The 144,179-nt window shown below is 37.7% G+C and overlaps 3 protein-coding genes, 1 long non-coding RNA gene and 2 pseudogenes across 5 annotated transcripts in view; 3 read left to right on the forward strand and 3 right to left on the reverse strand.

Moving 5' to 3' along the window:
* Positions 1 to 4,337: 4,337 nt before the first annotated feature.
* On the reverse strand, positions 4,338 to 5,178 carry LOC100061231 (small COPII coat GTPase SAR1B pseudogene; annotated as a pseudogene).
* Positions 5,179 to 17,011: 11,833 nt separating this feature from the next.
* BIRC3 (baculoviral IAP repeat containing 3) lies at positions 17,012 to 33,207 on the forward strand. Of its 2 annotated transcripts, none has more exons than XM_001499875.6 (9): positions 17,012 to 17,246; positions 20,590 to 23,758; positions 23,865 to 23,964; positions 25,636 to 25,714; positions 26,526 to 26,574; positions 28,172 to 28,414; positions 31,821 to 32,075; positions 32,347 to 32,388; positions 32,503 to 33,207. In XM_001499875.6, the coding sequence occupies exons 2-9, from the start codon at positions 22,906 to 22,908 to the stop codon at positions 32,694 to 32,696; spliced, it is 1,815 nt and encodes a 604-aa protein (XP_001499925.1). In that variant the 5' UTR covers positions 17,012 to 17,246; positions 20,590 to 22,905; the 3' UTR covers positions 32,697 to 33,207. The 2 variants fall into 2 exon arrangements, with proteins under 2 accessions (XP_001499925.1, XP_023500478.1); XM_023644710.2 differs by having other exon boundaries at positions 17,033 to 17,281.
* A 15,425-nt stretch (positions 33,208 to 48,632) lies between these two features.
* BIRC2 (baculoviral IAP repeat containing 2) lies at positions 48,633 to 71,425 on the forward strand. The gene is made up of 9 exons (XM_023644711.2): positions 48,633 to 49,015; positions 50,220 to 52,398; positions 52,497 to 52,596; positions 56,397 to 56,475; positions 57,088 to 57,136; positions 67,701 to 67,943; positions 70,023 to 70,277; positions 70,549 to 70,590; positions 70,699 to 71,425. Exons 2-9 carry the CDS (start codon positions 51,561 to 51,563, stop codon positions 70,890 to 70,892), a joined length of 1,800 nt encoding a protein of 599 aa, XP_023500479.1. The 5' UTR covers positions 48,633 to 49,015; positions 50,220 to 51,560; the 3' UTR covers positions 70,893 to 71,425.
* Positions 71,426 to 91,702: 20,277 nt separating this feature from the next.
* On the forward strand, positions 91,703 to 99,416 carry LOC138924962 (uncharacterized). The gene is made up of 3 exons (XR_011440430.1): positions 91,703 to 92,040; positions 96,174 to 96,254; positions 98,783 to 99,416. It is a non-coding gene; the product is annotated as an uncharacterized lncRNA (long non-coding RNA).
* The window catches only part of TMEM123 (transmembrane protein 123), a 53,639-nt gene continuing 1,603 nt past the window's right edge, over positions 92,144 to 144,179 (reverse strand). The window contains exons 2-5 of the mRNA XM_005611537.4: positions 140,967 to 141,026; positions 98,859 to 99,170; positions 97,535 to 97,688; positions 92,144 to 94,728 (exon numbers count right to left, since the gene is read on the reverse strand). Of these exons, the coding sequence (XP_005611594.1) occupies positions 94,704 to 94,728; positions 97,535 to 97,688; positions 98,859 to 99,170; positions 140,967 to 141,026 (551 nt within the window). The 3' untranslated portion in view covers positions 92,144 to 94,703. The remainder of the gene's footprint in view (positions 94,729 to 97,534; positions 97,689 to 98,858; positions 99,171 to 140,966; positions 141,027 to 144,179) is intronic.
* Positions 125,612 to 126,168, reverse strand: LOC138924961 (large ribosomal subunit protein eL36-like; annotated as a pseudogene).

Consider the following 144,179-nt stretch of genomic DNA (forward strand, 5'->3'; position numbering starts at 1 on the left):
TGAGAAAGATTGGCCCTGAGCTAACGTCTGTGCCAATCTTCCTCTATTTTGTATGTGGAGTGCCGCCACAGAATGGCTTGATGAGTGGTGTGTGGGTCTGTGCCTGAAATCTGAACCCATGAAACCTGGGCAGCCAAAGCAGAGTGTGTGAACTTAACCATTAACCGTCGGGCCGGCTCCAAGTCCTTTTTGAAAGTCATTTGTCCAAGACAAGAAACAAGAATTATTTAGAGTTGCTACTTGCTTTTTACAGCCTCCTCAGTTATCTTGACCTCTGTTTCCTTCTTACTAATGTTTGGCCCATTGTACTCCCACCCCCTTGCACCCAACCTATTCTTAATTATATTCACTAAAATACTGCAAAGGACAAACTTGAGATCAGACCCTGAGGCATCGTCTCTTTAGAGACATCATTAAAATCTGCAGGGAGAAAGAATCTGTTTGACAAACGTCAAGTTGGATTGAACATCAGAGTCAAATCAATGCCACTCATGCACCATCCAGCCAGTTTCTGTCCATTTTGCTGAAAGATGTCATGAGAGGCGTTGCCAAGTGCTGTACAGAATTGCAGACACCTGCAGCATTACCACCAGTCTCAGCTTATCAAAACAGGAAGTGGGTGTGTTGGGCTCAGATTGTTCCCTATGATTGTGAGCTATCTCCTGGTGATCACTTCATTTTCTGAAAGCTTACATGCTTCCCTTTGACTAATGCATAATAGAATCTTGCTTCAGATGGTTATTAAATTTATTTACTCTGAATTGTCTGCAGAATTTCCTTCCTTCCCTGTTGCGTAAATTAGAATATTGACTCATTTCCAGTTCTTCCACTATTTTGTGTGACTTTCAAAAGGGATTATGTCAATGATTAAGTAATATCTTCTCCTAGCTTTTGTTTTTGAAAGTCATTTGTTCCAGACAAGAAACGAAAATGATTTATAGTTGCTACTTGCTTTTTACAGGCTCCTCATTGATCGTTACCTCTGTTTTCTTCTTACTAAAGTTTGCCCCATCAGTTCCCACCCCCTTGCAGGGGAGTCAGGCTGGACCAGGAGAAGCAATAACCAAGTAACTCCTTCCAGAGGATGGGACCGAAAAACTGAGGCGAAAGCATGATAGTCTGGCTTAGTTGAGAGCAAGGAGGGACGAGATGAGTCCAAGTTAACGTCCATCAGGAAGGATAAAGAATCGAATGTGTAGCAAACAAAAGGTCAAAACTGGGGTGCAAAAGCAAGCCAGGACCAAGCAAACATGGTATAAGACTGTTGTGTCAAGGGGTGGGCCCCATGGCCCAGTGGTTAAAGCTCGGTGGGCTCCACTCTGACGGCCCTGGGTTTGTGCACCCCGATCCCAGGTGCCACTCATCAGCTGTGCTTCGAGGCATGCCACGTGCAAAGTAGGGGAAGGCTGGCACAGATGTTAGCTCAGGGCTAATCTTCCTCAAGCAGAAAAAAAAAAAAAGAGGAGGTTTGGTAACGGATGTTAGCTCAGGTGGAAACTTCCTCACACACACACAAAAAGACTATTGTGTCAAATTTGGTGACCACTAGCCACATGGGCTCCTGAGCACTTGAAATGTGGCTAGCATGGCTGAGGACCTGAATTTCTAATTTCAGTTTAATTGTAATGTATGTTGGAATTTAAAAATTGAAACAATGTAAAATATTTTTGTATTAAATACAACCCTAGTGTTTTGATAGGACTACATTTCACTTTAACTGTTGAATCATGTTTGAACATGATTTTGAACAGATTGAAAAAGACGTTATTGTGATGGTGTAGTGTGCCCTTTGGGCTTATTTTTCTAGTATGTCACATAAACACATCACCCATCTACTTGATGTCAACAAAATTATTTAGATGATTTTTGCTGTGCTCTGATGTAACATTGTAATGAAATTATTTCCATGTTTATGCAGATAGCACAAGTTACAGCGATACCTATGCAAATTGTAATTGGTAATTAAATGGAAATACTTATTATTTTAATTATAACAATTATATTATTGTTCTAATTTTAAAATTAAGTATGGCAAAAATTTTAAGTTTAAAACTAGGGCATGCTAGTGATGTAGAATCAGATGGAGTTGCAGAAGCCGGTCCTACAACCACAGCAGTGAAGAGAAAAGAGACTGGAAGAGGATACGCAGCAAATTTCACAATGAGTGACAACTGCAGTTTTCGTGGCAGAACAAAACCCAAAAGCTGCTTGCTTGATGTATGTATTTTCTTTAAGATAATGAAGTAGATAATATTAGAGACATTTTCTGCAAATACATAGTGAATTTGATGTTTCCTCTCAACAGTCAAAAAAGACTTGACAAGAATAGACTAAATTAGTTGCCTGAAATCAGAAATAAATATCCAACAAAAGTTTAAAAAATTGTGTGTAATAGGCTCTGAGCTTGTAACTTTAGCTAGCTATTAAATGGCTTAGATTCCTGCATATGCAAAAAAAATCATTATTAGATGGCGACGTGATAAAAGAAATTATTATTTCAGTTATGGAAAGGTTGTTATAAAATTATTAGGAAAAAAGGAAAATCATACTTTACAAAAAGTAAAATAGCTTCAGTGACGTCACCATGCAATTGCCTACAGAATACAAGCCCTTTTTAAGAATCTCAAAGATCAGTTGATTCAGAATTTGAAAGATTGCAAGTACTTTTCTTCAGCTTTAGATGAGTCATGCCCAATTAATACTTTGGGTATGTTTTGTCTCAAAGGGCTTCCAAATTTACGAAAAATTGTTAACTCATAGACTGAAAAGTCAAACTCTAGCATAGATATATTTGAATCTTTTATGACTGTCAAAGAATTTCAGCTAAATATGAAAAAAAAGTTTCTACCATGATGGAGGTGCTTCAGCTATTAGGTCAAAAATCTGTATTTATAGGAATTTTAAAACAAGAGCCTTTATGCTTTGTTTCACCATATGATACATATTGAAAATATCTTTGCTCAGTTTTCTGAGTCAGACTCATGGAAAGTGTCATGAATACAGTTATTAAAATTGTTCGATATATACACACAAGTGCTACGAATCAGCACCAGTTGATGGTACTGTTGAAAGAAGTAGAAACACTGAATTTAACAATCTCGTGCTGTTTACCAATGCTCACTGGTTGAATTATAAAAGAGTTTATGAAGATTTATTTTATTCTTAACTCCAAGATTTTCTTGAAACAAAAGAATGTTTGCTGAGTTTTCAGTAATCAAAGACAAAACCTGGCAGTATGATTTACGTTTTCTCACACATAATCATACTGCATATGAACAAACAAAACTTGAAGCTGCAAGGAACCGAAAAGCTTATTTGTAATCTAGCTCTATAGGTATGAGAATCGATGTTGATGTTGAAATTGTTCATAATATGTCAATCATGATTTACGCATTTTTCTAACATGAATTAATATGCCGAATATTTTAATTGTAGTCAACAGTGTTAGGTAAATTGGCTGAAAAAATAGAAGAACACTTTGTTGCTAATAGCAAGTTGAGAGTCGCTTTTCTTTTCCCCCCCAGCTTTATTGAGATATAATTGACATATGACACTGTATAAGTTTAAAGTGTGCAATGTGATGACTGGGCAATGATTACCACAATAAGGTTGGTTAACACATCCATCACTTTACTTCATTACCTTTTTTTGTGGGCGATGTGTTTTGAACATGTAAGATCTACTCTCTTAGCAACTTTGAAATACACAATACAGTATGGTTAACTATAGTCCCACGCTGTACGTTACATCCTCAGAATTTATTCATCTTGTAACTGAAAGTTTGTACCCTTTGACCAACATAGAGTTGCTTTCAACTTATGCAATACCACTTTGAATTTGAAGTTAACAGTGAGTTATCATAAGTTAGTGGATTTACTAAACTTTGACAGACGTAGTTTTGAAATTGATATGCTTTTTTTTTTACAATGCCAAACATTAGAGTTTGTTTAATTGCATGACATTTGCATAAGAAAAAATATTACTGAGAACTGTAAGGCATCATGCAACCACCAATAAGCTAATTATTAACTATACACTTAAGATAGGTGGACATACAATCTAAAGCTTACAGACTAGTTCCAAAAAGTACTGAAAAAATTTAACAGGATGAGCTTTTAAGTATGATTTATATTTGTAGTTTCGTGTTGTTGAAAAGTGCTTTAAATGTACTCCTGGAAAGTTGCTCTTTATATATGGCACTGAGGGGAATGTTAGATTACAAACTGCAAAAACGAATTATTTTTATGGAATTAGAAAGCTAACATTGTGATATTCAAACTTACTTGAATCAGTTTTCAATTTTCACTCAAATTAAGTTGATACAATATTAGTAATCTAAGAAACATTTGTTTTATAACTAGCAAAAGTCTGTTGAATTCAAGTTACACATGTTGAATGACCCAGTCTCTGAGTAGGCCTGAATGGTGAGGCTGGAACCAAGGCAGGTTGGTGTTAATCAATGTACTGTGCCATCCGGCAGATGTCTTCTCTGTAACCTTGTCTTTTGAGCACACTGTACATGAAAACATCCAAGGGTCAGGCATTCAGTTCTTTCAGAGATACACTGCTCTTTCCTGTTGTCTGACCATATAAACCAAACATCTCTTGTAACCTCTCTTCACTGATGGCTTCAGTTCTGTTGATCTTATTCCTAAGAATCAGTAGGCATGTTAGCAATGGTATCACTTATCAACTAGTGAATCAACTTCTTGTTTTGATTCTAACAGCCTTTCACGGTTTGCACAATCCACGAGAAATACGATGCCATTGATAGCAGAAAGGTAGTTTTTCCATACTCTTTGAGCTTGAACATGTGCACCCAAATCAAAAATTGTAAAGGTCATGCCAGAAATGGTTAGTTCTTGTGAAGTGGGATGTGTGACGTTGGGACATGTTGTCCAAGTCTGTCATCTTTTAGCATGTGTGGCAATGTTGTTTTCCCCACATTATTCAATCCACGAAATACCAATTTACCAATCTTGTTATGTAATCCTAAAAACTGTTGCAAACTGCTGAAACCACTGTAAATCCAACGTTACATGAAGGACATATCTAAATTTTGTAGGATCTATGATGAGAGAGAATGCAATTCCTTGTTTGGTATCAGCCCCGTATCCTTTGAGACTGAACTGCAAAGCATGATGGCAGCTTGACATGCTTTTCCTTCAAAGTCAAACCAACTCTTCTCAGAAAAGATGAACAAGTTTTGTCAAGGCAAAAGCAAATATTAAAAGAAAATAATTTTCATATTTGATTTTAGTTATTTGAAAAATTTTAAGTATGTTTGGAACAACTTGGCTGTGTAAATCTACTTTTTCAACTATGAATTTTTTGAAATCCAATACAGTTCAAGTATTTCGATGTAAATTTATCATCTGAACTGAGATATGCCATAAGCAAAAAATACACATGGATTTTGAAGAAGTAGTACAAAAAAAGTAAAATATTTTTATATTGATTACATGTTGAAATGATAATAATCTGGATATACTGAATTAAATAAAATATATGACAATTTCCCCCTTTTTGCTTTTTAAAAAATGTGGCTCCTAGAAAACTTTAAGTTACAAATATGGCTCATATTATATTTCCATTGGACAGCATGAGTCTAAGTTTCCTATTATGAACAGTCTAGGAATGTCTAGAACTCACCTTCATACATACACGGGTATGTGCAGCTACTTCAAAGGACCAGAGGCAGAGTGGACAATTTTAGACTTTTCCAGCTCTACTGGATTGTCAGCTCAAAAGTGGGGTACAGTATTGTGTTGGTACAAGTTTAACAGAATTGATTCTTTGGGGTTAAAACTCTGTTCTGTAGCATTATCCAGTTTCCATGGTGTAAACACTCCCACCACAGCCCATTTCAAGTTACCATCAGAACATCACTGGGAGTTGGGAAGAAATACTGATAACCGGCTCTCAACAGCAGGCAGCAGCTGGCCTCAGTAAACCAGTAGTTGTGACTAATTATTATTCTTCATTGTTTCTGCAGTATCGTGCACAAAGTTCAACAAAGAGTAAGTCCATTTCAAGTATTTATTAATTGAATGAATGCTTCTGCGAGCTACAAATCTCCTGCTGTTTCAATTTTTTCCTGATCCTTTAACCTTTCTGAAATGTACATACCTAAAGTTGGGGGTAGATGTATGACTATAGCAAGCGTTCTCTTCCTTGGCCATTGCAATGAATGTGTTGTGCCGTCCAGATCCCCCTTAAGCTTTGAGTAACTCATGACCCAAGCTGTTGGGAGTGTTAGCTACTGATGGCACTCAGCTGAGACTCTCCAAAGACATTGTAATGGGCCGAAAGGAACTACCTCTCCCATGCTTTCCCAGGCAGCATCCTGTATCTAATGACTGGTTGATGTGGGAGTACAAGGTCTGGCTCCTTCAATTACAGACATTTTTGAAGTGCCATCCCAGTTTTAGAGTTTCCTGTGAGAACTGCCACGACCTCTGTTGCAACTGCATTGTGATTCAGTTTATCCCCCTGTTCAATCTTGCTGCTTTCACTCCTTTGCAGGTGTTGCCTCGGAAAGCATTACCCAGTAACCCACCTGCACACAATCTCCATCTCAGGATCTGTTTGCCCTAGAATGCAATTTACTATAGTTATGAAAAGGATCAAAGACAACATTGCCCCTTTCTCTTAAGGTCTTTGATACTTTTACTTCATCAACTAGTTCTTTCATGTTGATTACAGTAAAGGCCAGATCTTACCACTTCCTCTGTCTTATAAGAGAGAAAATTTATCAGCGAGGTAAGTCAAGAAGTTATCTTTAAGAATATTCCTAAGAATTTTCATTGTGGATGCATTGAATAGCATGAGTTTACTCTCTGAATAGTTGGAACTCTCTTAATTAATCTGTCTTACTATTTTTGGTTTACTGCTTGAAGTGGTGTGATTTTTACTATGTCATTGTAGTAAATACCTACTTATTGGGATGATTGACCTCAGCCACTCTCAGAATTTTTTCACACATCAGAAAAACAGGAATAATTGCCCAAAGTTGAAGCACTGCTAACCGTATCAGATGAGGACTATTTTCAAAACTCCCTTACTGACAAAACCTGATACCTCAAGTATTCTCAGTTTCTGAGTCAATATACTGTATTTGTAATTTGTAGAAAGCAATGCTTTCCGTTTTAAGAGAAAATGTTTGTGAATCTATCCAAAAAACAAATTTATTGACTTTTCCCTTTCCAGATTCCTGTTCCTTTATACTTGCATTGTCAGGTATAAAAATAGGATAACATAAAATCAGGTAGTTCTCTTCAATTATTGCATATAATTCTATAGACCACTTTGAACAAGTTCCGTGCATGTCAGAATTTTTTTTTCTTTAACTATGCCTTTTGCCACACATTAGGTTAAATTGTACTTTCCTAATCTTATCTGAAGACTAAAATGAAAAGAAATTATATAGAATGAAATAACAAGAATTTGCTTTATTTTCTATTTTCTGATCTTTATTAACGGAAAATGAATATTAGCTCCCACACACTTAAAAATCATTTTTTCAACATATTCATCAAACATTCAGAGGAATAGTCTCATTTATTAAAAGGTTTGTTCCTAGGGGCTGGCCTGGTGGTGTAGTGGGTAAGTTCGTGTGCTCAACTTTGGCAGCTTGGGGTTTGCAGGTTCAGATCCCGGGCTCGGACCTATACACTGCTCATCAAGCTATGCTGTGGCAGCATCCCATATACAAAATAAAAGAGGATTGGCAACAGATGTTAGCTCAGGGCCAATCTTCCTCACCAAAAAAAAAAAAATTTTTTTTTCCATAGCACCTGATGTGAGAAAACAATATAGTAAAATGTGTCAAAATGTTCTCCATAAACTCATTTCGTTAGCAGAAGAGCTCCAAATCTGGCATTCACTCTCATTTTCATAATATACTTCCAGAAAAATTAAAGTTCTTATTGGTAGTTGTAAATGACTTTTCAAATATGTGTTCAAGATAATCTGTTCTTGAATATTCATTGGTGATTCCTGTTTGGTTGTGGCTTAATGAAGCAATTGCCACCTTAAATTACTGACTCTGGGCTTGGTGTCTTTCAACATTTCTGGGAAAGTCTCAGCCACCACCACTTTATATTGGATTTTTCTCTGTCTGTTTATTATCTCTTTCTGGATCTTGAATTAGACAAATATAGGACCCATCTTCCATGTCTAACAACATTTTCATTTTTCCATTTCTTCATCTAGTAGTTTCTACAAGTTGTTTATCAAGTTCATTAATTATCTCTTCATTAGTGGTGTAAGTATTTCCTTAAGGTTTTAATTTCAATGATTATTTTTCAGTTTCTAGAAGTTCTATTTTGTTCTTTTACAAATTTTCCTGTTCATTTTTTATAACCTCTTGCTTCTTACCCATGTTTTCTATTCCTTCTTTTATTTCCTTAAACATATATTTATGTACTTCTTTTTATTTGGTGATTCTAATATGTCTTGTGGCCTTTACGTGTAAGCTCATATTCATTGGGGCTCTATCAGTGGGATTTTGTGACCCAGTTTGAGGATGCGTTCCTCCAGAGAGAATTTGAATTAGCTTCTCTTAGGCAAGTATTATTACTATTTTTTTATAACTGTATAATGTTTCATGGTTTAAACATATAATTTATTCAATAACTACTCTACTGACAGAGATACTGGAGGGCCTTAAAAATATTGTGTGTTTCCTCGTCTTAGTAGGGATTACACTTTGAGTTTGTTTTTCTCAGTTGTAGTGATGGGCTGCTGTGAAACGTTGACCCAACTTAACACATTCCTTGTGACTAATGGTAAAAGTAAGACATTGACTTGGCCCGAGAAGCATCATTTCCAAAACAACTGTACTCATTAGCCACTCAGAAAATTATTATAAAGAACTGCCATATTTTATTATCAGATGGCACCAACCTCTCATAATAAGAGCTAAACTTATTGAGCTCTTTCTGTGTGTCAGACACTTTTCTAAGTACCTCACAAGTATCAACTCATTTAATCCTTACAACACTTACGAAGTGTGTACTATTGTTCCCGCTTTACAGCTGAGGTACAGCGGGGTGAATAATGGGTAACTTGCTCTAGGCACCATTGTGTTAGGCTTTCTAGAAGCAGAAGCTGGCACAGAGATTCAAGAACACATGATCTATGGAGAGTGTACTAATGTTCAGGAAAGTCTCTAGCAAATGAGAGCAGCAGGATCCAGCAGGGGAATGAGCTGAGCAAGGGCTCTAGCCTCGGCCCGATCCACAAGGAGAAGGGCAGGGGCGGCAATGGTAGCAGCTGTGGTAGTGGTCTCAGACTCACATCAACCGAGGGTAAGTCTCTAGAGTAGGTCACAGGTGTCGGCTGTTAGCAGCTCGGAAGCATCTGGGATTTGGGTGCACAGGGAGGTAAAGAGGATCTGGCCTGAGCACCAACAGTGTCTGCTGCGGTCATCCAGCCAGGAGGCAGAAAGTGCGGTTCAAAGCCAGATCTTCTGGCTCCAGAGCTGCTCTGCTGCCACTACAGGGCTGCAAACTCGGCTATTGCTGCTGTCAAGCACTGTCCACCAGGAAGCCCCTGAGCTGCCAAGCCTCTGCTTTTCTAGAGAGATTAGAGATTTTGTTGGAGAACATTTTATGGCCATTTAATTCAGAGGTTGTAAGACCAATTCAACAAGAACTCTCTTGTTTCTATCACTCCCGATTCAGAAAGGCCCATCTAATGCACATTTTGCACTTGCCCAGGGCCGGGACTAGGATCACAACCCTAAGAGTGAGTGCCTTCTTAAATTTTGCGCCCCAGTGCCATTGAGAGAGGGGCTATGATCCTACCCTTCCTTCAGATGACAGAGAGTCTGCTTGGCCCTAAGTATCCTGGTATTTCCCTACATAGGCACGGAGTCAGCAGTGGAAGGCTGGAGAGCTTGAAGAAGGGGAAAACAAGTCAGTGCTAGAGTCCTCCTATATACGACAGCTAGCTTGATATTCTCTCTCTCCTGCAACCTCTTCCAGTCTTCTTAGCTCACTTCTTTTGCTTGAAACAAGCCTCCTTAGGTCTGAGAGTGCTGTTTCCTAGCCAGCAAAGGGACCTGTCAGTTCCAATATTTTCACCCTCAAAGAAATCATGCAGTTTGGCTCCTATAAGAATTGGTCAGGTCCTAGGGCGGACACCTAGTATTCTTTAGCCTTCAGTCGTGCGTTGGCCTACTTTATCTCCCCATGCACCAAACCCCAAATGCTGTGAGAGCTGCTAACTGCTTACACTTGTGACCTACTCCAGAGTGTTACCTTTGACTGATGTGACTATGGGGCCACTACCACAGCTGCCGTGGCTCTAAAATTTTGCTAGTAATACTTACTTCAGCCAGCCCTGGCGGTCTAGTGTTAAGATTCGACGCTCTCATTGCTGTGGTCCGGGTTCACTTCCCCGTCAGAGGACCACAGCACCATCTGTCAGTTGTCATACTGTGGCAGCTGTGTGGTACTGTGATGCTGAAAGCTATGCCACTGGTATTCAAATACCAGCAGAGGCACCCATGGTGGACAGGTTACAGCGGAGTCTTCCAGACCGAGACAGACTAGGAAGAAGGACCTGGCCACCCATTTCCAAAAAAACTGGCTGTGAAAACCCTATGAACAGCACTGGCAACAGAGCATTGGCTGATATAGCATGGGGGGATGAGAGAGGACGGCGCAAAAAGACTGGGCAGGGTTCTGCTCTGCTGTACACAGGGTCCCTAGCAGCTGGAATTGACTAGACAGCACTAACAATAACCACAAAAATACTTGTCATGGGATCAAATGTAATAAGTATATTTTTATCATGTTTTTCTCTTCATTAAACAGTAGCAGTGTTTATTATAAATTGTTGATGTTTAATTAGTTCTCATCTTCTCTACCAAATTTAAATATTTTGTTCTAGCGATGTTCTGTTCTCTTTGTATCTCAATGATCCTATTTCCATTTTTTCCCCTTATTCCTTTTTCCACCCTTAACTCAAAAGTCTTAAACAAAATACTAGAAAATTAAGTCTAGCAATATATAATAAGGATATTACATCAGGAACAAGTGGAGTTTATCTTAGAAATACAAGGTTGGTTTAATACTCATAAATTAATCAAGGTAATCTTCCATATTAGCAGAATAAAGGAGAAAAACTATATGATCAACTCTACAGATACAGCTCTCATTTATGATTTTAAAAAACTCTTAGTATACTAAGAATAGAAAGAAACGTTCTCAATTTGATAAAGAACATCTATGAGAAATCTATAGCTAACATCACTTTTTCCCTAAAGTCAGGAATAAAGCAAGGATGTTGACTCTAATCAAGTCTATTCACCGCTGTACTAGAGGTCCTGAGTTGTACAATAAAGCAAGGGAAAAAAAGGAATAAAAATAGGAAAGGAGGAAATATAATGGTTTTTATCTATACATGACATGACATGATTGCTAAAGAAAATCCAGAAGAATCTAAGAAATGACTACAACAAGTGAATTTAGCAAGGTAGCAGGACAAAACATCCTTATTCTAAAATAAATTTTATTTCTCCCTACTAACAGCAAATAACTAAACATGCAATTTAAAAAATACTATTAACAATTGAAAATCTAAATTAAAAAACAGAGGCTGGCCCTAACCAAGTGGTTAAGTTCATGTGCTCTGCTTGGGTGGCCCAGGATTTCACCGTTCAGATCCTGGGTGCAGACATGGCACCACTCATCAGGCCATGTTGAGGTGGCATCCCACATGCCACAACTAGAAGGACCCACAGCTAAAATATACAACTCTGTACTGGGGGGATTTGGGGAGAAAAACAAAAATAAATAAATAAATAAGGTTGGCAACAGTTGTTCGTTCAGGTGCCAATCTTCAAAAAAAAAAGACCTAGAGAAATATACAAATAGCCATCTAATTCTAAAAAACAAAAATAGTATTTACAATAGCATCAAAAATATGAAATACTTAGGAATAAACCTAACAAAAGGTGAGAAAGATCTTTGTACCGAAAACAAAGAAAATAAAGAAGACAAATAAATGGAGGAATATACCATGCTTGTGGACCAGAAGACTCAATAACATTAAAATGTCAATACTTTTCACATTTATTTATAGACTAAACATAATGCTAATCAAATCCCCGGCACTTTAAAAAAGATATTCACAAGACAATTCTAAAAGTTATACGAAAATTTTAAAAACTTAGGATAGCCAAGAAAATTTTGAAGACCAAAGTTAGAGGACTGAGCTATTTAATATCAATGCTTCCTGTAAAGATACAACGATAAATACAGTATGGTATTGGCAATAGCATTGGAACAATATTTAGAGGAAAAAAATGAACCTTGCCTCTCAACTCACACCACATGCAAAAGTTAATTTGAGATGAATCATACTCCTAAGTGTAAAAGCTAATATCACAAAGCTTCTAAAAGAAAACAAAGAAGAAAATCTTTGTGATCTTGGGGTAGGTAAAGATTTCTTAAGTGGGATATAAAATGCACTACAGGTAAAAGAAAAAAATTGTTAAATTAGATGTCAGTAGAATTAAAATATTCTATTCATTAAAAGAAACTGTTAATAAAGGCAAAAGGCAAGCCATCAGCTTGGAGAAAGTATCACAATGCACATATCAAAGGACTCATATCCAGAATATATAAATAACTCCCTTAAATCAATAATAAAAAGTCAATAGATTATCAATTTAAAAATGGACAGAAGATTTGAAGATGCCCTTCACAAAAGATGATATCTAAGTAATTAAAAAGCATATGAAAATATATTCAATATCATTAATCACCAGGGAAATAAAAATTAAAAGCATCATGAGCTACCACCACACATTCAAAAGAAGAGGTCAAATTTTAAAAGTTGACAATACTAAGTCATAGGAAGGATGTTCAGCAACTGGAATTCTTATATATTGATGGTGGGAGTGTAACATGGTGCAAACACTTTGTAAAAGTTTTTGGCAGTTTCTAATAAAAATAAGTATAAACCTACCCAGTGGCAATTCCATGTCCAGGCATTTATGCAACAGAAATGAATCCATAGATTCACGAAAAGCTTGAACTGGAATATTAGTGGCTTCACTTTTCATGAGGGGTCAAACCAGGAAATAACCCAAATGTCCATCAGCAGGAGAACAGATAAAGAAACTGTGGTATATTCATCCAGTGGAATACCACTTGGCAATAAAAAAACAAACTACTGATACATACTACAATGTGGATAAAACTAAAACTATACTGAGTGAAAGAAGACTTTATGAGTACACATCATATGATTCCATTTACATGAAGTTTAAGAATAGACAAACCAAATCTATGGTGATAGAAATCAGAATCGTGGTTGAGGCAGGGGGATGGAGTATGTAGGTAGGTATTGACTGGAGAAAGGCATGAAGGAATTTTCCACTGTGATGGAAAATGTTCTTGATCTTGCTCTGGTTGATGATCACCCAAGTATATACATTTGTTAAAATTCATTAGCTGTACACTTAAGATGTGTGCACTTTAGACCACGTAAATTATATGTCATTAGAGTATGTCAGGATAAAGAGATCAAAAGTAAGCAACCATTTATAAGGGCAAATTTCATCACATTGAGAACAGGTCTGTCTGTACTAAAAGATAATTTTGTAAACTTTTCATCAGTACTAGTTGATCTAATCATATTTTATTTGCAAGATATGAAGTTGTCAACAGACTAGGAATTTCTGAGCATTTACAGTGACTCTTCTATTTATTTTGGGATCAGAACAGCGTGTTTCTTTTGTTAGATTTCACTTTTACTTTCAGTCCTTGATTCCTAGATAGACTCTTTATGTATTTCCTTAATTAAAAATGTAAAAACTTACAGTGAAATAGCATTAGGTTGGAACTGAAGTTGTTACAGTATTATTATTGTGTGAAATACCTTCCAGAGAAAGAATATTTTTTATCATGATTACCTTCAAGGGAAAAAATACTTTAAAGATGATTATTTAAGAATAGGATATTGAGAACACACCACTGTTAAGAGTTCTCAAAGTTCCAAACCAGGAATGGGGTGAAAAACCCTCTCACACACTTCTCACGCCTTGCTTACACGTTGACAGAGAGAAAAACTGGCAAACTAAAGATAGCAATGGCCATGTGTGTCCACCTTGTCACTTTCCTCAAACATTTCCTTGCTTATTTCTGTCTCTAAAAGAGTATTTGGAGAGAAAATGTATTTAGGTAAGCTGGATGCTGGAAGGGAAAAGGTGAGTTTTTATATAAACTATTTGGGATATTCAAAGGGTTGGAGGGAAAATGTGAGGTATGCTACACTACCAAAAATTTGGGTGCAGGTTTAGAACAGAGAAGGCCCAAGTGGATAGATTGACTCCATTTTTGTCAGTCAACAATGATTTTTTAAGCACCTACTATTTGCAGGTACCGGGCTAGTACAGAATAAAGCAGTGAACAAATATATACATTTCTTGCTCATGTGCAACAGAATTGTTACAGGAAAACAATTCCCCCCCAAAACATCAATAGCTAAAGTTGTGCAAAATGTTGCAAAGGAGACCTATTGATCCACTCCAGGCCCTGACACTTTGATCCCTGCTCTGATTTCTAGTTTGAAGAGCTTGGGAGTCCTGGTCAGTTCAGGATTTCTTAGGCCATGGTCTTTAAATCGGGATAAGTATTCCCTTGGGTGAACTTACTGAGTCTTTACAAAGATTTAGCAATGGGCAAGTGGGAACACAAATAGTTTGAAGGGAATTAACCACCTGATCCTCAGTTTCCACATGTGGTTGTTCCTAAAACCGATTTACTTGAAAACAAGAGCTGTTTCGGTTGCCAGGCCTATTCTGTCTTCTCACCAATCTTTTCACAGTGGTTCTCTCTTCTTAAAAAAGACAGGCTCACCTCTCACCCATCTCGTACTTTAAAATGGTCTATTGCCCCTGCGTGTAAAATCTTTCTGGACAATTAGAAATAATTGGGGTTGCTGTTGAGAAAATGAATGACTCTAATATCTGGATATAGTGTTGCCATATAAAATATAGGACATCCGGTTAAATTTGAAATGCAGATAGTCAATGAATAGTGTATTCAATGAACAATGTATTGCAGGGGAACATACTTATATTAAAAAATTCCTTGTTGTTTATCTTAAATTTAAATTTAACTAGGTGTCCTGTATTTTAATTTGCTACTTCTGGCAACCTTATCTGGGTAACAAAAGTCCTGTGGTTTCCAAGTCACTGATTTAAAAAAAATAGAGCTGTCTACTGATAACTAATTAAATTTTTGGATTAAAGATCACTAAATGAGTTTTTGGGCTATAAAACAGAAGTTCAAAAGATTTTGGAAAAATCGATATAATAACATTTCTCCTGGGCCTATCTACTTACCTATGTGAAAAAAGTTTTTCAATGGTTATAATCTTAAGAAATGAAAAAAAAGAACAGAATCTATGCTGAACCCGACCATATTCTAGTAATAGTTAATACTCTTGAACACATACTTGAACAAACTCTGCAAACATAAGCTGCAACCCCTATTAAGATTGCATTTGTAATTGAATTTTACTTTTTATCTTTAGTAATTATCAACATTTATATTGTTTTGGCCAATTGTGTAATAAGGACTGAAAGTAATATCAGTGATTACGCAATCAAAGAGAAATTTTTCTTTAGCCCTTAGAGCCTTATCACAGGCAAAAAAAATAAAATTCAACTTATACACATATTTGTTTCAGAAATATGTGCCAGAGTGATCATAAAGATGTCCATTTTAAACATATATAAAAATTCTGTGTGGGAAGTAGAATGTTCAAGGACAAAAGGCAACGATATAATATTTCCAGTGATTAATGGTGAACTGATGTATGAATGATTCAATGGATGACCATGGGTATCAAATGGCTATGGTATTTGTAGTCCACTGAATTGATTTAAAAGATTGCAGCATCTATTTTATTGTAAAATATCTACGTCTATATTTTGTAATTCCTTTGCAAGTACAATGTTACGTTTTAGTGTTAAGTTAAAAATGTGCAGAGAAATATAGTTTTTCAAAATTCCTTTGGTGGGTGCATGATCAAAAGTGTATAAGGACCACAAAGTAGTTTCAATCGTCTCAAAGATGAGTGGAAAATGGTTTACAAAGTTTTGAACTCAGCAAGTTTAAAAGTGGATTAAAATCTCCATATGATAGATAAACAATCTTTCTGATATGATTCCAGCTGGAACGCTCACCTGCCACGGGCAGCCAAGTCTACCTGGAAGATACGTTAGCTCAGCCTGGCTCTCCTGAATGGAAAGGGCATTGTTGTTTCTAGAGGATGATGAATTCCTGAATAATATTATGGGTTCTGCCTCTGGTTCCCGATTATCTTTGATCTACGGAAGACAGGAGAATCACGGGAGCTCTCCCACCCTGGCTTGCACTGTCCTTAAAGTTGCTCAAATTCATTGCTTAGACAGGGAGTGCTGAGGAAAATATGGCAGTGCTGAAGACTCAGACTTCAGGTTTCCATGAGATTATCATCGTAACTTAGAGATCCCTCCTGTGAGATAAAAGGCTAAAAGGGGGAATTTTTTAATAGCCAACTCTACCCTAGTTATAAAAACAACCTCCCCCCCCCCCCACCGAAGTTTCAACATAGGAAACAAATAAGGTAGTCTCAATCTTTAAAACAGTAAAAATAAACTGAAAAAGAAAATCATGTGATTTTTTACATACCCCTACATTACCATTCCTGCCTTCCTTTCTCGATTAGAACAAAAAGTAGAAATTATCAGAGATTTCACAGTTTCGGTATTCTCTTTTTCAATCACGTAGAAGATGGAACTTTTCCAGTCAGGCTGACCAGTGATCATCTTCTCTACACGGGTTATCAAGATTTCCTCTGACCCACCAACAATGAAGCAAAGGTCTTTCAGTAAATGCCACGCGGATACGCCTCGGTTAAGAAATAGTCAAGCTTTTAGGGCCATGGAAATCCCCGAGTGGGTTGCCAGGCCATTGATTAAGGGGAAGTGCATGTGGTTATTACCGCTGGAGTTCCCCTAAGTCCTAAGAGGAAAGCACCAGCGCACATGCAAACCACTGGGGGGAGTGCAGGACTCCGGGTGTGTGGAGGTGGGGGTGGCGAGTGGGTGGGTCGAGGTGAGACATTCAAAAGGCAGCGTGACACTCTAGCCCGCACCCAACAGCCGGGACGACCGGTGTCACCCGAGAAGACTCCGCCAGCACGTCCTTGCTGGCGCGCATGGGCCAGGGGGCCAGCAGGTTGGTGAAGAGGGCTGCTATGAGGCTGTGAGCCAGTGAGTGTGCTATGCGTCTTGTGTGTCTGTGCGCGTGAACCGCCCCCCGCCTCGCGCGCGGGTAGGGGACGCGTCTGCTGCTGCTCGTGGAGGGGCGGGCGGGGCCGGCAGCGGAGGACGAGGGTCAGCCGGGTGGCACCGTAAACAAACGCTGCTCCGGGGACCAGAGGTCGACCCCAGATTGGCTCTCAAGCCGATCAGAGACAGATAAAAGAGCGGGTCCACTGCGAGCCCGGGCGCGGGGCGCTCTTCCAGCCAGTACCCTCCGCCGCGACTTTGCTGTGCCGCCTGCCCGCCGGGAGGCGCTGGGCGCCGGCTGCAATGTCCCCGAGAGAGGGAGGGTGGCCGCCGCCCTGTGCTGCCCTCACCGACACTCTCTTTCGGTTCACCTTCCTGCCTGGTGTTCAGTTTCTATTTTACTTTTAAAAGAAACTGCAGTGGGACTGAGAATGGGAAAGTGGCATGGGAAAGCTTGGACACTTGGTTTAATTCAACCAAGTGTCAAGAAGTATCAAGGGGCCTTTGAGGGCGCCAGAGAAGCTTGAGGACAGAGCCTGAAGCAGAGCTGTGGCAGGGTAGAGACCCAGTCAAATCTTTATTTAGTGAACAAATGGAGGAATGTTTCCAAGTGGTGGCAGAGAGCAGAGTTTTGTTTGTTTTCCTGATGATCAGCATGGAAACCATGTAGTGCTCTTAATCTTAATCTAGGAAAGTGCTAGAGGCATTTACCTGATGCTGGAGTAACAAACAATAGTATTAACGTTGTGTGCTATTATTTATTGTTAACATTAGGTGTTGCTAGTACCTACTGTATCCTAGGACTCCTGCAAAGACTTTACATGTGTTTTTCAGATTTAATTCTCACCGTCTTAAGAAGCAGTTACCATAATTATCTCCAATGAGAATGAGGAAACTCAGGCTCAGGGAAATTTACTTGCCCAAGGCCACACCCCTGTTATGGGGAGACTGAATGGTATTGGAAACCCAAGATATCTGACTCCAAAGCCTGGTGTTAAGCCATCAGTGAGCAGACTTGGTAGTCATAAACATAAAATTGATATCCTTAATACCATGCATGTGAGGGTGTTGTGGTCTTGGAGGGGCTCAGTCAAGGGTGCCAACATTCACTTCTTCAACAAAGAGTCTTAGTGTCTGCATTTTATGTCAGGCTGGATGGATGTTGGGGGTGGGGAGGCTGGTAGAGAGCTGAAACATAGTTCTGCTCTGAAGGAGCTCACAGTCCAGGGAGAGGCAGAAAGAAAAGGCACACTTACCCCCCAGTGTCAGAGACATGGATATGCTAAGTGCCCAAGAGGGTGGAGACAGCCAGCATCCCTGGGATCAGGGAGGTTGCCCACTGGAAATGAAAGAGTAAGGAGAGAAGAGATTGGGGATTTGAACCAATCTGAGAAGGAACCACTAGAAAGGGAAGAGGAATTTGGAAAGGGTGGTATCCTAGAAGCTGGGGTGGTAGAACATTTCTAAGAGGAAGTGGGCCCCAGCGTCAGATGCAAAAATTTCCATTGGTTTGGGAGAGAAGACTTTGGTGTTGTTAATATTGAGAGTAGTTTTAAGTGGTGCTGGCTACAGCCCATTGCAGTGGGAAACCTTAACCATAGACACTTGTTCAGTTCACTTGGCTGTGAAGAGAAGGTGAGATACAGGGTAGTTGCTGGAGTGGAAAGTGAGGTCAAAGAGGATTTTTTAATTTGTTTTCATTTGAAAGCTGAGACAGACTTAAGCACGCTTGTTATGTTGAAGGAAAAGAGCCAGTTGAGTGTAAGAGTTGAAGAAATGAAGGGGATGAGGTTAAAAACAAGATTTCAGAGGCAGTGGGAGAGGATGGGAACCCACAAAGGGGCAGGCATCTTTAACTGAGGCAGCAAGCAGGTTGTGAGCGAAACAGGCGTGGATTTGAGAAAGGGAAAGGATTACTGCTCAATGATGTCTCTTGTCTTTGAGAAATAGAAGGCAAGCAATCTACTGAAAGTGAGATGGAGAGCACTGGAGGGGCAGCTTGAGGAAGGTATTGAAGGTTTAGAAGAGTTGCATAGGGCAGTGGGCTAGGGCTAAGGAGAATTGCTAAGGGATGGCCAAGGGCCAGCCAAGGTAGAGTCTGAAATTGTGCTGGTCCCAGTCTGCAAAGTGGCAAATCTTCCCCAGCAGCATTTAGAAGTCTAGGTGTTGGAAATGGTTAAGGTAGAGTTTGAATTGCTCCAGGGTTTGCATCTTGGCATATTTTTGTATAGTTTTTGTATAACTGTAGCCTAAATTTCCACAGATATGCCTGTTTCCACACCAGAGCTTCTTCAGGGTAAGGTCTGTGTAAGGGGTTTGCAATCTCAAATGCGTACAGGACAGGCAGATGATATAAATGAACAGAACTGTGGGTGTCTTTTAAACAAAAACACACTGTGTTTACATATTTAACATGTAGGAATATTCTTCCTTCCATAAAGAAATATAGTGCTCTCATATTTCTTAAAATGTGTGTTGCTCTTTATCTACCTTTCATTTTTGTTACTTTCGATAGACACAGGTATTAGAACAATTTCACTCTCTTCATAATTCTACTGTAAGAAAAACAATAGTGCCAGCTCAGTGATAAATAGCAACTGACAGTCAGTCTCCGTATCAGGGTGTCAGACTGGAGACATGTGGCCTTTCTAAAGGGTACAGCCAGCCATTCCTCTGCGCTAGTTGGTTATTGCCTTGCAGGAATATAAGCCCAGTGTTGCCAGATCTTCTGATTTTACAAGAGAAGCTTGGAATCTAGAATGTTATGGGAAATCTCTTATTTTTAAAAAATGTTGGTAGTCCATTAAAACTTTAAAAATATTGTGGTCCAAGACAAAATTTACTTGGAAAACTGGTGAAATTCAAATAAGACATGTAGATTAATTCACAGCCATGTATCAATGTTAATTTTCTGGTTTCTGTAATTGTACTCTGTTTATGTAAGATGTTAACTTTGGGGAAGTTGAGTACAGGGTATTTGGGAACTGTTATTTTTGTAAGTTTTCTCTATGTATAAATTATTTTCAAAATAAAAAGTTAAAAAAATAGTAAAATGTTAGAGTCCAATTCTGTGCAAGCTAAAGGGAATTCCTCTGCTGGCCGCAGTTGGAGCCCTCTGGCTTTTATCTGGGATTTCTTGGCCTCCATGGTGCCTAGTACAGCACCTTGTACATGGTAGACAATCAATAAATACTAGTTTTTGGAGAAAATGTTTAAAAATAAATCATTGTGTTACATCTATGAATGATTCGACTTTTAAAACTGTCTTTTCTTTTTTTTTTTTTAAACAGGTTTTACAAAAGAAGTGAGCTGTTCTACTTCAAGTTTTTTCCAGTTTTTTTTCTATAAATCAAAACATCTCAAAATGGAGGCCTAAAACTCTTAAAAGGGACTTAGTCTAATCTCCGGGAGGTAGTTTTGTGCATGAATAAACAAATAAAGTAGTTAACTGGAGTTTTTGGTATCCAAAGAATGTTAATGTTGAAAATATGATCTAATTACATGATGTGTAACTATAAAGTAATAATGAGTTTGATTTTGAATTTGACCTTCAATGTAAAAGAGAAGTGATTATAGCTGGGACATATTGTCGAACCACTCTTCAAGTTGGCCAGGTGCTCTCTCATTGGCTGCTGTGTAGAATAAAAAAAGCACCTGTGTTTGGTAAAGATTTAAAAATGAGTGATAGTTATCTAGAACAAAAAGTTAATATTCAACCTTCTGCTAAATTAGAAAAATATGCAAATAAAACTTTTGACATCTTTAAAGACTTCTACAATGATAATGAAATGTCAAGAACAAAACTTTTTGATAGGTATAACAAATTTAGAGAAAGTATGAAAGATAAACATGATGAATGGTAAAGAAATTAACCATTTATAAGAGTTGATATTTTAAAAAGTCTAAAATTTAGTTTGTTCAAATGAGTTATTATCTCTGAGGATAATAAGAATGAGAATGATGGTTGGGTGGTTATATTTTGGTAAGTGAACAAACTTATTCGGAAAGAAAATTTGCAGAAGGAGTAATGAACACCAAGAAGGTTTTTATAACAATATGTAAAGTTTTTGACCAATGAAAATCGTACTGAAGTTAGACACAATAACTCACCTTTGAGGGAAATTATCACAGGTATTAAAATATGTTTCTCCTGCCACCTGGAAATAAATTAAAGTCTGCTGTGGAAAGTGCCAACCTCTGTGGGACCCAGGAAACCATGCTTGCAAATCACTGCTTGGAAAACCAGGATGACTTGCTTATTGGTCATTGCTGATATCATTGATGCAGAACCTATTTACTAATAGCTAGTCATAATTGAGAAATTCTGAATTTTTAGAAAGTCTCTGCTCTTCAAGAGAAGTAGATTATGACAAAATAAATTTGTTGTTATTTTTTGCCATGATAAATTATGATTCAAGGTATGCTATCTGTGAAATAATTTATGACCAAAACCAAATTTGTACAATTTGATTATGCGTCTTTGCCTACAGACTCAGCACTCTGACTTTTGACTGTTTTTAAAAGTAAATCCACTGTCGGAATAGAAAATTTAGTGTTGGCTCCTCAGCAGCATGAAGTTGAGCCTAAATGACCAATTGAGCAAATACATTCTTCTCTGATAATTCATTTGAAATGGAACATTTAATTTGCTAAGATCCAATGGTATCACTATGACTAAGCAACCAGGTTCCTGACTATCTATGGGAAGTAATTATTATTTAATTAATCTTGAAACCAAGCCTTAAAATGTATCAGACAATTCTTTTACTACTTGAGCACTTTATTTGGAGGAAAATTTTAGATTGTGTTGTTCTGCCTATTAAAATGATTGTAGGAAGAAAAATTACTTAATTTGAGCAAGATTTGGGATATACTATATTTCGTTGAATCTAAGATGTCATCAATTATAAGACACCATTATTTTATGTACCTCTAAGAAAAATGCTGCTAATTATTATGACATGCCATTAATTGTAAGATACCTCTTGATAACAGAGATATTAAAACATGCATCTTAGAATCAGTGAAATATGGTAATGCATTCTTTTCCTCTTTTGAGGTAGATCTTACTTTTTATTTTTCTTTCTTGCTACCAAATTTCACAATTAAAAAAAAGCAAAATAAACATAGTTTGAATATTTTTTTGTGAAGAGCTCTTACAGGGCGTAACTTTCCACCCTGAAAGCATGCTAGCTGCGTGAGTCAGACAATTTATCTTCAGGCTGGCTGAGCATTGCTGAAGCATTCTAGTGGAGAGGTTGACCTACCTGTGGAGATGCCTGACCCTCTGGCATCTTGATGACTAAAGCACTGTACACTTTCACGAAGGGTTTTAATTTTCATCACAAGGTACTGTATAGCTTCATGTTTACATTGTATGTATAACTATACAAAGTTGTGGTTGTGCAAATTGTCCCTTAAAACATATCAGCATAGGATTTAGAATCTTGCTTGATGAAACTCTAAATTCATAGAAGAGAAAAGAATGAAAAATTTGCCATTCTAGATGTTCAACCTCATACTAAAACTAATAAAAATCAAAAGCCATGCACAAAACTACCTCCCCAGAGAAAGGCTAGTCCCTTTTGCTCCCCAGCCATTTTATTATGAACATAGTAGAAAACAGCGTATTCTTATCAAATTTGATGAAAAGCGCCAATATGTTTGAATTGAAGTATGACTTTTCTTGTGAACTGTACCGAATATCTACGTATTCGACTTTCCCTCCTGGTGTCCCTGTCTCAGAAAGGAGCCTTGCCCGCGCTGGTTTTTATTACACCGGTATAAATGACAGAGTCAAATGCTTCTGTTGTGGCCTGATGCTGGATAACTGGAAACAAGGAGACAATCCTACTGAAAAGCATAAAAAGTTGTATCCTAGCTGTAGCTTTGTTCAAAATCTAAATTCAGTTAACATTTCGGGAGCCACCTCTCAACTTGCTTTTTCTTCTTCAGTAACAAATTCCACACATTCATTACTTCCAAGTTTGGAAAACAGTGGCTACTTCAGTGGCTCCTATTCAAGCTTTCCATCAAACCCTGTAAACTCTGGACCAAATCACGATTTTTCTGCCTTGAGGACAAGTCCCTACCATTGTGCAATGAATACCGAAAAAGCCAGATTACTCACTTTCCAGATGTGGCCGCTGACCTTTCTGTCGCCAACAGATCTGGCAAAAGCTGGCTTTTACTACATAGGACCCGGGGACAGAGTGGCCTGCTTTGCCTGTGGTGGAAAATTGAGCAATTGGGAACCGAAGGATGATGCTATGTCCGAACACCTGAGACATTTCCCCAACTGCCCGTTTGTAGAAAACCAGTTTGAAGACACTTCAAGATACACCGTTTCTAACCTGAGCATGCAGACACATGCAGCCCGCTTTAGAACATTCTGTAACTGGCCCTCTAGTGTTCAGGTTCCTCCTGAGCAGCTGGCAAGTGCGGGTTTTTATTATATGGGTAAGAAACTTAATCTGATAATAATAATTTTAAAAATTCAACGTTTTATACATTTTCGTGGGCAAATTATATGTATTCATGAGTTTTGGTCCAAAATTAATTTTAGGTCACAGTGATGATGTCAAATGCTTTTGCTGTGATGGTGGATTGAGGTGTTGGGAATCTGGAGATGACCCATGGGTGGAACATGCCAAGTGGTTTCCAAGGTAATTGTTTTGAAACTCTCTTTGCAAATGTGTGTGATTATCATGAGATGGGTTATATGTGTTTATCTTAGAGACAGTCTTTACTTTATTCTGTCTGTTTAAAAAATACATTTGTGAATACATTTAGGGTGGATTACTTAGGAAAATAATTACTTAAAATGTTTTGATGGAAGTTCAAGACAAACAAGAAATAGGTTTGAGATTTTTTTGTGTATAATTAAAAAATAGAGATATATTTAAAATAATATATGCTCATTATAAAATCAAAATCACACATTGTAGAAAAGTAGACAAAAAATTAAACTGTCCAGAAATCTTACCCCCTAAAGATGACCACAGTTGCTATTTTAGTGAACATCCCTCCAGACATCCCTTTATGCATATGTACGTATATAGACAAGTGTATACAATTTTATGTGAATGAGATATTATATATAGTTTTTTTTCAGTAAATATTATGACTTGGACATATCTCCATTCATTCAACATTCAGTAATATTAGTTGATCACCTTTTGCCAGACGTCATTCTAGGTGCTTAAAATACTCCACTGAACAAAACCAAGACTCCTGGTCTTATATGCTAAGTTTATAGCAGGAGAGGACAGACATTTAATAAAAATTTAATAAATAAGTTATGTAGCATGTTAGAAGACAGTTAAGTGCTATGGATAAAAATGAATAAGAGAGCAGGATAAGGAGATTAGAGGCACCAGGCAGGTTGTGATATTAAATAGGAGATAGGATAAATAGAGACCCATCTCATCTGTTTTGATCACTACATAGCATTTCTTGTCATTGCTTACACTTTTGTTTATCCCATACCTGTTTACACTCTCCTTTTATTGAAATCAAGTGGGCTTTACTTATATTTTTTATGGTTAAAACTTTTAGTATTTTTAATGTTGATTACTAAACTTGGTATCTGAACTTACTTTAATTATATAGGTTTTTAAATAATAGTACTATATCCTCATTTATAGCAACTTCGTGCTCCCCAAATATTTCAGATGTCAAAAATTATGGCGATTATAAAGAACACCTTACACAGGCATTTTAAAAAAGTGTTGCTAGCTTTCCATTGTGGTAATTTTGGGGATATATGAAAAGAATGGTGAATTTGCTTTGGTAGTGCTGTGAATTCATTTTGTACTTAAATTTGACAATGGATGCATGTTATCTAGGAATTTCCAAACTTGTGAGTATACGAAAATGTATTAGAAAACATGTTCAGCTTCCTCATTCTTTCTCTCATGTCCCTCTTGGTGTACTTTCAGCTTTTAAACATGCAAAGCTTATGTATGAACAGTATCATTTATTAGAGGACTTTCTACCTGTCTCCTTGGCTCTGTTCTTAGTGTTCAGAGTGTTTTTAGGGATCTTAGAGTAGTTGAAGAGCAGCAGGAACTCTTGAGTGGAGACAGCCTTACTTATCTCCAGGGGACTGAGAGCCTGGGGACCCTCACGCACTTCAGCCTTGACAGATGACCCGCTAGAGCCCTCCTCTTGTTCACATCGTCTTGCCTTTGACTGCAGTGTCTCTCACCACTTCCCGTGTGCTAAGTGAATAGTCAAGTGGTTATATGTATGTTTATGTTCGTTTGAAACATTTAGCAGTCTACAAATGGCCGGATTAAAATAACCCCCCAAACTTAATTTTGTTTACATTGTAGGTGTGAATACTTGATACGAATTAAGGGACAAGAGTTCATCAGTCGAGTTCAAGCCAATTACCCTCATCTACTTGAACAGGTAGGGACTTTTTTTTTAAATCATTAGTTAACAACAGATAAATTGGTTTCTGATAATTACAGAAAGTAGCGAAAAGACAAGAATTGCTTTAAAAATACATTTGCTTTTTTACAACATCCAACATGATCTTAGAGATTACAATTCTACAGGTAAAAACAGATCTACAATTAGAAACCTCCTGAAAAATAGCATTTAAATTAAGTTTCTCTCTAAGTATTTCTCCAATAAAGTTGCAAATAAATTAAATTATTTGAGGAAAAAAATTGGCTGGATAGTAGCATTTAATAGTTTTACTATATAAATTTTTCTTAGGAAAGATTTGAGAAAGAGAATTGTATTACTCTTTCTAAACTTCCTTGAAAAGCAAGTAGAACTTATATAATAGTTTGAGGGTCAAACATATCCTAGCCATAGTCACCGAAACTGATATAGGGTCCAACTTATTCCAAAGGATGACCCAGGAAACACACAATCTTTGGGATGAAAGGCAGACAACAATTGTCTCACGGATCACTGAAAAGATGTAGCCCTATTCCTGCCTTAATGAAAAGAGATTTAATTTGTTAATGCATGCACATGCGCACACACACACACACACACACACACACACAAAGCAATTCTATTAGTTTATGGCCTAGACAATTACTGTTGGATGTAAATGAAATATTGCTTTCGATGTAAAAATTTATTTTGCCAGTAGGCAAATCAGTTTACAATAAATTGAATGAAATAGGTCTTCTGCTTCATTTTTATTTCAATGGGCAGGATAAGATTTATATTTTAATTTACATATATATATTTTTTTCTGTAGCTCTTGTCTACTTCAGACAATCCAGAAGATGAAAACGCAGAGTCACCAAGTATGTATAATGATAATAATTACTGAATTTAAATAGAACCATTTGGTACTGTGCATACTGAAAGTTGGTAATAATAGTAATGTATATTTGTATCATGATTTATAATTTATAATGCATTTTCAAATAAGTTGGTATTTCTCAAACTTCAGTGCATATCATAATTGCCTGAGGAACTTTAAAAAATATTATAGATTTCTAGTCTCCACTTTAAACCTACTGAATTGAATCATAGTATCTAAGGGTGAGGCTTGAGCATCTATAGTTTTAGCAAACTACATACATCCAGCCTTACCCTTGTTCTCAGACCAGTGTGGGAACAGATGCACTACAACATCAGAATGCTCATGTCTTCTTTCTATGAAACGGAGAGGATAGACAATATTGTTCCCATTCTTCAGTAGGGACCGTGAGGCTCAGAGAGGTTAAGTGACCTGTCCATCATCTTAAACCTAAAAGGTGGTAGAGCCAGTATTTGAACAAACTCTTCTACTCCATTATCTATCTTTATTCAATTCAATTCAATAAATATTTATTGTGCATCTGCTGTTCTGAGGAAAGAATAGAAAATAGGATAAACATGATGCCTGCTCTGATGAGCTAGTAGTCTAAGGGATACAGACAAATACACAGAGAGGAGAAAGAGATATGGTAGGGAAAGTAAAGTGTGCTGTGAGAGTGCATGAGGGACAATTAACCCAGACTTGGAAGATCAGAAAAGGCTTTCCAGAGGAACTATTTATCTTAGCACAGAATCGAAGGGAAGAGCAGTAGTTAACCAAATGACAGAGGGAAGAAAAGGATATTCCAGGCAGAGAGAGCAGCACATGAAAGGCTTAAGCGACAAAAGAGAAGAGGCGCATTTGAAGAAGTGAAGAAAATTCTTTATGGCCAGAAGTAGGATTTGCAAAGAGGTAAATGAATGAAGCAGGACAGCTGTGAGAGTGGTCCGCACTGCAGGCAGAATTTGACCCAGAGCCATTAGTTTGTGACTTCTGGACTAGAGTATGGAATGGGAGTGAGAAACTGGCAAGAGATAAGGCTGAAGAGGTAAACAGGGTCCAATTTGTGTGAGATCTTGTAAGCCACAATTGAATGTTATCCCAAGAGCAATGGAATTGTTGATGGAATTTAAGAAGGAGTGTGACACAATGAGATTTGTGTTTTTAAAAAGTCACTCTGATTGCAATGTTGAGAATGAACTAGACAGGGGCAATATTGTAGGAGCCCATTGTGGTAATAGGAGTGATGACAATGGCCTCTTTCAAAAATATGTGAAACATATCTGATTTAGAAAGCTCATTTGTTCATTCAACATGGGGAAAAAAATCTCAGTGCTGGTGGGGGTGATCCCCAGCATTCTATTTCTTTCTCTCACTCATAGTTATGCCAGACAATACATATTTTGTACCTGAATGCAATATTCCATATTCTTATTTTAGTGACTGAACATGTATATCATTATTTTAAATTTAACAAAGTTAATTCAAAATAGTGCCTATACATTTTCTAGGCTTTATGTTTTTGATATTATAATAACTTTCAATTTAAAAAATATACAGACTATCCCAATATGTGCTAAATTCTTTATTCCATATAGTTATTCATTTTGGACCTGGAGAAAACCATTCAGAAGACGCAGTCATGATGAATACACCTGTGGTTAAAGCTGCTTTGGAAATGGGCTTCAGTAGAAGGCTGATAAAACAGACAGTTCAGAGTAAAATCCTAACCACTGGAGAGAATTACAAAACCATCAGTGATCTTGTGTTAGAGTTACTTAATGCAGAAGATGAGATGAGGGAAGAGGAGAAAGAAAGAGCAACTGAAGAAAAAGAATCAGGTACACACCTTTATTAATATAGCTCTATTGCCATAAGGATTTGATGTCACTGTATATAAGTTACTGAAAATATACTCATAGTCAATGCAATCAGACTTTTATGTTCAGTATTCTAAATTTGAATTCTGAAGAATTTATTCACATTAAAATATATTTGAATTGCTTATTAGTAAATTGAAAATGTTTATATTGAGTGAAAGCATTTTTTCCTGCTTTTTCTTAATTTATGTTTTTACTTTCGGTAGTTGACTGTGTATGTAATTATTCATGGCACATTTTTGATTCCAGGCTAGTTGCTCATTCCCCTTTTCTGCAAATTGGGGTGGGATCAGGGACAATGATTAATTTCAATATTAGTGTAACCATGTGTCTTAGCCTGTGACTCTAAATTAACGTACAAATATGGTTAAGTTCCCTACCTGCCCACACAAGAACTGAGTTCTCTCTGGAGTGTCCCTCTGTTACTTAGGGGAGTCCTGGGATACTGTTTCACATTCTCTCACGACGAGTTGCCCGTGTCCTTCTGTGCTAGCCTTGTCTGCTCCTCTATTGCCCTTCACAAAACTCTCGTGCTCTGATCATGTCCTTTCTCATCTGGTGGCTCTGACTCCTGTCACCACTCTGCCTAGACAAAGAGAAATGTTGATCTCTCCTTTCCACTCTTTCCCAAGCATGGACCAGATCCGAGAGACCTTTCAACACAGCTGAAAACAGACTGCGACTTTTAACAAGCTCTTACTGGAGATTTAGGCACAGAAGGGCATTCTATCACAGATGGCAATTGACAACTATAACTACATGTGGCCTCTCTTGGTGCCCCTAAGCCCATCCTCATGAGTCTCTCTGCCTAACTTCTGGTCCGTCTCTGTATAGCTCTGGCCACTTTACACAATGACTAGGAAAGCCCCAAACACATTTTCCTTAGGCCCTTAAATATCCACAAAGCCCAGAAAGAGAAAAGAGTTTGCCTCTTATTCTTGTCCAAGGCCATATGGGATGTATTTCTTCCAGGATGATTGACAGCAAGACTGTTCATTCCATTTCTGGATAAACCTACTCCTGCCCACAAAGGTGGATTTGTCTTCTGGTCAACCAAGACAGACGTATCAGACCATAGTAATATAGTATCCTATATTTACCAAAGTGGGAATTATTTAGTCCTACACATCACCAATATGGCAGCAACATAGTCCAAGTTCATCTTTGCCCAGCCTAGTCAAGTTCTCTCACTGTGAAGATCAGGCTGCATGTTCTTCCTGTGGTCTTCACAGCCTTAGCCATTGGTCATCAGTGAAAAGTTACTCAAAGAAGAGAACACCCATCTTCACAATTGTTTATAGACCCCATGAAGCATAAAGCCATCCAGCTATAAAATATTTTTATTTCTTCCAAAGAAAATCAACAGTCTCAAGAGATGACTCCAGGTCAACAATATACAATAATTTGCATTGTCGAAAAGATCCCTTAGCTTCTCAGCTCACTGTTGTAGCCACACTACCCAGCACAGAGTCTCCACATAGTCTGTGCTCAAGAAATACTTTTTGAATGAGTGAATGAAAATACTTATATTTGGGGGCCGGCCGCGTGGCCGAGTGGTTAAGTTCACACGCTCTACTGCGGCAGCCCAGGGTTTTACCAGTTTGGATCCTGGGTGCGGACATGGCACTACTCATCAGGTCACATTGAGGTGGTGTCCCACATACTACAACTAGGAGAACCCACAACTAAAATATATACAACTATATACTGGGGGGATTTGAGGAGAAAAAGCAGAAAGAAAAAAAAGAAAAAGATTGGCAACAGTTGTTAGCTCAGGTGCCAATCTTTAAAAAAAGAAGAAAATACTTACATTTAGGTTACTGATTACTTTATAGTTTCCCAAGAACAGTAGGTGAGTAATTTCTCGACAGGTGTGTAAATAAAGAGGCAATTTAGGTTATTTTTTTTCAGAGATAAAGGATAATATACTTCAAAGGTGTATTCAAGTCTTCACCTCTTATAAGCAAGACTACAGTCTATGACTTCGAAATGAGACTTTTTCCCTCAGCTAGTAGCAATCCAATTTTAGAAATCTTAAGAATTTCAGAGAACTTATTGCCTTAGGTTAAGTAAAATGTAACTAGAAGAATAAATCTTAGATTGAAAAACTAATATACTTTAATATCAAGTATGTTATATTTTAATTTTCTAATATATCACTGCTTCTCTGACATAGATTATTTAACAGAATATAAGTTCTAATTCTTCTACCCCCCTGGCTATTACTTCTTTGTTCCTAGTGCTCTTTGAATTACTAAGGCTTGGTTGTTCATTTGCTCAACAGATGTTTATGGAGCATTGACTTTGTGCCAGACATTGTTCTAGGTCCTGGCCCTTTTCTCATTTATTCTCAGAGCTTCAATTTTCTTCAAATTATATAACTCTATCCTTGACTTTTTGACTAAACACTATTTTTTATTCCTTACTAAGTGATTCTATTTATGTGTCCTATTATTTGACAAAGTCAGTGTTTCTAAAATCCAACAATCACCTCCTCCCAAATAATTCTTCTTTAGACAGCCCAAACTCTGTCTTTAGTTATTTTATAGATATAGCTTTATGGATCATGGTAAAACTATATGATAATTAATTAATAAACTTAGATTCATAAGTCATAGTCCAAAGGGATGATAAAGTTTCAGAGTTTCCAAATATAAAATATTTTACCAATATATACACAATCCAAATCTTGAAGGACAATACAATGATCCCATAGGACAGGAAGGTGCCATTGACAAGTAGGATTTATTTTTCCAAATGCTGATAGTACCTTTCCCCCCTTACTATAAAATATTTAGGTAATGGCAATATCATGTCTAATTTGGAGAAGTGATTAAAACTTCATCTTAAAACAGAATTTTAAAGAAATTTTATGGATAAATGATAATTTGAGAAAAAAATGTTCTATCATTTTAATTCTTCCCCAATTTGACTAGATTGAACGGAAATTTCATTTTTTATCAGGTTCTAAAGTTTATTTGGTTAAAGGTTTGGCAGTGTTATAGAATGGTTGAGAGCACAGATTATGACACCAAACTACCTAGGTTTGACTTTTCTTAGCTTTGTGTCCTTTAGCAATTTACTTGCCAGATGGTGCCCATTATCTTATCTGTTAAATCAGGTAGTACCCACTCCAACGAGCTATTGTGAAGATGAAATAAGTTAATGCACAGTGTTCAGTAAATGTTAGTCCTTACTATAAGCAGCGTTATTTTAGGCACAGGGGATCAGTTACGCTAGCAATCACCTTCAGTGCCTAACTGATGATGAATAATGGTTGTTTTTCATTCAGTTATATGTGTAGGTGTGGAAGGAAGTTTGTGAGCGGAGTTTGATCATGTTTGTGTTTGTTTGCTTTTCTATAAAGGCGATCTCTCATTAATCCGGAAGAATAGAATGGCACTTTTTCGACATTTGACGTGTGTGCTTCCAATCCTGGATAGTCTACTAACTGCCAGAGTGATTAATGAACAGGAATATGATGTTATTAAACAGAAGACACAAACATCTTTACAATCAAGAGAACTGATTGATACTATTTTAGTAAAAGGAAATTTTGCTGCCACCATATTCAAAAACTCTCTACAAGAAATTGAGCCAACGTTATACAAGCATTTATTTGGTGAGTGCTGGAAAATTACTTTGGGGAACTTTTTAGGTTAATTGAAAATATGCTCTTATTAATAATGTGATTATTGAAAATTATAAATTATCAATCTAATTTATAAACCATTAATTTCACCAAAAAAGTTAAAGATTTTTGTTGCCTTGATATTATGACAATTATTTGTAGTATTTGGCCAGAGTCTAAACTGTTAGTTAAAAAATATATATTCTGTGACTAAGTATTAACCTTGCATGTCATAATAATGCTTTTTCTTTTTCTCCCTTAGTGCAACAGGACATAAAGTATATTCCCACAGAAGATGTTTCAGGTAAAATAGTATTAATAATTTAAACCAGTAGAAAACATGGTTTTATTTCCTTAACGTTTCATTGGAGGAGAAGCAGCGAATTACCTTTTATTAAAAATTCTTTTCTCTTCTTAGATTTACCAATGGAAGAACAACTGAGGAGACTACAAGAAGAAAGGACATGTAAAGTGTGTATGGACAAAGAGGTGTCCATAGTGTTTATTCCTTGTGGTCATCTAGTAGTATGCAAAGATTGTGCCCCTTCTCTAAGAAAATGTCCTATTTGTAGAGGGACAATCAAGGGTACTGTTCGTACATTTCTTTCATGAAGAAGACCCAGAACTTTGTCTAAACTTTAGAATTAATGGATTAAATGTATTATAACTTTAACTTTTATACTGACTTGGTTTCCTTAAGATTTTTTATTTATTTACAACTCAGAAAATTTTGTTTTGTATAAATATAAATATATACATATACATATATTTATATAAATGTATATTGAAAACATGTGAACATATATATTTTAGATAGCAACAGAGTGACAGGCTATTGTTCTTGTGAACAAAAAATAGGGACAGCACTACAAGCACAATACTAAATCAGAATTTCAGCACTATTGAAATTTTAAGTGAAGTAAGATTTGAGATTTTTGAATTAACCTTTCAGAATTTTAAGTATTTCAGAGTCATATTTAGAACTGGGAACATGGATTTTCTGCCTTTTTCCATTGGTGTCCTATATGTAGAAGGTCTTGATGTTTGTTGAATGACTTTTTAGGAACGTGTTTTTTTTGTAAAGAATTCTGTGAGGAATATTTTAATAAAGCAATCAAAATTACCCTTGCTCTTAATATCTTTATTTCTTTGATCTCGGATAGTTTAGCCACTCCTGGGCTCCTTCCATACCTCCTTAAGACCTCTTGAACTAGCATTTAGATCCCTTTCTATAAGTCACTTCTTCATTTACACTTGTAGAGCATGGGGTCAACCACACCTGGCTTTAATCTATAGGATTTTATGGGATGTCTGAGATGAAATCAAACAATCCCCTCAGTAAGTTTGTTTATTCATTTGTCTATTGATTCATTCAGGAAGTCTCACGCCAGCCCTACCCATTGGGAAAAGCCCCTAGGTTTATTGGCACCACTTTGGTATTAATTCTGGGACTTAGAAAGTATACTGGTTAGCAGCTTTTGGAACCGACAGCTTGTCCTGGTAAATAAATTTGTTCTGTACTGTCTGTGCAGCAAAATTTCCCCCTTTGCATTAGTTTTTGGTACTCAACACGTCCAATTCATAATTCTCTATCCTTTGTTTCCTATGGAGTTATTAGGGCTTTAAAACTAGAAGTAACACTAAGAGGGGGAATATTTTGGGGAGACAAACAAAGGCCAACCATCTAAACCAGTTCTAGATATCTGTTAGGGTTCTACAGAGAACGATTAGAAATCAAACAAGGAGGGAGAGAATCCATCTCTTCATTCTGATGCTGGGAGACTATTTCTTTGGGATGCAACTGATTTTGCCACTCTGTTAAAAGGTTCAGTTGGCTAGCCACATGCTAACCACAACGTCGTCCTGGGCAGCTAGGCTGAATTAATAGCAGTACTGCTTAGGCGATTTGTAACTCAGCATGCGTAAATGTTTAGACAGTATATACCCTTTTTGCAACATCTATTTTTTATCTGGTTCTTATTGCATGCTACACTCCATCTTTACTGTGAAACTCTTGTTCATTTCTCATTTTGGTAATACATAGCTAACATAACCAACTTATTTATTCAAATATTTTGTTATTTCCCTGTTAGTTAAATTGAAATTTTCTTTTAGAAAAAATAAATCACTGTAGATAATAATGGTAGCTCCACTTGTTGATTATATGTCAGGTATCGTTTTTGGGTTGATTTGATTCTCTCCAACCTCACCCTACATCCAACCCGACCTTTAGTTCCCAGAATTGGGTAGATAATTTAAACCTCAATATACAATATATAATAAGTGTTATAATTCAGAACTTTGTAGTGGGCTTAATTTCATACTTAGGTCATACTCATAACTTTCATCAACTCTTTTTACTCATTTCCTTATATTCTTGGTACTATTAGCCATTAAGTTCCTTTGTGGTCACAGGCAATGTCATTCAACTATCTTTATCTCCTTTTGATGTCTTCCACATCATAGTAGATAGCGTAGATGTTTACTAAGTAAATTCCAGGCAAAACTATCAGATATGATGTTTAAAGGATTCACTATTTTAGAAGCAACATTAATACCCTTGAAACAGAGAGTATCAGTGGGTCAGTATTACTCGTTCTTTTTAAAACTGTGCCTACCTTCACCCTTCTAGTCAAGAAGAATTAGACAAGATCTAATTTCCAGAGTTCTTACTGTGCAAATAATAGGTATCTTTTTCAAATTGCACAGTGTTTCTTCTCATTAGATTCTGACATGGCCCTGCATAGTTTTCAACCCCGTTTTCTGCCACTTCCCTCTTGCTCACTATATTCCAGCTACCTTGGCACTCTTCACTTTCTAAACATGACACGCTCTTTCGCTTCAGGGTCTTTGACTGGAATGTTCTTTCATTCAGTCTCTCAATGGCAAATCCCTATTCATTCTTCAGGTTTTACTTAGCCTACATGTTACTTCCTCAGAGAGACTTTCCCTAACTTCCCCATCTAAATTATATTCCTTAGACTGTCTTTCTAATGGCCTCTTCATAACATTTATCACAATTTGTATTTATATATTTATTTGTTTAATGTCATATTCTGTCATTAAAATTTCCATGAAAACAAGAACCATGTATTTTATTCACCAACATACGTCTAGCACCTAGCACAGCCATAAACCAGAAGACCCCTTACAAATTCTTTAGCAATCTTCCTGCCACCAGGATATTTGAATCACCTCTATAAGGAACCTCTCAAAAAGGCCTCATCTGTCAGCTTTATTGGTCTTACTGCAATGGGGGTGGATACAACACAACAATTAAAAGTTTCCTTCAGGCTCCTTTATTGTCCCTGTGCTTGACTGTATGATAGCACTTATCAGTTTGTATAGGGCTTATTTATTGGTCTCCTCTGCTAGTTTGTGAGCTTCTGGGCGGGGACTGGTTTTTATTCTCCCTGTCTTTAGGATTTATGCACATGGTATGAATTCCACTTTTCTTAATTTGTTCAAGGCCATGTAACTCAAGGAGAAGCAGCAGAGATTAAAGGAAAACCTATTGTACTTTAACACACAAGTTTTCTGCATTGTGACGTATTGCATAAACTTCAAAGACTAGAATGATTTGTTGTCATCTTTTTATAAGTATGTGTTTTCAATACTTAATATAATCTAGTTTACCTAAGATGTGAGGAGAACTCAAATTTCTAAGTCACCTAAAGTGTTGTTTATTTATTTACTGCACTTTTCTAAGACTTTTGAATAATTCTACTACAGATTCAACTGCTCAGAGTCACTCATGATTGCTTTGTGAAAAACCACAGGAAAAGCCATCCCTGGACTCACATAGCTTTTGTGGATCCTAGAAGTCTTTTATCTTCCCTCCCGTGACAGGAAATACACGGAGAAAGAACAAAGTCCCCTATGTCTTGTGTTTGCCAGCATGTTCTTGTGGTTATTTTTCTCCAATCACAAGACCCTTCCTTGTTATGAATTTGAGGATTTGGGGGAAAAGACCACAAGGTGGCAGTAGCACACAAGGAGCTTTATTTTGGTGGTGCTTGTCAGGTTGCATGTGAGGAGGAAGTCCCTCACAGCAGGCAACCTCCCCCGAGACAGAGGTGTAGGGCTCCACAAGAAGAGGAAGAGGGCAAGGGAACTCGCAGGCAAGAGGGGAACTCGAGAGGAGGCGCATATGTCTAGGTGATATTGCGCAACAGCTAGACGGGGAGTCTCTGAGCCAGGGAGCTCTGAAGGGCAGCAGCAGCTTAGGGTCTTTTATAGCCTAAGGGTTTGTCTTGAGCTAGTGAATGCTGGGTTTGCAAAGCAGGGGGGCTCTAAATGGCTTAAACTATGGTTATTTGGGATATATTTAAAGCAATTAGATGTGGAAAAATTTGAGTTTGGCGCAGGCAAGCTTTTGACCTAATGGTCCCAGTCTTCTGTGAAGAAGTAAACAATTTGAGGCCAATACATAGGGGCCATCTTTAGCCTATTTATATAAACCTTTATCATCCTAACTTTTAACTCATTGATTTTTGAGATTAGAGCTGCTGAGCTTCTAATTTACATTAAACGATGAAAGTTCACTAAACTTGTAAATAACGTTTCTGAAATTTAAAAAATTTGACTTTTGATATAGATGACAAAATTTCAAAGCTGTCACGAACATTCAGATTGCCCAGAATATAACCCTAGAAATCTTTCCCACAGTTATTTTGGTCAAGTCCAACCTGGTGGTGTAATGGTTAAATTCACATGCTCCGCTTCAGTGGCCCGGGCTTCTCAGGTTTGGATCCCAGGTGCAGACTTAGTACCGCTCATCAGGCCATGCTGTGGCAGCATCCCACATAAAACAGAGGAAGACTGGCACAGATGTTAGCTCAGGGCCAATCTTCCTCACACACACACACAAATAATAAAATAAATTTATTAAACCAAGTGAGTTTTCAGATTCTTCCTAGTTCCAAAATCCTAATGAAAAGGTTTTATGGAAAAAAAAATCCAAAGTCTTAAGACAGATAAAGTGATGTTTTTTCAACAGATGGAAAGGTAATGCTTGGAATGCTTGTAAGTAACTAAAAGTTGGGGAAGGAGTTGGAATGTGGCCAAACTTTCCAAGTTGTTAACGTGTTGGGCTCTGTTTGTTGAATTTTTTGATGAAATACTTCAAAAATTCAGGAAAGTATACATTTCATCTGTGTACTGAGGGGAACCGCCTCAAAATGAGCCTCTTGGCATGTGGTTTATTCTGAGCTAGAGGCCATTAAGCACTAGCATGAAAAGCTCTAAAAACAGGACACAATTTTTCCTTTCCTAAAAGAAATTTTACATTTATAAATTTCCATTTGTAGAGATGTCTCCCTCTTCAGTATCAGGAAGAGAAGGATTCTTAGCAACTCTTATCAAGGGAGAGGGCACGGACTTAAATCTGCCTAACAAACCTTACTAAACAACTCCTATTTTTTTTCCAGTTTTATTGAGAAATAATTGACATACATCACTGCATAAGTTTAAGGTGTAAAGCATGATGATTTGATTTACATATATTGTGAAATGATTACTACAATAGGTTCAGCTAACATCTATCTTCTCATATAGATAAAATAAAAAGAAAAGAAAGCAGAAAAATAAAGGAAAAAAATTTTTCTCTTTGTGATGAGAACCCTTAGGATTTACTCTCTTAACAACTTTCCTACATATCACACAGCAGTGTTAACCATAGTCATCATGTCGTACTTTATGTCCCTAGTACTTATTTATCCTATAAATGGAAATTTGTACCTTTTGACCACCTTCTTTCAATCCACTCCCCACCTCCACTCCCATCTCTGGTAACCACAAATCTGATCTCTTTTTCTACAAATTCGGTTTTCCTTTTTTTTTTAAGAGTCCACATATAAGTGAGATCATACAGTATTTGTCTTTCTCTGTCTGACTTATTTCATTTAGCATAATGCCTTTAAGGTCCATGCCTGTTGCAAATGGTAGGATTTCCTCATTTTTTTTGGCTGAATAGTATTCCAATTGTTTGTGGTGTGTGTGTGTATATATATATATATATATATATATATATATACACATACCACAACTTCTTTATCCATTAGATTGTTTCCATGTCTTGGCTATTGTAAATAATACTGCTATGAACATGGGTGTGCAGATATCTTTTTGAGTTAGTATTTTTATTACCTTTGGATATATTCCCAGAAGCAGAATTGCTGGACCACATGGTGGTGCTATTTTTAATTTTTTGAGGATCTTCCATACTGTTTTCCATAATGCCTGTACCAATTTACAATCGACCAACAGTGTATAGGATTTCCTTTTCTCCACATCCACACCAAACATTTGTTAACGCTTGTCTTTTTGATGATGGCCATTCTAACAAGCATGAGGTGATATCTCATTTTGGTTTTAATTTGTGTTTTCCTGATGAATAGTGATGCTGTGCATCATTTCATGTACCTGTTGGTCATTTGTATATCTTCTTTGGAGAAATATCTGCTCAGGTCCTTTGCCCATTTTTCAATTGGGATTTGCTTTTTTGCTATTAAGTTGTATGAGTTCTTTACATGTTTTGGATATTAACTCTTTATCACCTATATGGTTTGCAAATATTTTTTCCCATTCCATACATTGTCTTTTCAACTTGTGGATGGTTCCTTTTTGCTGTGCTGAAGCTTTTCAGTTTGATGCAGTCCCACTTGTTATTTTTTGTTTTGTTGCTTACGCTTTAGGTGTCATATCCAAAAAATCATTACCAGGATCCATGTCAAGGAACTTTGTTCCTGTGTTTTCTTCTAGGAGTTTTATGGTTTCAGGTCTTACATTTAAGTCTTTAGCCCATTTCGAGTTCATTTTTGTGAGTGGTTTAAGATAGAGATCTAATTTTATTCTTTTACATGTGAATATCTAATTATCCCAGCACCATTTATTGAAGAGGCTGTCTTTTCTCCACGGAAAGTTCTTGGTTCCCTTGTTAAATATTAGTTGCCTATATATGCTTGGGTTTACTTCTGGGCTCTCGATTCTGTTTCATTGTTCTATTTGTCTGTTTTTACACCAGTACCATACTGTTTTGATGACTATAGCTTTATAGTAGAGCTTGCAATCAGAAAGGGTGATACTTCCTGCTTTGTTCTTTCTCAGGATTTCTTTGGCTATTTGGGGTCTTTTGTGGTTCCGTATAAATTTTAGGAGTGCTTTTTCTACTTCTATAAAAAATCCCATTGGAATCTTGATGGGGATTTCATTGAATCTATAGAAGGCTTTCGGTAGTATTGACATTTTAACAATATTAATTCTAATTAATGAACTCGGGATATCTTTGAATATATATGTGTCTTCTTCAATTTCTTTCATCAGTGTCTTATAGTTTCAGTAGAGATTTTTCACCTCTTTAATTTAATTTATTCCTACTTTATTGTTTTTGATGCTATTATAAATGAGATCAATTTCTTTATTCCTTATCAGAAATTTTGTTGTTTGCGTATAGAAATGCTACTTATTTTTGTATGTTAATTTCATATCCTGCAACTTTACTGAATTCATTGATTAGATCTAACAGTTTTTTGATGGAGTCTTTAGGATTTTCCATGTATAAAATCCTGTCATCTTCAAATAGAGACAATTTTACTTATTCTTTTCCAATTCTATCTTTTATTTCTTTTTCTTGCCTGATTGCTCTAGCTAGGACTTCCAGTACTGTGTTTAATAGGCACGTGGTGAGAGTGGGCACCCTTGTCTTGTTCCTGATCTTATAGGAAATATTTTCAACCTCTAACCATTGAGTACGATGTTAGCTATGGGTTTGTCACACATGAACTTTACTATGTTTAGATATCTTCCCTCTAGGCCTAATTCGTTAAGAGTTTTTATCATGAATAGATGTTGAATTTTGCTTTTTCTGCATCTATTGAGATGGTCACGTGATTCTTTTCTTTCATTCTATTAATCTGATGTATCACATTGATTGATTTGTGTATGTTGAAGCATCCTTGCATCCTAGGGATAAATCTCACTTGATCATGATGAATGATCCTTTTTTTCTTTGGTGTGGAAGATTGGCCCTGAGCTAACATCTGTTGCCAATCTTCCTCTTTTTTTTCCTTCTTTTCTTTCTCCCTAAAGCCCCAGTACATAGTTGTGTATCATAGTTGTAAGTCCTTCTAGTTCTTCTATGTGAGATGCCACCACAGCATGGCTTGATGGGTGGTGTGTAGGTCTTGGCCCACAATCCGAACTGGTGAACCCCAGGCTGCCAAAGCAGAGCACGTGAACTTAACCACTATGCCACCAGGCTGGCTCCTGAATGATCCTTTTAATGTGCTCCTGAATTCGATTTGCTAGTATTTTATTTAGAATTTTTGCATCTATATTCATCAGGGTAGTTTTCCTTTCTAGTAGCAACCTTTTCTGGTCTTGGTATTGGGATAATGCTAACCTTAAAAAACGAGTTTGGGAGTGTTCCCTCCTCTTTGATTTTTTGGAAGAGTTTGAGAAGGATTGGTGTTAATTCTTTAAATGTTTGGTAAAATTCACCAGTGAAACTATCCCGACTTCCTCCGTTGGGAGATCTTTGGTTCCTAATTCAATCTCTTTACTAGTAATTGGTCTATTTAAATTTTCTATTTCTTCCCAATTCAGTCTTGGTAAGTTGTACGTTTCTAAGAATTTTTCCATTTCCTCTAGGTTGTCCTGTTTTTTGGCGTATAGGTGTTCATAGTAGCCTCTTACGATCTTTTGAATTTCTGTGGTATTTGTTCTAATGTCTTTTTTTCATTGACAATTTTACTGTTTTGGGTCTTTTATCCTTTTTCCATGGTTAGTCTAACTAAAGGTTCTTCAACTTTGTTTATCTTTTCAAAGAACCAACTCTTAGTCTGTTTAATCTTTTCTATTGTTTTTCTGTTCTCTATTTCATTTATTTCTGCTGTAATCTTTATTATTTTTTTCTTCTGCTAACTTTGGGCTCAGTTTGTTCTTTCTAGTTATTAAGATGTAGAGTTAGGTTGTTTATTGAGGGTCATTCTTGCTTCTTTTTTCTTTCTTTCTTTTTTTTTGTTAGCCCTAAGCTAACTATCTGTTGCCAATCTCCCTCTTTTTTTTTTTCTCTCCCCAAAGCCCCAGTACATAGTTGTATATCCTAGTTGTAAGTTGTTCTAGTTCTTCTATGTAGGATGCTGCCACAACATGGCTTGATGAATGGTGTATAGGTCCACACCCAGGATCCAAACTTGTGAACCCTGGGCTGCCAAAGCAGAGTGTGTGAACTTAACCACTTGGCCACAGGCCCAGCCCCTAATTCTTGCTTCTTATTGTAGGCACTTATTGCTGTGAACGTCCCTCTTAGTACTGTTTTTGCTGCATCCTATAAGTTCTGATATTTTGTATTTCCATTTTTGTTTGTCTCAAGAATATTTTTTAATTTCCCCTTTAATTTCTTCTTTGATCCATTGATTGTTCAGGAGAGTATTGTTTAATTTCCATGTGTTTGTGAATTTTCCAGTTTTCTCTTGTTATTGATTTCTAGTTTCATGTCATTGTGGTCAGAGAAGATACTTGGTATAATTTCAATCTTCTTGAATTTTCTAAGACTTGTTTTGTGGCTTAACTTATGGTCTATCCTAGAAAATAGTCCATATGCACTTGAGAAGAATGTGTTTTCTGCTGTTGCTTGATAGAATGACCTGTATATATCTGCTAGATCCATTTGGTCTATAGTGTTGTTCAAATCTGCTGTTTCCTTAGTGATTCTCTGTCTAAATGATCTATCCATTGTTGAGAATGGGGTATTAGTGTCCCCAAATATTATTGTATTACTGTTTATTTCTCTTTTAAGCTCTGTCAGTTTTTACTTTATATATGTAGGTATTCTGATGTTGGCTGCATAAATATTTACAATTGTTATAACAATGTACTGACCCCTTTATCATTATATAATGACTTTGTCTCTTTTTACCATTTTTTAGTTTAAGTCTATTTTGTCTGCTATAAGTATAGCCATCTTTGCTTTTTTGGTTTTGTTTTGTTTTTGTTACCATTTGTTTGAAATGGATTTTTCCATTCCTTCACTCTCAGTCTACGTGTGTTTCTTGTAGGCAGCATATTGCTGGATCTTTTTTTAAATCCATTCAGCCATTCTATGTCTTTTGATTGGAGAATTTAATCTGTTTACATTTAAAGTAATTATTGATAGGTAAGAACTTACTATTGCCAGTTTGTTAATTGTTTTCTATTTGTTGGGAAATCTATTGTTCATTGTTTCTTATCCTGCTGTCTTTTTCTGTGTTTTGATGTCTTTTGGTATCAATATGCTTTGACTTCTTTATTGTGTTCTTTTGTGTAATTACTACAAGATTTTCCCTGTGGTTACCATGAGACTTACATAAAATATCTTAAAAATATAACACCCTATTTTAAACTGATAACAAGTTAATTTCAATAGTATTCATATACTTTACACATCATCTTCTCCTTTTCACTTTACTGCTGTTACAATTTACATATTTTTTCTATTGTGTAACTAATAACAGACTATTGTATTTAAGGTTATTTTTGTTTGTTCCTTTCTTTTTTAACTTTTAAACTAAAGCTATAAGTGAGTTACACACCACTATTACCACATTGCAGAATCTAATCATGTCTCTATATTTACCATGCTATCTTTTTGTGTTTTTATGATGTTAATTAGCATTCTTTCACTTCCAATTAAAGATCTCCCTTTAGCATTTCTTGTAAGACAGGTCTTGTGGTAATGAATTCCCTTACGTTTTTTTTGTTCAGGAAAGTTTTTATCCTTCCTTTGTTTCTGAAGGACAGCTTCACTGGGTGTAGAATTCTTAGTTGACAGTTATTTTCTGTCAATATTTTGAATATCATCCCACTCTCTTCTGGCCTGAAAAGTTTCTGTTGAGAAATCCTCCAATAGTCTTAGGGGGGTTCCCTTGTATATAACGTCTCTTGTCTCCTGATGCTCTTAAAATCTTATTTGGCTTTGACTTTCGACAGTTCAATTATAATGTGTCTCAGTGTAGCCCTATTTGGGCTCAACCTATTTGAGGTCTTTTGGGCCTCATGGATCCGGATGTCCATTTCTTTCCCCAGGTTCTGGAAGTTTTGTGTCATTATTGCTTTAAATATACTTTCTGTCCCTTCCCCTTTTTCTTCTCTTTCTAGAATTCCCATAATGCGAATATTGTTTCTTTTCATTGTGTCCCAACATTCCCATTGGCTTTCTTTACTCTTTTTCATTCTTTTTTCTTGTTGCTCCTTGGAATGAGTAATTCCCAATGTCCTATCCTCCAGGTCACTGATTCTTTCTTCTGCATAGTTGAGTCTACTTTTGAAACTCTCTATTGAATTCTTTGGTTCAGTTATTGTATTTTTCAACTCGAGGATTTCTGTTTGTTTTTGGTGGTTGCTATTTCCTTGTCAAACTTCTCATTTTATTCATGCATTGTTTTCCTAGTTTTGTTTAGTTTCCTGGGTTTTCTTATAGTTCACTAAACTTCCTTAAGAGGATTATTCTGAATTCTTTGTCTGACAGTTCATAGATCTCCTTTTATTTAGGGTCATTTATTGGAACTTTATTAGCTTCCTTTGGTAGTGTCACATTTACCTGACCCTTGATTCCTTACATTGGTATCTGTGCATTTGAGTAATGGGGCTCTTCTTCCAGACTTTACAGGTTTGCTTTGGCAGAGACAGTTCTTTACCAGTCAGCTCAGTTTGGGTTTCTGAGTGTCTGCTGGTAATGTCTTTGGGTAGGTGGGACCTGCTAATATGGTCTATTTTGGGGTGAGGCAACTGTTTGAGACCTGAGGACAGGGATGGGGATGTGTGGTACTGGCTGAGAACAGTTGGATAGGACTGCTGGCTTGGTTCTCTACCCAACTGAGGCTGTAGGATGGGCACCCTTGTTGCCTGAATTTTCTGGTCAGGTTTACTAGATGGTAAGGACCAGGTACTATATTCAGTAATAGATGGGACTGTGAATTAGCTCCCCTGCCCCAGCAGGGCAGCAGGCTAGGGCCCCAGGCTTGTACAGCTTGTTGTTTGGGGCCCTGAATCAGGCCTGAATGTGCACTGAATTCCTTGGTAAGGTGAGGCTACTGGTTTTGCTCTCCAGACAGTGGGAAGCCATGAGCTGTGCTCTGTGTTCTGGTGCCACTGTATGTAGGGCTGTTGAATGGGCTGTGCAGCTTCCTGTGTGCTCTGGCTGGTTCCCTGGTTGGACAGGCTGAAGGCTATATTCAGCAATGAGCAGGGCTATGAATTAGATTCCCTGCCCTGGTGCAGCAGGAGAAGCAGCTCTAAAACCAGTAAAGCTCTTTATTTGTTGTCTTAATTCGAGCTGACCACACCCCAATTTCCCTGGTTGAATAGGGCCACTGGCTTTGCTCTGCAAACTATTGGTTCTGTCTGCCCTCCTCTTAGCTAGCATGCTGCTGGGCCACATAGCTTTCAGGGATTTTCAACAGCCCTTCTGGTCAGATAGCATTGGAAGACACACTCCACAGGAGGTGGGGCTATGTCTCAACCCCCTTGTCTGAGCAGGGGGAGGGGCCCCTCCAGGCTACTCTCCATTTCCCAAACAGGCTTTCTGGTTGGGAGAGGCCTGCAGCTATCCTCAGCCTTGTCTACTAATTAATTACCCTGCCTGTTTGTAGCTTGGGGAGCCTCCATGCTCAGTACTGGCTTTGCTCTCACTTGTACATGTGCAATACACATGTTAATAAACTTCTATTTGTTTTTCTCCTGATAATCTATCTTTGGCCAGTCTAATTTACAGGATCCCAGCTGGAGAACCTAAGATAGGCAGAGGAAGAGATTTTTCCTTCCCTATAGTATATACTGATATATGGGAGAAAAAATAATTTTCTCTCTACCCTTCTGAGTTCTTGGCTGAGATACCCATAATAAAAAACAGATTAAGAAGAGAAAAACAAACAGAAGTTTAACATGTATACCTCATGAATACATGGGAGATACCCAGGGAAAAATGAGTAACTCCCTGAGGTGAATTAAGCCACAGTTCTAAATACCATCTTCAGCTAAAGACAAAATAAAGAAGAGCGTGGGTAGGCCAGTTATGGGGAGGTTACCAGGAAAAGTATGGTAAACAAGGGTAAAGTTTGTCATGCAGATTTGTCAGTGCCTTCTCCATTTGTCACCTCCCACCCCATTTTTGGCCTACCTAGCCAGATCTTAGCAAGAATCTTGCTGTAAGTCAGGTTAGTGAGAATGCCCCCACCCTTGCTATCTGACCAAATTCTTTATCTTCTACCTTTGATGTGTAAGCCCTTGGCCTATAATCAGCAAGAATCCCCCTGCCCTTGATGTCTCCACTAAGTGATTTTACATCCATTGACTCCCCTCATTCTGCTGGCTGGCTATAAATCTTCAGTTATCTTTGATGTATTTAGAGTTGAGCCTGATCTCTCTCCCCTACTGCCACAGTCCTGAATAAAGTCTTCCTTCTGTTGTTCCTTACTTGTTGACATTTTAACAAGTGTCAGAATAATTTTTTCTTTAACAATATCACATAATCAATTCTAACATTCTTTTATACTTAATTTTTTAAAGTAAATGTTACACATGCAATTGATGCACATGAAAAGATTTTCAATCTCATTCATAATAGAGCAATGAAATTAAAACTACCCTGAAATACCATTTATCTAATAGACTGGCAAAAATTCAAAAGTTTTACAACATACTCCCATGGTGAAGCTGTGCAGAAAAAAGGAAATTACACATATTGCTGGCTGGATTGTAAAATGCTAACATCCCCATGGAGGGGGAGGGGTATTTGGTTATATTTAACAAAATTACATATGGAATTTACCATTTGACCTAACAATCCAACTTCTGGGAATAAATCCTAAAATAAGATATATGTCCATGACTATCATTACAGTACTATTTGTAATAGCAAATGATTGGAAACCACCCAGATGTCCATCAGTAGGGAAGTAGTTGAATACATTATGGTACTAGTTGAATATATTATGGTACATCTACACAGTGGAGTAGTGTGTAGAAATGAGGAATATCTCTCTATGTATACTAGTACTGAGTGATCTCCAGAATTTATTATTAAGTGAAAAAAGGTGGGAAAAGAATGCTATCATTTACCTAAGAAAAAGGGAGATGTAGATAAATATAGATAATTAACTGTCTTTTAAAAATTAAAAAAATGACCATAACAAATGTTTAAATCATTACCTACGGGGCAGGAAAGGAGTAGAGGTGAGAATAAGGATTTTTCAGGGTGAAGGGAGGGAGTTACAGATGTACAATCAATGCGGTTAAAAACCTTGAATTCCTTAATCTGAATTGGAAGAGTTCATGACACATTTTATTAAAAAAACAAAAAGCAAAACAAGATCATATTACTCAGCTCTGTCCATGGAACAGGTTACAAAAACAATACAACTCAATGACAATTAGTACCACAAACATTCAGATTATGGTCTTTAAATACTATTTCCCATTAAAAGAAACAGGGCACTTCGAATAAATGGCTTAATATAGGTATGGCGTAAGAAATGTACAAAACCAGCCTGAAAAGCAATCAAAGACTACTAGGGCCATGTCAAAGGGACTCAGGAGCCAATGTGAATAAGCTCCCATTGGCCTAAGATAAAACAACTTGGGCACCAATAATGACAATAACTGCAATAGATTATAACTCACAAGATATGTTTAAATCCTCGGATTCATAATGGTAGCTGTTCACTTTTAGAGTTTTTATGCACCAGGAATTGTTTTAATAGTTTAAGTCATGATGTAATTCTATTTTTTATTAGAATAACCACTTACTTGACGTTACTTATTGACTAATCCTTTTGAATATGTAATATCAATGTCATATATCAAATTCATATATATATGTCTTTTTTATGAGCTCTTTATCTTGTTCATTTGTTCATCCATCTTTGTGCTAATACAATACTGTCTTAATTACTATGGCTTTATTATATAACTCGTTATCTGGTGGACAAGTCCCCTCCATCTTAGTTTTGTACCTCAAAATTGTCTTGGATCCTGTAAATATTTTTTTCTACATAAATGTGAAAAATATTAGCATGCCAATCTCAGCAGAAATATATACCTTTTAAAAAATCACCAGCAACTCTACACTCAAAATATGAAAAAAATTAACTGAATAGATGTAACACCAAACTACAAGGTTATACAAGGCTAAAAGTTATAAAGCAGTAATGTACATGGAAGTTATTACACACTTTTTGGGAAAAATATCTAAGGCTTTTGGGTTTTTGAAATTTGAATTTTTCCCAATACTGAAGTATATTCATTATCTTACTTTTTGGTCAGGACAAGAACTAAAAAAGAGAAATAATCTTGAATTCGGAATGAACAATTCTTGCTATATGTATTTTCCCACATATATAAGGAAGGTCCTGTAACTTTCCGAGAAAGAGTGACTTGGACTAAATACTGAACTACTATCAAAATTCATGTGCATATTTGGAAGTTTTTAGTCACTGGGAGCCATGGCATTTCTTTTCTCTGTATCACCAACTGTTACAAATACTTTCTTTTTACTATTATCACTGGAACAGAAGACCTCCTGTTCTGTGACGGACTGGCAGGCCGAAATGACAGGGACAGGAAATGGGAAATGGTTCAGGGTCTTGGAATTCCCCTGGCTGCCTAATTAAGTAGCTTGTTATTTGGAAGTTTTTGAAATGTTTGCCCCCTGGAGATCCCCTGAGAGAAAAAAGCAACTGATTTCATTGACAAAGAGTGTCTTCACAGACATAAATTAAAAAATTCTTTTCCTGCAATACAACACACACACACTGCATGCCTCTGCGGCACGCAGAGAGGAGGGACACGAAACGTCCTAGGCTGGTAAAACCAAGATTTTTTATTTACAACTTTTCTATCACTTAACTATTTAAAATATCATTGATCAGTGGGCTCCTCTGCGGCACATGTACGTTTTATATATACGCATGCATATATATGAATGTACACATTCCATTTTAATCACATTCACAAAAAACTGGGAGCGAGACCTGGCTTAAAATACCCATTCATGTTGCTAGCAATGAGCTAGCAATGATCTTTTGAAAAATAAGGACACTTTTTCGTTAGTGCATATGTCTCCAGAGCAGAAAACCAAATGCTTAAAGACAAACAAAAATTTATAAATAAAAGATACACTGATTATAAAGTGGATATAATCTCATCCTCAAAAGATGATCAAGCCTTCAAAAAGAAGCTCCTGACGCTGTTGTATTTGCCAACACTCGGCTTTGTTTCGTTTCCACGCCTGCTACTGAAGGTTGACGCTGCGCAGCTGAGCTCTGAGGCAAAAACGGTTTCAATGGTTTAAAACGGTTACAACTGTTTACTTAATTAAAGCAAAAATGCCACCAGGTTGACTTCATTCTCAAACGCTGTCATCTAAGACGAGCGGAGGTGTCACCCTAGAGGAATTTTGACCCGGGCTGGATCAGAACTCGGAGGTGACGCGGGGGCAGAGGCGCAAACCCCGGGGCAGGGGCGTTTCCGCAGGGTTTCCCAACCTTCAAACTCCACGGCTCTCCGTTTGCCACGTCCCCCTCAGGAGAATGTCAGGGACAGAGAGAGAACGAAACGTCAGCGCGCTCAAACCGCAAGGGCACAAATCGAAACGCCGAGATGATGTGAACCGTGCCGCCTCGCCCGGCGGGCTGGCCCACTGCCCGCAGCAGGGCGCGCGCGCCGTCCCGCTCGGCGACCGCAGACTCCCCGGCGCCCCCGAGCGGCGCTGACGCGGGGCCCGGCAGGGCGCGCTGACGTCACCGTGCGTCAGCGTGGGCCCAGCTTGGGCTGGGGGCTTCGGGAGCGCTGGAACGAGCCGGCCCGGCCTCTCTTCCGTCGCCGCCGCTTCTCCAGCGTCTGCGGAGGCCGCCAGGCAGCCGCGCTGTTTCCGCGTTTGCTGCGCCGGCACTGCGGTGAGTGCAGCTCTTCCGGGCCCGGGCGGCGCGGGCCCGCGGGGACCCATTTCCCCGAAGCGGCGGCCGGGCGAGGTGGCAGGGCTTGGGGCCCGGGCCGGGGGGCGAGGGTCGCCGGGAGCTCTTTGCATCCTGCTCTCTACTCTCGCCGAGGCTTTAATTTAATTCGGAAGCCCCAATTCCAAGACTTGAAGTCGGAAATAATTTTTTAAAAATTGAGCTGTCGGCACGCCCGCCCTGGCCGCCGCCCACTTTTCGCCCCTGGCACTCTGACCAAGATGTTTTCTCATAGTTTTTGCAGGGTTTTAAGGTAACCCTCGGTATGCCTTAAATTTAATGTAACGAAAACAGTTGTGTGGCGGCGAGATCTCGTTTTTTAGGCAGTTCCAACTGCGGTCCGCCGCTTTAGTGATCTGTTGTGAGAAGTAACTCCGGGAAATTAGTGAGTGAATCCCATAGTTTCTCTTCTTTTCTAATCTATCCCCCCGCCAGCTACAGTTTGCATAAAGACGGCAAAATCCACAGTACGGTGCTTGTAGCTACAAGTCTAAAGATAGGCTGTCAAGTCCTGGTGGAACGAAAACATTTATGCAAGTGGTCACGTTCCGAAGGCCAGTGTTTCGCAGCCCGTTGTGCCATGTTTTGTTTTCGAATTGTTTTCTGTGGTTGTTGCTGGGGAGTTGTGAGGGAATTGTAGAGTTTAAGGGTTTATATTGAGTTCTTGATACGTTTTACGCTGACTGGTCAGTTTGCCTAGTCCTGGAAAGGTTCGACGCTCAAAAAATAACGTTATTGCCTAATTATTGCTGTCCTGTTGCTGATGGGGTGTAGTCTTTTTCACCACTGTCCCCTTTTGCTTCTAGAAAACTGCCAGAGATGTTATCTTTAAACTTTCAAAAGTTGTCACGAAGAAAGGGGAGGAGACCAAGGACACAATATTTTCCTATTTGAAAATGTCCCTCTGTCTTCAAAGTTGTATGTTTTAAAAAAAAATGTATAGTTAGTGCTAAGGGGAGTATATTGCATTTCTTTTAATTAAGAGATTTTCAAGTTAGAAAGTTTTCGTGACAAAGTGTTGAAATTAAGATGTAGTATTATCTAAAGTGTAAATCATTGTTAAGAGTTTACTGAATAAATTGAATTTGTAAGTTCTATTTAACATGAAAATAGTCTTCTAAAAGTAACTTTTGTTTTTTCTTTTCAGATTTACAGCCCCGAAGAGTCTACTTTTTTCCCCTTATTTTTTTTTCTCCTGCAGTAATAAATCCCATTATGGAGACCCAGAAACTGTATAAAGGGATATAGTTTGAATTTTGTGGAGTGTAATTTTGTGTATGAATAGGGTATTCAGAAAGAAGGCTAGAAGGGATAATTACTGGTACATTTTGCAGAAGCAGTAATTCTGTTGGTAATACAATATTTTGTTAGGCGTTTGTGGTAACATAGAAAGGATAAGCTGTATCTTGATAAATTGATTTATCTTTAATTACCAAATGAGTATATAGTAGATGCATGACCTTAAATGAGAGACAGGTTATTTAATTTTTAAATGGAGTATAAAAAGTTTCAGCTGTGGAAATTTTATGGTTAACTAGTTAAGTTTATGGAGAAAAATACTTCCGTTGATCAGGTGTAATAAAGTGGTATGCAAAGTTAGGAAGAAAGACAACATAATAATGGTTGCAGGAAATGGAAACAAATATAGACAATATTTAACAAAGATGGAAAAGTTAGCAGTTTGTGAGATTTAAGCAAAATAAATTTCATTTGACATCATACACACTATAAGAAGCGTAAGTTCAGTAAAGCTTGTGGGTGTTTACGTCCCCAAAAGTTGTTAGCTGAAGCTAGTATAACCCACTTACGTAAATACTATGATGATAAGCTATATGAAGTTAGCCTTTAGATAATGTGACCATATATAGCCTAGGCAAGGTGGTTTTTTCTGATATCATATTAAAGTGCTTGTAGGGAAAGAAACCTGAATATAGGTTTTTCCTCTTATAGCATACTTAGTAATTGGCTTGGTATCCAGGCTTTGTAGCTTATAATCAAAAGCAAATTAAAGGCATAATTTAGATATTCTGTAGTTGTTTGGAATTTTGGGAATATAAATCCCCTTGGAAAATCAAGGAATTTTAACTTATTTTCACAAGTGTGTCAACTTAATTCAGGCCCTTAGGTTAGTATTGCACCAAATAATGAGCAAATAACACTTGAGTTACCTAAAAGAGTTAATATAATCCCCAAGAGTGCTAAATACTACCTAATACTAAGTACTAAATAGTCTCTTGGTAATTTAGGAGAGGGATCATCCTACCTGAGTGTAAACTCAGGTATAAATCCAGTAAAGAAGGTTTAGTGAATTTTACATAAGTCGGAGCCTATCATTTGATTCTTTTTTATGGTAAAAATCTAATTAGTGTGAAGAGATGAGAAATTTCATGTGAAGCTTTTTAGCCATCCAAAAGTAAAATCACTCATGCACAAAACTACCTCCCAAAGACTTGTCCCAGGTCCCTAATATCAAAAAATTAAGAGTATAATGGAAGATAGCACAATCTTGTCAAGTTGGACAGTCGGCAACAAACAAAAAATGAAATATGACTTTTCATGTGAACTCTACAGAATGTCTACATATTCAACTTTCCCCACCGGTGTTCCTGTCTCAGAAAGGAGTCTTGCTCGTGCTGGTTTTTATTACACTGGTGTGAATGACAAGGTCAAATGCTTCTGTTGTGGCCTGATGCTGGATAACTGGAAACAAGGAGACAATCCTATTGAAAAACATAAACAGCTATATCCTAGCTGTAGCTTTATTCAGAATCTGGTTTCTGTTACTAGTCTGGAATCCACCTCTAAGAATACTTCTTCTCCAATGAGGAACAGTTTTACACATTCATTATCTCCCACTTTGGAACATAGTGGCTCATTCAGTGGTTCTTATTCCAACCTTTCACCAAACCTTGTTAATTCTAGAGCAGTCGAAGACTTCTCCCCTTTGAGGACTAACCCCTACAGTTATGCAATGAGTACTGAAGAAGCTAGATTTCTTACTTACCATATGTGGCCATTAACCTTTTTATCACCATCAGAATTGGCAAGAGCTGGCTTTTATTATATAGGACCCGGAGATAGGGTAGCCTGCTTTGCCTGTGGTGGGACTCTAAGTAACTGGGAACCAAAGGATGATGCTATGTCAGAACACCGGAGGCATTTCCCCAACTGTCCATTTTTGGAAAATTCTCTGGAAACGCTGAGGTTTAGCATTTCAAATTTGAGCATGCAGACACATGCGGCTCGACTGAGAACATTTATGTACTGGCCACCTCGTGTACCAGTTCAGCCTGAGCAGCTTGCAAGTGCTGGTTTCTATTATGTGGGTGAGAAACTAATATTTAGCTTTACATTTTATCTAGTTCATTTTGATTTACATATCAGAATATGTGTATATTCAGTTTTAGTTTTTTGTTTTGTTTAGGTCGAAATGATGATGTCAAATGCTTTTGTTGTGATGGTGGCTTAAGGTGTTGGGAATCTGGAGATGACCCATGGGTGGAACATGCCAAGTGGTTTCCAAGGTAATTGTTTTGAAAGGTATTTCCACACAAAACTCTACTTAAAAGAAGTAGGCATACTTGCATGATTAATTACATTTCACTATAACAGTTGTTTTACCATTGGGGAATTAACCTTTTAAAATACCAAATTTTAACATTAATTATTTTGATGAAACATGTTGTAGAATGTCCTGTGTTTTCTTCTTTTGTAAGCCATGTATGCAGGATATAATTTAACTTATTCTTGATGACTCATTTACAATTATGGTCATACATTTCAATATATTTCCCATTTTACTTTAAAGAAGACTTAAGGATTACAAAGATAGGTAAAATAAAACAAAAAGAACCCAAGTTAGGAAAAAGAAGGAAGGGAAAAGGAAAACAACAAGGGACATAAAATGGATCTAGGAATAAGACAGGATATAAAAATGCATATAATATAGGCTGATTGTTAAGTCTGATTATAATTGTAAATTATTTTTTCTGTATAGTTTTATCTTGTTTCATGTCACGTATCTCCTTTTAGTCACTCTGTCTCTAGCAGTATCTCTTTTTTTTTTTAAAAGATCGGCACCGGGGGCCGGCCTGATGGTGCAGCAGTTAAATTCGCATGTTCCGCTTCGGTGGCCCGGGGTTCGCTGGTTCCGATCCTGGGTGCGGACATGGCACCGCTTGACAAGCCATGCTGTGGTAGGCGTTCCACATATAAAGCAGAGGAAGATGGGCATGGATGTTAGCTCAGGGCCAGTCTTCCTCAGCAAAAAGAGGAGGATTGGCGACAGTTAGCTCAGGGCTAATCTTCCTCAAAATAAATAAATAAATAAATGAAATAAATAAAAGATCGGCACCTGAGCTAACATCTGTTGCCAATGTTTTTTTTTCCTTCTTCTCCCCAAAGTCCCCCAGTACATAGTTGTATATTCTAGTTGTATGTCCTTCTGGCTCTGCTGTGTGGGACACTGCCTCAGCATGGCCTGATGCGCAGTGCCGTGTCTGTGCCCACGATCTGAACCAGCGAAACCCTGGACCACCGAAGCAGAGCATGTGAACTTAGCCACTCGGCCACGGGGCCAGCCCCTCTCTTCTTTTTTTACTGTAGCCTGGAAAGAATTTAGAGGTGGTGGTGTTAGTGGAAATAGAATTAGAAATTTATTCTGTCTTTGTTTTTGAGTAGCTGTGTGAACTTGGACAAACCATGTGACAACTTTGAGCCTCTTTCTTCCTCTGTAAAATGAGAAGGTTGGACTAGATTTTTTTTTTTAAATTGTAGTAAAATAATAAGTTACAAAATTTATGATTTTAGCCATTTTTAATTATAGAGTTCTTTGGCATTACGTACATTCACATTGTTCCTCAGTCATTACCACTGTCCATTTACAGACTTTTTCGTCTTTTCAAACTAAAACTTGTACTTATTACGCTAACTCTTCATTTTCTCCTCCCCCCAGCCCCTAGCAACCACCATTCAACTTTCTGTCTGTACGTTTGACTACTCTTGGTACCGCATATAAGCGGAGTTGTGTACTATAGATAATGTTTTGACCTGTGAGTGCCTTTCACAATAATGAGGAATCTCTTGAACCCCTTCAGAAAATTAAAAAATTCTTTTGTTGTTTTTGTATAATATAAGATAAAAAAGAAGAATGAAGTAAGAAATATTTTATTACGGGTTAGTACATTGTTAAAAGTTGTGTTTTAAAATTATGTCTTTAATATTCATAATATATCAAGATAAATTTTGACTTTCTAACTCTGGAAAGTAACATATTTTGTTTATTTTTAATTATGTAGGAAAAAGCATGTTTATTGTCACAATTTTAAGTGACCTGATTATGCCTAGTTCTATGGGATTATCTACATATAATTTGAAATTTAACTAATATTGTGTTAAAGAGACCAAAACAGCTTTCCAATTTTAGTGTTTGAATTGCTGCATTTTGTCCTTTATAAAATAAAACAAAACAAAATCTTGGTTTATTTCTGTAATTTGTGTTTTGTTTTAAATACTTAAATAGGGGAAAAGGCTTAGGGGTGCTTTTTGTAATCACTTCTGAAAACAACAAATTCAGTTGTGGATAATCTTAAATCTCAGTAAATGAAAAACCAAAATAGATAATCATTATTACTATATTTTTACACAGTTTATTTATTTATCAAATATTTGGGTGCCTACTGAGTACTATTTTAGATGCTGGGGATGTAACAGTGAATAAGACAGACAAAAATCTGTGTCCTCATAGAATTGATTGGAGAAGAGAAATATGGGGCAGCCAGGATTTGTTATACTTCCTGTCTTTAATCATTATGAATATAAGTTAATCAGTCCCAGAATAAAAATAATTTAAGACTGTATAAAGATCAGGAGCACAATGACAGGTAGCTATGTTATCTGGGTGATAAACTTGAGTCTTGAGCATGCTTGTATGATCTCTACTAATTCTACCCATTCACTAGTTGAGGGACATTTGGGTTATTTCCAGTTTGGAGTGATAATGAATAAAATCACTATGAACATTAATAAACATTTGTGGACATGAGTTTTCATTTGCTTGGATAAATATTTAGGAGTGGGAGTGGTGGGTTGTATGGCAAGTTTGGTTTAACTGTGTAAGAAACTGCCAAATTGTTTTCTGAAATGGCTGTGCCATTTTAAATTCCCACTGGCGATGTATGAGACTTCCAGGTGTTCCGCGTTTTTGACTGCACTTGTTATTGTCAGTCTTTAATTTTAGCCATTCTAATAGATGTGTGGCGGAATCTCACTGTGATTTTAGTTAGCATTTCCTTAATGATTAGTGATGGTGAGCTGCTTATTTGCCTTCTATATATCTTTTTTGGTGAAGTGTCTTATTCAAATCTTTTGCCCATTTTAAAGTTCTTTTTTTTAATTACTAGGTTTTGAAAGTTCTTAATATATTCTGGATTCAAATCCTTTATCAGATGTGTTTTGAAAACTGTCAGACTGTGGCTTGTCTTCATTTTCTTAACACTGTCTTGATGAACAGAAGTTTTTAATTTTGATGGTGTCACTTTATCAGTTTTATCTTTTATGGATTATGCTGTTGGTCTCTTAGCTAAGAAATCTTTACCTAACCTAAGGACAAAGAAGATTTTCTCCTATGTTTTCTTCTAGAAGTTTTATTGTTTTAGGTTTTATATTTAGGTATATGATTCATTTTTGTATATAGTATGGGCCTAGGTCAGGGTTCTTTGGTTTTTGGATATGGATATTGAGTTGTCTAGCATCATTTGTTAAAAAACAAAAAAGAGTGATGTGGAAACAGATGTTACGTGAACTTCCTGGAACACCTTTGAGAAGTTCTAGTAGTTTGAAAACAAGTATTTTGGAAACACTGTCACATTATGTATAGATGAAAATATTTGATTCAGTATTTTTGGAGGGAGAGTTTATGCTTCAAATGTAATGAAAGAGTGGACACTGGGGAAAGATGAGCAGTTATTATATTGTAAAAGATCACATTTTCAATACTGAATTAGTTTCTGAAACTATGTTAAGCCCCAAAAGTAAATTGTCTAGAACAGCATTTTTCAAGCCTTAGCTTGTGCTCCTTTTATTGTTGTTATTATGTTAATGCATTTAAGTAGAAAATATCAGAACGCATCAACACATAGTTAAGAGTTTGTAGTGTTTTTTTGAGAATTTTGTTCCTGTTGGATGTGTGTGTGCGCCAGCTTGTGATGTAGAACGTTTATACTATGGGATACATTAAAGAGTTGGAAAGCCAATTTTCTAGAATGGTCAGGTTATATTTTGGTATAAAAGAATTTTTAAAAATAATTTTCCTCTTGTGTTTTAGATGTGAGTTCTTGATAAGCATGAAAGGGCAGGAGTTTGTTGATGAGATTCAAGCTAGATATCCTCATCTTCTTGAACAGGTAAATAAGTTTTTATAATTGGCAACATTGAATGAAATAATACTTTAAAAAAATATTATTAGAAGTGACATTTATATCTGTTTCCTTATTAATTATAGTTACATGTTTTGTGTCCATATTAATGACACCTTTATTTTTGTTTTTGTAACCACCTTGTTTGTTCAGGGCTAAACAAAAAATTGTTTTCTATTTTTAGTTTTTTGAAAAATCGCTCAGCTTGCCATTGTACAAATTTATGTTGAGGTGGAGGAGGATCTTTAGTGTCTCCTCCATCTTTTCCAGGAAAACCATCAAAAAATAACTTGTTAGGAGTTTAGAACCCCTGAGAGTGATCTAACTGAAATATGACCTTCTAAATGGAAAAAGAAACTATTAATACTTTTTCCTACTTTCCTGAAACTAGAGAAATACTTGAATTTTAATTTGGAAGTAGGTAGAGTTTAAGGAAATTTTTGTGATAATTAAGGTAAAACAAAGCAAAATGAAATATGTAAAATACCCAGTTTTCAAAACAGTATGTACATTACTTAAGATAAACTTATCTAACTGTTGCTCTGTTCAGGTTGTTTGAGATTTCTGATTTTACCTATTAGTTTTTCTTCTGTTTCCTAGCTGTTGTCAACTTCAGACACTCCTGGAGATGAAAATGCTGATCCACCAAGTATGTTTGAAAATATTTCAGATATGGAATAGGGATTTTTATAAGAATGTTAAGAATGAAAGTATGTAAATAAAGGATTTCTGAGGTCATAGGAAAAAATGCTAGGAAGTTAACTGATAAATATTATGTGTCTACCAAGATTCATGACATTTTTAGAGGATTCTACAAAGTATACTAGTCTTTGTTCTTAAAGTGCTGATGTTCCAAGACACGTGTAAAAGAAAACCAACTATAGCAAATAGCTCAAAGAATGAGAACTGCAAATAATAAGCCCTCCAAAGAGCAAGAGTTTGCTATAAGCTAGCATGTGGGAAAAGGCCCGGTTCACTTATGTTTTAAGAATTGGTCTAGATGTTAGGTATTTGTCAGGTGTACAGTATTTTAGTGCAATGATAGGAGGTATAGCTTATGGCTAAAACTTAATTTAGCCACATATGGCATTTAGTTAATGTATGTAATGTACGTATGTTATGGTGTCCAAAATAGTCCACTGTTTTTGTTTTTGTTTTTTTTAAAGATTGGCACCTGGGTTAACAACTGTTGCCAATCTTTTTTTTTTTTTTTTTTTCCTGCTTTATCTCCCCAACCCCCCGTACACAGTTGTATATCTGAGTTGCATGTCCTTCTAGTTGTGGGATGTGGGACGCCACCTCAACGTGGCCTGATGAGTGGTGCCATGTCCACGCCCAGGATCCGAACCCTGGGCTGCCACAGCATAGCGCGTGAACTTAACCACTCAGCCACGGAGCCAGCCCCAACACTGTTTTCTGCACTGCACTAGAAAGAGGTGTTCTATTCTTGGCATCCCATTTCAAAGAGGGATATTGGCAGATTTGTAGCAGAACCAGAAAAAGATGACCAAGATGTCTAAGGGTCCCAGAAACTGACTCAGGAGGATTGTTGAGGGTTTGTTATTATTTGACTTGGAAAAGGAAGAGTTACTTGGGTACATGATAACTATCTCCTGGGTAATAAAGCTGGAAAAGACAGTATCTTACTTACTTGATTGTTCTTACTTTGAATTTATAACTACAGCTTTCTAGTGAGCTGCCTTGCAATCCTGCTGCAGTTCCCTAATAAAATCACTTTGCTAAACTTCCATGTGACTGTTTCACGTTTTCTCTCTTCATAAGTTTAACACTCTTTCCTACCTTGTTCCCAGCTCTTAACCTTGCTTCACTGAGAAAATAAAAACAGGGAAGAGAGAACTACTTTATCTTCTCACCAGGAAAAGCACCAGTTTACATAATGTATCCGTATACTTTCCTTTCTCTTGTTTTATAAAGAATGCATTGTCCTTCCCTTGTGTAAGGCCAACTCTTCCACTTGTCCTCTGTCCTCTGAATCTCATCCCTTACCGTCAATCTAAGGATTTTTCTTTGGCAGTGATCTACACTTTTTCACATCATCGATTTTTCAATCTGTCCAAATCATTTATTTCAGCATGCAAACAGAATGTACTATAGCCAATCCTAAGAAAACCTTTCCTTGAACCTGTGTCCCCATCCAGCTATTGTCTCGTTTCTCTGCTTCCTTTGACAACAAAATGCCTAGAAAGCTTTCTGTGCTTACTCTCTTCTTCATCTTCCGTGCTTTTTTTTAACTTGTTCTACTAAAAACTGTTCTTGTCAGAGTCACCAACAACCACCATCTTAGCAAATCCACTACTTGACCTGTTTTCAGCATTTGAAATAGTTGACTGCTTTACTCTTTTTCTTCCCCCAAGCTTTATTGAGATATAATTGACACATAACACTGTGTAAGTTTGAGGTGTACAGTGGCCTGATTTGACACACATATATTGCTAAATGAGTACCACATTAAGGTTAGTTAACACATCTGTCACCTCACATAAATAGAATTTTTTGTGTGTGATGAGAACATTTAAGATTTATTCTGTTAGTAACTTTCAAGTATATAATTCAGTATTGTTAACTATAGTCACCACGCTGTATATTAGATCCCCAGAAATTATTTATCTTATAAGTTATTCATCTTATAAGGTCCATCCATGGTGTCACAAATGGAGGGATTTCCTTTTTTTTATGGATAAATAATATTCTGTTGTATATGTATATTATCACATTTTCTTTATCCGCTCGGCTGTTGATGGATACTTAGAGGTATTTTCCATGTGTTGGCTACTGTGAATAATGCTGCAGTGAACACGGAGGTGCAGATATCTCTGAGACAGTAATTTCATTTCCTTCGGATCTATACACAGAAGTGAGATTGCTAGATCATTTGGTAGTTCTATTTTTAATTCTTTGAGGAACCTCCATACTGTTTTCCGTAATGGCTGCACCAATTTACATTCCCACCAACAGTGTACAAGGGTTCACTTTACTCCACAGCATTGCCAACACTTATCTCTTGTCTTGATAATAGCCATTCCAACAGGTGTGAGATGATATCTCCTTGTGGTTGTGATTTGTGTTTCTCTGATTATTAGTGATGTTGTGCATCTTTTCATGTACCCATTGGCCATTTGTCTGTCTTTGGACCTATGTCTGTTCAAATTCTCTGCCCATTTTTTAATTGGGTTGTTTTTTTGCTGTTGAGTTGTATGAGTTCCTTATATATTTTCAATGTTAACCCCTTAGCTGATATATGGTTTGCAAATATGTTCTTCCATTCTGTAGATTGCCTCTTCATTTTGTTGATTGTTTCCTTTGCTGTGCAGAAGCTTTTTAGTTAGATGTCATCCCACTTGTTTTCTCCTTTTGTTGCTTGTGCTTCTGGTGTCATATCCAAAGAATCATTGCCAAGGCCCATGTCAAGGAGATTTTTCTCTGTATTCTAGGAGTTTTATGGTTTCAGGTCTAAAATTTAAGTCTTTAACGTATTTCAAGTCAGTTTTTGTGAGTAGTGTAAGATAGGGGTCCAATTTTATTCTTCTGCATGTGAATATCCAGTTTTTTCAGCACCATCTATTGAAAAGACTTTTTTCCCCATTGAGTATTTTTGGCTCTCTTGTCAAATAGTAGTTGACCTTATATGCCTGAATTTATTTCTAGGCTCTTTATTCTGTTCCATTGGTCTATATGTCTGTTTTTATGCCAATACCAAACTGTTTTGATTACTATAGCTTTGTAATATAGTTTGAAAACAGGAAGTGTGATGCCTCCAGCTTTGTTCTTTTTTCTTTCTTTTTTCTTTTAAAGATTGGCACCTGAGCTAACAAGTGTTGCCAATCTTTTTTTTTTTCTTTCTGCTTTGTCTCCCCAAATTCCCCCAGCACATAGTTGTATATCTTAGTTGCAGGTCCTTCTGGTTGTGGCATGTGGGACGCCGCCTCACCGTGGCCTGACGAGTGGTGCCATGTCCGTGCCCAGGATCCGAACCAGCGAAACCCTGGACTGCTGCAGCAGAGCCCGTGATCTTCACCACTTGGCAACAGAGCCAGCCCCATGTTCTTTTTTCTGATGATTGTTTTGACTCTTTGGGGTCTTTTGTGGTTCAGTGTGACTTTTACAATTGTTTCTTCTATTTCTGTGAAAAAGTGTTGTTGGAATTTTGATAGAGATTGAATTGAATCTATAGATGGCTTTGGGTAGTATGGTTATTTTAACAATATTAATTCTTCTAATCCATGAACATGGGATATCTTTCCATTTATTTGTGTCTTCACTTTCTTTCATCAATGTCTTATAGTTTCAGTGTCCAGATCTTTCACCTCCTTGGTTAAATTTATTCTCCAGTATTTTTTTTCTATTGAGATACAATTATATTTTAATGTTTTTGTTAACTATTGTAAATGGAGTGGTTTTATTTATTTCCTTTTCTGATATTTCATTGTTAGTGTATAGAAATGTAACTGATTTTTGTATGTTGATTTTCTTTTATCCTGCAACTTTACTGAATTTGTTTATTCTAGCAGTTTTTTAGTGGAGTCTTTAGGATTTTCTATATATGAGATCATGTCATCTGCAAATAGAGACAACTTTACTTGTTCTGTTTCTGTTTGGATACTTTGTATTTCTTTTCTTGTCTAATAGCTCTGGCTAGGACTTCCAGTACTATTTTGAATAAAAGTTGTGAGAGTGAGTAGCCTTATTCCTATTGTATAGGAAAAACTTGCAGCTTTTCACTACTGACTATGATGTTAGCTGTGGGTTTGTCATGGCCTTTATTATGTTGATGTATGTTCCTTCTGTACCAAATTTGTTGAGAGCTTTTATCATGGAAGGGTATTGAATTTTCTCAAACACTTTTTCTGCATCCATTAAGGGGGTCATATGATTTTTATCCTTTGTTCTATTAATATGGTTTATCACATTTATTGATTTTCATATGTTTAACCATCATTGCATCCCAGAGGTAAATCCTCTTTGATGATATGTGTGGTCCTTTTAATGTGCTGTTGAATTTGGTTTGCTGGTACTTTATTTAGAATTTTTGGATCTATATTCATCAAAGATATTGGCATGTTGTTTCCTCTTTGTGTAGTATCCTTATCTGGCTTTAGTATCAGGCTAATGCTAGCCTCATAAAATGAATTTGAGATTGTGTCCTCCTCTTCAACTTTTTGAAAGAGTTTGAGATGGATTGGTGCTAATACTTTTTTAAATCTTTGATAGAATTCACCAGTGAAACCATCTGGTCCAGGGCTTTTCTTTGTTTGAAGGTTTTTGGTTACTGCTTCAATCAGCTTAGTTGTTATTTGTCTATTCAGATTTTCTATTTCTTCATGATTCAGTCTTGGTAAGTAGTATATTTCTAGGAATTTATTCATTTTATCTAGATTATCCAATTTGTTAGTGTATAATTGTTCAAGGCAGTCTCTTTCTATTTTTGGTGTGTCATTTGTAATGTCTCCTCTTTCATTTATAATTTTGTTTGAGTCTTTTCTCTTTTTTCTTAGTTTGTCTAGCTACAGGTTTGTCAATTTTGTTTACTTTTTCAAAAAACCAACTCTTAGGGGCTGGCCCCGTGGCCGAGTGGTTAAGTTCGCGCGCTCCGCTGCAGGCGGCCCAGTGTTTCGTTGGTTCGAATCCTGGGCGCGGACATGGCACTGCTCATCAGACCACGCTGAGGCAGCATCCCACATGCCACAACTAGAAGAACCCACAACGAAGAATACACAACTATGTACCAGGGGGCTTTGGGGAGAAAAAGGAAAAAATAAAATCTTTAAAAAAAACAAAAAAAAAAAAAACAAAAAAAACCCAACTCTTAGTTTCATTGTTTTTTTTCTATTGTCTTTGTAATAATATCATTTATTTGCTCTTCACTATTTCCTTCCTTCTGCTAACTTTGGGCTTAGTTTGTTCTTTTTCTCTATTTTTGATGTATAAAGTTAGGTTGTTTATTTGAGATCTTTCATTTTTCTTAATTTAGGCATTTATTGCTATCAACTTCCCTCTTCTAACTGCTTTTGCTGCATCCTCTAAGCTTTGATATTTTGTGTTTTTATTTTTGTTTGTCTCAAGATATTTTCTGATTTCCCCTTTGATCCATTGGTTGTTCATGAGTGTGTTGTTAAATTTCCCTGTATTTGTAAATTTTTCAGTTTTCTTCCTGTTACTGATTTCTAGTCTCATGCCATTGTGGTTGGAAAAGATACCTGATATGATTTCAGTATTGTTAAATTTGTTGAGGCTTGGTTTGTGGCCTAACATATGCTCTATCCTGATGAATGGTCCATGTGAGTTTGAGAAGAATGTGTATTCTGGTGCTTTTGGATGGAATGTTCTGTGTATGTCTGTAGGTCCCTTTGGTGTATACTGTTATTCAGGTCTGCTGTCTCTTATTTTCTGTGTGGATGATCTATCTAATGATGAACATGAGGCATTGAAGTCTTCTACTCTTTATTGTATTGCTCTTTATTTCTCTCTTTACTTCTGTTAGTATTTACTTTAAATATTTATGTGCTCCATTGTTTGGTACATTTTTAATTGTTATATCCTCTTGATGAATTGACCCCTTTGTCACTGTATAGTGACCTTCTTTGTCTCTTGTCACTGATTTTGACTGAAAGTCTATTTTATTTGATGTAAGTATAGCCATGCCTCATCTCTTTGGTTGCCATTTGCATGGAATATCTTTTTCATCTCTTTACTTTCAGCCTGTGTCCTTAAAGCTAAAGTGAGTCTGTTGCAGGCAGCATGTTGTTAGATCTTGTTCAGCCATTCTGTCTCTCTTGATTGGAAAATTTAGTCTATTTACATTTAAAGTATTTGTTGATATGTAAGGACTTACTATGATTTTGTTAATTGTTTTCAAACTGTTTTTTAGTACCTTTGTTTATTTCTTCCTCTCTTGCTGTCTTCCTTTCTGTTTTATTTTCTGTGATAGTATGCTTTAATTCCTTTCTCTGTATATTTTGTGTATCTACTATAGGGTTTTTGCTTTATGTTTACCATGAGGCTTACATAAAACGTCTTATAGATATAATTGTCTGTTTTAACCTGGTAGCAACTTACCTTTAATCATATACAAAAACTCTACACTTTCACTTCTCACGCCACATTTTACACTGTCATATTTACGTTTTTTATATTATGCATCCGTTAACAAGTTACTGTAGGTATAGTTAATATTATTGTTTTTTAACTTTTTTACTTGAGATATAGTTACAGTATGGAATATTCTCAGTTTGGTACATATTTACTTGTACCAGTAAACTTTATACTTTTATATGTTTTCATGTTGTTACTTAGCATCCCTTTATTTCAACTTGAAGAAATCCCTTTAGCATTTCTTGTAAGGCAGGTTTAGTGTTGATGAACTCCCTCAACTTTTGTCTGGAATGTGTTTATCCCTCCTTTGTTTCTGAAGGACAGTTTTGCTAGTATTATTGGTTTGTGGTTTTTTTCCTTTAGTACTTTGATAAAGCAAGTCATTCTGTCTTGGCCTGCAAGGTTTCTGTGGAGGAATCTGCTAATAGCCTTAGGGAGTTCCCTTGTATGTGATGACTCATTTTTCTCTTGCTGCTTTTATAATTCTCTCTTTGTCTTTGGCTTTTAACGTTTTGACTATAGTGGGTCTTGGTGTAATCTTTGGGTTGATCTTGCTTGAGGTTTTTTCAACTTAGTGTTTTTGGATGTCCATTTCTCTCCCAAGATTTGGGAAGCATTCAGCTATTATTTCTTTAAAGAAGCTTTCTTCCCCTTCCTCTCCCTCTTTTTCTGGGACTCCCGTGATGTGAATGTTCATTTACTTGTTGTTGTCCCATAACTCATGTAGGCTTTCTTCACTCTTTTTCATTCTCTTTTTTCTTTGTTCCTATAACTGGCTGATTTCAAATGATCTCCCTTTGAGTTCTCTGATTCTTTTTTCTGCATGATCAAGCTCTCTATTGAATTTTTCAGTTCTGTCATTGTATTCTCAGCTCCAGAATTTCTGTTTGGTTCTTTTTTATGGTGTATATTTCTTTATTAAACTTCTAATTTTGTTCATGTATTGTTACCCTCATTTCATTTAGTTGTCTTGTTCTCTTGAATTTCATTGAGTTTCTTTAAAATGATTACATTGAGTTTGTTGTCAGGCAAATTGTAGGTCTCCATTTCTTTGGGGTTGGTTCCTGAATCTTTATTAGTTTCCTTTGGTATTGTCATAGTTGCCTGATTTGCATGATATTTGTAGCCTTGCCTTGGTGTCTGTGTATTTGAAGGAGGAAATGCCTCTTCCAGTCTTTGTGGACTGGTTTTGGTGGGTAAAGACCTCTTTCTGTTGGTTCCCTTGGCTGCTGGGATTACCTCAGAAATCACAGTTGTGCTTAATTGAAGCTGGTGACAAGGCTGTTGCTGAGTCTGTGGTGGGATACATGGTTGGTGGGCTTGTCACAAGGGGCTCAGGCTGGCATGGATCCTGTCTCGTCCCTTGATGGATAGGACTGACTCCAGTACATTGTTTAGCAGGATGTTATTGAGACAAAGGTCTGCTTCAGGGTCCACAGTTTAGTCCTCAGACAGCAGGCCCGTGACCAGATGTGCGGATGGGTATGGCTCCCTCTAGGTCCCTGGGAAGGCTCCTGTCTGATCACTGATGGGTCCCTTGATGGGTAGAACTGGCCCTGAACTGTGGCTGAGAGGGGCTGGAACGGAGCCCCAGGGCTATTTCATGTGCTGCAGCGAAGATTGAAGTCTGTGGACTTGGCTCTGGAGGCACAGATGGGCGTGTCTCCTGCCAATCTCTTTGGTGGACTAGGCTGCTCCCTCACTGTGGTCGGAGAGTCTGGAACTGTTTCAGGATCTCCTGAGGTGCAGACATGAGTGTCTCCCACCGGCTCCATGTGCCAGCAATACTGCTTGTGGACTGTGGCTGGGATGGACTGGAACCAGATTTAGGGTCCTTTCAGGAGCCTGTGGTGCACAGCCAGAGTGTCTCTTGCTGGGTTCCTGTGTCAGCAAGACTGTGGACTGTATCTGGGGTGGTTGGAGCCCAGTTATGAGGCCATTTCAGAATCTATCGTCTGACTGAGTGTGGCTGATTTACCTCCAGCGGCTCCCAAACCCTGGCTGAATCTGGTTCACAGGCAACTTCAGTGTCCATAGCTGGTCCGAGGTCTGTGTGCCTGTTACCCAAAGCATGGACTCCTTCCCATTCCCTTGGTATATGGCGTTAGTGACAGGACCAAGCCAAATGGGGCTGTAGTCAAGTCCTGAGAGGTGTGGAACTGTTTCTGGGTCTGTAGCCAGGACCATGGTCAGTGAGTCAGCCACCTGGGTATGGGCTTATCTTCTCAAAACGTCTCTCCCTGGTGTTGAACTTCACTGGGATTTCATAATCTTCTACTCGGATCCCAAAGCTCCCATGAGGCAGTTTTGCCCATGGATGGATTCCAAATTGTTGTTGAATGGAGATACAAGTAGGGGACATCTTATTCAGCAATCTTGGCTGACATCAAAATCCTGCATCCTTCATAAGACATTTTCTTCACTTCCCGATGCCACATTCTTGGTTTCCCCCATTTCCCTGCTTGATCATGAATAGTCTCTTTTAGAGGCTACTCCTTTTTCAAACTTCTAAATGATGGAGTACCTGTCAACACTCAGCCCAAATTTATTTCTCTGTTTCCTGGGCTCTAGGCTGGCATGTCCAACTACCCATTTAAATCTCTACTTGGCTATAACAAGTATTTCAGAGTTAATATGACCAAAGCAAACGTTTTCTTCTTGTCCTTTATCCCCCAGATTTGTTCCTGCTCTGGTCTTCCCCATCTCAGTTAATGGTACCCACTTGCTAAGGTCAAAAAGTTGGCTCAAGTTAGGTTAGGCATCATCCCTGATTCCTCTCTTTACTTTGTATATTTAATCTGTTCTAAGTCCTGATATGTCCCAAATCCTACCATTTCTCTCCCTCTCCACCACTATCAACCTAATCCAGACTGCCATCATCTTCTGTCATAATATCCTAACTGGTCTCTCTGATTCCATTTTGCTTCATAAAAGTTTGTTACAGAGCTGCCAGAATAATCTTTTGAAAAGACAAATCAGGTTTTTCAGTCCTCTGCTTAAAATCCTCCTAGAATATTCTAGCAAACTTAAAATATGAACTCCCAAGACTCTACATGACCTGGGCGTCCCCCTCGTCTCTGACTTTCTACCACCTTCTTTCTGTTTCTTGAATATATCAGACTTTTCTCTTGACTTAAGACTTTTATACTTGCTATTCTCTTTTCCTGGAAGACTTCTCTCAGATCTTCCCATAGATCACTCCTTATCGTTAAAGTGTGTGTTCTGGTGTTATCTATCAGGTAGTGTTTCCACTTATGTTTGAACAAGGGAGCACAGTACACATTGTAGCCATTGTATATTTATGTGTTTATTATAACAGCTTTCCAGCAGATGGCAGTAAAGTATCTTAAAGAATGATGTCTTTATCTTTTTCACAGAGATGCCCTATTAGCCAGCATTGACCCTGTTATCAGAAAATGCCTCCCTGATTGCCCTGAGTTGTCCTCCTGCCTCCTAGTTTGTTGTAATCACCTTACACTGCTTTATTTTCTTCAGAGCATCTGTTGTTGTCTGAAATCACATTACTTTACTCCTTTAACCACATTTTTAGACATGTCTTGCATGAATTAGTTGTCCATTTTACTGTTCTTCCCTTCATGTTATTCTCTCTGCTTTATCTATCCACCTCTCCTAGATTCTGCTTTTGTCCATCCTTCAAGTCCAAACACTAATGCCATCTTTTCCATGAAGTCTTTGTTGATTTCCCCAACTTTCCTGGCTGAAGTGAGAAATTATCTCACTTCTCACTATCTGAATTTGTGTGGCATATTGGTTTTCAAAACTGACTGTACATTAGAGTCATTTGGGGAATTTTTTAAAGATACAGATTCCTAAGCTCCATCTCTAGAGAGTCTCTTATTAAGTAGGTCTAGGATGTAGCCTTGGAAGTTGTATTTTTAAAAAGTATAGCATACTCTTATACTTTGATTTGATCCTTATCAAAAGTTCAAACTTTTGTTGGAGTTATAAGTAATTGGTGCATATGGCTCATCTCCCTTACTAGGATATAAGCAGCATGACGTTAAAGATTGTGTCAAAGTAATTATTTTTCTCCATATTTTATGTTTGTAAAATTTAACATGGGTACATGTCTTTTCAAATAGTTGTTCATTTTGGACCTGGAGAAAGTTCTTCTGAAGATGCAGTCATGATGAATACACCTGTGATTAAAGCTGCCTTGGAAATGGGCTTCAGTAGAAGCCTGGTAAAACAGACAGTTCAGAGTAAAATCCTAACAACTGGAGAGAATTACAAAACAGTTAATGATATCGTGTCAGCACTTCTTAATGCTGAAGATGAAAAAAGAGAAGAGGAGAAGGAAAGACAAACTGAAGAAATGGCATCAGGTATTTGGGAGTGTTAGTCACCTGCATTATTTCTCAGTGGGGTTCATAGGACTGTCTCACATGTTGCAGGACAGCTAGCATCCTTGTCTGTCCCCTAACTGCTGATAGCAGCCACCAGTCATTTCCAGACTGCATATTCCCTTCTCCACTGTGGGCAATGTACTACTCTAGTTGAGAACCGTTGACTGCAGCTTTTTTCTATATGCTTATTTTCCAATAAGATCCCTGATTTATGCTAACCAGAGGATTTTAGTATAACTCTTTTCTTGAGCTGTATTGCATTTCTTCCTCACATATAACAAATTTAAATTGGTTTGAAAAAGCAAGATTTTAAAGTTGGATCTAGGTCTTGTTTCTACTTTGTTTTTCTTTTAAGTTCCTTCAAATCATATTCTTAATACGGTGTTTGACTTTCTAAATACTTGCTAAGTGATTCTTATACAAAAGATAGGAATGATGATGAAATCCTAGAGCTTAACAAGTAAGTAGCCCCTGCCCAACCCAAAGATAGTAGGGAACTGATTTTGGTATTCACATCAGTCTGTTAAGCCTCAGACTCCCAAAACAAGTCTTTTGAGTTATCATTCCTTCAGCAAATATTAATTGAGTGTGAGCACCTATGTCAAATACTGTACTAATCATGGTGCTTGCTCTGAAGAAGCTTATAGACTGGTTCTGGAGACTAGTGTACCAAAAGGCATGGTTAAAGAGCCAAGTGAGGTGAAGTTTGCATATATAGTGTGAATTAGGGTATTTGGGCTGGAAGACACTTTTTCTGTTTAAGCTCGTAAGTAATGATGGGAATAGTTTAAGAGAACCTTATCGTGGGGCCATCTAGCAAAATGTTTAAAGTCTGACTTCTAGATTGAGACAGATTTGTGTTTAAATCCTGGCTCTGACAGTTGCCTGTTTGGTAGTTTATTTAACCAGACCTCAGCTTTCTTATCATAAAATGGGGAAGGAAAATGGACTTCTCTTTTTACAACTTATTTCTCACTAAACTTGTAAATATAGAGATGTACTGTTTTTTTTTTTTTTAAAGCTTAAAAGAGGCAATTAAATGTTATGGTGATTGGGACAGCAAAAGAAGGAACTTTTTGAAGGATATCTCAGGAGTTCATGCCCATATTCCATAAATGTAGGGAATTTAGCATGAATTTTATGTGATTTGGGGTTAAAGGAGAAAACATTTGCTTTTATAAAAAGATTAGGCTTGATTCATATGCAGTTTGTTTTTTTTAAATTGATATAAACCTAGACATTTATAAAATAATATTGGTAGCTAGCTATGTGCCAGGTATTGTGCTAAATACTTTTAATGTATTATCTCATATAATCCTTGCAACTCTTTGAGGAAGGTACTATTATTATCTTATTTCACAGATGAGGAAACTGAGGTAAATGGAGGTTAGGGCACATAGCTGGTGGTAAGTGGCTAGGCGGGTATGGGGCTCTAGGTCTGTCCTGACCTTACACTCAAACTTTTCAACGCTGCAGTACTGCTGCTTAAGCACGGAGTTGAAAAGAATGCTAATCTAGGAGACCTCATTCTGCAACTGATTCTTTCTGTGACCTTGGACAGGTCACTCATTGTTTTCTGAGTCTTTTTCTCCCTATCTGAAAATTAGATGCCTTGTTTAATTGACAGGATCTTTGTATCAAGTGAGACAATTTACTTGAAAATGCTTATAAAAGTAAAGTGATATAATACAATTAGAAGTCAGTATTACTAATGGCATGGGGGAAAGTACAGAAGTGGGAAATTTTTACTGTCCTCTAAAATTCTCTGCTTACTTTCAACAGAATAGAGCAGGGTTTTAAGGTATGTAAATATATAGACTTTAAAAAGTGACGAAAACAGAAACCATATATGTATTATATAATATGCCTTAGCTAAATATTCTGCAAGTTTTCCAAATGCCAGACATTAATGTGCAAAGAAGTAATTTTGTTCTTTTTCGAGCTCCTGTTTGTTGAGTGCCTAAATTGTTTGTAGGGTTAGTTGTTAGTGACTGTATGAGTATAATTGAAGCAGTTTAAAATCTAATGGATTTTTTCTTTTTTTTTTTTTAAATGAAGATGATTTATCATTAATTCGGAGGAATAGAATGGCCCTCTTTCAGCAGTTGACGTGCGTGCTTCCTATCCTGGATAATCTTTTAAAGGCCAATGTAATTAATAAGCAAGAACATGATATTATTAAACAAAAAACTCAGATACCTTTACAAGCAAGAGAACTCATTGATACCGTTTTAGTTAAAGGAAATGCTGCTGCCAACATCTTCAAAAACTGTCTAAAAGAAATTGACTCTACTTTATATGAGAACTTATTTGGTGAGTTTGTTGATAAAATTATTTTAGAAATCCTTGGGATTATGTTTATCTTTGTGTTTGACAAACAAATCCAATTAGTGGACTGTAGTCTATATGTTGTTGTAAAAAAGTGAAATCCTTTATTGCCCAAGTAGTATGGCTAAATAAAACCTGATAATATATAGCTAAAAGCTATGTCCTTCAATAGATGGTGGTGGAAAAAAACATGTAGTAGGTGAAGCAGTCTTGTATTTGGTAGAGTGATGCTTTTCGTATGTTTTTCTTTCCTCAGTGGAAAAGAATATGAAGTATATTCCAACAGAAGATGTTTCAGGTAAAACAAAATAAAGACTTAAGACCAGCATGAAATATTCTTTTTTTTTTTAATGGGAGGTAAAGTAGAAACTGAATTTCACTAAAGTTTTTTTGTTGTTGTTACTAGGTCTGTCACTGGAAGAACAGTTGAGGAGGCTCCAGGAAGAAAGAACTTGTAAAGTGTGTATGGACAAAGAAGTTTCTATTGTGTTCATTCCTTGTGGTCATCTGGTAGTATGCCAGGAATGTGCCCCTGCTCTAAGAAAGTGTCCTATTTGCAGGGGTATAATTAAGGGTACTGTTCGTACGTTTCTGTCATAAAAGAAAAATAGGCTATATATTAGCCTATATGTAAAAAAGTCTTTAAAATATTGTTGAACATTTGAAGCCCTCTGAAGCGAAAAAAGAATTGTGGGTTCTTTAATAAGTAGCATTTGTATTCTACTCTGCTTTGGTACCAGTAATCTTGTATTAAAAAAAAAAAAAACCCCAGATAGTCTCATATATTGTATTTAATCTTAATCTCTGTTTAATGAAAGAGAGGATTTATGATTGATTGAGCTATGTTAGTGTACATGTGTAAATGGGAGGAATTAAAGCAGGTGTCTCAGTGCTATTGTGTGTCATTTCAGGAGAGACTGGATTTGGCATTCTTTCTGAAAGCTTTGATTACTAGGTAAGAGTGTAGTTTAAAAGAACTGGAAACCAGGAACTCTGGAGTTTATCAAAGTTATGGTGTCAACTTCTCTGGTGTTTTTTCACTTGTGTTATAAAATAAGGATTTTTCTCTTACTGATAAAAAGCTTTTCCCTAATTTGTGAGAAACGTCTTAATAAAGTTCTTTAAAAAGACTACATCATCAAAAATTTCTTTTCTCCTGATTTAAAGAGTAATTTCCATATGTTTTCATAGGGTTATAAGGATTAAATGAGATAATGTACACATGCAGAGTACCTGTCACATCGTTAAGTACTCAGATGCTAGCTATTAAATAAAAAATTAAATTCATGCAACAAATTGCTAGGAAGTGTTTTTAATAGTAATGTGATTTATGAGAATTCCTTTAGATGACAGTATCTATTTAGTTGCTTTGTATATTATAATTTGAATTAAAAATCTGTATCAGGAAATTATTAACAAATAAAACTAGGTAAATCTGTGTTGGGATTTTCAAAAAATAGTGTAATTGCTTTGTTGCATAGGTGTTGGTGAAATGCGGGGGTAGAATACAGGCAATGGTAAGTATCTCCTTTTTGAGCCCACTCATATTTCATCTTTCCCAGATCAGGGTCTATGGCAGACTTCTGAGGCCAAGGGGAAAGGAGGTCTAAAATGAAAAACTCTCCATTTTCTTCTTATCCCACAACTCCTTTAGATCCCTTTAAATAGAGAAGACACTGGAAGAGTGACAATTTCTCCATCGTTCAATCTCTTTTCTTGCCTTTATTTCCATTCTAATGTGCTGTTGCATTTATGTAAGTCCAAATGCATACTTTTAGGTGCAAGACCTCCTGTCAGTGAATGTGGCTTCCTGCCATTATAGAAGGAAGGTAAGGAGGGAATTAAATCATTTTAGAAACTGTTCTCTTTTTTCTTTTTGCTTAATAATAACTAGTATGTATTGAGGATCCACCATATGTCAGACACAGTGCTAGATTCTTTCACCTATTAAGATGTGTTAAGGGCTGAATTGTGTCCTCCCCCAAATTCGTATGTTTAAGTCCTAATCCCCAATACCTCAGAATGTGACTGTTTCTAGATAGAGACTTTAAAGAGGTAGTTAAGGTAAAATGAGGTCATATGAGCCCTAATCCAAAATGACTGATGTCCTTATAAGAAGAGATTAGGACACAGACACCCAGAGAGAGGATCATGTGAAGATACCGGAGGAAGATGACCATCAACAAGCCAAGGTGAGAAGTCTCATGAGAAACTGAATCTTCTAACATCTTGATCTCGGCCTTCTAGCCACCAGAAGTGTGAAAATACATTAGTGTTGTTTAAGCCACCTGATCTGGTACTTTGTTATGGCCTTCATAGCAAACTTCTACAAGGTGCTAGGTATTTTAAAGCACATTCGCTCTAATCCTTTCAACAACTTCGAAGTAAAATTTGAACATGGGCCTATCTCACTCCTTAGCTTATGATTTTTGGACAAGTTGTTTTATTAAGCTGTGTTAATGTTTTTAAAAATTTCATGGGTTGTCACTAGAGGAAATATAACCATTTTTATTTGAGTTCTGTTTATCTGAGAGTTTATCTTACTTGGCTTTATTCAGCTAGTCAGTTTTAACAATGTATAAGAACTTGTTCTTTTTGCATTTTGTAAAAATATTGCATAAAATAAAGTAAGTGGTCATGTAGTTAGTATCTTAACCACTTGCTGAGTTGTCATATGTACCTTGATCAAAGTAGGGTTTTAGTCCCTTATCCTTTTTGCCCTCCTAATGTTGATAATCAGTGTCATGACAGTTAATCCTTATTGAACAAATACAGTCATGTGTCATTTAAGGATGGAGATACATCTGAGAAATGGCATCATTAGGTGATTTCATCATTGTGTGAACATCATAGAGTGTACTTACACAAACCTAGATGGTATAGCCTACTACACACCTAGGCTGTATGGTGCTAATCTTATCGGACCACTGTCGTATATGCGGTCCATCGTTGACCCAGTGTTACGTGGTGCATTACTGTAGATGAGTGGCAGATGCTTTGTTAGGTTTATTTATTGCTTTATTTAATCCTTAAAGCCCCAGGAGACATTATCCCTTTTTTTGTAAATGTGGAAATTTAGGCTCAGTGAAATGATAAAGATTGCTAGAGATAACAGGTGGAGGATTGTATATGGTGAATTGTATATGGTCCAGGTGGGAGTGACTGCAAAACGTTTACCTTTTTAAATTTTAGTCTCTTGTTAAACTGTACTTTTGAAGTTTTTTACTTTTCTACTTATGTTTAGGAATAATATGTCTCTATTTCTTTACATATGTTCCTTCTTGACATAAATGGGGGGAATTGTGTAATTTATCACTTGTTAGGCCTCTTATTTCTGCCTTGGTAGTTGCGCATGATCTCTTTGAAGAGAGCACAAGTACTGGAGCTGAGCAGCAGGATCTCTCTTCTGCTTCACGCTAACAATTTAAGAGGACCTTTACTTTCTTGACTGCCATTCTGTAAGGCGAATGACAACTGACTGTCAGTTTTGAAGACAGACCTAAATATTTTTCCAGAAGTATAACATTTCAGTCAGTATCCCTACCATATAGAAAATAAACCTATTACAGTGTATAGTAGCAGTTCTTAAACATTTTGGTCAAAACCCCTTTTACAATCCTAAAACGTTACTCAGGATGCTAAAGAGCTTGTGTTCATGTGGATCTATTGATGTTTACCATGTTAGAAATAAAACATTTAAAAATATTTATTCATTTAAAAATAAACTGTTTTTTAAAAAAATAAAGCAATGTGTATTACATGTTAATATAGCATTTCTTACAAAATAGTTATTTAAAAATTTAGTGAGAGGAATGGCATTGTTTATGTTTTAGCAAAGCTCTTTGATGTCTGGCTTAATGGAAGACAGCTGGATTCTCCTATCTGCTTCTATATCTCATCTTTTGTAACATGTTGATTTGGTTGAAGTATATGAAGAAAATTCAGCCTCTCAGAGTATGTATTTGGAAAAGAAAGGAGAATTTTTCATATAATTGTGGATGTTCTTTTTTGATGGTACACCAAAACTTGACAAGTGGTAGTTTCTTAAAGGTAGTTGGAGTGGAATCTAAAATCATACCAATGATCTTTTTTACAAACTAAATTTTAAAAATTTATTAATTTATACATTTTATTTTTTTAGAGCAATTTTAGGTTCACAGCAAAATTGAGCAGAAAGTACAGAGAAGTCCCCTATACCCTCTGTCCCTACATGCACAACCTCCCCCAGTGTCAACATCCCTCACCAGAAGAGTACATTTGTTGCAATTGATGAACCAACATTGACACATCAGTATCCCCCAAAGTCCGTAGTTTACATTAGGGCTCGCTCTTGGTGGTGGCTCGCTCTTGGTGGTGTACGTTCTATGGGTTTTGACAGATGTATCATGACATGTATCCACCATTGTAATATGCAGAGTAGTTTCACCGCCCTAGAAATTCTCTGTGCTCCACCCTATTCATCCCTCCCTCCCAGCTAATCCCTGGCAACCACTGAACTTTTTACTGTTCGATGATCCTTTTGTTTTCTCTTATATTAGGATCCATTTGTGAACTTTGCACTGTGAATGGATCTTTTACCCGTGCATAATCTTGTACCATCATGGATTGGTCATTTGGAAAATACTCATTTACTGAATTACACAGACTCCCAAATGTTGACACATTTCATTACTCAGTATCAAAAAGTCACAGCTGATCTCACCACCAGTATCATCAGGGCAAGTGTAAGTCTTGGGAAGCTCTCAGACTCATAGTGGTGGATACAAGTGTTCTAAAATTTTAATCTTTGCTTAAAAGCTTGATTTTTATCATTATAACACGTTTTTTCAGACTTGCTTCGAGAGAATGACTGCCACATACTTGTCTGTCAGTAATTTTTTGTCAATCGTTCTTTTAAGTAAAAATGCTGTTGCATTAAAAAAGCAGCTAGTTCAGCTTGCAGTTCAATCACACAAATGCTTTTCCTTGAGATAATCATTGTACTTTTTTTTTAAGATTGGCACCTAGGCTAACAACTGTTGCCAATCTTTTTTTTTTTCCTGCTTTATTTCCCAACCCCGCCCCCTGCCCCCATACATAGTTCTATATCTTAGTTACAGGTCCTTCTAGTTGTGGGATGTGGGACGCCGCCTCAACGTGGCCTGACGAGCAGTGCCGTGTCTGCGCCCAGGATCCAAATCCTGGGCCGCTGAGGTGGAGCACGCGAACTTAACCACTTGGCCACGGAGCCGGCCCCCTCATTGTACTTTTGTATGTAGCATAAGTACTTGTGTGTACTTCCCAATTTGTCACATAATATTAAAATGATGTCTACTCAAGGGCCATGTTTAGTAAAAATTTACTGCTTCATCAAGAATATTCTTCATGCAACTGACAATTTTTTCACTGTGAGTACGTGGCAGTGATGGTATACTTGATGCCACTACCTCCATTCATGCTAGGATTTCAGTGGTTTTACCACCATTGTATTTGCACCTTCAGTGAAAATGACACATAACATCTTAGTATTATTTTTGAATTTTCAGAGCCCCCAAAGGGTCTCAGGGACTGTCAAAGATCCATGAACTGCCCTTTAAGAACCACTGATGTATGGTAACCGTTAGTCTTATTCTTTACAAAAGTTAATCCAGGGAGAATTGTATTAAGGGAGAACCTTTAGTCCCCTCTTTTGAGGTTTCCTTTGGCATAAGAGGAGTGCTCTTTGCCCCTGCACTTACCTTCTTGGTGCTTTTGGGAGAGAAACTTGGGTAAGCCTAATAGCTCAATCCTATCTTTCCTCTTCTCTCACTTTGGGAGCCAGCCTGCCTGCAGAGAATGTTCTCTGCTCCTCTGTGATTTTGACATCTCAGGGGCCTGCCTTGGTTTTCCAGTATTTCTGGTGACTGAGTAGTCCAGCTTTCTGTTTCCTTCTGGGATTCGGTATTAGGAAATCTACACCTAAGTGTGTCCTCCACAGCCTCTATCAGTAATAAAGCTGAGATTTCATCTGTGTGTCATGACTCCTTTTACCCTTTATTGGTTCTGAACTTGGGTAAAAGAAGTGTTACTTATTGGGCCCCACAAACCCACGAGGGGTTGTGTTGCCTAGTTGGTCTGTTGGGATATGTGTAATTAGCTTAGTAGAAATGGAAAAGTCATGATGATTATGCCAGGTTCTGTTATATTTCTGGTAAAATAGTGTGAGTTTTTTAAACAGTGAGTCCTTCGAGCTTTTAATCCTTAGCATGTCTGACAATGAGGGGTAGTAGGCTTGTTGAAAGCCACATGACTGTGTTGCTTAGCGTTGTTTGTGAAAGAGCCCGGAATTTCAAATCCAGATGCTTTGCCTCTAAGCTCACTTCTACCACTTAATAAAGCTTTTGGCAAGCCTTTTGTAACTCCTCCTGATCCTCAGCTTGTTATGAAGGTCAGTTTGTGCCCTTCTTATTCCTTACAAGATTATAATGGGTCTGATGTAGGACTGCACATGAGACTTCTGTGTTCTTCATTAGCAGGCTGTGCTAATGACAAATGTCATTGATCTGACCCCAAGTAGCAAGCATGTTGTTTCTTCTCTGACTTGGATAAACTGTGTCACAGCATTGTGTTCCACTCAGTAGTGTCGTTATTTCTTTAGAGGCCAGGTAAAACTTGAATAGATACTTGTATTCAAACAAGTATGTAGAGTGAAATGTTTAAGTCCTCTTTAATTTTTCCCAACCACTACTTTGAATCTCCTCCCCAGTGGTAATCACCATTAAATTTGCTGTATGTTCAATGTGTGTGGATGATATATACATACATGTGCGTACATGTGCTTATATGAATGTACTTTGTCACTCAACAGTATGCCTCAAAGATCTTTATCTTTCTCTGTCAGTAAATACTCAGTGATTTTCTATAAAAATAGAAGTCATAATCTCAGTTTCAAAGTTACAAGGGAACTAAATGTTTTTCTCTGTCCTTATCTGGTATATTTAATCTCTACAGCATTTCAGATGATTACACGTACAATCTGTTTCCACTAGAATTCACTGTTTCTTGAAGCTCTTCCGTTTTGAGGCTATTGTGATTGCTTGAGTAATTCATACTATAGTGTAATTTAGAGTAGTTGGAGTATATTGTACAGACAGCAAAGGTGAAAAAGCATGGGGGCAGATATAGAGATCTATGATAGGCTTGGCATGTGTAAAGGCACAGAGGAGCAAAAGAATAAGCATTGTCAGAGAACAGAGAGATGTCCTATAAATTAAAGCATATTACTCCTGTTTTACAGATATGAAATACTAAGGTTCTGAGAGAGAGATTTTAATCCAAAGTAGAAAATAATTGCCATAAATGAGGTTCCTATAAAGTGCTATGGGGATTTTTTCAAAGAATTTTAGCTGAGGTAGTAATCAATTGGGTATGGAAGATTGAATAGGTTTAGAGTATTCGAAGTTGGAGAACCAGAGGTATTGGGAAATATTTTCTAGGTAGGAGGAAAAAATGAAGAAAGACTAAAATGCATGAAGCATATTTGGAAAAAATGAGTAGTTGTAGGATAAATGAAGGTGAATAATGGGAAACAAGGTTGGAAAGGTAGGATGGGGACCAGGTTTAAGAGGACTACAAATTATGGGCTTTGCTGTCTAGATGTCATTCTCTAGGTAAAGAGGAGCTATGCATTTTTAAGCAGAGGAGTTTTAGCTGTTAGTGGAAGAACTGAATTTCTATATAAAAGGAGTTTGGGAAGGCTAGTTGATTGGACTTGAAGTTAAATTCATAAAGCACCATAAACGATTTTGAAAAAACATCAGTTTTGTCAAAAAAAATGGAGAAGGGGATGCAGATTATGAGGATGGCCAAAGCTCCCTTAAATAACCAATGGCCCTGCTGCTGCTGGGGATAGCAGTGTGTAAAATGTATGGGACTGCAGAAGCATAGGAGTAGAGATCTACACAGGGATTTTCACTAGTTCCCTTTGTGTTAAATCTTCCTTCTCTTCTATTTCAGCTTTAATTTCCTAGAAAGGTTGTTACAAACCTGAGAAAGGCTTTTGCTTCATACCTCCCACTCCCCCTTTTAAAAATTGAGATGAAATTTTAATAACACAAAATTAACCATTTTAAAGTGTATAATTCTACAGCATTTAGTTCTGCAATGTTCTGGAACCCCATCACCTTTTATCAAGTTCCAAAACATTTTCATCATCCCCCCCAAAAATCCCACACCCATTAAGTAGTCAGTGCCCATTGCCTCTTCCCCATCTTTCCTAGCAACACCATTTGCTTTCTGTCTCTGTGGATATACGTATTTTGGATATTTCATATAAATGAAATCAAACAATATGTGGCTTTTTGTATCTGGCTTCTTTCACTTAGCATAATGTTTTTGATACATTGTAACATGTATCAGTACTTCACTCCTTTCTTTGCATGAGTAATATCCAATTGAATGTATATACCATTTCGTTTATCCATTCATCTGTTGATGGACTTTGGTAGTTTCCACCTTTTGGCTATTGTGAATAGTACTTCCTGTCCAAGTATTTGAGTACCTCTTTTCAGTTATGTTGGGTATGTAACTGTGGGGGGGGGGGGGGGGGGGGACTGGAATTGGCCACCCCAAGATGTGTCTGTTTGGCATGAGGATTATTTTGGCCTGGTTACTTTTAAAAACTGCAGACAGGAAAGAAACTCTGAAAAGTAGAATTTACTTACCCTTTCTTAAGAGACATTTACATTTGTAAGGGAAATCTCCATCTGTAAAGGTGTCTCCCTCTCTGTACCAGGAAGAAGGGGGATGGCCTTATCTCTAGAGACTCTTATCAATGCAGAAGAGGGGACTTAAATCTGCATAATAACCTTAATTGTTTACTGTGCTTTTCTGGTAATCTCCCGTAACTGACTCCCCCCGCCCCCAACATCCTCCTTTGCCTTTAGCTGAAGATGATATTTAAGGTGGTGGATTCAGCCATTTTGGTGAGTTGCTCAGTTTGCCTGAGCATCTCCCATGTATATGTGTTATAAAGCTTTGTTTAATTTTCTCCTGTTACTCTTATCTCATGTGAATTTAATTCGTTCTCTCTAGCCAGAAGGACCCAGGGCAGGTAGAGGAAATGTCTTCCTCCCCTACATAACCTAGGAGTGGAATTGAAGGGTCATATGGTAATTCTGTTTAACTTATTGAGGAACTGCCAGACTGTTCTCGACAGCGGCTACACCATTCATTTTACATTCCCACCAGCAATAGACAGGGGTTCTCATTTCTCCACATTTTCTGCAACACTTGATATTTTCTTTCTCTTTTTAAAATTATGGACATCCTAGAGAATATGAAGTTGTTTCTCATTGTGGTTTTTGTTTGCATTTCCCTAATGGCTAATAACCTTGAGCATCTTTTCATGTGCTTTTTGGCCAAATGAATATTTTTGGAGAAATGTCTATTCAAGCTCTTTGTCCACTTTTTAATTGGGTTGTCTTTTTGTTGTTGAGTTGTAGGAGTTCTTTATATGTTCTGGATACTAGACCCTTTTCAAATATATGATTGCAAATATTTCATTCTGTAGGTTATCTTTTCACTTTCTTGATAATGTCCTTTGGTGCAAAAGTTTGGCTTTTAATTTTGATGAAACTCACTTTATCTAGTTTTTCTTTGGCTGCTCATGCTTTTGATGTCTTATTACAGAATCAATCCATTACCAAATCCAAGGTCATGAAGATTTACCGCTATATTTTCTTTTAAGAATTTCATAGTTTGGCTTTTATGTTTAGGTTGATCTATTTTGAATTAATTTTTTTAATAGTGTGAGGTGAGAGTCTAGATTTTTTTTTTTTGGCAGATTTGTGCTGGGACAACTGGTATTTGTTGAAGAGACTATTCTTTCCCCATTGAATGGCCTTGACACCCTTGTCAAAAATCAACTGGCTGTTGATGAAAGAAACTAAAGAAAAAATAAATGGAAAGATATCCTGTGTTTATGAATTGGAAGAATTAATATTGTTAAAATGTCCATATACCCAAAGTGATTTACAGACTCACTGCAATCTCTATCAAAATTCCAATAGCATTTTTCACAAAAATAGAAAAAATATTCTAAAACCTGTATGGAACTACAAAGGATCCTGAATAGACAAACCAATCTTGAGAAAGACGAATAGGGTTGGAAGTATCACACTTCCTGATTTCAAGTTAGATTACAAAGCTGTAGTAATCAAAACAGTAAATATCGTACCGGCATAAAAAAAGACACATAGACTAGCAGAACAGACTAGAGAGCCTAGAAATAGACCCAAGCATATATGGTCAACTATTTTTTGACATGGGTACCAAACAGTATCTGGGAAAAGGATAGTATCTTCAATACAGGGTGTTGGGAAAACTGGATATCCACATGCAAAAGAATGAAACAGAACCCTTATACGCCATACACAGAAATAACTCAAAACAGATTGAAGACTTAAATGTAAGACTTAAAACTGTAAAACTCCTAGGAGAAAAAAAAAATAGGGAAAAAGCTCCTTGATGCTGGCCTTAGCTATGATTTTTTAAAATTTTTTATTTAAAATTTTATTTTTTCCATTTATGTTTTTTATTACAATGACATTGGTTTATAACATAAATTTACATGTACATCATTATACATTTCACTCTCTGTGGATTACATCATGTTCACCACCCAAAGACTATTACAATCCACCATGGGTATCTAATCACCCCTTTTGCCCTCCTCCCTCCCCCCCTTCCCCTCTGGTGACCACCAATCCAATCTCTGTTTCTATGTGTTTGTCATCGTTTTTATCTTCTTATGAATGAGATCATATGGTATTTGACTTTCTCCCTTTGACTTATTTCACTTATATATACCCTCAAGATCCATCCATGTTGTCACAAATGGCCAGATTTCACCACTTCTTATGGATGAGTAGTATTCCATTGTGTATATACCACATCTTCTTTATCCACTTGTCCCTTGATGGGCACCTAGGTTGCTTCCAAGTCTTGGCTATTGTGTGTAATGCTACAATGAAGGTAGGGGTGAGTGTATCTTTACGCATTCATGTTTTCATGTTCTTTGGATAAATACCCAGCAATGGAATAGCTGGATCATTTAGTAGATCTATTCTTAACTTTTTGAGGATTTTAATCCATACTGTTTTCCATAGTGGCTGCAGGCCAGTAATACTGATGAGCATCAATGCAAAAATCCTCAACAAAATACTAGCAAATTGAATAGAACAATACATTAAAAAAGATCATACACCATGATCAAGTGGGTTTCATTCCAGGGATGCAGGGATTGTTCAACATCTGCAAATGAATCAGTGTGATGCACTGTGTTAAGAAAACGAAGAATAAAAATCACATGATCATTTAAATAGATGCAGAGAAAGCGTTTGACAAGATACAGCATCAATTTTTGGTAAAAACTGTGAATAAAATGGGTATAGAAGGAAAGTACTGGGCTGGCTCTGTGGCTCAGTGGTTAAGTTCATGCAGTCCGCTGCGGTGGCCCGGGGTTCGGACCCTGGGCGCGGACATGGCACTGCTCATCAGGCCGCGTTGAGGTGGCGTCCCACATCCCACAACTAGAAGGACCTGCAACTAAGATATACAACTGTGTACAGGGGGGGTTGGGGAGATAAATCAGAAAAAAAAAAAAAAAAAAAAAGATTGGCAACAGTTGTTAGCCCAGGTGCCAATCCTTAAAAAAAAATAAAAAATAAAAAAAGAAGGAAAGTACCTCAACGTAATAAAGGGCATATATGGCAAACCCACCGCTAATATCATTCTCAATGGAGAAAAACTGAAAGCTGTCCCTCTAAGAACAGGAACCAGACGAGGATGCTCACTTTCACTACTCTTATTTAACTTAGTATTGGAAGTCCTAGAGCAGTCAGGCAAGAAACAGAAATAAAAGAGATCCAAATTGGAAAGGAAGAAGTGAAACTGTCATTTGCATATGACATGATTTTATATATAGAAAACCCTAAAGAAGCCACTAAAAAACTTTTAGAAATAATAAATGAATATGGTCAAGTTGCAAGACACAAAATCAACATAAAAACATCAGTTGCATTTCTATACACTAACAATGAAGTAGCAGAAAAGGAAATTATGAATGCAATCCCATTTATAATTGCAACAAAAAGAATAAATTACCTAGGAATAATCTTCACCAAAGAGGTGAAAGATCTGTACACTGAAAAACTGTAAAACATTGTTGCAAGAGGTTGAAGAAGACACAAAGAAATGGAAAGATATTCCATACTCTTGGATTAGAAGAATTAACATGGTTAAAATGTCTATACTTCCTAAAGCAATCTACAGATTCAATGCAATCCCTATCAAAGTTCCAATAACATATTTCACAGAAATAGAACAAAGAACCCTAAAATTTATGTGGAACAACAAAAGACCCCAAATAGCCAAAGGCATCCTGAGAAAAAAGAACAAAGCTGGAGGTATCACACTCCCTGATTTCAAAATATACTACAAAGCCATAGTAACCAAAACAGCATGGTACTGGCACAAAAACAGATACACAGATCAATGGAACAAAATTGAGAGCCCAGAATTAAACCCACACGTTTATGGACAGCTAATATTCGACAAGGGAGTCAAGAGCATATGATGGAGAAAGGGAGAATCTCTTCAATAAATGGTGTTGGGAAAACTGGACAGCCACATGCGAAAGAATGAAAGTAGACCATTCCCTTACACCATGCACAAAAATCAACTCAAAATGGATTAAAGACTTGGATGTAAGACCTGAAACCATGAAACTTCTAGAAGAAAACATAGGCAGTATGCTCTTTGACACCAGTATTAGCAGCATCGTTTAAAGTACCATGTCTGACAGGGCAAGGGAAACAATAGAAAAAGTAAACAAATGGGACTACATCAAACTAAAAAGCTTCTGCACAGCAAAGGAAACCATCAACAAGACAAAAAGACAACCTAACAATTGGGAGAAGATATTTTCAAACCATGTATCTGATATGGGGCTATGATTTTTTTAGATATGACACCAAAAGTTCAGGCAACAAAAGTACAAATAAATAAGTGGGATCAACCTGATAAGCTTCTGCACACAAAAGAAACAATCAACAAAATGAAAAGGAAAAAAATATTTGCAAATCATATATCTGACAAGGAGTTAATGTCCAAAATATATAAGAAGCTCATACAACTCAATAGCAAAAACAAAACAAAACAAAACAAAACAAAAATCCCCCAATTTTAAAAAGGATAGAGGAACTGAAGACATTTTTTCAAAGAAGACATACAAATGGCCAACAGGTACTTGAAAAGGTGCTCAACATCACTAACCATCAGGAAAATGCAAATGAAAACCACAATGAGATATAATCTCACACCTGTTAGGGTGGCTGTACTAAAAAAACCGAGATAAGTGCTGGGGAGAATGTGGAGGAAAGGGAACCCTTGTACACTTTCAGTGGGACTGTAAATTGCTATAGCCAGTATGGAAAAACAGTATGGAGTTTCCTCAAAAAACTAAAAATAGAAGTACCCTATGATTTAGCAATCCCTCTTCTGGGTATATACCCAAAGGAAATGAAATCAGTACCTTGAAGAGATATCTGTACTCCCATATTCATTGCAGCATTGTTTACAATAGGCAAGATGTTGAAACAGCCTAAGTGTCCATTCAATGGTGAATGGATTAAAAAAGTGTGATATATATGTGTGTGTGTGTGTGTGTGTATTCTCATATATATATATATACTCATATGCATGTAGATATACACCTATAGATATATGAGAATATTATTCAGCCTTGAACAAGAAAGAGATCCTTCCATTTGTGACAACATGGATAAACCTTGAGAACATGATGGTAAATGAAATAGGCCAGGGGCCAGCCTGGTGGTTTGGTGGTTAAGTTCATGTGCTCTGCTTTGGCAGCCCAGGGTTCGTGGGTTCAGATCTCAGGTGCAGACCTACACACCACTCATCAAGTCATGCTGTGGTGGCATCCCATATACAAAATAGAGGAAGATTTGTGCAGGTGTTAGTTTAAGGACAATCTTCCTCAAGCAAAAAGAGGAAGCTTGGCCGTGGATGTTAGCTCAGGGCCAATATTCCTCACCAAGAGAAAGAAAAAAAAATAAGCCAAACAAAGAAAATAAAAACATGATCACACTTATATGTGGATCTAAATAACTCAAATACCTAGAAGTAGAGAGTAGAATGGTGGGTACCAGGAAAGAAGAAGTGGGGAAAATAGGAAGATGTTGGTCAAAGAGCACAAAATTGCAGTTACGTAGGATGAAGAAGTCTGGACAGCTCAGGTACAAAATGACTATAGTTAATAATGTTGTATTGAATAGTGGAAATTTGCTCAGACTAGAATCAGGTGCTCTCATCACAAAAGTATGATGGTAACTGTGTTTTTTATTTAAAATAAAAATTTTTTTAAAAATGGGCATTTACCCTCCAGTGTACAGAAAAAAAAAAAAATTGACCAGTACCACACTGTTTTGATTACTGTAGCCTGGTAGTGAGTTTTTAAATTGGGAAGTGTGATCCTCCAACTTTGTTCTTATTTTTCACGATTGTTTTGGCTATTTGGTGCCCCCTTCAATCCCGTGTGGATTTGAGGATGAAGCTGTTGGAACTTTGGCAGGGATTGCACTGAATCTGATCGCTTTGGGGAGTATTACCATCTTGACAATGTTAAGTCCCCCAGTGCAGGAACACGGGATCTTTCCCATTTATTTGGGTCTTTAATATCAGCAATGTTTTGCAGTTTTCAGTGTACAAGTCTCCCACCTCCTTGGTTAAATTACTTCCTAGATATTTTATTCTTTTGGATGTTGTAAATGAGATCGTTTTCTTAATATCCTTTGGGACTGTTCTTTGCAAATGTATACAAACACAACTGATATTTGTGTGCTCATCTTGTACCCTGCAATGTTGTGACTTTATTAGCTCTAGATTTTTTATGAATTTGTTGGGAATTTCTACATGTAGGAGTATGCTATTACACATGGAGGTCCTTTGACTTCTTTTCCAGTTTTGAAGCTTTTTCTCTCACGTAATTGCTTTGGCTGGAACTTTCAGCACAGTGTTGAGCAGCAGAGATGAAAGCGGGCTCATCCTCCTGTGCCTGTTCTTAGCACGAAAGCTTTCAGACTTATGCCTTTGAGTACATTAATTGTGGGTTTTTATATAAAAGCCATTTGCCGGGTTGAGGAGATCACTTCTAGTTCCAGTTCACTGAGTGTCATGAAAGGATGTTGGATATTGTCAAATACTTTTTCTGCATTGAGATGATCACATGTTTTCCCCCCTTTGTTCTATTAATGTGCTATATTCCATGGATTGATTTTGTTATGTTGACCCACCTTAGCATTCCCTGGATAAATCTCATTTGGTCATGGTGTATAATCATTTTAATAAGTTCTTGGATTCACTTTGCTACAATTTTGTTGAGGATTTTTGCATTTGTATTCAAAAGGGATATTGGTTTGTAGTTTTCTTGTGGTGTGTTTGTCTGGCTTTGGTATCAGAGTAATGCTAGCCTTATAGAATGAGTTAGAATTGTTCCATCTCAGTTGAGTCTTTTTTTTTTTTTGAGGAAGATTAGCTCTGAGCTAACATCCTTGCCCATCTTCCTCTATTTTATATGTGGGATGCCTGCCACAGCATGGCTTGATAAGCGGTGCGTAAGTCTGTGCCTGGGATCCGAACCGGCGAACACGGGGTAGCTGAAGTGGAGGGCAGGCACTTAACCGCTAAGCCACCGGGTGAGCCCCTCAGTTGATTGTTTTTTATATCCGTGGGTGCACAGCACTTGAAGTTCCCATATAAATTTCCTTCCTGATTCCACAGCAAAAGCAGCAGGACAGGACGACATGTCCTGAGAAGACTTCTGCTACGTGCCTTCCTCTCAGCTCTTGGAAGCAGCAGCACCAGGAGCAGAGAACATAGAATAGGAGAGACCAGCTTGGCAGCATGGGAAAAGTTCTACATAAAAGAGGTGGCACTTTAACTGATTCTAAAGAAATTGTGAAAGAGTGCTTGTGATAAATGCTTTATTAATAAAAATAGGCAAGGCCTTTGAGTAGTTGGGAGGTGATAAATCTAGACACTTTTGGGCAGAAGTCCGCCTCCTCCTGAGATGGAAAGGAAAAGGCTTATGCTGGATGGGGGTGTGAGGGGGAAGGTGGGTGTGTAGGGGAAGGTAGGTGTGGTGGTGGTGCTGTGGGAAAAGGGCAGGAAGCCCTATTCCTATTCATGGTAGAAATCTTTCAGGGCAATTTCAGGTCTCCGACTAATTTTCTTCTTAGTTGTCAGCTGTTTATATTCCAAAGATGTCTGTTAAATTGTGTTCTCCCCTTTACTGCAAACCTACAAATGAATCTATAAGATCATGCAAGAGCAGAATAGGCATAGATGTTAGTATTTATCAAATGTTTCTTTTTATTATGTATTATTTTTAGGAAGTTGTCAGTCACTCTGCATTCCTATATACAATACTTGCAAGCATAAGAATAACAAACATTTCTTTTGAAGTATTTTTCAAAGGATATATTGAAAGACTTTTTTGCTAGGAACCTATTTAATGAAAATAGTTTGTATATGCCACCTCCTATTTCAATTACAGACAGTTCCTTGCATAGAACAAAAACTTAATTTTCCTATATTTATCAAAAGTGATTAAGCTATGGATTTGAAGAGATATATTTGCACACATATGACTGACAAAGACATCAAGGATATATAGGAAGTTAAAAATCAATAAAAAGATAGAAAATCTATTAGAAAAATGAGCAAGAGACTTGAACAGGGACTTCACATGAATACAGCCAAATGGCCAACAAATAATCAAAAGGTGTTTAAATGGCCAAGAAATATATGAAAAGGTGTTAAACCTTCTTAGTTATCAGAGAAGTGTAAAGTAAACCCACAGGGGGATACCACTACACACCTGCCAGAATGACTAAAATTCAGGAATGACAAATCAAGCACCAATTAGAACACGAGACAACAGGAACTCTCAGGCTACCATGGGGGTGCAAACTGACTGAATCACTTTGAAAAACTGTTTAGCATTATCTACTAAAACTTCACACAAACATAAACCCTATGACTCAGCAATTACAGTTCTAGGTATATACCCAAAAGAAATGCTTGCAAATTTGCAGCTGCAGCCACGTACAAATAGTTCACATTGGCATTACTTGTAGTGAAGAAATACTGGAGACCAAATATGTGGCAGATGAACAAATTGATACATTCACAATGGAATACTATACAGCAGTGAAAATAAGTCAATGACTACTTAAAAAATGTGAATGAATCTCACAAACATTGAGTGAAAGAACCTAGACACAAGAGAAGCATGATTCCATTGTATAACATTCTAAAGCAGGCAACACTATCTATGGTGTTAGAAGTCAGGTGGTAGTTACCTGTGAGGAGAAGGAGTGTGGTTGGGAAGGGGCATGAGGGGACTTCTAGCGTACTGGCAATGTTCTAGTCTTTGACTTGGGTTGGGGTTAGATTTGTTCACTTTGTGATAATTCATTGTGCTGTACATTTATGATTTATGCCTTTTTTCCAGTTTTATTGAGATATAATTGACATACAGCACTCTAGTTTAAGGTGTACAGCATAATGTTTGACTTAGATCTATCATGAAATGATTGCCACAGTAAGTTTAGTTAACATCCATCATCTCATATATAGATACAAAAGAAAAAAATATTTTTTTCCTTGTGATAAGAACTCTTAGGATTTACTTGTAACGACTTTCCTACATACCATACAGGAGTGTTAACTACAGTCATCACATTGTACATTACATCTCTAGTATTTATTTATCTTATAAGTGGAATTTTGTACCTTTTGACCACCTTCATCCAATTGCCCCTTCCTCCCAGCCCCACCCCTGGTAACTACAAATCTGATCTCTTTTTCTATGAGTTTCTTGTTTGTTTTTTTAGATAACGCATATAAATGAGAAATACAATAATTTTATTTCTCTGCTTATTTCACTTAGCATAATGCCCTCAAGGTCCATCTCTGGTGTCACAAATGAGAGGATTTCCTCATTTTTATGGCTGAATAATATTCCATTATCTATCTATCTGTCTGTCTATCTCACAATTCCTTTATCCATTCATCTGTTGATGGTCACTTCAGTTGTTCCCATGTCTTGGCTATTGTAAATAATGCTGATATGAACATTGGGGTGCAATAGCTCTTTGACATAGTGTTTTCGTTTCCTTTGGATGTATTCTTAGAAGTGAAATTGCTAACTCATATGGTAGTTATATTTTTAATGTTTTGAGGAACCTCCATACTGTTCTCCACAGTGGCTGTACCAGTTTACAATCCCACCAACAGTGCGCCAGGGTTCCCTTTTCTCCAAATCTTTGCCGGAATTTTTATCTCATCTTTTTGATGCTAGCCATTCTAATAGGTGTGAGGTGATATCTCATTATGGTTTTGAATTGCATTGCCCTAATAATAGTGATGTTGAGCATCTTTTCATGTACCTGTTGGCCATTTGTATATCTTCTTTGGATAAATGTCTGTTCAGATCCTTTGCCCATTTTTTAATTGGATATTTGATTTTTTGCTATTGAGTTTTATGAGTTCTTTATTTGGGATGCTAACCCCTTATCAGATATATGATTTACAAATATTTCTTCCCATTTAGTAGGCTGTCTTTTCTTTTTGTTGATTGTTTCTTTTGCTGTGCAGAAGTCTTTTAGTTTGATGTAGTCCCACTTGATTTTTGCTTTTGTTGCTTGTGCTTTAGGTGTCATATCCAAAAGACCATTGCAAAGACCCATGTCAAGGAGCTTTCTTCCTATGTTTTCTTCTAGGAGTTTTATGGTTTCAGGTCTAAAATTTAAGTCTTTAGTTCGTTTCAAGTTAATTTTTGTGAGTGATTTAAGATAGGGGTCTACTTTCTTTTACAAGTGAATATCCAATTTTCCTAGGCCATTATATTGAAGAGACTGTCTTTTTTCCATTGAATATTCTTGGCTCCCTTGTCAAATATTAGTTGACCATATATGCATGGGTTTATTTCTGGGCTCTCAATTCTGTTCCATTAGTCTATGTGTCTGTTTTTATGAGAGTGCCATATTGTTTTGATGACTATTGCTTTATAATATGGCTTGAAATCAGTAAGTGTGATGCCTCCCACTTTATTCTTCTTTCTCAGGATTGCTTTGGCTATTCAGGGTCTTTTGTGGTAATGTATACATTTTAGGATTTTTTCTACTTCTGTTAAAAAAACCCATTGGAATCTTGATAGGGATTGCATAGAATCTATAGATGGCTTCTAGCGGTATGGCTATTTCAACAATATTAATTCTTCTAACCCAAGAATATGGGATACCTTTCCATTTATTTGTGTTTTGATTTCTTTCATCACTGTTTTATAGTTTTCAGAGTATAGATATTCCACTTCCTCTAAGTATTTTATTGTTTTTGATTCTATTGTAAATGGGACTGTTTTTTCTTTTTCAGGTAATTTCTTGTTAAGTGTGTAGGAACTCCACTGCTTTTCGTATGTTAATTTTGTATCCTGCAATTTTACCGAATTTGATTAGATCTGTTTTTTGGTGGAGTTCTCAGGATTTTCTATATATAAAATCATGTCATTTGCAAATAAAGACAATTTTACTTCTTTCTTTCCAATTCTGCTGCCTTTTATTTCTTTTTCTTGCTTAATTACTCTGGCTAGGACTTCCACTGCTATGTTGAATAGAAGTGGTGAGAGTGGGCACCCCTGTCTTTTTCCTGATCTTAGAGGAAAAGCTTTCAACTTTTCACCATTGAGTATGGTGTTAGCTATGGGCTTGTTATATATGGCGTTTATTATGTTGAGGTATGTTCCTATTCCACCTAGTTTGTTGAGAGTTTTTATCATGAATGGATGTTGAATTTTGTCAAATGCTTTTTCTGTGTCTAGTGAGATGATCAAATGACTTTTCTTTCATTCTATTAATGTATCACATTGATTTATTTGTGCACGTTGAACCATCCTCACATCCCAGGGATTAAAATCTCACTGGATCATGGTGAATGACTCTTTTTTTGGTGCTCAATTCGGTTTGCTAATATTCTATTGAGAATTTTTGCATCTATACTCATCAGGGGCCTGTAGTTTTCTTTTCTAGCAGTGTCCTTTTCTGGCTTTAGTATTAGGGTAATGCTGGTCTTATAAAATGAGTTTGGGAGTGTTCCCTCTTTGATTTTTTTTAAAAGAGTTTGAAAAGGATTGGTGTTAACTCTTTAAATGCTCGGTAAAATTCAGCAGTGAAGCCATCTGGTCCTGGGCTTTTCTTCATCTGGAGATTTTTGATTACTGGTTCAACCTCCTTACTAATAATCAGTCTGTCCCCATTTTCTATTTCTTTTAGATTCAGTTTCATAGGTTGTATGTTTATAACAATTTTTCTATTTCTTCTAGAGCTATACTCAGCAGTGGACCAGGCTATGACTCAGCTCCCCTGCTTGGGAGGGGGTAGACCAGGCTGTAGGGCTGGTAAGGCGCTTTGTTTGAGGTCCTGAATCAGGCAGACCTGCAGCCCACCAAGTTCCCTGGTCTGTACGATTGATTCTGCAGATGAGTAAACCTGCTGGTTGTGATTGCTACACTTCATTGCTGCAGATAGGAACTCAGTCTGCCAAGTTCCGAGTACTGATTATTGCAAGCTCCTCCCATTTCTCCATCACAAGCAGATTCCCAGTGCTCAAGCTCTACCCCGACCCCACCTGGATAGCTCTGCAATCCCTATGGTCTGAGACTGGAGTGGGGGCTCCCAAGAAGCAATACACAATGCTGGGGCAGCTAGATGTTCACCCTGAGCTTTCTTTTCCCAGTGGGGTAACTGCAGGTTCAGGAGAGACCTCTTGGTGTGGTACTGCAGTGGCCTGGGGGAGGGGCAACGTGGTCAACATGTAGCTGCTTCTCTTACCCTTCTAAGGCAGTCTGTCTTGGTCTCTGAGGTGCAGAGTGGTGCTTCAGCCTTACCCCCACATTCCAGGATGCTCTCAATAGTGTCTTGTCCATGAGTGGTTAGTTGTTCTTGTGGGAGGAGCAAAGTCAGGAACGATCTTTGCTGCCATCTAGGTGACGTCACTCTCTTTGTATGCATAACATACTTTAATTTTTAGAAAATAATTAGCTGAAACTTCAAAGGGTACATTTTGTTTTTCTGGACAGATGTAATGTTTATTACATCTACTACCCTACCATTGGGCCAAGAACAAGACACACACCCAAGCCTGAAGTTGGTGGGGGAGTAAACTCTGCTCAGAGTGAAGCCAAAGCAAGGGTGGGGAGGAAGAATTCTGTGCAAATAATACTATGAGAGGGTACTTTTTATTATATAAAGGATTTCCTGTAGACTGCACCCTTTCCCCTTGGTTGCCTCATAATAACAAATCTTTCAGTCATTCTCAGATTAATTATATCCAGTTGTAAAGAAAAAAAGACTGTTGAAAATACCATACATTAAGGCAATTGCAGCTGATTTATAGAGGGAATGGTAGTTTTTTATTTCTACCACAAATATATTTTTCAAGTTCTACCCAGCAGAATAAAGAAGTCGCTTCAAATGAAAAGCTGTTGAGCAGTGCTTCTCAAACTTTGGGGTTCATCAGAATCACCTGAGAGGACTGTTAAAATGTTTATTGCCAGGCACCACCCCAGACCTACTCTGGCTCAAGAATTCGCACGTCTAACAAGTTTCCAGGTGATGCTGCTGCTGGTCCAGGAAGCCACACTTACAAGGCCAGTTAGCCTCAATAATCTGCCTTTCTATTTTGGGCTTTTTCTATTCTGTTAGTTTCTTTTGAGTTTGATGAAATGAAGTAAAACCACACACATAAAACTCTTAGGTGGAGAACAAAATTTTATTCTAAAAATAGATCTCAGTAACAATGAAATACCAAAAGCTGATCCTTATAATAAAAAGAAAAAAAACTAATAGGAATTTGCTTTAAATGTTTTTTTCTGAAAAATACAAAATGATCACTGTAATATGCTACCACTCTTATCTGTATTTGAATTATTCATTTTATGGATTATCCAAAGAAATTTTAAAATCATAGATTGGATTCTGCCTAATATTTAGACATACATCTGGATTGCTTTTATCTTCAAGTAAATACATTCTCAAGGACTGCAAACAAAATTGAACATTTGCTTAAGTAAACATAATCAGGAAGATACATTTATGCTTAGGAAATGTGCTCCAAAGCAGAATATTGGTTTGCATCACCAGTTCCCTCAATTTTTGCAGAGAACCAAAGAAACTGACTGCATTGAAGCACTGGTATTTGAAAATAACAAATTATACAATTTACATACAGAGAAAAGACATAACTAAATTATTTCAAACCCAAAGCACAGGAAACTTGAAAGGCAAATTTCGACATTTAGTACTTAAAAAGTGGTTTTATATCTTCAAAGTGCTAAAGAAGCAAGTATAGAAGAAAGTTTCAGGCCTGTCTACAAAGTTCTGACTGACTTGAAGTACTGAAATATCAAGAAAGCAGGAGACAAAACAAGTTAAACTGAAAAGGCCCCATTACTATAAAATATATCTTAGTACGTTTTGCAAAGAAATGAAAGCAGTGGTTGAAAGACCAGCTAGGGCTAAGTTAGTAACGGAGAACTTACCTATCATCCCACATTTCTCTTTTGAACTAATATAAACAGGTTTCATAATATTTCCTCCACACTGCATGTGTCACATACATCCCATCATATCCATATTTTGGATTTTTATCATCCATATTCATCATATCAATTGGCAATAATGCACAGTAAGTAAAATGATCCTTTTATATCAAAATTCCTGACATATGGCATTCTCTGCAAACCAAAAGCTGACCACAAAAGATACATTTAATTCATATTAATTGTAGGTACATGTTCATTAGGACTTCTCAGCTGATTTTTGGACTATCAGAAATTGGTGTGATTTACTTTGACCACCTAAGATAGAAATACTATCTCAGTATTCAGTATGACTAAATACATCTTTTGTCAAAACTTGACCCTGAGTTTTGAGTGTTGTAATATAAACTAAAACCGAAAACACTTCAAAATACCTTGGCTAATATTGGTATCCCTAAAATACTGTGCTTTTTCTCTCCATTAACATAATACATATGAAAGTGCCTCCTCTTCAGCAAGGGAGGAAGAGGAGAGGGCTGAAAAATACCCAAATAAAGAAGCAGGAAGTTAAAAATTCTTAAAAATTCCTGTTTTAAAACTCCATAGGAATCTATTCCAAAATACACTGGTGCTTTAGTATAAAAATGCTGTTTCCCCAAATCTTTGAGTAAAATCGATGGTGCATGAATATGCAACATTTTCATCCTGTGGGTTTAGTAGCCTGAGGGGGGCCCCCACAATCCCTGGCTTGATAAACAGAGCATTAATCTATAGTTCTGTGTATACAGTTCTAAATGTTGTTTTGGAAATCATATAAGGGGCTCTTTTTTTTAAAGTTAGGCATGTTTACACTACATTAAACATTTCTAGATATTGAAAGCAGCTCTCTATCTCTTAAAAATATTCACTAAAGATAAAATTAACAGCTGAGTACGAAATAATTTCCAGTGGTGACAATATTCTCACAGTAGCAAATAATCTAACTTATTTAATACTAACAACTAAGTTTTTAAACCATCATGTTAAACATTGCAATTACTGAAATCACATAGTGAAAAAAAGATAACCATATCAACTGCCACTGAAAGCTCAAAAGAAGTTATTAATAAACATACAGGCTCTCCAGTGGCTCTAACAGAGCTAAGCCCAGGGACTGTTTCTGGTTTCGATTTTTGGGGTGGGGGGGCATGCGTTTTGCTCCTAAACCAAGTACTAAGCTTTAAAACATATAAATTATTGATGTTTTCTGAAGAGACACTTAAACTAAAATTATGCTGAAGATCTGGTTTACTTGTATAATTTCTGCTGTGTGGCATTAGTAATTAGGATATATCCAGCTCTGAATAGCACTGAAGTTCTTCGTGTGAGCAACAGACAGTCAAAATCCTAAGTGTGTGACAAGCTCCTTATTTGTATGCCCAGATGGCACTGTGCCCTCAGTGATGATGTCTTCCGATTACTGGCCCCATGTGGCCAATGCCACGAAAAAAAAAGGAAACAGGACTTGTTTGTCTTACTATGTATTTTCGAAAAGTGAATATAACCATTTCACTAACTGTATGCTCCAAATGTTCATTAAAAAACCTAAACCAAATCTTTTTATCTTTAGTGATCATGAGGAATTTTTACACATTTATATAATACCTTGTAAATTATAGGCATGGCCTGTTTGTTCTATTTTCGAGGAGAGTATCATTTTAACCAATAATAAACCAAAACTAATTGATAGGGCTGCATCAATATTTCTTCTTTCCATTGGTCCTTGGATTTCCTTAAATGATGGCATCATGTTCATCACTGTAACAGATCAAAAGTCAAAATTACTCGATGTTTTGTATTTGTATCAAAACTACTTATATGTTCATATTTTTTAAGTAAAGTAACAAATAATTTCAATCTTTGGAATCAAAATTAATTCTCATTGCTTTGCATAAAGTTTCTTAAGTAAAAACACCCAGTAACTGTTGTGGCTGAAGATTCAAATGCTGGTTCAGGTTGTCAAACAGACCTACACTCAAATCTCCGCACTGCCTCTTAGTGACTGTGACTTTTCACCAGTTAGCTGTTAGAACCCTCTTTAAAGAAGAAAACAACCAAAACAACCATCATTTCTTGAGCATTTACTATGTGCCAGGTATTACACTACAGACTTTACATCCAGATCTCATTTAATCATCACAGTAACCCTATGCACAGGGCATTGTTAATGATTTACTTACTTTATTTACTCATTATCCTGTTTTACAGAGGATCAGAAGCTAAGCAAGCATGTGAACTCTCGTCTTGACCACTGTGCGCTGTGCAACATCCTTCATTTAAGCATGGGAAAGCACCCTGCTGGTCCACAGTAGAGCCAGACTCAAAATGAAGTCTGTCTGCCCCAAACCCCATCTCTTAACCATTTCACGCCACTGTCTCTTCATGCAACTCTAAGAAATATAGGAGCTAATATTTCAATCAGTGTTATTATCCACTAAATGAAAACTAGAAATGATCATTATTACTAGATAATAGAAGGTCTCAATTTCCTTAATAGGACAAACATTAAGTCCTTATTTATGGAATGCCATTTTTTATAACTTCAAAGGAACTACTGGCGTTAAAATGCACTATTTTTTTTATGTAGCTCTAAGAAAAACACAGCCAATTAAATTACAGCACAATGCTTTCTCATCCCACAGATTGTAAGCTACATCTCAATTTCAGAGGTCTTAAAATGTGGAAAAAAACAAAACCAAACATGTGTACTTAGATTCAACTAAATATGGTATTTTCACCATATACTGGTTGCTATATGAATAAGACTCCTATTACTGTCAAACTCTGCCTGTGCCAGCATAGTTCCCTTATAGGAATGAGGATTCTGGACTCTGACTTCCTCCACAGGGCATGCAACCTTATGTGGTCATGTATACGTGAAAAAAAAATGAGCCCATAAAGCTAAAATTACATACTTCGTAGTTAAGGCAGTTTAAAACGAAAACAGCACATTTTAATTTAATTCCTTCACTATTTTATAACTTCAACTACATCAATAAATATTAATATTATAAAAAAAATGAGCGGCATTTCCTATAATCGAAATGAGTCTTCTGTTTAACTGGTGAAATTTACCAAGGAAATAGATGATAAATATTTCTAGAAACACACAGTGGTTTTAAAATATATTTCAAGTTTTAATGCATTTCCCAAGTTAACTGTATTTAGTCACAGTTCCCTTCATGTATCTTTTTCTTTTATAGGTTGATCTAAAAGAGAAAAGAATGCATGTTTTTGAAGACAATTTTAATCTGGCAAAACACCACCTTGATATTCTTTTAAAAGTGAGTTTGATATGATGAATATATGGAAGCTAACTTTCAATTTAAAAACAATTTTTTAAAGTCTGGTTTTTTCAGTTTGATGAAAAATTTGAGAAATATTTTCATACTATATTCCCCTCCTGGAAATTCATAATGCATATCAACATATCAAAGGCTTAGAGAATTCTTGTAGTAAAGAAACCTGTTCCATTTTGCTTTGCTCAATCAGTATTTCCCAAATGTTACTGATGTGGAAACTCTGTGTAAGATACATATGTATTGACGACTTAAACAAAATGAATTTTGGAAAATGGTCATCTATTCTATGGTATTTATATATATTAACAATAAAAAGAATGAATTGGCTCTTGCAGATCTAAGACTCAAAAAATAAAAAAAACAAAAGAACTTTGTTGGAGTAACAAAAGCCAGGAGATGATACCTCCAAAAAGCCTAAGGCCTACAGAAGTGCATGAAAGGTGAACAGGGTTTGTTATCAGGACTTGTTGATAAAGCTCATTTGAAAAACACAGGTTTACAAGAGATAAAATGATAATCTATATTACTTCAAACAACCACTCACTGGTATAGTAAATTATCAGGAAAATGAGGCTGTCAGAAGAATTTCCATAGTTGGTCTTTGTCATAGAAAGCAAAAATCATGTTTTTCACCAAGGATGTTATTTTGTGTGTCATGTTTGTTGGCAGCACTAAGTCAACAGCCTCATGAGACCTGATATGGTTATTTCTTACGATTAGGGGTAAAAGCAAGTGAAAAGGGTTGGCTAAACTTGGGTCTCTGGTAAAAAATGACATTAATAAAATACAAACTTTTTTTTTTTTTAAAGATTTTATTTTTTCCTTTTTCTCCCCAAAGCCCCCCGGTACATAGTTGTATATTCTTCGTTGTGGGTCCTTCTAGTTGTGGCATGCGGGACGCTGCCTCAGCGTGGTTTGATGAGCAGTGTCATGTCTGCGCCCAGGATTCGAACCAACGAAACACTGGGCCGCCTGCAGCGGAGCGTGCGAACTTAACCACTCGGCCACGGGGCCAGCCCCAAAATACAAACATTTTTATAGGTATATATACCCATTTTCGTTTGCAAATAATTATCATCACAAGCTTCTACATAAGCAATTTACTTTGGATACACAAGATTAATAGGAATGTAACTCATAAATCTATGAGTTATTCATCCCTGAGATGAACACTGGCCCTACCACAATATTTTGTCATGATATTTAAATAAAGAAATACAGAAATAATAATAATTAAAAAGTTCTGGATAATTAAAACTCACATGGTTGTATACCGAATGCCTCTTCTTGAATAATATATTTTGCATCCCATGTAAAGAATAGATAAAATTCCCAGTGTTAATACGATACCACCAACAAAACTGCCAGTATCAAATTTTGATCCTTTATTTTCTTTGGAATTAATAGTTGCTGTGACTAGACGAAAACAAAACAAAATAAGCTTTAGCACTTTTAAAAACCATTTTAAATACGTTAAAACTTTCTGATTTTCTATATAACAATGCTCAATGGGGGATGAAGGGGAATCTAAGCATAGAAAGTTGCTCTCTAGCCTCCTTTGTGTCTAGTGACGGCCTGGCTCTAGTTTCTTCAGTTTCTCCAATACATCCCTTAAGGAAATCCCCAGGGCCTGCAACCCCAAGATCTTAAAGTGGTTCATGGTGCTGGACTTGGGTGGACTACCAAAACCTCAGAGGCAGCACGATTTGGGGAATTTTTTTCCTTATAAATCCTCTTAGGAGTTCATGCTTTAAAAAAAGGTCAGGGTAACACAGCTGTAATCTTGAAACTGGACCCAATTTGAATAAATGTTTCTAACTGAAATTTCTCGTGAATTTTGAATAAACTGGGAATTTTAAGTATTTTGATTTTATCAAGAGCCCCTGAGACATTAAAGTTAATTTTAATACACAAATTATTGTAATAGAGAAAATACACTATATGGAGTAGAAATAATATAAAAACACACAAAAGAAACCATAAAGTCTGCTATTTGTTCTGATAAATGTAATCATTAGTTTTTAAATAGAACTTCAATTTTGGATAACCTAAAAGAAAATCATCTTAAGGTTTCTGAGTTCATGGTTTCACAGGCATTCTATTTTAAACAAATGCAAAAAGTAAGGAGTGCTGAGACTCTCATACTACATATGTGATTATATCTAACACTGTTTAAAAATACCTTAATGGCACCAATGAATTAAAACCAAAGTTCACCACGATTTTGGTTTAGAAACCACGTAGACTGAGCCTGCCTAATTCCTTTCTAGAATAAGGTACAAAGAGTTAAAGGTATGACAAATTTTCAAACCATGTAAAATAAAATTCTCTATTAGTATAAATTACTTATTCACAGATGGTTCTTATACAGTCATTATTTGGCATGATTAATTTGGAAACTCTTTTTTAAAGGGACAAGAATACTGGGTCAATTGACTCTTTTCCTAATCTCTACAACTAATTTACTTAATAGGAAGTCATTGTCTAAATTTCTGTGTTTATTTTTGCAGAATGGAATAATGATGGAAATGTGGCATTTAACAACTATTCTCAGCAGAAGAAAAACAGGTCCATTTTCATACATACTTGTTACTGATGAAGAGACAGATGTCACTGAACCATTGTGGGTGGTAGTCATCATGGAACTATTGTGGGTTGTGGTCATCGTGGATGTTGACATCTGGGATGTATTTTGTGAAACACTTGTTATTTTGGGTGTAGACTTTAAGGTGGTGGAAGTCATTTTTGTTGAGACCCCCGGTGTTGTCATTTTAGATGTCGCTACGGGTTTCAAAGTGGTGGTTGTCATATTCTTTGAAGAAAATGGAGTTGTTGATGGTTTCACAGTGCTGCTGGAAGATGCATTTATATGGCTGGAAGACACATGTGTGGTAGTCCCTGCAAGAATATCAAGAAGCATTAAAACTGGAGCTATGAGTTAGGGAATCAAGATCCCACTTCACTGTGACCTTCATGGTCACGCATAAAGAGGTCTAAACAAATAAGCGGCATGAAAGATATTTATCAGTCCATTAATACTTTGCACTATACGGCAATAAAATATCTCAAACTAGTAAAATACAGGAACCAAGCCTAGATTTACATAAAATTAGAAATTTTTGTGAAGAAATAAAAAAAATAAAACCCAGAAGATTGAGTTCCTTTAATTCAAGAACAATGTCTTAACCATTTCTGTGTCTGCACATCTTATCATACTTCATGTCACAAATATTAGTTGGATGGATGAATAAACTAATGGATATAAAAAGGGTTTTTAAAGTGAAAAGTTTAAAGTTTCTCTGCCACATCCTTTTAAAGAGTTTTGAGGACAAACAGGAGCTACATGTTTCTAAGCCCCCAGCGGATGTTTCCTTAAAACACTCCTAAAAATAAAAATAAATTTCTTTTGATTCCCATTTAGAAAGGTTTCTAAAAAAAAAAAATATATATATATATATAAAATATGCCCTATGACCAAAAGCAAACCTTTCCGTCTTAATAATATTATTTCATACTCTATCTTTGTTGTAACTCCAGAACTCAACTGACATTTACAACTAAGGGTACTTTAGTATAATTGACTGTACACTAAATTATTATAATTTAGTATACTCTGTCTAGGGAATGAAAAATTTTATATCTCTTTGCCCTTTTAATATGATGTAATTTCTTTCTGTATTTGTTTCCTGTTCTCAAAGTTTATCTGCACATTTACTAGTTTCTTATATTGCCTATATAATCCCATTTTACTCCTTATGTCCAAGTACTAAAGTGGAAAGAATTAACCACCTGGCTTGCCTTCTCCTTTCCCCCAGGGAGAGCAGAACGATGCCTTCAGGGACCCTGCCCCACCGCTGTTGTCATACACCAAGAGTGATTACTTCATATATTATCACCCTATCTTCCACAATTATTTTGGACTTTTTCTTGGAAGACTTCCAATACTTATTTTCAATTTAGCTGTAAATGTGGGTTTTAACAGCACTGCTTATCTACATATCAACTTTTACTACTCAAATTCCAATCACATTTTCTCAACTTTGAGTCTCCTTTGTGTGGTCTCTTCCACTGAATATTATCTAATTAAAAAAAGAAGACCAAAGGAATTAATACTTTTGTACTATATAGACCAATAAATTATAATTATTCAAGTAGATGATACAAATGCCATGAATTTCAACTAATCTTTTATTATTAAATTCTGAATGCTTTATATAGAGATATAAGTAATACACTTTAGCACTGAAATAATCACCTTTTATTTTAAACCAGTGAATGAATTCTATTGTAATGAAATTAAACACAGCAAAGAACCATCGTTTATATCATATCTTTAGAACAGAATGATCTTTACAGAGTAAAACAATGAACACAATGCTGCTTTGGATTCAACACACACACAGCCTACTCCCCTCTCCCTGTCATAATAAGAAATTCTTCAGAGATATTGTACAAACTCACATGGGCAAAAATAGGGAGCTGTAACAAGTTAGTTCTCCACTAAGAAAGTCCAAATGTGTTAAAGAAACCGCTGAGCAGCCAAAAATTTCTACAAATTGACAAAACAGGCAAATAAGTTTTGTATTCAACTGTCTTTCATGATGTTTAAATGTGTAAACTGCAATGCAAGGATGCTCTCTTCAAGGTCAGAACTCACATCTGGTGATCCAATGCCTCTGTCTGTAATATAAATGAATGGTCATTTGTGCACTTCTGCAAATGATACCAGCCCACCACGGAAGTCTGATGTCTTCCCCTCCTTAACTGTTCAGACACTGACTGGTGCCTCCAGGGGTGGCGCAGTGAGCACCTGCAGAGACGTCAGAAGAACAGACCATCCACGCAGGGTTTGCAAAGCGTTAAGCCCTATCTGACTTTGCCCGTCTCAGCCAGTCTCCTCCAGCCTCTGAGAAGCACAAATTGTAAAGGGGTGGGACGTGGGCAAAATGGGTCAAAGTGGTCAAAATGTACAAGCTTCTAGTTATAAAATAAATACGTCATAGGGATGTAATGTACAGCATGGTGACTATAGTTGATAATATTGTAGTGTATATTTGAAAGGTACTAAGAGAGTAGGTCTTAAAAAGTTATCACCAGAAAAAAAATTTGTAACTGTGTGGTGATGGATGTTAATTAGACTTATTGTGATCATTTTGCGATATAAACAAATACCGAATCATTATGTTGTACATCTGAAACTAATATAATGTTATATGTCAATTATATCTCAATTTTAAAAAAGTACTAAAAAAGAAATCAAAACAAGAGAAAGAAGTTGTAAGAGCCCGAAGAGGGTATGTTATTGGAGAGTGTCAGTGTGCTGTGTCCACTCGCACCAATGCCCATGGAAGAAAAGAGGAGAATGCGACTCCTCACCTTAAACCAAGCTGCAACGGCATTGAGGGAACCACGTGAAGAGCAGAACCAGTATCTCCTGGACTTGAAGGAACAGAGAGACTAGGACTTGACTCAAGCTGAAAGGTAAGTCTAAAGGTGAGATCCTGTGACTGAGCTGTCTACCTGTCAGCAGAGTTTAAAAGGCTGCACTGGGAGTAGACGCTGCTTCCCCTGACAGCAAAGGTGCTTGTCTTCCATGAACCAAATCAGGCCCCCAGGAGGAAAGCTGGCACGGGGTTGCCTTAAAAGACAGCCTCCCAAGAGTTCTGCAGAGAGGGATGAAGATGAGTAGCAGAGAGGTGGAACACCAAAGCTAGGGGCCAAGGGTGTACAGTGAGAGGGTCAGCTGGAGGAGAGGCCCCAGTGCATCAAGGGAGCCAAAGGGGGAGTCCCAGCAGGAGGATCTCCCAGGAATCCACCAAAGAGAACCACATCTGCCATCTGGAGGGCACCGATGCCAGATGGAAACATCCCAGCTGTCACCCAACTGTATTTTTCCCTTAGTCCCCTTTAGGCCTGACCCTATAAGGGTCAAAACTAGCAGAAGGGAGGGAGAGAAAGGCAGAGCAAGGAAGGAAGCCAACAATGTCAAATTTCCCACTGCAGGCATCCAAGCCCTTGAAGCAGGCCCAGGCAGGCAGAGGGGAGAAATTCCAACTTTGAATCACTGCGGAGTTTTATTAATTTGGTATTATTCTGGAAGGGAGACACACCCTACTAAATACAACTCATTCAATAAACTGGACACTCCACCACTAACACCTCAGCTAGTGTAGGTGGGAGGGTGGAGCTGCCAGAGGAATTGGGGCAGGCGACACCCAGCTGTCGATGCTTAGTGTCACGGGTTGAACTTTGTCCCCCCCCAAAAGTCACATGCTGAAGTCCTAACCCCCAGTACCTAAGGCTATGACTTTATTTAAAGACAGGATCTGTACAGAGTAATCAAGTTAAAATGAAGTCATTAGGAGGGACAGGCCTTATAAATGAGGAAATGGGGGTTAAGTAACTGGTGTCCTTATAAAATGGGGAAATTTGGAGACAGACGTACATACAGGAAGAACACCATGTGAAGACGAAGGCAGAGATCAGGATGTGCTTCCATGGGCCAAGGAACGCCCGAGACTGCCAGCAAACCACAAGAAACCAGGTGTGACGCATGGGACAGATTCTCCCTCACGGCCCTCAGGAGGAAGCGACCCTGCTGACAGTCTGCTCTTTGACTCCAGCCTCCAGAACTGAGACAGTAAATTCCTATTGTTTAAGCCACTCAGTTTGTTGTCTGTTGTTAGAGCCGCCCTAGCAGAGTAATACACTCAGGTTTATGGTTTTTTCGTTTCTAACAAAATGTGCATCTGGGCAGCTGTACAACTGGCACTTGCGAGTGGTTGTGCTGAGCTGGTTCCTTTCACAGATCTTTGAAACTAATCACTGAGACGAATTCAGTCAGTCAATACTTGTCAAACCACTCTCAAAACTTGTTTAGATAAAACTGGAGATCATCTATAGATTTCAGCGAGAACTAAGAGTTTCTTGACCATAACTCCTGGTTTCAACTAACATAGTTACAGGAAAATGAAGTGAGGGGCTGTACTAACGGCCTCCATGCACCGTCCTTCCCAGCAGCTTGCAGTGTTCAGGAGGAAAAGAAGAACGAGACAAAGAATGTACATACCAATATGCAGGATGTTTTGTCACTGCTGTAAAAATGCTCAAGATGGTCCAGCCAGCTCTCCATTGCTGTCCTGTGGTAAGAGAACTACCCCTCGAACACAATTTTCCTATGCTAGAACGAGAGCTCCATTTACTGAGCTCCTGTCTTTACCAAGTGCTGGCGAGGTAGGCACGGTGGATACAAGCTCAAGGTCCAGATCACCTCAGCCATTTAACTTGCTGGGTTACCTTAGACAAGTTACTTAACCTCTCTGAGACTCACTCTCCTTCGTCATCTATGAAAAGGGATATCACAGGCTTTGGGAGAATTACCTGAGAAAACTTGTGCTGAGCACTTAGCACAGTGCCACTATAGAACGCCTACTCTTTGTTTTAGCATTTGTTTTATTAAATATATCTCCCCTGAACAGGCTGAGGAGCAGGCACTGTCAGAGCTCCTATTTTCCAGATTATCATCACTGCCACCTGAATAACATCACATTGAAGAGGATGCTCTTTTTTTTTTTAAGATTTTATTTTTTGTTTTTCTCCCCAAAGCCCACCAGTACATAGTTGTATATTTTTACTTGTGGGTCCTTCTAGTTGTGGCATGTAGGACGCTGCCTCAGTGAGGCCTGATGAGCGGTACCATGTCCGCTCCCAAGATCCAAACCAGCCAATCCCTGGGCCACCAAAACGGAGCAGGCGAACTTAACCATTAGGCCACGGGGCTGGGCCTGAAGAGGATGCTCTTGCAGGTATTTTCAGTTCATCGATGTAAATATCCCAAAAGAAAAAAAGCGATGCCCCAGGACTTTTGCTATTAACCTCAGCTGGCCACCTTCCTATCACAGCAGGACCAAGGACATTATGAAGCAGCCTGCTTTCTCTAGTACCAAGGAAAGTACTCACCCTCTTCAAAGTCTGGGTTCGTTCCAACTATCTTTGTATAACTGCTCTGTTGAAATAACTTTCCTTACTCCTATAACCTTGAATCCAAAAATATCCAAGTGCCATTTTTTCCTTTAACCTAAATATTTCAAAGGGTGACAATTTGTTTTCACAAGGGCAAATACACACTTAAACCAGAATTGAAAATACACATCAATTTTTTAAAATCTCAGTTATTTTTAAATAGGATGCCAGTAGCTTTTCATTTCCTGTTATAGTTGTCAAAAATACTGAGCAATTTAAGGCATGGACCATATATTTCTGGTGCCACCGAGTTATTTTGAGGGGTCTGTGATTCTAAGAATAGTCTGTAGCTTGAGCAAATTAAAGAATAGCTAATCTTGTGTTTAACTCTGGGAATATTTTTAAACACTGAGAACCTCTTTCCTATAAAGAAACTAAACATCAGCGTAATCCCAGAAATATTCATTCTTTAGAAAGCAAAGAGGCCTTTCCTCATTGCACAAAGTCAACAGAGTCATGCCAAAATTTCTTCTGAATTCAAATTACCTAAGGACCAAAAGTCTACAGAATTGAAAAATCTAGATTACAGAAAGTCTATCTTAAAAGTTACCTTTTAAAAAATCTAGATTAAAAAAGAATATAAAACTGGGCTTTTTAAAAAAGTACCGTCATCAACAAAAACTGTCCATTTTCTGAAAATCAAATATATTTTAAAAGTTCCTAAATTTCTAAATTCAAAAATTAAAATTTCAAAAAGGAAAAATAGCTGTATATATGTATACACAGGAAAATAACAACTGGAGTGTTTTAAATAAGTTACAGCATAAGTGTAATAAATTTTATGTCCATGTTTTAGTTATACCATCTTTCGCTCAACCTAGATCTTTTATTAATATAAACAGGCAAGAAGTGAAAGACGCACTTTCAGTCGAAGTAATTATCTGCCATAAGGACAGCGAGAAGTTACAACTGTGCGACGCAGTCCAGGTTTGTTTAAGGAGATTCGGTCTGAAAGGTGCTCCTGTTCCTCCCCAGAGCGGCATGGAGAGCAGCTGAGCCGGAGCCCAGCGTCCGAAAAGCAGCATGGAGTTCCAAGGCAGTTGATGCCGAGACCAGGCCTGCGCTGGCTGGGGCTGTTAGACCAAGTCTAGGCTTGGTTATGCTTTTGCCCTAGGCCTCGCGCATTCTATTCCATTACCACAGACTCAATCCACAACTAGTAACCCGGGCTAATTACAAGAAAGGCATGAATCACAGTCATGAGGGCATCAGGCAAGACTGATAGTTTCCCTGTCCTGCTCAAAACCTTCCAAGCCTCTCACCTGGCACTCTCCAAGCAACGGAATTCACTCTACCCGCTCTTGTTCCCCAACACACTCCAGTCAGCCTGGCTTCATGCTGCCCAGGAACCAGCCATGCTCACTCCTCCCAGCACCTGTTTAGTACCTACTCTGCACCAAGAACTACGCTAACAGGCTCTGCAGACACAGAAAAGATGCAATCCTTACTTGCAAGGAGTTCGTGGTGTAGTAAGGAAGACGAGGAGACAACACCGTTACAATACGGTGACTCAGAGGCCAATTCCGTTTCGCCACCTCCTCGGGCATCTCCCCTTTTACCGAACACCTATTTTTCATTTTTCTAAGTTCTTAATTGTATTATTATTATTACTATTAAAAATTAAGATATCTTGTTTTATCTTTTCAGTGGAATTAGCTGGATTATTAATTGCAAGAACTACATGATGTATTTTCATTTTACTCTATGAAATTGCCAGGCACAGTTTTGGGAGAACTTGATCATTTCTAGCATGTGCTCCAAACTGTGCAGGGAATGAGACGGAAGACCCGAAAGCTGTCTGACTCTTCACCAAGACAGACAAGGCCCCCATCCCCACTGCTGCCCAGTCTTCGCCACTCCCTTCTGCCCAGCAGACCTGTCTCCTCCCCTTCCCCCCGGCCTGCAGTGCATTTCTGCTTCTGTTGCTTTGTTGTATTGCTTCCTCTGTCTGGAATGCTTCCCACCCATTCTCAGCCTGGTGAGATTCTATTAAATGTTAAGATACAGAAAAGGTGAAAGTATTAAAAGTGAAAGTACAGAAAAAGTTATACAATTACTAATCAGAAAAAAGGGATGAATGCTTTTGGTTCAAGATGGCGATATAGGAAGATCCTAAACTCACCTCTACCCACACACACACAGAATCTACAGCTACATTTGGCACAATTTCCTCTGAAAAAAAAAAACTCCCCAAAACTAGCTGAACGACTCCTACACATCAAGCAAATGAGGAAAAACCTACAGTGAAGAGGGTAGGAGAGGCTGAGACACAATCTCGCCATAAATTCCACCTCCGGTGCAGCAACCCACAATTGGGAAGCAACTCAAACCCTGGAGCTTCTCGCTGAGGAGCGAACTCCACATTGGGCACCCCGACTGTTAAGACCTCATCTAAGAGACAAGCCCCCCAGACATCTAGCTTTGAAAGCCAATGAGCTTGCATCCACGAGAGCCACAAGGCTATAGTGACTGAGAAATGGCTCTTAAAGGGCTTGCATGATTGGACAAACTCACCCCAAGGACCAGCACAGAGGCAGTCAACTGAGAGGCACCCAGTCTTTACGTGAAAGAGGCTCATTTACTAATCTTAAAGCACTGGCCTGAGTGGCAGGCATCTAATTTAACACACATCTGGGGTTCTACCGGGGTCCTCTCTGGGGACAGAAGCTGGAGGGCACCATCTTTGTGCTCTCCTGCCTCCCTCCAGCTCACTGCTATCTCCTGGAAAGGAGCTTGTACCCTCCTCTGGCACCCTGGTTTTTGTGGCTGCCACCAGAGGACACCGCTAGATCGCCTGGCTCTGTTGGCCAGCAGGGCATATGCTCACGGGTCCCACAGGACTATAACCAATGGAGAAAGAGCTCTTATCCAGCTACCACACCCAGGGCAGAGCAAGAGGCAACAGTCTGAGGAGCCCAGTTTTTCTGTGAAAGAGGCCTATTAGTTTATCTTCATAGCTGCGGCCTGAGGGGCAGGCTGTGTGTATTAAACACATCTAAGGGCCTCTTTTCCCGAGACTTCCGAGGGGAGGTGCTACTTTGTACTCTCTCTCTGCTGTGCTTCAGAGTGCCAGCATATCCCAGAGCGGACCTTTTACATTCATCTGGTGCCCTAATTTTCGTGCTGCTACCCAGGGGGTGCCTGCCCCTTGACTGCCTGGCTCTGATGGCCAGGGGATCTTGTATTCCTGAGTCCCATGGGACTGTAACAAATGGAGAGACAGTTTTGGTCAGCTGCCATCCCGCGGGAACTGCGCAGACAGCAGACTGGAGCACACCCCTAGACTTTCTGTAAAAGAGGCCTGTTTTTGCTTGTTCAGGAGCGTCAGCCTGAGGGGCAGGCTTCTGGTTTGACACACATCTAGAGGCTACGGAGATGCTTTCAGGGAATGCAGGCTGGAGCGGGGTGGGCCATCTTTGCATTCTCCCTCTGCCTCACTCCAGGTCACCGGTATCTCCTAGAAAGGAGCCCGTACAATTGTCTGGCACCCTGATTTTTGTGACTGCCACGCAGGGGTCATCTCTAGACTGCCTGCCTCTGGAGGCCAGCAGGACTCAGGCTTGTGGTCCCACAGGACTGTATATATTTGCATACTTTAAAAGCTGTTGCCTGAGGGGCGGACTTCCACTCAGCCTGAATCTAGGTGCTGAATGAGATCCTCCCCCACACTGACAAGTCTTGGCACACCTGCCACTACTGGGAACCATTAAAAATAAAACAGACTGCTTAACAGTCACAAAAGTTTGAGAGACAACCAAGCGCTAGAGCAGGGGTGAATGATAAGGTCCATCCCCTACACTTGGCAACTCCTTCGAGACTGGGAGAGGTGGCTGTTTTATCTAATGCATAGAAACCAACAGAGAGAGTCAACAAAGGAATATAGTCCAAACAAAAGAACAAGATAAACTCTCAGAAAACCTCCCTAATGAAACAGAAACAAGTAATTTATCTGATAAAGAGAACAAAATAATGGTCATAAAGATGCTCACCTGACACAGGAAAAGAATGGATAAACATAGTGAGAACTTCAAAAAAGAGATAGAAAATTTAAGAAAGTACTGACGAGATTGTCACATATTGACGTACGTGGGGTAACTATTTGAATTCAAAACTGGTTTGTTTTGAACTAACAAGACCGACTTATGGCCCACCACACATACACTGTACATCTGCTGAACATTAAACTGAAGAATGCATTCTCTTAAGATAAGAACGCAGACTTGCCCTCCTACACCCTATTGGTAACACCCAGATTAGTCCCTTTCCTGACATCAGGGTCATGTTGACCTGCTAATTTGCAACTGAATACCACTTTGAAATTTTGATGGAAATATATCCTTGGTGTGTTTAATGTATGTTCTCTGTTCTAAAAAGATATAAGACTGTACTGAAACCTCTGCTTCCCTAGAACACCTTCTCAGGCCTTCCTCGGTTATAATCCTCACTCTGGCTCATAATAAACTCACTCCAATTTTGATTTGTAGGTTGGTTATGGATTATTTGTGTTAACATTTCCAAACAGAAATCACAGAGCTGAAGAAGAACTGAACTGAAAAATACACAAGAGGGGTTCAACAGTGGACTAGACAAAGCAGAAGAAAGGATCAGAGAACTCAAAAACAGCACAGTGGAACTCGCCCAATGAGAGAAGCAAAAAGAAAAAAAAAAAGTGAAGATACCTTAAGGGTCTTATGGGACAACATTAGGCAGATCAACACTTGCATTACAGGGGTCCCAGACGGACAAGAGAAAAAGGGGCAGAAAATTTACTGGAAGAAATAACGGCTGAAAACTTCCCCAACCTGGAGAAGGACAGATGTCCAGATCCAAAAACCCTAATGAGTTCCAAATAAGATGAATGCAGAGAGACCCACACCAAGACACATTATAATTAAAATATCAAAAGTTAAAGACAGGAAAAAATCTTAAAAGCAAGAGAAAAACAACTTACTATGTACAAGGTGAGAAATAAAAATGGCAAGTAATAGGATATATTAGAGTATATGAGGAAGCCATTTGGTGTAAACCTAATTTGGCCTGACCTTGTCTTTCTAAAAGGACCTGACCGTGGCCGTTGAGCATGCACTGTATATCTGCTTTAGATATTCCCTATGACAAGAACAAAGGCCCTTGAGATAAAGGTGCAACTTCCCTCCCCCTCCCAACATTGGCATTTCCTTAAGGATTAAGCATCTTTCCTTAGGCTAGGAACTGATTGCTGGGCTCACCTGTGACCACCCAGCTTGAGACAATAGACTTGCCTCCTGTTACGCCCACCGAGATAGCAGACCCACTACCTGCTGTGTCCATCAAGCTCTGTGCCAACAGGGCAATCTTATGACTATTGTGGGAGGGACATTTCAATCATTTGTAAAACATCCTGTTTGGGGGTATATAACCAGTCTGTACACCTCACTTCTTTGGTGCCCTTTCTTCCTTCAGGAAGAAAGGCCCCAGGCCATGGTCCTCAGATTTTAGCTCAGAATAAACTCTCCCAAATTTTCATTCATAGATTGGTTATGGATTATTTTTGTCAACAAAGGGAACCCCCATAAAACTATCAGCAGATTTTTCAGCAGAAACTTTGCAGGCCAGAAGGGAGTGGGATGATATATTCAAAGAGCTGAAAGGAAAAAACTTCCAACCAAGAATACCCCTTCTGGACAAGTTGTCACTCAGAATTGAAGGAAAGATAAAATACTTTCCAGAAAAGTAAAAGCTAAAGGAGTTTATCACCACTAGACTGGCCTTACAAGAAATGCTAAAGAGACTTCTTTAAGCTGAAATGAAAAGGTGCTGATTAGTAACAGGAAAACATATGAACTAATAATCTCACTAGTAAAGGTAAAATTCAGAATAATCTAACCTTGTAAAATTGGTGGATTAATCACTCCTAGAGCTTAAAGATAAAAGTAGTAAAATAACTGAAACTACAATAATTAGTTGAGGAACACACAGGATGAAAAGATGTAAACGTGACATCAAAAACATAAAATGTGAGAGTGGGGGAGAGTAAAAACACAGAGCTTTAGAATACATTCAAACTTAAATTGTTATCAACTTAAAATAGACTTATAAATATAAGGTTTTATATGTAAGCCTCATGGTAAACACAAAGCAAAAACCTGTAGTAGATACACAAAAGGTAAAGGAATCTAAGCATACCACTAAAGAAGGTCATCAAACCACAAAGAGAGTAAGAGGAGAAAGGAACAGAGGAACTACAAAACAGCCAGAAAACAACAAAATGGCAAAAAATCCATACCTATCAATAATTGGCATATTATTTGGTACCAATAATTAAATGTAAATAGATTAAATTCTCCAATCAAAAGACACAGAGTGGCTGAATGGATAAGAAAAACAAGACCAATCTATATGATGCCTACAAGAGATTCACTTCAGATATAAGGACACACGACACACTGAAAGTAAAGGGATGGAAAAAGGTATTCCATACAAATGGAAACCAAAAGAAAGCTAGGGTAGCTATATTTATATCAGACAAAATAGATGTTAAAATAAAGACTGTGATAAGAGACAAAGAACGGCATTACATAATGATAAAGGGGTCCAATCCAACAAGAGGATATAACATTTGTAAAATTTATGCAACCAACATAAGAGCAGCTAAATATACAAAGCAAATATTAACAGACCTAAAGGGAGAAATAGACAGCAATACAGTAATAGTAAGAGACTTTAATACCCCACTTACATGAATAGATAGATCATCAGGACAGAAAATCAATAAGGAAACATAGGTCTTAAATGATATGTTAGATCAGATGAACTTAACAGATATATACAGAACATTTATTCCAAAAGCAACAGAATACACATTCTTCTGAGGTGCACATGGAACATTCTCCAGAATAGACATATGTTAGGCCTCGAAACAAGTGTTACAAATTTATGAAGCTTGAAATCATATCAAGCATCTTTTCCAAACACAATGGTATGAAACCAGTAATCAATTATAAGAAGAAAACTGGAAAATTCACAAATATGTGGAGATTAAATAACACTCTACTGAACAACCAATGGGTCAATGAAGAAATAAAAAAATACCTTGAGACAAATCAAAACGGAAATACAATATATCAAAACTTATGGATTGCAGGCAAAAGCAGTCCCAAGAGGGAAATTCATAGTGATAATTGCCTATGTCAAGAAATGGAAAAATCTCAAATAAACAATCTAAGTTTACACCTCAAGAAACTAGAAAAAGAAGAACAAATGAAGCCCAAAGTTAGCAGGAGGAAGAAAATAACAAAGATCAGAGCAGAAATAAACGAATTAGAGACTAAAAAACAGAAAAGATCAATGAAACGAAGAGCTGGTTCTTGGAAAAGATACACAAAATTGACAAACCTTTAGCTAGACTCACCAAGAAAAAAGGCCTTAAATAAATAAAATCAGAAATGAAAGAGGAGGGACCAGCCCCATGGCATAGTGGTTAAGTTCACATGTTCTGTTTTGGGAGCTGGGGGTTCACCAGTTTGGGACAAGACAAGGATGCACACTTTCACCACTTTTATTCAGCACAGTATTGGAAGTCACAGCCAGAGTAATTAGGCAAGAAAAAGAAATAAAATGCATACAAATTGGGGAGGAAGTAGTAAGTCTACTTGCAGATGACATATTATATATAGAAAACTCTAAAGATTCCACCAGAAACCTGTTAGAACTAATAAATTCAGTAAAGTTGCAGGATACAAAATCAACATACAGGCATACCTTGGCGCTATTGTGGGTTAGGTTCCAGACCACCACAAGAAAGCGAGTATCATATTAAGCAAGTCACATGAATTTTTTGGTTTCCCAGTGCATACAGAGTTATGTTTACACTATATTGTAGTCTACTGAGTGTGTAATAGCATTATGTCTAAACAATGTACATACCATAATTAAAAAATACTTCATTACTAAAAAATGCTAACCATCATCTGAGCCTTCAGCAAATCATAAATTTTTTGCTGATGGAAAGTCTTGTTAAAAAACACAATATCTGCAAAGTGCAATAAAGTGAAGCACAATAAAACAAGTAAGTATGCCTGTACAAAAATCTGCTGTGTTTCTACACATTAATAATGAACTATCAGAAAAAGAAATTAAGAAAACAATCCCCTTTACAAGTGAACCAAAAAGAATAAAATACCTAGGAATAAATTTAACCAAGGAAGTGAAAGACCTGTATACTGAAAACTATAAGATGCTGATGAAAGAAATTAAAGACACAAGTAAATGTGAAGATATTCATGTTCATGGACTGGGAGAATTAATATCGTTAAAATGTCCATCTACCCAAAGCAATGTACAGATTTAATGCAATCCCTATCAAAATTCCAACAGAATTTTTCACAAAAATTAGAACAATCCTAAAATTTGTAAGGAACCACAAAAGACCCCAAATAGCCAAAGCAATTTTGAGAAAGAAAAACAAAGTTGAAGGCATCATGTTTCCTGAATTTAAACTATACTATAAAGTTACAGTAATCCAAACAGTATGGTACTGGCATAAAAACAGACACACAGATCCATGGAATAGAAGAGAGTGCCCAGAATAAACCACATATATATGGTCAATTAATTTATGACAAAGGAGCCAAGAATATACAATGGGGAAAGGACAGTCTCTTGAATAAATGGTGTTGGGAAAACTGGACAGCCACATGCAAAAAGATGAAACTGGGCTACTGTCTTATAGCATACACAAAAATTAACTTGAAATGGATTAAAAACTTGAGTGTGGTTAACATAAAACCTGAAACTATAAAACTCCTAGAAGGAAACGTAGATAGTAAGCTCCTTGACATCCACCTTGGCTATGCTTTTTTGGATCTAACATCAAAAGGAAGGGCAATAAAAACAAACAAACAAAAAAACAAGTGGAACTATATCAAACTAAAAAGCTTCTGCACAACAAAGAAAATCATTAGCAAAATGAAAAAGCAACATACTGAATGGGAGAAAATATTTGCAAATCATATATCTATTGAGGGGTTAATATCCAAATTATATAAAGAAGTCATGCAACTCAATAGCAAAAAAAACCCAACAGTCGAATTAAAAAATGGGCAGAGGATCTAAATAGACATTTTTCCAAAGAAGACACACAGATGGCCAACAAGTACATGAAAAGATGCTCGACATGACTAATCATCAGGAAAATGCAAATCAAAACCACAATGAGTATCACCCCACACCTGTCAGAATGGCTATTATCAGAAAGATGAGACATGACTAGTGTTGGCAAGGATGTAAACGGAATTCCTACTAGTGGTGGGGTTGCAAATTGGTGCAGCTACTATGGAAACAGTATGGAGGCTCCTCAAAAAATTATAAATAGAACTACCATATGATCCAGCAATTCTCCTTCTGGGTATTTATTCAAAGAGAATGAAAACACTAACTCGAAAAGATGTATGCACCCTCATGTTCACTGCAGCATTATTTACAATAGTCAAGATAAAGAAACAACCTAGTGTCCATTGATGATTGAGTGGATAAAGAAGTTGTGGTATACATACACAATAGAATATTATTCAGCCATAAAAATGAAAGAAATCCTGCCATTTGCAACAACATGGATGGACCCTGAGGGCATTATGTTAAGTGAAATAAAACAGACAGAGAAAGACAAATACTGTATGATCTCACTTATATGTGGAATTTAAAAAGACAAACACACAAACTGAGCTCACAGACACAGAGACTAGACTAGTGGTTGCTAGAAGCAGGGGGTGGCTGAAATGGGGATGGAAGGGGAGGAATGAAATCGATGAAGGGGATCAAAATGTACCAACTTCCAGTTACAAAATAATAAGTCATGAGGATGTAATGGATAGCATGGTGACTATAGTTAATAATACTGTATTGTATATTTGAATGTTGCTAAGAGTAATCTTCAAAGTTCTCATCACAAGAAAAAAAATTTGTAACTGTGTGGTGACAGATGTTAACTAGACTTGTGGTGATCATTTCACAATATATACAAATATTGAATCACTATGTGGTGTACCTGAAACTAATACGTCAATTACACCTCAATAAAAAAAGGAAATACCTTTGTATATTTTAAAGTTAAGTTTTATGCAGCATGTTTATGTAATAAATTAAAACAAAAAATTAAAACATACTCCTCTCCCAACCAATTTTGCCACTTAAAAACATGCTTAAGATTATAATCCAGTAGTTTTTTTCTGAGGCTTCTTATATGTTCAAGTCCAGAAAAGCTACAAATGAGGGCAGAAATCAGTTGTAATAATTTAAAGGAATAATTAATAAGTACCTGCCATGAATAAACAAAACAAAACAAAAAGATAAGACAACAATAATACGAGCCAGATTACACTTGTAAATAAAGTTTTACTGGAACACAGCCACTCATTGGTTTACACATTGTCTATGGCTGCTGTCGTGAAATGACAGCATTGAGCAGAGCTGCTACAGAGACCATATGGCCCCCAAAGCCAAAAATACTTACTATCTGGCCCTTCACAGAAAAAGTTTGCTGGCTCTTGATAAAAGTTGTTGGTTTGTTAAAATGTGTTAATTATTTGTAAAGGTTCCTGTGAGAATCAAACACATAAAAATTACACACTACCAGATTCTTCTCCAACAGAAGAATTTGTGGTTTCACATCATGAAGTATTATTACAATAATTGTAGCCTAGAAAACACTCACCTTGGCCATAAACTTTCTTCTTGGGAAAGTACTCACAGCACATGGAGCTCAGAGCTATACAACTCCCTGATAGTCCCTCCAAGATAAACTAGTTGCAAAATGTACTTGCAGGCCTCTAGGTGGGGAGACTTACTGTATGGCAGTGGTTCTCAGCCCCAGCTGCACTTTAGAGTCACCCGGGCCAGGTGCCACCTGGACATTCTTATCTAATTGCTCCGGGGTGGAGCCGAGGTGATTCTAACATGCAGCTAGCGTTGAGAACATTGCTGTATAGGATTATTATAGTAAGCCAATTTATAAATCAGGAAGCATCTACCAGAAGTGATTACTTTGGTTTTAAAAACATTTATTTGCTGCTGTTCATTCTGGCAGAATCAGTTATATACTATGACCATTCTAGGATAATGATGACAAAATGATGCCATCTACCTAAAAGAGAGTGCTCAGGTATTTATTCTAACAGGAAGCATGCATCCAATTCCTCCCAAAGGGTACAAAATTTTGAAGAAACAATTTCAACAGAAAGGGAGAAGAGTGAGGATGGAGCAAGAGACATACGCCTACTACACTCAATTGCAAATTACTGTCTGAAGCATCAAGAGATCTCATCCAACCCTGGCCCTTGCATTAGTACTAAGTAAGACACAGGGGTTTTTTTTGAGCACCTCCAGCAATTTAGCCCATAATGTCATTCCTAACCAGAGGCAAAGGCTAAATAAAAAAGGTCATACAATCTGTAAACCTTCTGTATTGTTCCTGGTAGAGTTTTCCCATAAAGTGGTACAGGCGACAAGAGTAGTCAAGAGAGGAGTAATGGTGCTTAATGTCTATGTACTCTTGGAGTAAAACATTCATTTGAAAGGCCTTGTAAGAAATGCGCATATATTTTAGATGGAATCTATATAGTAAAACTAAATATAATTTAGGGAGGGTAAAGGGGTTGCCCTTTTAAAAAATGGGATACACAGTGATCCAAAACCAACCACTTCCGTAGAAATGATAAAGGTAAATAAGTTAGAAAGGATCAGCGTCTCCGTTTGGAGTGGCCGTGGAGTTGCGACATCTTCCCTGGGAGATCTAGTTAGCTCAAGCTTAACAAACAGGAGTTCAATATGACGGAGAGTTTTTAGATCCAGAGCCTTGTCTAAGAACAACGTGGGATCCAGAGCATATTAGTTTTCTATTGCTGTGTAACAAATTACCACTAACTTAGAAGCTTAAAACACCACTGCTTCTTAGCTCCCAGTTGTGGAGGTCAGAAATATGGACTCTCTCTGCTCTGTGCTCCCAAGATTGCCTGCATTCACCTGGCTCCCTCCATCTCCAAAGCCAGCAAGAGCATGGCCTTCTTACGCTTCAAATCTCTCTGATCCCCTCTTCTGCAACCACCCAGAGAAACCTCTTTGCTTTTGAAAGGCTCATATGATTATGTTAGGCCCACCTGATTATCTTAAGCTCAACTGATTAATGACCTTAGTCGGTTTTTACAATCAGTTTTACATCTGCAAAATCCCTTTTGCCAGGTAAGATAACATAACCACAGGAATGATGTCTCCTCATATTCACAAGGGAGGGAATTCTACAAAGGGTGAGGGTCACTGAGGTGGGGTCGGGTAGGGGTCATCTTAGAATTCTGCCTACCACAGAGTTTTGGGTGAAGTTGATCTTGCTTTGTAAATCTGAGAAGACTAAATTCCCAGCCATCAAATGGAAGAGAGCATGAGCAACCTCTCACTAAATTCAAAGGCTGAAGTCAAGAAAACAGAATTGGCCACCACCCATAGGCAAGCTAAAGTTCTCCTATTCGGATTTATTGAACATACTCTTTCTTTTTTTTGGAGGTTATGAAAATTTTCCAGTAGGTTTCCAACTTAATAAGAGGCATGTTTCCTCACGTCCTGAATACTTACTTATTAGCTAGCTAGAGCTAATTCTGAAACCAGGGTTAATCATGTCCCTTGTGTACCTGGACGCAGAATTAATCCAATGGTGCGAGGCAAGAGTATCCTTCTCAAGGCCCCAGGGGGGAAGTTTTACATGGTCTTCTAGCAACAAATCACCAAGAGAATTAGAGAGTCCCCTCATCCACCATCTTTTAACTTCAACTCCCCAGGGCAATGGTGTGCCCACTCTGTGAGACAATAGTCTCTTTTTAAGCATTCTTTTTTTTTTTTTCCTGCTTTATCTTCCCAAACCCGCCCCATTCCCCCGCCACTCCCCCCTACATAGTTGTATATCTTAGTTGCAGGTCCTTCTAGTTGTGGGATATGGGACGCTGCCTCAACGTGGCCTGATGAGCAGCACCATGTCCGTGCCCAGGATCCGAACCCTGGGCCGCCGCAGCGAAGCACACGAACTTAACCACTCAGCCACGGAGCCAGCCCCTAAGCATTCTTTTAACTACTTTTCTCATGCAGTATATTCCATACCAGCATCACCCTCCCTTGAAGATGTAAACATTAGAGTGGGCCCCATGGTGCTCTACTAGAAGAACAATGAGATAACTGATTTAGAAAAAGATTTATTAATCTAAAAAGAGAATTCAATTTATGTATTTACAAAAAGAAATTATTGGTATAGATTAGAAGCATTAGGTATAAAGAGTAGGGGGTAGTTTTGCCGGCATTTCTACCTTGGAGGGAGCATTATCAATTCTATCCATCAGCTTTTCACCATTTTCTACCATGCTTGGAATGGCTTTTCTGGATTAGGCAGAAAATGAACTGTTTCTCCCATGAGTCTATGAATCATGTCATCTGCAAACAGTGAGAATTTTAATTCTTCCTTTCCAATTTAGATACCTTTTACTTCTTTTTCTTGCCTAATTGCTCTGGCCAAAACCTCAAGTACTATGCTGAATAGGAGTGGCAAGAGTGGGCACCCTTGTCTTGTTCCTGTTCTCAGAGGGATGGCTTTCCACTTTTCACTGTTAAGTATGATGTTGGCTGTGGGTTTGTCATATATGGCCTTTACTATGTTGAAGTACTTTCCTTCTACACTCATTTTATGGAGAGTTTTTATCATAAACGGATGTTAGGTCTTGTCAAATGCTTTCTGTGTGTCTACTGAGATGATCATGTGGTTTTTATTCCTCATTTTGTTAGGTGGTGTATCACATCGATTGATTTGTGGAAGTTGAACCATCCCTGCATCCCTGGTATAAATCCCACTTGATCATGGTGTATGATCCTTTTAATGTATTGCTGTATTCAAATTGCCAATATTTCGTTGAGGATTTTGACAGCTATGTTCATCAGCAATATGGGCCTGTAATTCTCCTTCTTTTTGTTGTCCTTGCCTGGTTTTGGGATCAGGGTGATGTCGGCTCATAGAATGAGTTAGGAAGTGTTCCATCTTCTTCAACTTTTTGAAATAGTTTGAGAAAGATAGGTATTAACTCTTTTTTGAATGTTTGGTAGAATTCTCCAGAGAAGCCATCTGGTCCTGGCTTTTGTTTTTTGGAAGGTTTTTGATTACTGTTTCAATCTCTTTGCCTGTGATTGGTCTATACAGATTCTCTATTCTTGATTCAGTTTTGGGAGGTTGTATGAGTCTAAGAATTTATCCGTTTCTTCTAGGTTATCCAATTTGTTGGCATATAGTTTCTCATAGTAAAGAATGGCTTTTATATAGAAACATGCACATACATATTATATGTGCACTACATATAAATATGCACTAAGACACTGTCTTGGAAACCATGATGTACATTCTCTGTTAGTCCCTCCAGATTCCCTCTCTACCCTCATATTCTCTGCTCTCTGCCCTGAGAGGGGACCTTTATGAGTTGTACTGATGGGCTCCCTTGCCCCACTAGGCTTCTGGTTTGGTTTGGCCAAAGGGAAAGCATCATTTGTTAAGGCTTTATATTCCTTCCTATTCTTACTAGCCTAACTAATTTGATGGAAAGGACAGTGTCTTTTGCTGTTTGGGGACAGATCTGACCTGGAATGAGCTCACAAAGCTGAGCCCAGTCCTGTGTGCTCTATAGCTATCTGCCTGCCTCACGCATATTTACTTAACAAATGCTTAAACACTACTCATTCTGAGCCAGACACTTTTCTAAATATTTTATAAATATTGACAATTTTCATAACTACCCTAAGAGGCAGATGCTACGGTCATCGCCATTTTACAGATGAAACTGAGACACAGAAAGGTTGAGTAACTTGAGCACAAACTAGTTAAGAGAAGGAGCCAGGATTTGAACTTAGGCAGTTTGGCTCAAGAGTCTCTCTTCTTCATCACTACGTTAGGCTACCAGTCATGAAAAGCAGTACCAACAAATCAAAAAGCTTTTGGCTGGGATGGGTGAGTGATTCTGTCATTGCCCCACTATCAACCTTCAACATGTTGCTGCTAAGAATAAGCTAGTAAATAGATTTTAGGCAGAAAAAAACACAACAGAAACATTCTCAGAATTACTCTAAGTATCTAATAAACCTCAGCTGGGTACGTACCAAAAACTTTTGATGTTCCATGTTCTAGAAATCTACATACAAGAAATACTACCAGTCTGTCTCCATAGTGAAATCCACATGAAACAATAACACTTATCATACCCTGAAATATCATTTCATTCTGCCAGGAGGGCTAAGTGTGTGAGAAAACATGTCTGAGACATTTTGAAATAACATTATTAGAGCTATATTTACAAGCTCAAAAGGCTGTGCAGGTGGTGCTGTCACTCAGTTGCAGAAGATTTATGGTCTAAACATGGAGAATAAGCATGTGTAATGTGCAGCTGCCACATAAGAATTTGGTCATTAACGAGCTCAAAGCACCACAACAAAGAGAGATTCAGTCAGCAAAAAAACCGTCTGCTCAAATGTCAGCAAAAACAAATCCCTAGAGATGACAACTGTACAGTTCAGTATCCACCGGTAAATATTTTAATTCCCTGTGTAAAGGCATTAGAAAATTGAATATTTAATACTGAACACTTTTCCTTGCAAGACAAAAGAAAAACGTGAACTTTGCAATTACTAAAAAATACGTACTTGCTTAAATACTAGAAATGATTCTAGAATCAAGATCCTAGTAATCTGTGGGAGTAGCAAGAAAATATTGAAACTCTGCTGTGTGCCAGTCACTATACTGGGTGATTTTCATATTTTTAATTTTTTAAAAATCTCATGTGATCTGTATAGCACTGAGAAGTGGGTTGGCTCCCAGCAATTTACAGATGAGAAAACTGTGATTCAGAAAGTTAAGTAAATACCTCAAATTGCTGTCATATATGGTAGTGAGCAGACCTAAGACAGGTCACTGGCCTCCTCTGAGCCTGGTGATCTTTTCACTGCTCTGGCTCATTGTTTGCTGATGAAAATCCACCTGTATCCCAGAGCCTACTATATTTACTTTAGCTATTAATTTTACCACTATCTTCACCGCACTAACACCATCAATAAACAAATGTATATTTTTCACACCAAAAGTCGAAGCTAAAATAAGAGCTTCTCAGATTTTTCAAAATTTAAATTTAAAAATCAAGAGCCTCTCATTTTTGTTAGGCAATACTGAAGACATATAAAAAGGTAAAAGAGTAATACAAACATCTATGTTCTTACCATTCTGATTAAGAAATAAAACTTTGCCAATTGAGAAATCCCCAAAAGGTGTCTCCTCAATTGCAGTCCCGTCAGAGTAGCCACTATCCTGAATTTATCAAAGATTTCTTTATATTTCTACTTCACATTATTTCTAAGCAAAAAAAGACTTTTTTCATAGGCTTAAATTTTATATAACTAGCATCATGTTATAGGTATTTTTCTGGTCTTGCTTTTTGTACTCAACATTATGTTAATGAATTTCATTCATGTTGCCCTCTATACCTCTAGTTCGTTCACTTCATAATATCTAAATTTTTTTTATTCTGAGAGATTATGTTTTAAAATGCTTTCTGTTTCTGTGAGTCCTATTATATGCAATGACTAACTCCAATATCTTTCTGAATAATCTACCAGAACACAGCTGAAAGGCAAAACACGTTTGCACACATTCAGGCTCTTTAGTTAAAAGATCTCTCACTCAGAACCCATCAATTACTGACCCAACAATCCCACTTCTAGGAATCTAGCTAAATCCTAGCTCAAGCTGGTAAAGGAGTGCATGTGTGTTCACTGCAGTACTGTCTAGAAGAGTAAAAATATCCACAAATACAGACATGGCTAAGGAAATTACAGTACATTCATACCATGAACCATAACACAAACATGGAAATGAATGAGAGCGAGCTGTATATTCTGTGGTAGTTTTAAAGTATGTCCACAAATTCTTCGCTATCTCCCTTCAAAAGACGAAGACTACTTTCACTTCCCTTGTATATAGACGTAACTTAGAGACTTGCTTCTAATAAAGAGTATGGAAGAAGTGATGCTATGTGACTTCAGCGGCTAGGTCATAAAAGGATAGCTTCTACCTGGCTCTTTGTAGGATCTAGTGATCTCTAGGATTGCTCACTCTCAGGGAAGCCTGCCACCATGTTGTGAATACTCAACTAGCCCTACAAGGAGAGGAACTCAGGCCTCCTGCCAACAGCCAGCCTGTGAGTTAATTCACCTTAGAAGTGAATCCTTTAGCTTCACTCAAACCTTCATGAATGCAACCTCAAACCTGACCCTAGCTAAGCCACTACCAAACTCCTGAACCACAGGAATCATGAGATAATAAATATAGTCCTAAACCCCTAACTTTGGGGCTTCTGTTATGGAGCAATAACCAATAATCTACTAACAAAGATCAATATTTCACAGTTTAGTCAAAAAAGCAAGTTGCAGAACATTAATGTATATGTCTTTTTTGTATATTCACACCAGTAAACATCGATTATTTCTAGGGAGTTACGGGGAAGGGAGAGGGAGGGCGGGACCAGAGTCTTTCTTTTTTTATTTCATATGCTTTTGCATTTCTTGAAAGATTAAGTGCATGCATTATTAACTTCTACAATTTTTTAAAGCCTATAAAGATCTAAAAAAATAAATATGAAAAAATCTTAAACCATTTGAGATAAATCAAATCTCTCACCCCTTGTAAAAGAACAAAATTGCTTTAATTTTAGACACATTGCTAACAAGTTCTATTATGCAGTTTCCTGGTTGACTGCTGATTACAATCAGCAAATTGAGGGAGGAGTGGGCTATTAGAGGGAGGGATAAGACCAACAAAGACATGACAGTTGAGACTGTTAGAAAAAAGGACACAGAAGCTAAAATAAGCCATCTGAAGCCACTCAAGTGTAGGAACAAAGAACCCTATGTATCGAGAAGCCTCTGAGGATGTAACTGTCTCACAAGACTATGATTACAAAAACAATATTTATAAAGCAGTGAATAGCTGACAAAGTATTCCCTATACAGAATTTTATTTTATCCCACAATAAACCTCGAGGCATACAGTAGTACTTTTATTGCCATTTTACAAATTTGGAAACAAACCCAGGGAGTGAATGGAACCAGGGCACAAAGACCCTGAATCCATTCTCAGAGTTCAAACTTGATTATATAGATGGTATTATTTATCTGATCCTGAAAAAGGAGAGAGTCAATTTGTAGAAGTGGGTCCTCAAGTCACTATAGCTAGAATGAGCATACCTGCCAGACCACCCCACTCTGCACTGACCACACGCACACAGCAACCTTTTCAGAAACAGTCTTGGTCAAAGACAAAAATATGTTCTTATCAGGGGTTTCTGGGAAATGCTGGAAGAGGCAGAAAACCTGTTTGTTGAAAATGCACAAGTGGGAAAAAAGAAAATTCTAATTTGTATCAATTTCTATTCTCAAGATAACAGCATGTGTCTAGTTATCTGTCAATCAATCAGCTGAGATTCTGAAGACCAGCCAGGTATACTGGGAAGAAACACAGGCTTTTGCATCAACCACTCCTGTGCTTCAAATGGTTGCACAGTCACTTTCTAATTGTACAACTTTTCCTCATCTCTAAAACAGGGAAACTAATACTTAACTCATATAGTTATTTTGTGGAATTCAATAACAGGGGTGAAATACCTGTACAACGCTTGGCAAGAGCCTTATGTTCAACAAGTGGATACCATTGTTACTATCATCACCACCACCAGCATCATTTTACAATAGGGTACCGTCCAAATAAAGGCGGCCTGGACCTTCCGCCCAGCACAGATCCTCTTCCTTCCCCTATTCCTTTCTTCACATCCTGTCCTCCAATGAAATGACTGTTTTTCCTCACTCCATCTCTGAATGTCACATCCACTCAGACCTAATTCAAGCGCTGTTTCCTTCAACATTCACCTAACTGACCCTGTTGGAGGAAAGCATCCTAAGAATTTGTTTGGAAAACGAGGATTTTTGAGACATGCACTAACATTCTTCCTCTAGACTGTGTTTCCAAACTTTTTGATCTACAGATCCCAGACTTGAGCTGCAACATCCAACTGGATTTCCAGCCTCCAGCTAGCCCAGCTCACTCAGACTGGCCAGCCTCCACATTCCAAATTGACGTGAGCCTACTCCTTAAATAGCCCATTGCTACTGTTTCTTCGGGCTAATAGGGATTTTGTACAATTCAGCAGTTTTTGCATACTGACAAAAAGACTCCCTAATTCGAAGTCTCAAGTCCAGAGGAGATTCTGTCAGCAACCAAAGACCTCAGTTCAGTCCTGAACAGGTTTTTCCTCCAATTACAACCCAAAGTTTTACATGTCTTACTGTCCCTATAGCATTTACTTGTGCCACTAAATGCAAATGTGTATAGACAGACTTCTACCACCTCTAGATTCCCTAATTGTTTAATATATTCTACAGTCTCTAATATAGCACATTCTTAAAGCCATGCATTTATCTTTACATTTCAAAACTCTGGTCATATGGCCAAAACATATACTTATGCTATCTAATGGTGAAACTTAATGTCAGTACACTAAAATGTGAAAACTACATACATCCCTGCCCCCCTCCCCCACAAAAGAGATTTTCCTAACTGAAAGTAACCTCTCCCTCTTTGGAGCGCTCACTTATGTTTTCTGCACTTTCATTACTATACCTAGTGTATTCACCTTTTATTATAGCTATTCTTGTTATTGCCTTTTCGATGAAACGTAAGCATCCTAAGGGTAGTATCTATGTCCAGTTATCCAGTTAAGTCTCCGTAGCTCCCACAGTACCTGGAACATTGCCCAACACGTATTAGGTTCAAAGTGAACATTTGCTGAGTGCATATAACAAAGGAACATCAAAGGCTTATGTGGAATTATCACTAAACTTCAACAGGAAGTCAGCTGGATTTCTGTAGCTGAAGTCTAAGTAACTATAATAACCGATGAGAACTCTGACTTCTCCACTCTTGACCACTGTATCTGGATCACTGCTAACAGTCACGAGTTAACACACACTTAGCTCCTACTACGTGCCAGGTACCGACCTAAGTGCTTTACATGTATTGACTCATTTAATCTTCACAGCAAACCTATAGAGTAGAACTAGAAGGAAAGTGAGGCATAGAGATTTTAAGGACATATCATAATTCCTTTTCCTCTAACCATATAAGAAAAAGGAATGCTAAAAAAAACTCATATCAGTCAAAATAGGAGACAACAATTTTAAAAAGCTGTAATGACCAAAGAGAATTTATTAGGCACCGCAACACTCTTTACAGTTTACCTCAATCTTCACGAAACTCTCGTGGGTTTGGAATCAGTTGTATGTTTTCTTTTCCATTTTCCTATTCATATTTTAACGGAATTAGTGTTTATGCCTTTTTCTCCAAGGTAAGAGAAGTTTCTACTACCTATCATCTATAATCAATTCCCAGTGATCCACTAAAAGTGTTTTCAGTAACTGTAACTGAAACTCTAGTGTTTTCACCTCTAACTAAATAGTGTAAACATAAGCAAAACTGTCTCCCCATCTATAGGCACTGGACTTCCCGAGGAACTCACTTTACCTTAAGTCAACAACTTTACAGCTAACTAATAGACTGACAAAGCATGTACAATAAGATATTTTAAAAACAAAACAAAACAGTGCTCTAACTAAAACCCTTGTGAGTGGAAAATTATCTAAGATCAGCTTATTTACCATAATTTGTCCCTATTTAAAGAGGTTGCTATGTAAGATTTAGCTATCTCAAGGAAGTAATAAAAAATATCTTTGACTTCATAAAAATGGAAAAACCCTGAAAGTTTACAAGCAAATAAGGTATGCAAGGATTTTGGCATGCCTTTAGTTGTTGTTTAACAGTAAAAGCACATTGATTTACTAGAATATGAAGATAACAGTGGAATGAGCATGTGGCTTACTGTTTAAAAACGGTTTTATTCCCCACTTATTTATCAAAATCCACAACTGGCTAACACATTCACAATTAGAAAACTTCCATTTGATTTGGTGACATCTTGACTATAGTAGAATATCAAATAACTAACTAATGTATATGTCCAGGCACAAAACTCTTTCTTAACTGAACAGCCAGTTGTGGATAAAGTTTTGTTTGGGCATATACATCAATTATTTGATGTTCTATTGTACTAGGGATGTCACCAAATAGAAGCTTTCTAATTGTGAATGCATCGCTATCTACTGTGCTCTGGAGTTAAGTGGCAGAGTTTTTTGGCATTTTTCTTTGCGGGTTCTCTTTCACAACTTTTAGCCTGTTGTTGGAACACACTACATGTATCTTATTCATCCTCCATATCTAGTTAGCTTGCTGACAAGCACTTTTCATTTCCTAAACAATATATGCCTTTTCTTTCTGTAAAAGTTTTATATGCACAGAGGAGGAAGGGGGTTCAGTCCTTTCCTCTTGGCAACCAGGATAATGTTTAGCTCCTCCCTCTTCCTCTTGGCACAGATGTGTGTCCCCACCCTGTTCGTGATGAACTTGAGGGACCACTTGTCCTTGGGGACCTTGACAGCTCCATGGCACACTGCTCACATAGGGCGAAGCCATACACCTCTGGGATTAGTCCCACATGAACTTGGTGTGCTTGGTGAGGCGCCCACGGAGGCGGCTGTGCCTCAGCTTGCACATGTTCCTGGTCACCTCCTGGCCCTTGCTGAGACCCACCACCATGGGGTAGTGCAGAGCCATGGCTGCTGCAGTAGAAGGCCAATATATGCCTTTAAATGTTAAATGGCACCACACTATCCCAATACACTTAAATTAATTCTTGTTCCTTGTGCTTTCTGTTGACTATGTTCAGTTTTACAAAAGAAGCTCAAGGTCCCTCCTGATGTAGTACATGCCCAAGAACTACGAGGAACAAGGGGAGAGGGTAGAAGTGGTAGAGAAGGGACAGAGAGGGTATAAATCCTAAGGAAATAGACTTTAAATATAAACATTCTGCCAGTTCATTCACAAAGACAAAGAATATTATCTCTACGTTGAGATGTAGAAAAGAACACGCATACACCTTATGAGAATTATCATGATAATTTTCTGGCAAGATACTCTTCCAGGATAAGAACCTGCTGGGGAAAAAAATGAGATGCACATAAGAAAAGTGATTCTGGGGCCAGCCGGGGGTGTAGTGGTTAAGTTTGCATGCTCCACTTTGGTGGTCTGGGGTTTGCAGGTTTGGATCCCGGGCGTGGGCCTACACACTGCTCATCAAGCCATGCTGTGGTGGCTTCTCACATACAAAATAGAGGAAGACTGACACAGGTGTTAGCTCAGGGACAATCTTCCTCAAGCAAAAAGAGGAAGATTAGCAACAGATGTTAGCTCAGGGCCAATCTTCCTTACCTCCCCCCCCAAAAAAGTGATTCTAGACTAATGTTACCCTTTATCAGAAATTCTTGATCATCTGGATAATGACTTTACAAAGCTAACTGGAAAAGATATTCTGAGATCCTTGGGAAAGGGTCCCTCTCCAGTTCAAAGTGGCACAACATTTTTGATACAGTTCACATATGAATACAAAGCTGACAAGAGATGTTTCTGAAAAGAAAGGAGTCTAATACCTAACGGCCACTTACTCTGGGTCAGGCAAAATCACTACTACTGATTGTGGCTACGTGGCCGCTACAGTGAACATCTGCTATTTTTTTTCCTGCCTAGCTCCTGTTCCTCCTTTTTTGTAAGAACTCCCACTCTTCCGTTAGGGGCCATCCCTCCCTCATTCCATGTGACTTGGAGGGATGGTCAACGGGCAGGTAAGTGATTCAAACCAGACCAATTAGACTCTCCCAGGAATGTGAAACTTGAGAGTACACAAGGATGGCAAACAGTCATTTGATGGCCACCTCCTAAAGAGATTCTCTGTTCATCCCTGCCCCTGGGTTCCCTAACGGCATTCGGTCTGGAGGTTCATTTTTTTTTTTGATTTTGTGAGTGACCCAGTATGTGTCCAATCTTTCCTTGTTTGCCTGAATTAGCTAGAGCTGGTTTCTGTTGCTTGCCAGCCAATCATTTTAACACTATGAAACTTAAATCTGGGGTGACATCTATTTTCTTCTTCCTGTTCTTTTCTCTTCATAATCATGCTTATGGTTTCTCTTCAGCTGTTTTTTTTTTCTTTCCAACGGAATGCACTTTTCAACAGGAAGTTATTATCAAAGGGCAAGTTTTGGTGGACAAACTGGAAGCTTCTAAAATTAGACTTTTCTCTGAAAAGGTCTTTGACACCCCACTATGAACTTTTGACTCTTGCCTTGAGAAAATATTTTCTAAAATTAACGAACATGAAAATATGAAAGGCTGTGTCTGTTGCCGCAATGTTACTATACTAACCCAAGCCAGCTAGACTATTTTTAGTTCAAAAGTAAACTGTTAAAATCATAGCATTCTACTAAGCAAAAGTTTTACATCTTATACATAGCACCTTTTACTGGTAAACCAGTAAAGATTTCAGATGCAGCCAAATTCACTGAATTTACAGGGACTTAGTATCTAAAACAGTCTAAAAAGTTTATTTTGGTTCAGAGTGATCTGGAGCCTAGAATCATAAACAGAATTATTCTCTATCAAATCTAGTATGTAGGGAGATTAACTTTTCCTTTACAGAAACAACAATACATAAGCTGTATAGATGATGCCAAGTCTCATTAACACAATTGTGCTGTAGTAAGCACCTATTAACCTTGATGTATCAGTTACTACAGATTGCTGAATCTCAAGACTACTTCCTGAAATGGAAGGTCTATGAATAAAAAGGATGAAATCATGGCAAAATTTGGATTACACAACTCTTGCAAGAAAATTTAATACCTAGAACAGTCAAATTCAACTGCAAAAAAATCAGAAACTCAACTCTCTCTCTTCTATGTTTGCAGGTTCACTGAAGTAACTTTCAAATCCAGTTAAGCATTATTATAGTCCCAGCACAAATAAACAAACAAAAAAAATCATATAACTAAGAGGAAGACAAGTGAAGTCTCCTGCTGACATCTTTTTCTAAATCCTGGGTCTCTCCATAACAAAACCCTGAGGAGTCCCTTGGATTCCACCATTACAACATTTGATGGGCAGGACTTTCTATGATTAAATTTATACAACCTTTTCAGACACAGTAGGGGTTCACAGTTGATTGTCCTTGGTGGAGAGATTCCACAATGACTGTCATTTTTTATCTTTGCCCTGGTATCTTCTGTTGCCTCTATTTGGAGTGCTCTGTTCTTCTCCCAGTGAACTCCTACGGGTCTGGCAAAGTTAGTGACTTGTTTTTGTTTTCCCACTGGGTCTTGAGAACACACACCACTATGGTTTATATGTCTCTCATGATGATCTCGAAGAGGGTAGAGATTCCACCTGTTTCACTGTTGTATCCTGAACCAAGCAGTGTTCCTGGGACTTAGAAGCCACACATTAATTGTTTTCTAAATGTAAAAAGTCAGCTTCTCATATATAAAAGGAAGTAGGTCAATAAGATCTACATTTCAAAAACTTTAAAATTCATCCCTTCCTTTTCTTAAAATTTCTAAAGTCGTACATGTAGATGAAAAGTAATTCAAATAGCAGTGACTGCGTTATCTGTGTGTGTTAAGAAATTATTGGTAGTGATGTCACCAAGATGGCGACATAGGACGTTCCTGATTTTGCTTTCCCTCACAAGAAGAATTAATAACTATTCATGGACAGGACGTCACTGAGAGAATCCTAGAACACGGGAGTGAGGCTGAAGCATCCCCTGCACCACAGAGACCAAGACAGACTTCATCAGAAGGGTAAGAGTAGGGGCTATATGCTGACCGCATTGCCCCTCTCCCAGGCCAGTGCAGCACCATGTGGAGAGGTCTCCTCTGCACCTATGGTTTGTCCAGGGGAAAAAGAAAGCCCAGGGTGGACATCCAGCTCCCTGAGCATTGTGGGTCACTTCTTGGGAGCCCCTACTCTGGTCCTGCCTCATGTGGACTCTAGAGGAATCTGTGGGGCTCAACCATTGAGAATCTGATCGTGATGGAGGAGGGGCGAGAGGCTTGCAACAACCAGCACTGGGATCTTGGCACAGAGTTCCTACCTGCAGCACCCAAGTAGTAATCCCAACCAGTGGCTTTGCTCATCTGCCGAACCAAGTTGGTGGTACAGTGTGAACAGGGAACTTGGCGGGGTGCAGGTCTGCCTGATTTGGGTCTTCCAATGAAGGGATCCGCCAGCCCTCAAGCCTGATCTGCCCCCGCCCAGGCAGGGGAGCTGAATCAGTCTGGTCCATTGCTGAGTGTAGTTCCTGACCCCTCCTGACCAGAAAGCCTGATAGGGAAAACACGCAGGCTCCTTGGAGCTGGCCTTCTAGTCCTGCCCAGGGAGGGGAGCTGAGTCATAGACCCACCCACTACTAAGTGAAGCTTCCAGCCTTGCCTGACCAGAAAGGCTGGCGAGAACACCTAGAAGCTGCAGAGGCCAGTAATGCTTGGGCAGAGAGTCCAGTGGGCAGAGCTGACAGTCTGCAGGGCAAAGCTTGTGGATCCATTTGGCCAGGGAGCTTGGGGCATGGGTTGGCTTGAGTCAAAATCACAAACAAAGAGCTTTTCTGACCTGGGAGCTCGTTCTCCCACTGTGCCTGGGCAGGGAAACTAATTCATACCCCACCCATTGCTGAATACAGCCTTCAGCCCACACAACCAGGGAACTGAGAAAGAGCACATGGGAAGCTGTGTAGCTCATCGGACAGCCATGCTTACAGTGACATTTGAACAGAGAGCACAGCTGGTGGCTTTTACTGTCTGCAGAGCAAAACCGGTGGCGGTGTCTGGCCAGGGAACTCAGTGCATAGTCTTGCCTGATTCGGGTCCCCAAATAATAAGCTATGCAGGTCCTGGAGCTCGTCCTACTGCTCCACCAGGGCAGAGAAGCTAAGTCATAGCCCCACCTACTGTTGAGTATAGTACCTACTCCTGATCGTCTAGTAAGCCTGACCAGAGAAACCAGGCAACCGTGGAGCCTATCCTACAGCCCTGGTTAGGCAGAGAACTAAGCTAGCAATCCTACCCTGCTGTTCTCAGTCAGCCTACCCCCTCCCACCAACCTCAAAGCCCAGGCAGTGGCATTGCCCAAAACAGACCCTGAGAATAAACCCCACCTGCCCAAAGGCATTATTAGCAGACACATCTAGAAACCCAAACTGATCTGACTAGTGAAGAACTGTTTCTGTCAAAGCAAACCTGTAAAGTCTGGAAGAGGAGGTCCATTATTCAAACACACAGACACGAATGTAAGGAATCAAAGAACACAAGAAAAACTTGTAACCATGACACCACCAAAAGAAATTAATAAAGCTCCAATAACTGACCCTACAGAAATAGAGATCTATGAACTCCCAGATAAAGAACTCAGAAGAATCCTCTTAGAGAAGTTTAGTGGACTACAAGAACACACACACAGACAACTAAACAGAATTAGGAAAACAATGCATGAACAAAACGAGAAGTTCAACAAAGAAATAGAAACCATTAAAAAAAAAAAAAAAAAAAGACAAGGGCCGGCCCCATGGCTGAGTGGTTAAGTTTGTGCACTCTGCTTTAGCAGCCAAGGGTTACACCGGTTCAGATCCTGGGTGTGGACATGGCACTGTTCATCAAGCCATGCTGAGGCAGTGTCCCACATGGCAGAACCAGAACGACCTATAACTAGAATATACAACTATGTACTGGGGCGCTTTGGGGAGAAGAAGAAGGAAAAAAAAATTGGCAACAGATGTTAGCTCAGGTGCCAATCTTTAAAAAAAACAAAACAACCAAACATAAATCCTAGAGCTGAAACATATAGTAACCGCACTGAAGAATTGAACAGACAGCTTCAAAAGCAGACCTGACCTTGAAGAAGAAAGAATCAGACCTAGAAGACAAGACATTTGAAATTATCCAGTCAGCGGAGCAAAAAGAAAAAAAGAATAAAAAAGAGTGAAGAAAGCCTATGGGACTTATGGGACACAATCAAAAGCAACACTACCTGCATCATGGGAATCCCAGAAGAAGAGAAAGAGAAAACACAGAAGGTATATTTAAACCAATAATGGCTGAAAATGTCCCACACCTGAGGAGAGAAATGGATGTTCAGATCTATGAGGCCCAAAGGACCCCAAACAGGTTGAACCCAAATAGGGCTACACTGAGACATATTATAATTAAATTGTCAAAAAATCAAAGACAAAATAAGAATATTGAAAGCAGCAAGAGAAAAGAGAGAAATTACATATAAGGGAACACTCCCATAAGACAATTGGTGGACTTCTAAACAGAAACGTTTCAAGCCAGGAGAGAATGGGATAATTTATTCAAAATATTCAAAGAAAAGAACTGCCAACCCAGAATTCTATACCCAGCAACACAGATGTTATCCTTGGTAAAGACACACATAGACTGAGAGTGAAGGGATGGGAAAAGATATTTCAAGTTAATCGTATCCCAAAAAAAGCTGGGGTAACTATACTTATATCAGACAAAATAGACTTTATACTAAAAATGGTAAAATGAGACAAAAGAGGACATTACATCACGATAAAGGGGTCAATCCACCAAGAAGATATAACAACTCTAAATATGCACCCAACATCAGAGCATTCAAATATATAAAGGAAAAACTAACGGAGCTAAAAGGAGAAATAAACAGCAATACAGTAATAGTTTGGAACTTTAATACTCCACACTCTCAACAGTGGATAGATCATCCAGACAGGGAATCAATAAGGAAATAGCCCATTTGAACAACCGTATAGACCAAATGGACCTAACAGACATATATAGAACATTCTATGAGACAACAGCAGAATACACACTCTTCACAATTGCACATGGAACATTTTCTAGGATAGACCATATGCTGGGCCACAAGACAAGTCTTAGTAAATCCCTGAAGACTGAAATCATTCCAAGTGTCTTCTCTGACCACACTGAAACCAGGAATCAGTAACAGGAGTAAAACTTCAAAATTCATAAATACATGGAAATTAAACAGCACTCTCCTGAACAACCAACAGATTAAAGACAAAATTAAAGGGGAAATAAAAAAGCATCTTAAGACAAATGAAAATGGAAACAACATATTGAGACTTACGGGATGCGGCAAAAGCAGTTCTAGGAGAGATGTTCATAGCAACCAATGCCTACATTAAGAAGCAAAATGATCCCAAATAAACAACCTAATTCCACATCTTAAGTAACTACAAAAAGGACAAACTGAGCCCCAAGTGAGCAGAAGGAAGGAAATAATAAAGATTAGAGTAGAAATAAATGAAGTATAGAACAGGAAAACAAGAGAACAGATTAACAAAACAAAGAGCTGGTTCTTTGAAAAGATAAACAAATTTGACGAACCTTTAGCTAGACTAACCAAAAAAAAAAAGAGGACCCCAAACAACAAAATTATAAATGAAAAAGGAGACATTACAATTGACACCAGAGAAGTGAAAAGAATCATAAAAGGCTACTATGAACAATATGCCAATAAATGGGACAACCTACCAAGGGCAAATCAGGAAGAAAGAGAAAATCTGAATATACCAATTACTAGTAAGGAGATTGAATCAGTAATCAAAAATCTCCCAATGAAGAAGAGCCCAGGACCAGATGGCTTCACTGGTGAATTTTACGAAATGTTCAAAAAAGAATTAACACCAATCCATCTAGAACTCCAAACAACTGAAGAGGAGGCTACACTCCCAATCATTTTACGAGGCCAGCATCACCCTGGTACCAAAGCCAGAAAAGGATACTACCAGACAAAAAAAACTACAGGACAATATCCTTGGTGAACATAGACGCAAAAATTCTCAACAGAATACCAGCAAACTGAATTCAGCAGCACATTAAGAGGATCACTCACCACAATCAAGAGGGATTTATCCTTGAGATGCAAGGATGGTTCAACATCCACAAACCAATTAATGTGATACACCATGTGGAAAAATGAAGCATAAAAATCATATTATCATCTTAATATATGTAGAAAAAGCGTTTGACAAAATTCAACATCCATTTATAATAAAAACACTCAACAGGGGCCGGCCCCGTGACTGAGTGGTTAAAGTTCCACGTGCTCTGCTCTGCTTTGGCAGCCCAGGGTTCACAGGTTCAGATCCCAGGTGTAGACCTACTCCACTTGTCAGTCATGCTGTGGAGGCATCCCATACACAAAGTAGAGAAAGACTGGCACAGATGTTAATGAAGGCTAATCTTCCTCAAGCCAAAATAAAAAGAAGAGGACTGGCAACAGATGTTAGCCCAGGGCTGATCTTCTTCACAAAAAAAAACCCAACAAAACACACTCAACAAAGTAGGTATAGAGGGAATGCACCTCAATATAATAAGAGCCATATATCACAAGCCCACAGCTAATGTCATACTCAATGGTGAGAGGCTGAAAGCTTTTCCTCTAAGACCAGGAAGAACACAAGGGTGCCCACTCTCACCACTTCTATTCAACACAGCAGTGGAAGTCCTAGCCAGAGTAATTAAGCAAGAAAAAGAAATAAAAGGCAGCAGAATTGGAAAGGAAGAAGTAAAATTATCTCTATTTTCAGATGACATGATTTTATATATAGAAAATCCTAAAGACTCAACCAAAAAACTGTTGGATCTAATCAATGAATTCAGCAAAGTTGTGTGAAACAAAATTAACATACAAAAAGCAACAGCATTTGTATACACTAACAATGAATTATCTGAAAAAGAAATTAACAAAGACAGTCCCATTTTCAACAGCATCAAAAGCAGTAAATACTTTGGAATAAATTTAACCAAGGAGGTGAAAGATTTCTAGTCTGAAAACTAGAAGACATTGATGAAAGAAATTGAAGAAGACACAAATACTGGAAAAGTATCTCATGATCATGGATCGGACGAATATTTAGTCCATATTACCCAAAGCCATCTATAGATTCAATGCAATCCCTATTAAGAATCCAATAGTATTTTTTACAAAAGTAGAAAAAACCCTAAAATTTATATGAAACCACAAAAAACCCTGAATACCAAAGCAAGATCTTGCGAAAGAACAAAAAATCAGGGGCATCACACTTTCCAGGTGCAAATTATATTACAAAGCTATAGTAATCAAAACAGTATGGTATTGGCATGAAAACACAAAGACCGATGGAATAAAAAAGACAGCCCAGAAATAAACCCATGCATATGTAGTCAACTAATATTTGACAAGGGAGCCAAGAATACTCAATGGAGAAAAGACAGTCTCTTCAATAAATGGTGCTGGATATTCATATGTAAAAGAATGAAACTAGATCCCTATCTTAACACCACGCTGAAAAATTAACTTGAAATAGGTTAAAAACTTAAACGTAAGACTGAAAACCATGAAACTCCTAGGAAAAAACACATGAAAAAGCTTCTTGACGTGGGTCTTGGCAATGATTTCTTTTCGCTATGACACCTACAGCACAAGCGGCAAAATAAAAAATAAGCAAATGGGACTACCTCAAACTAAAAAGCTTCTGCACAGCACAAGTAATGATCAGCAAAATAAAAAGACAACCTACAGAAACAGGAAAAAATATTTGCCAACCATCTATCTGATAAAGGTTAATATCCAAGACATATAAAGAACTCACACAAGTTTATAGCAAAAAAGTAATCCAATTAAAAAAATGGGCAAAGGACCTACATAGACATTTTTCCAAAGCAGATATACAAATAGCTAACAGGTACGTGAAAAGATGCTCAACATTACGAATCATTAGGGAAATGCAAATCAAAACCATGATGAGACAACACTTCACACCTGTTAGAATGGCAGGACCACAATGGAAAGATATACATGCTGGCAAGGATGTGGAGAAACAAGAAGCCCTGTGCACTCTTGGTGCAATGGTAAAGTGGTACAGCCACTTTGGAAAACAGTATGGACACCCCTCAAAAAATTAAAAACAGAATTACCATATCCAGCAATTCCACTTCTGGGACTATATCCAAAAGAAATGAAAACACTGTGTCCAAGAGATACCTGTATCCCATGTTCACAGCAGCATTATTTACAATAGTCAAGACATGGAAACAACCTAAGTGTTCATGAACAGATGAATGGATAAGGAGTCATGAGATACATACATACACACACACACACACACACACACGCATACAAAATGGAATATTATTCAGCCACAAAAAAGGAGGAAATCTTGCCATTTCTGACAACATGGATGGACACTGAAGGCATTATGCTATGTTACATAAGCAGGCAGAGAAGACAAATAAATAATATATGATCTTTCTTACATGGGGACTCTAACAAAAAACCAAACTCATAAAAAAAACAGACCAGATTTGTGGTTACCAGAGGTGAGGGGTAGGGGTGGGGGCAATTGGATGAAGGTGGTCAAAAGGTACAAACTTCCACTTATAAGATAAATAAGTACTAGGGATGTAATGTACAATGTGATGACTATAGTTAATAGTGTGTTGTTTCATATATGTTATATATAAAAGTTGTTAAGAGAGTAAATTCTGAGTTCTCATCACAAGGAAAAAATTTTTTCTTTTCCTATTTCTATTGTTTTTGTGTGTGGGTTTTTTGCTATCTACATGAGATGATGGATGTTAACTAAACTTATAATCACTTCATGATATAAGTCAAATCATTATGCTATACACCTTAAGCTTAAACTATGCTGTATGTCAATTATACCACAATAAAACTGTAAAAAAAAAAAAAAGGAACTGTTAATATTTAAGTGTAATAATGGTATTATGATTATGTTTTTAAAAAAGTATTCATGTTCCTAGGTGAAATATACAATCACAATACGCACACCTTGATGACAAAAGCTACCGAAGTACTCTTTAAGACAAACTTTTAGGCCAATTTAATCATTTACACCTTTCTCCAGAGTAACATTCCATTACTTGTAAAGTTACTGTTTACTTTTTCTGTTTGTTTGTTTCTTTCTTTTTTGTCACACTGTGATGTAAAAAGAGTTAATGGGGATGTTTTAGCTTGGGATGAGAGTTAGCGTTCATGTCTCAGGAAATTTTCACAAATAATCCAAGAACAACTGTTAAGAATACATGTACCAAACTGATACAAGTAGAATAAAAAGTCTTATGAACGGCCTTCTCAACTATTGTCTACAGCTATTCATGTAAATAAGTCTTCTGGTTCTGAAACTTCTCTCCAGGAAACTGTACATCTCTAGAGAGTTAGTGCCTATAATTGGCTTCTATCAAATTTAAACATTAAACACAGTAACAATATTGTACCACTAATTTCACAACTACTACTCTGTTCCCATCCCTCGCCCTCCTCCTCACCCCTTTTCCTGCAAATAATTTGTTCTCTGGATGATTGCAATGTCTTGTTTTAGGGGCTTTCATGGGATGGGAGGAGGATATCCCAAGATGAGAATCATATTTTCTGCATATCCCCACCAGTTAAGATTTTATAATTCTTTACCAAAAAAATTTTCTTTTTAAAAAAAACTAACCCTCACCACAAAAGCAGTTATGTTTCCCACCCACTCACCAAAGATTACTTAGAAATAGTGGCCCCCTTCAGCCACTCTCCAGGTCAGTGATTCTCAACCTTAGTTATACACTAGAATCACTGGGCATGTTTTTATGCTACTCACCCCACTCCGATTTAACTGGTCTTAAGCGGGACCCAGACCAGTATTTTTAACGTTCCAGGTAATTCCAGGTGCTACTAATTTTGAGAAACATTGCTCTAAGATTTCTTCCAGTTCTAAGGTTTTATAATTTTTAAAATTTAAGTGGAACAGTATAACTTACTAGATGAAGTTTCTAAGATTTCTCTGCAAGAAACCTCTTTAATAACTGGGTCATGCAGGAAGTTAAAAGCACCTAATTTTTTCACTGTCACCCTCCATCTCCTATAGTCTGTATCTCCCCACCTGGATATAAACTTCACGAGAGCAGGAACTTATCTGTCTAATTTGCCACTATATGCCTGTGCCTAAACCAGCGTCTAGCAGAGTGGGCAGTCAAAACAAACATCTGTTCTCTGAATAAGTGAATATAATTCTGCCTGATTTTCCCACTCTACACTCCTTGAGACAACATCTGATGATGTTAAAAATTACCAGCAATTTTCAAATGCAATCTCAAAAACATGAGTTGAACACAATAAACTGTCTTTGAGGAGTTGAAGCTGTTCTTTAGCACAAACAACTTCTTCATAGTAGTTATGGAAATTCTCTCCGACATCAAATCTTAGGTCTGTCTATCTATCTAACACTATTTGCATCTAAAGCAACCTGTCAGGCCAACTGGTTCCTGTCTTACAGTAGCTACAACCTGAGAGGAAGTTTCCATTTAATATTTCTTTCACACATAAAACATTTCACTCAAAATACATAGAAAAAGGCAGTATGGAATACAAGATTATGTACCTGATGAATTCTTTCCACTTCAGTAAGACTTTTAGCATTTCCCCTGGGGGTAAAAACTGGAATACAGAATTATTTGAGTAGGCTATTCCCAAATTTCCACTGCCTTCTTCTGCAGAAATCTAAGCCCAAGCCAGATCCATCTGCTCAAAACTGCTGCAGTCCTGCCATGTCTGTGGATAAAACCAACACTACCAGAGTAGTTCAAGTGACTGGACCAAGGATGGGTCACCAGGCCAAAGGCAATCATGTATGGATGGAATATTAAGGGAGAGTAACTACTCTCAAAGTGGCTTGGTACAAATTATGCCCAAGAAAAGAACTTCAAACTGGAGGGTGGTACCGTGAACCGCCGAGATTCTTCTTGGGGAAGCCTAAGTGCTAAGTGATCAGGAGAAAGTCGTATCCTGAATGATACTGAGCTGTTGTTGTGGTTACTGATGAGACCTGCTGTCCATTCTGGACCACGTCACATTCCCTTGTATCCTTGCTCAAACCCATTATGAAAAATAATCTGGGCATGTGTCTTCCTTGCACTATAAAGAATAAATTTATCCATCCACGGACCCTACACTATAAACTCTCTCACTATATAAGAAATGGGGGAAATTATTTCCTATATAAGCTGAAAATGCATCAAAGAAGTCCCTGCAGAAAAGAATGTCAAAAGTAAGCCTATCCTCAAATAATGATTAGAGCCTATAAAAAAACAGAACTGTTATATACAATTCAGTGGAACAATTGGAAAGTAACCTCAATTCCTGTTTCGTTGACCTCAAGTATCTATCTTACTCTATAGACGAAAAAAAAATCAGCTATAATAATGGATAAGATTGAAGCATAAAGCAGTCATGTCTGCAAAATGTATCTAGTGATTCTTTGATAAGGTTAGTTAGTAATTACAAAATATGTATTTGGTTCCACAATTCAGTTCAACCAACATGTGTGCACACCTATTACATACCAGGCATAGTGCCAGGTGCTAGGACGAAGAAATCATAGATATCACTCTCAAGGAACTTAGAGGAAGGCTAAAAAAACAAAGAAAACGGAGAAAAAGGATTTGTTGAATCTACTGTGGTGAGTCCTATAAAAGTGACAGGCCGCTGATGTTGTAAGCAGTATTGCTGGCAGTCTCCACTTTTTCCAACAATACGTTCCTGGAATACACATCATATGAGCGTTTGCCAAAGAAAGATGTTACATTCCTTTTGGGATTGGTGCCAAATAAACTGCATTAAATAAATAGCACCAAATAAATTGTTAAACAATATGTTCAAAACACAATGTTTCAACAATTAGAAGGGTCTGTTACTATAAAAGAGAAAATATTAAGCATCATGTCCTACAAACATACACAAATTCAACAAGTTACATAAGGGTTTTCAAGATTCAAAGAGGATATAAGAGGAATATAACAGTTAGGGGAAGTGTTACACATGGAACAACAAAAAATTTTTATAATAGTGTATTATCCAGTCTCCTTAGAAAAAAATTTTGGGGCAATGATTTCTTTTTTTCTCAATAAATTTTCCTGGGCTAGAAGGGGCATCTGAAATCATCCCACTTACTCTGGAGCTGTTCTTAAAGCACAGCACTGATCTTTAACAAACGTTCATGGTTGATGTCGGTGGTATTTCTTCACTGAGAAGCGGTTTTTAAAGGTAAGGCCACACGGCAGTTTTAGGAAGTGTGGTGAAGGGTCACAGGTTTTAGAATCCAAGAAACTGAGTTTCAAACTCTGAATATGCCATGTGGTCTTGGGCAAGTTTCTCAACTCTGTGTTGGGGCTAAGTTTCAGTTTCCCCCTGTGTAAAACAGAACCACACCGGCCTCACCACTGTTCGATTATGAAATGCACGAGAAGAGTCTTATACATTGTAGGGATTCAAGAAACACTGGCTCTTAATACTATTGTTGTTACCTTTACCTTTCTTCTACCTCCTTGGTTTATACGAAATTAAAGTTCAGCAGTACAGAATGAGATTCAATAAACGTCAAAAGGAAGAAACACCTAATAATCTAATATTGAAAAAAAAAAAACCCTCCCACAACTGTCCAACAATAATCACTATTACATTTCAGGGTAATCTATCTATTCTTTTTCTCCCCCCAACGAAAATTTTTCTGTGGAATTATTAAAACTAAAATAAAAGTATATCCTGACTACCTCCAGCCAGAAACCAGTAGGGAAGGCAGAAAGGATGAAAAGCACAGAGGTAAACTGACAATATGAACTACATGGAGCACTGGGACTCCCACAAGAGTAAAAATGGCACAAAATTGCACGACAATGTAAATGTACTCAATGCCACTGAACTGCACACTTAAAAACGGTTAACATCCCAAATTTTATGTTGTGGATATTTTTTCATAATGAAATAAAAAAAAACAAAAAATAACTCTAAAAAGTCAGGGCTTGGTCCGTTTTGTATCCTCAGCACCTGGAATGTGTCAGCACATTAGAGACACTCAATAAATGTGGGTTGAATAAAAGTAGAGAAAATGGGTCTAGTGATAGGATCTTGTACCTTTGGCTAGTTTCTACTTCAGTTAACTCTGAAAAATAAGGATAGTAAGAAGACAACCTAAATAATGCTTACAAGAAACATGTCTTGATGGTTTACTACTGATATTTATGACATGAGCCTGGTTCCTTTATCTTTCCATGCTAGTGAACTCAGAATTCCAAAGAAGAAAGCCATTTGTCCCACACTAAAAGCACAAGGAAAGCATCTCACCAATTGTTTCAACAGGGAAGATGGTGGGTTGAAGTCTGACTGATGGTTGAAATGTAAGGAGGGTCTCCCTAGAGTTGGCCAAGGCAAATAAGGCTTCTGTGGCTGACTAGCTTAGAGTGACTTGTTTCACCAGCAAGACCAGCAGGCTTACATATTCATATTTCACATCTGCAGGCAGAGTGCAAAACCTTCACACCCAAAACTGTGCTTCAAAACTCAGCCTGAAATTCCAACATGCTTTTAGTTTTAGAATTTATTCACATCTTTGCTAGACTGAGAAAGACTGTTTATCCAGGGGACCATTATTTATGATGCCTAGTAAGGGCAGCCCGTGAGGTAGGCTTTAGGGACTCATGAGTGAGTAACTCATGGTTAAAACAGATCAGTGTACCAGCTTTCATGCACTTTCCTGGCTAATATCATTTCACGTATCCTAGACAGATGAAAATCCATTTCTTGAACCTTTTTAAACTCACCTGGTGATGTAGTACTGGTGTTCTGTGGGACCATAGATCTCACTGTGCTGCTTGGAAATCCTATAAAAATAAAGAAATATCCTGTGATGAAAGGACATTTAATATTTAACCAAGAACACTAGCAATATGTTCGGAGGTGGTGGTGTGGGGGAGGGTAAATTATTCCACAGGAAGTTCCACTTTTGCCACTGTTGCTATGAAACGTACCTTGAAACTATCAGTAAATCTAGGACTGTATTGACAGATTTTCCAAGACAGAAAACATATAGCTTATGTAAAAAACACTTACATAGTACTATGTACCAGCCACTGACTGACTACATTAGCTTTTGCCAAGGTTCATTCACCCACATGAGGACACGGTGACTGGTAAGAGAGAAGTCGATTTCTGCTACTGACAACACTGCTCTTCTGAGTGGAGCGGACCATCCTGGGAGGGGCCCTTTTTATTCATGGGTGCCCCTAGGTCTTGTAGCACCAAAACCCCTAACTTGACACAATGGAGAGAAGACGAAGTGGGTAGGATTTTCATTTTTAATTGCAAGCCTTCTCAGTATGATTCTTTTAATTTTTAACTAATACCTTAAAATTTGGGAAGGTTTAGAAGAATTCTATGCCTCAGTTAAGTAACTTCTCAGAGTGGTTTATTCACCTTGGGTCTTTGTGTAATGGAAGATTAAATACATACACCACATAGGAAGAGAGCAAGTGTATCATTGTGTACTTTTCACAAAGACAGCCCTCTCCCACCAAAAAAAACCCCTCAAAGAACAAAGAAAAGTAAGCAATAGCAACTTGGAAGGATCCATCTCTACTGTGTGTGCAAATTTCCTCCTCTTGATGGAACTACAATCCATTTATCACAGAAGGATATGGTGTGAAGATTAAACTGGAAAAAGATCAAGATCAGTAGACTATTCAGATGTATCTAGCAGTAGTATCAAATAACTGATAATATTATGAAGAGCTTACTACATGCCAGGCCTCCTGGGGAACATGTAACTTGTATTAGCTTACCTAACCCTCCCAACAATTCTGAGACAAGAATATAGTTCTGCAGTGACAGGAACTGAGGCCCAGAGAAGCCCACCCAGGCTAATAAGTGGCAGTCTGGATGTGGACCAGGCTGTTTGATTCCAAAGCGTGTACATGTGAGAGCCAAAACAAAACTATTGATTTTCTACTGTAAACCTGCTGTTCCCCCAGTCTTCCCAGTTGTTGCTATAACCAGTTGTTCAACCCTCAAACCAAGAGATCATCCTTTGATTCTTGCCTCTTTCTCACTCCACCACCCAATGCATTAGCAAGTGATTTCAGTTCCCTCTCTGTGAATAGATCTAGAATCCATGCACTTCTCTCTACATTCATGCACTATCAGATCTTTCACCTGGACTACTACAAGAGCCTCCTGGTTCTCTCTCCCTGCTGTTATTACTTTTATGAGGGTTGATTTCCTGGCAACCTATCTTTTTCTTTTTTGCTTGAGGAAGAAGACAGAAGCGGATGACCTTTCTAGCTCTTTCTAGTGCTAGCACTTTTTCTCTTTTTTGCAATAAATACTTATGAAACACCTACGGTGGGCAGGCCCTGTTTTTGCATCCTAAGAGACAATGTCATGGACAACATAAGTATAAGGAGGCCGATGCTTTACTTGACAGAAAGACCAAGCATTAGAATAGAATGCACTGAATGGAAGAAAAGAAAGTTAAATTCATGAAGTGGCATAGACTTACTAAGGATTAATTTCATCTCCTAATTGACTACCCATTATGGTGGCTTTTGAAGCCTGGGACTCGCTTTAGAAAGTCCCTGTTATTTGGAGTCATGTCCACCCCACCCACCACCCCCACTCCCCACAGCCTGAGAACACTTTAACCACGGCTTGCCTGAGATTTGATAGATGTAATCAAGAGAGCTGGAAGTGGCCATCTCCTGGCAACCTATCTGAATTCTTGAATACAGCATTTCTGAAGCCACCTTAACTCCTGGGCTTTTCAGTTAAAGAGTCAATACAGTCCCTTCTTTCCCCCAAGGTTGTTCAAAGTGAACAAGTTTCTGTCACTTGCTACCAAGAGTCCTGATTAATAGCCTCTCCTTCCCCACCCTTATGTCTTTCATTGTACTACCACAGTCTATCTTGTTTGCTGGTTTGCTAACTTGTTCACAGTCTCCCCACTCCTCCAGCTGAGGATATTTATGAAACTAAGAGCAGACTGTGAAGGATATTTTAAAAGAATTTCAGTAACATTTTTATCTCCCCCCACAATATCCTGGGCAATGGCAGTATTGTGGGTTTAAGCATTGTCTACTTGAAGAGCCAACATCACCTAATGTGGCTTAGTGGCAAAACGGTTAATTGAGAGTTCGGATTCTGGTCTCTGAAATCCAACATGTATTAGTTGTTTTACTTTGAATAAGTTCGGTAACATCTAAGCCATAATTTCCTCATCTATAAAATGGGGATAATACTATGAGGCTCCAATGGGACCATGTATGACCTCAATTAGCATAGCATGAGGTACATGAGAAAAGTGCCTGGTAAAAATTAGCTATATAAGCTCTTAGCACGGTTGTTAAAAATCACTGTACCTCATAGTGACACTTTATACAGATTACACGCTGCATATGAAGACAGGACAACATTTATTTGCTTTTTTGAGAAATCCTCTTCTTTTACTCTAGTTTCAAGGTGATATTATAGTCTGTAGAAATGGATTCCAGCTCCTGTTGGTTATACTAGTTCATGAAATGAAGGCTCTCCTATAGTAGAACATTCATTCCAAGTTTTTCAAATAGCACTACCTCTAGCGAGACATTAAGTGATAAACAGAACAGTCCAACAGTGGGTATTAAAATAGGGCAAAAAAAAATAACTGTGTTATGAGGGCAAAAGAAAGAAAAGCAAGGACACTCGATTTCTCTAATCAGTAATTCACTAGAGAAATAAAAATGTTTACTTTCACAAATTAACAAATTTTTAAAAATGGAGACCTCCTCCATAAAAATTGGTATAAAATTAGCACCAAGATATACTGTTTCATTCCAGATTGTTCAGTTTTACAATAAAACATCTCATAATACTGAAAAAATCATGGACATGATTTACTGATCATTCTTTTCTTAAATGATCTCAAAATTGTGTCCATAAAGCCAGTTTGTCACATGCACAATTCAGCAAAGCAAATAAAAAAAAATTCAGCAAAACAAAAATAG

The sequence above is a fragment of the Equus caballus genome, chromosome 7 (genome assembly GCF_041296265.1).
Source record: "Equus caballus isolate H_3958 breed thoroughbred chromosome 7, TB-T2T, whole genome shotgun sequence".
NCBI lineage: Eukaryota > Metazoa > Chordata > Mammalia > Perissodactyla > Equidae > Equus > Equus caballus.

What these genes read in the sequence shown, in the direction of transcription:
- BIRC2 (XM_023644711.2), top strand. Translation starts at nt 51,561, where the DNA reads ATGGAAGATAGCACAATCTTGTCAAGTTGGACAGTCGGCAACAAACAA. An exon ending in CATGCCAAGTGGTTTCCAAG is followed by an intron (nt 52,597 to 56,396) that starts GTAATTGTTTTG and finishes CTTGTGTTTTAG; the next exon opens with ATGTGAGTTCTTGATAAGCA. An exon ending in TTTATATGAGAACTTATTTG is followed by an intron (nt 70,278 to 70,548) that starts GTGAGTTTGTTG and finishes TTCTTTCCTCAG; the next exon opens with TGGAAAAGAATATGAAGTAT.
- BIRC3 (XM_001499875.6), top strand. Translation starts at nt 22,906, where the DNA reads ATGAACATAGTAGAAAACAGCGTATTCTTATCAAATTTGATGAAAAGC. An exon ending in TGCGGGTTTTTATTATATGG is followed by an intron (nt 23,759 to 23,864) that starts GTAAGAAACTTA and finishes AATTAATTTTAG; the next exon opens with GTCACAGTGATGATGTCAAA. An exon ending in TCCCACAGAAGATGTTTCAG is followed by an intron (nt 32,389 to 32,502) that starts GTAAAATAGTAT and finishes TTCTCTTCTTAG; the next exon opens with ATTTACCAATGGAAGAACAA.